The sequence below is a fragment of the Acinonyx jubatus genome, chromosome B2 (genome assembly GCF_027475565.1).
Source record: "Acinonyx jubatus isolate Ajub_Pintada_27869175 chromosome B2, VMU_Ajub_asm_v1.0, whole genome shotgun sequence".
In the NCBI taxonomy this organism is placed as follows: domain Eukaryota; kingdom Metazoa; phylum Chordata; class Mammalia; order Carnivora; family Felidae; genus Acinonyx; species Acinonyx jubatus.
The window spans coordinates 46567430-46689325 of record NC_069385.1 but is presented as its reverse complement, the minus strand read 5'-3'; the positions used below and the strand labels follow the sequence as shown (position 1 = coordinate 46689325).

Below are 121896 nucleotides of genomic sequence, written 5' to 3'. Positions count from 1 at the left end.
TAGCTTGGGAAATTCACTTCCACTTTCTGAGCCTGTTTCCACTTAAATGGGCATAGTAATGCTGACATCAATGCCTGTGAGGATAAAATGAGATACATATGGAAGTGGCTGGCATACTTGATCTATTAGAAGATTGTGAAGCCAGGAGATATGTACCTGTAGAAGAATTATATATAAAAGCCTTCAATTGTGACTGAGGATGGAGAAGGTGCCACTCAGTTATGATTAATAACATAGGTAAATGTTTTGTTTTACTGATGGAAACTAAGTTCAGGAAGCTTGAGTCATCTAGAGGTGAAGCAGTAGCAAGAGAACAGTCTAGGTAATGGAGAGGGGGCAGGTCGGCACTGGACAAGTCAGGGAGACTGCGGGCCTGAGTATGGGGGGTTGGAGAAAACATCTGGTGGGTGTCTTGGCCAGGACTGAATGCTCAGAAATGGGAAACTGAAGACTATTACTAAGTACACCTCAAGTGCAGTCAGGCTGGAGCAAACCAAAATGATCATACCTTTTCAGTGACTCAAGGATGAATCTTTTAGGTGTAGGATAAGGCGGTTTTACAAATAGATTAATTTGGCCTCAGGGAGGAAAAAAAGAAGCATTTCAAGGACTGAGGCAATTGTACAGTCACGGACCAGCTGGCTGGTTAGTAAAACCTAAAGGGCAAATTTCAGTTTAATGAATTAAACAAGAGAACATAAACCATGTACTTTTAACAGCCCCATAAAATTGGGGTCCATTAGGCTAGAGCCAAAAATAAACTAAGGAGAAAAATATATATAGTTTATTTTGTTTATATATATTTTTTGTTTTGTTCAGACAAAAAGAACATAGAAGGAATGCACCTACTCGAGATAGATGACAAACAGAACTCATTCCTTTTTTCTTCTTTATCATGAAAAAAATAATCCTCTAACCGAAAGAGTGAAATGAACATTGTAAAAGTTTGAAAACTTAGGTGAAGAATCTGTGAGGAAATAACCTAGTTCTATAAAGCTTAACTTCTCGTCTCCAAAAATTACATCTCAGCCAAGAGTTTGTAAATAATCACTTTCATCTCAAATCAGCACAGAGAGAGATGAACAGTAAAGGACCAGAGATGGAGAAGTAGAGTTCCAATTTTCAAAAAAGAAGCCGCGAGATTCCTGAAGCCAAGACAAGGGGCTTTTTACAGATCTTGAACAAAATTAACAAACCAATTCTTAAATGGTATCTGGGCACTTAGAAAAGGAAGAAATCCAGAAGTTAACAAGAATTCACTAAGTAGTTGTTTCCTTTTTTTGACAATATTGCTACACCAGTAGAGCAAGGACATCTAATAGACAAAACACATCTGTTGTTTCAGCTGTATCTGGGTGGTAGAAATTGCTTTTTCCTAATCTGTTGGCCTGGGTAAGGGTGGGTAACTTTTACTAATTTCCACAAAGACACCACGCACACATGCACATTAGCTGCTGCTCTGGGACGACAAAAGAAAATATAATTAAGTAACACATGGATTCTCCATTGATGAGAATATTCATCAACAGCGTGCTGATTCAGTGTCAGTTGGCAGTGGAAAGTGCCTGGGAATGAGGACTTGAATGATGACACGGCACACAGACCGAATGTGCAGAAGACAAAATTGGAAGGTAGAATTACTCAATTACATCAGTGATATTCAACATGTCAACAAGCTAGAAGAAGAGGCCTAACTTAGCACAATCGAACTTAATGGAATCAATCACATGTTAAGTGATGAACACCAGCAATAATGAGTATAGGTCAGGAAGGTGTGTTTCTGGGCAGTTGTGAAAAAGACGACTGCTTCAGAATTTTAGTGGATTGTAATATAGGAGTCATGAGGGTAATACTGCTGCCATAAGAGCCCACAGGATTTACTTGAGGAAATACCGTAATTAGAACAAAGCCATTAACCATTTTTTTACTCTGTGTTATTTGGGATGAAACCTTGAATTTATTGTTGGGGTCACATTTTGAGAGGGACGATGACAAAAGAAACTGCCTTCCAAGAGCTTTTCAGAAAGGATGAGGAAGAGCTGATGGAGTTGGTAGGTACCCAGGCACACTGAAGCACTCTTCTGTGGAACTGATGTGCCAGATGCTTCCTGGAAAACACCAGAATGGCAGATCTTCGAGGCCTGTTGTATGGGGTGGGGGGTGGGGGGCAGGCTTTGCAAGAGTAGATGTAATCCAGAAACAGATTCCAATCAATTGAAGGCAAAACTGGGGGTGAAGAGGGGAGCAAATGACAACGGGTACTGACACTTTTGAAGAGTTCTAAATCCTGGTTGCACATTATGATTACCTGGGAAGAGATTTTAAATGCTTATGCTTAGATACTACCCCTAGAGATTCTGATTTATTGGTTTGGTATGGAGCCCTCATTAAAAAAGTATTTTTATCAAAGCCCCTCTGCTAATTTAATGATCTAGGTTGGAAACACACTGAACTAGATGACTACTTTGTTGAGAAATTAAATAAATCAAACCAGATGCTTTTTCTAAAGTGTCTCCCAAGTTTGAGAAGATCAGTGGAAATTAACTTCTGGATTACCTTTTACAGCTAGGCACTTTCACAATTAATCCTAATAATTGAATTAATACATTTAAATCCCTTAGCACAGCGTCTGGCATGTCGTAACTCTCAAATATTAGCTATTTTTATTGTATCCTCGGTATAACGGTTCAATGGAGGGATTGTATCTCTACATTACAGATGAGGAAACTGAAGCTCTGCAGTCAGTTTTCTAAGGCCTCTGGTAGGAAACTGCAAGATAAGCATTTAAACCAGATTACAGCCAGATCTAAATTAGAAAGTCCTTTCTCCTCAGCCCCACAGGTCACTTTTAAACCTTTTGGAAGTTTATGCAAAACAGTGGTTTACCTGTGTGAACATTTAAAAATTTAATGAAACCACTTCCTCTTGACCTGTTGGTAAGTAATCTCTCTTCATATGCATTTTCTGAAAAAGAGAAGCATAAGAGGAGACATCCACTTTTTTTCCCTAATGTGGCCTGGTGGAAACTTCTCTGAAGGTCTTGAGAACCTGCGAGGACCGGGGAAATGGAGGTGGCCCTTTAGAGCTCAAACAAAGCACTTGGAAGTGAACGAAGAAAAGACACTGCTCTCAGGTAAAACATCTCCAATTCTAATGAATGAATGGGTAAACATCTGTCACTTTTGTACAGCCTGGCTCTGGTAGGTTTGATTACACGCTAATAGGGAGGGAAGCAAGTTAGGCCTTAGGTCATTTAGAACACCTCCCTGGAGCCAGGTTAGACCAGGCTGCGCTCAGTGGCTGCTTTAAGAAAAGGGTGGAAACTTCTCCAAGGGGGATTGTGACGACGACGACGACGACTACTACTAAGGTTATAAATCCTCCACCTGAAAAAGTGTTGGATAAGAGATCTCTGTCCTCTCCTTCCTACTCCCTCCCTCTCCCCGCCACGCGGGCCTGGGCGATGAGGTAAAAACTGCATACAACTGCTCTGTCCCCGACCCCTTTACCTTTGATGATTAAAATCCGTTCAGTTTGCGGGGTTCAGTGCTTTCGGCTTTAGTGATCTTAAGATCGTTAGTGCAGTTAAAGGGGAGAACTGCGTCTAAGTAGGTGATTTCCTCCCTTACTCTCTGAGAGTAAAACCAAATGCTGGAGGAAAGGAGGAGTAACTGTTGTGGAGAAGGGGAGGGGAGTGGGCAACAGCCCGGGTAGCAAGGTTCTCCGCGTTTTCCTCGATTTCCTTCCCCGGGCTGGACGGAAGCATCAGCTCCTCCCCTCTGGGCCTCCAAAAGTATCTTTCTGTTCGGGGCGATTCCAGAGTCGAACCCGAAACGTGTGGGTCACTTAGAAACGAGAGCAAGTTGGAGCCAAAGAGGCCCGGCAAGGCAGGGGTGCCTGGAGTTGGGGCCCCAGTGGAGGGGAAGGCCGAACTCAGCGCCGAGCCGCGAGTCCCAGGAGAGGAGGAGCGGAGAAGAAGGAGGGCGGGCCGGAGGTCGGGGTCCGGCGGGGAAGGGGGTCCCCGTTTCCCCCTCCCCATCTCGCCTCCCCGGGTTCTGGTGACGTTGCGGTTTCCTCCCTCTAGCCGAGCCTCAGCGCCCGCCGCGTCCCGCCCTCCTCCTCCTCCTTCGCCCACACCCCTCACCCACCCGCCCGCTCGGCTCGCAGTAGCGCCGCCCGAGGCTGAAGCTGCGCATCCCGTGGCGCGGCGCCCACCGGCACCCGAGGCGCGGCGGGCGCGCTGAGGGCTCGGCTCAGAGGGCGCCGGGGGGGGGGGGGCCCGGGCGCCGTGGAGTGAGGGGGCCGCGGAGCCGGGGCCGAGGCTGGGGAGGCAACGCCCGGGAGGACGAAGCCGCGGCGGGGAGCGGTAAGCGGAGGGGCGGCGGCGGTCGCAGTTCTGGGCCCCGCGCGGCTCATCTTTCTTCCGGGGTCTCGGGCGGGTCGTAGGGTGCCGGCGGGAGGCGGAAAGCCACGTCCCCTGCCCCGCGCGGAGTGGCGCGGGCTGCGCGCCCGGGCCCTGCTAGGCTGGGCTGCTGGAGGGCGCGCGAGGCGTGGAGCCGGCGCCGTGGGCTTCCCGCGTCCGGGCAGCTCCTAGCCCCTTCCCAGCCCTTGAGCGCCCAGCGCAGAGTCGGCGCACGGTGAGGACCCCGAGATCGCTTTCGGTGCCTCGGCGCCGTGATTTCCCGGCCAGCCCACGGGGCTCCCGCTTCTTCGGCCGGCTGGGTGGCACAGCCTCGCGCCCTGCTTTCCCTGCGTGCCCTGCTAGTTGGGGAGGGGTTGGTGATTGTCGTGTGTGCGGACCCCGGCGCGGGTAGCCTCTCTGTGCGGCTGCGGAAGCCGGGGGAGCCTGTCCCGAGCGCCCCCCCCCCCCAGATGCTGGATTCCAGCGCCGCTTGGCTCCCCCGAACCGGGAGAAATTGTGGGTAAACCTCACTCGCAGGCAGCTCCTGGTGGTGGTGGTGGTGGTGGTGGGACGCCTGACTCACAGGCTGGGAAGCTCTGTAAGCAATGCCACATGGGCTCGAGATCTGTCGCGGCTGGAATCCGAGCTAAGTTTGTGACCCGAGAACTTTCTCGTTTTCATCGCTCATTTGAGGCAGCAGCCTCCGCTTAGGCTGGCTGGCTGGCATTAAAGGTTGAAACCAAATCCACTGCTTAAAAGCAGGAGGTGAGCCTAGTTTACCTGGAATTCCTTAGGTCAGGAAGTGACACTTTTAATTTCTAGGGATCTCCGTGTAATGAAGTTCTTAAATTTGTTGTTGTTGTTAGTCATGGCTTAGTTAATGATACATTAAATTTGAGAATGGACGTTCTCACTTAGAATTTTGACAGAATTTAATTTTTCGGGAGTCCCTTCAGTTTTTTTTTGTTTTTGTTTTTTGTTTTTTGTTTTTTGTTTTATGTCTTAGTAAGTGATAACCTCTGAAATGCTATATGTGCAGTATTTGGTAGAATGTTCAGACAGTACTCCCAAAATGGGATCACAAAAATGTAATGCTCATGAAAGAATAAAATACAGGATTATCTGACCATTTGTCTGTCATGTGTTAACTTTTTTCTTTCAAGTTCACCATACAGGCACAAGTCCTTTTATGAAGTGTGTAGGTTAGATGTGTTTTAGTATAAATGGAGAAAAGATGAAATTTAATGCCTCCAGCATCTAGTGACCCCTTTGTGTGAGTACAGCAAAAAGTGCAAGACACTGCTGGTAATTGAGGGGATATACAGAGATGTATAAGAAACTGTCCTAATTCTCTTGAAGCTTCCAACGTGGAAAGGGAGAAAACATAAATAAAAAGCACCTGAGAGTTTGAGCTTGGGAAGTGTCATTGTCCATTGATGGGCATATCATGTCAGTATCAGTTTCATCAATTTTTGGTTAATTAAATAAAAACAGTGGCCTGCAAAGTACATTTTTACATTCAGATTAATAAGTGTTGATAGTACGGTCACCAAATAAAAGGGAGTTCTCCAAAAAAAAAAAAAAAAGAATTTGGACAAAAAGGGAAATTTGCAACAAACAGTATAGGCCTTTGCCACCCTGAGGATTATTAGGATTTTGCTGGTTCTGCTGGGTGAAAGCTGTTCAATGTTCCTCTCTCTGAGGTTAGGGGCCTAGTGTGGGAAGACACCTGGTGAGAAGTCAGCTGGGTTGGCCACATGAGGTCAGGACCATTATAGTGACTTATAAAATTAGTCCACAGATTAGCAAATACAGGTTTTCAATGAGATTTGTGGTCTGGCTACTCAGTATTTTGCAGTGCTGCCTGGAGGGGACATGGTGGTCATCCATGAAGTTCTTAACTTTACAGATGTCCTTCCTCCTCCAGTACTTGTTTTTGTTTGTCTGTTATTTATTTTAATTAGAGAATGAGAGAGAGAGAGAGAGTGTGTGTGTATGCTTGCCCTTGAGTGAAGGAGAGGAAGAATCCCAAGCAGGCACCACATTCAGCACTGAGCCTGATGTGGGTCTTGATCCCATGACCCTGGGATCATGACCTGAGCCAAAATCAAGAGTGGGACACTTAGCTAACTGAGCCACCGAGGCACCCTCCCCTGCTGTGCTTTTTTTTTTTAAAGATTATTTAATTTCTGAAAAAGTGTTTTGTATCATAGGTGAAAATGCATTCTGCAATTACATAATAAAATATTTATATATATCTTAATGTACTCTTTAGTGGATTATTTTGGTATTTATTTGTATTGCTTTGGATCACACTGTGTTGTGTGAATGATATTACATTATTCCCATTCAGTATTACAATTACAGCAATGATTGGAAAGGAATAAAGGATAAAATATTTAAATTTGCATTTCAGTATATCAGTAATCAATGTTTTCAAAGGGGGTAAAGAACTAGTAAAAGACTAGCATTTCATCATTGCAGCATATATGAAGTATTACTTAACCATTAGCATGTTTGAGTCTAAAATATAATTGGTATTCTTACTCTTTTTCAACCCTTCCTCCCCAGTGAAACGAGAAATACTGTTATTGTCCTGGGATGTGTTTGTGGCAGGTCTTTGAGGAGGTGAAGAACATCATCATGGTGGATATTGATATTTCATTTACTGAAAGGGGCTGGACCTTTACTATTCTGAAGGATTGGGTAGGGCACGTGATGAGGTTCGATGGTCATCAGCCTTCTGAAGGAGTGTGTGCAAACAGAGGACAGAACAGTTCTTGTTACTGAGCCTTAGGGTTTTCTCATCTTGGAATGACATTATCTTCCCCTAACTGGGGGTCACCAAATTACCAGCAGATGTTTGGATGACACAATAAAATTCTCTAAACCTAGAATCAGTGCCCAACATAGCAATTAGGCAAGTGTATAAGCCCAGAGTACCATAAAGAGAAATTATTTCCCCATGCAATTCATTTGGTGAGTTAGTAGTGGCAGAATAGGAAATAGAGATTAAAAATCCCAGATTCCTGAGGCACTGATCCATGCGTCCATTTGGTGACAGCAATAATTGGAAATGGATGAATTTCAAAAAGTCTTGCCAATTCTAATGCCCAATTCTAAGAGGAAATTCCCTTTTAAAAATTAAACTCTGCATTAAGTGGATAATATCTTTAATTGAAGTAATTGTTCTTTGAAGAAAATCTGTTACCGAATAAACTCAGTCCCATATTCTGGCCCATCTAAATTTACTGTTTAAGAACTTCTAGTCTCGTATAGAAGATTGGTTTGGTTAACTCACAGTGGAGAAGTGTTACAGAAAAGATTCAAACTAGTGGAATGTGTTAGGTCAAGAGGGGCCATTAGGATTAATAAGTTCTTGCTTACAAATTCATATGTGTGTAGACAATTGAAGGAACGGAAAAGTCCCTGATAGATCATATGGCTATACTAATACTTGCATTTAAAAATCGCTTAGGGGGCGCCTGGGTGGTTCAGTCGGTTAAGGGTCCAACTTCGGCTCAGGTCATGATCTCGCGGTCCGTGAGTTCGAGCCCCGCGTCCGGCTGTATGCTGACGGCTCAGAGCCTGGAGCCTGTTTCAGATTCTGTGTCTCCCTCTCTCTCTGCCCCTCCCCTGCTCACGTTCTGTCTCTCTCTGTCTCAAAAATAAATAAAACATTAAAAAAAATTTTTTTTAAATTGCTTAGTACTTTAAAATTTTTTTCAAATCTTATATTTTCATATTTTAGCATAGTGGAAATGGAGAGTGATATAGAGCAGGTGTCTTATCCTCATTTTAGGGGTGTGGAAATGAAAGTACTGTGAGGGTAAGAGACTTGTCAATCATTTTACAAGTAATTAGTGGTCTACCTTAAACATGAGAGGAAACTATGTTACACATTTAATTCTACTTTGCTCCTTTATGACTCCAAGTGCATGTTATTAAAGACTCTTACATTTCGTTTTCCTACAGATCTAGTTTATTATCTCCTTTACTACTCACTACTGTCCAGGGACTGTCAGCTCCTGTCAAATGCTTATGTGCTTTCCAGACTTCTGTACGCTGGCTTTTTACAGACCCCCTTCCTACAGCTCCCTCCACTTCCACTCTGGGCTTTGTAAGGATTCCATTGTGGGAATGGAATTCTCTTCTAATTCTCGAATTCCTGCAGAGCCCTAGGCTCACCGCTCAGTCCTCATTAGCTGACTTCAAGTCTTTGGGTGCTTTACCTATGGCGTGGCTTGCTCCTGCCTCTCAAGGCAAGCTCCAGCCTGTTGAGGGTGTGGAATCCAGATCCTCTTTCAGACGCCCAGAAGAGTATAAACCTGCAGGAGGCAGAGTGTTCGCAGAGCCTGGTGGAGATCACAAAGGAGAAAAGGGAATGATTTTAATTTGGCAAGAGAAGAAAAGAGAATTGAAGCCATCTGTTTATTTCTTGAATAAAATAGTTTGTTCAGTTCTTAATTCAGAATAACACTGTGAGTTTTAATGTGTGTTAAGATTACCACTGGATTTCCTTCTAGTTGTTTCAACTCCTTTGAGAGATTCTGTAAGCATGAACTTGGTGTCATCAAATGTTAGTAAACAATTCCTGAAAGAACAGATTTGCCTCTTCAGTAATAGGTAGAACTATAAACATACTGATAATAAGTGTAGTTTGTTTGACATTTTATATTTGGGAATGGTTATAACCATCAGGTAAGTATGGTCCTGTTTTTAAAAAATAGAAGGCATATATACAGTTAATTAACATATATACGACGTATCCACTGTAGGTTATTTGTGTCCATCTGCTTCCTACTAGACAGGGTCAGAGAGAGTTTGCAACTGAATGTATATGTCTGCATGCCAAAAAAAATTTTTTTTTAAGTTTATTATTTCTTTTGAAACAAAGAAAGAGAGAGAGAACCAGTAGGGGAGGGGCAGAGAGCGTCGGAGGGGACAGAGGATCTGAAGCAGGCTCCGTGCTGACAGCAGAGAGCCTGATGTGGAGCTCAAACCCATGAACTGTGGGATCATGACCTGAGCAGACATCAGACTGAGCCACCCAGGTGCCCCCCAACCCCAACAAATTTTTTTCATATTATTTAAGGAATTAATAGTGCCTCTCTTTCCCCCAGTTAATGTGAAAAAAGTAGCAAGATAAACCTAGTAGGATTCCCTGTGTGTGTTTAAAATGGTACACATTGCTCTTTTAATAGAAATTGAATAGGTCCGCAATCAGTTAAATTGCTGTCATTGAAATCTTTCTATTTGAAATATTCATTGCATACGCAGATGGCTTAGCGTTGTAAATTTGTATTTGTTGATTAAATCAATGCTTCTGCATTTTTCTCATGTGTAACAAACTTAGCTACTAAGCAAAAGGCACTTAATGCATGCAGATGTTATACCACAACAAAGTTGAATCAGCATTTCATAACTCTTAAAAGGAATTTGTAAAGGAAATGGGCTTACCAAGCTTGTGGGTCTATAATATTTTTATTGATGAAGTACACAGGCCATATACTGGCTTTACTGTTGGGAGTCTAATGGCTATTGCAAGAAAAATGGGGGTATTTGTTAGCAATTCATGAAGTGGGAGGTAAAAACATTAAGTTGGTTATATAAATTTTAGTGTAAAACATAGTAATCTCCAGATTATGTTGTGAATCTAGCAGGAATTACTCATTTACAAAAGTAACAGACTACAGATTGACACTTTGATTTAGGATACTCCCTGAGGCGCCTGGCTGGCTCAGTCGGTAGAGAGTGTGACTTTTGATCCGAGGGCTGTGAGTTCAAGCCCCACGTTGGATGTGGAGCTTCCTTAAATTAAATTTTAAAAAATTAGGATACTCCCTTAGATTGAAGTATGGAAAGGGTTATTGCATTGCTAAAGTTAGCTTGCATCCAGAAAGTTGCGTCAGTGACAAGAAACTCAAGAATTGCATGATAAAAATCACCAAGTACTTTAAAAGTGTCCCATGCCAAGGTACACTCAACACCCTGACACACCGGGTAGAGCAGCAGTGAAGACAGCCTGGCTGCGGGACAATACTGCTTACCTTCTTCACAGTTCTGACTGTAATTCTTTCTTCTTGAACAGCACTTTTGTTGTTAGAGTCTACTGAGAATAGACTGTAAGTAATGGATTTCTAGAATTCCACAAATTCTGGTGAAGAACTTTTCTTGGGGCCTTTGCTGTTTAATGATATCATTCCAGGAGGTACAAAAGGGGCCAGGCTCACCAACCATGCAGCCTGGGGGCCAGCTGCATTTTGGAATCACCTGCAGTGTTTACACTTCTCCCTGGGGGGGATGGGCCTGGCCGGAAGGAAAAAGTAGCCTGAAAGGGAATGTTGAACAGCTGTTTTCCATCTTCCCTGAAGAAAAAATAGAGGAAATCGACTTACAGCAAGCATCAAGAGGGATTTATGCTAAATACAGGGAAGTTTTTCTGAATGTTTTAACCTTTAGAATGGCTTTCTGAAGGAGGCCTTTGAGTTTTTCTGTGTTTAGAAAGATTTAAGTGAGGCTGTCCTGGAGGGATATTAGCTTTTGTCTTCTCAGGTTCTAAATTTATGAGTTTGGCTCATCTGGATATGAAAATCATAGGAATTAAAAAGGATTTAAGTATAGGAATATAGAAGAAATGGTCAGTTTTTGTGTTTGAAACACAAGTTGCCTTCATAGTTTCTACTTAGCATTTTTGTTTATTAGAACAAAGTATTTGCTCACTGGCTAAATGTTGATCATGTGTAAGAGTCCCGCAGCCTTTATTCAGGTACACATTATAATATCTGAAAATTCCTCTTCTCTCTGCTTAATCTGTTCTCCCCCAAACACGTCGGTTTTCCCCACACTTCTTTTTTAATCTAGAAAACCTTAAAAGATTTTGGCATTAGACTCTAGTATTCCATTTGGGCTTTTCAGTAATGTCTTTTCTGTTTTTCTGCTCCATTTTTTATAGTCTAACTAGACTGTCAGTAGTGGCCACAGGAACATATGGGGCATTCATCAGTTATTTGGTCAAAATACAGAGGTTGCCTATGTCAGAAAGAGTCTGGAAACTTTTCTCATTTACCAGACTTCTTATTACAGTATTTATGGTTAAAAATAATAATGGTATTTATAAAAACAAAATGTGAACTTCGTTTTTCTTTAGGAAGGTAGAATCTCCAAGAGAATTGATTCTGTGGTGTCAGGCCGGTGGTTCTGTTTTTTCTCAATATTAAAATTAGTCCTTAAGATGTAATTATCTTAAAAGCAGGTTCATTTGGATGTGACATTAGGTGTTGGAAAAAGCACTCTCAGCCATTATTGGGTCACTGGGCAAGAAGTGAAGCCCAGCAAAGTCAGTGTCTTAGGCAATTGGAATTAAGTGTTTCAACTTACTTTTACAGCCCATGGTTTTAAAGCAGTTTTGAAATGTTTTCACCATGACCCTTTTCAAAGACAACTCTGATTCTTGGAAGCACTGAAAAACCTGCAGAGTTATCTTAGGTACAAGTGTCTTTTTGCTGGCCCCTTTGGTGGTAAGGTTAATTTCTTCTCTCCCTCCTTTATCTTTACTTTTAAGTCTTCCACAAGTTAGAGCCTATTGATTCTACTGAGAAACCCAGTAGAAGCAGAGAGCAAAATAAGAACCAATCTGTTGCTCTTATGCAATACTCCCAATTTGTCCTTTCTTAAACATTAGTGTGAAATTTAGGGGTGCCTGGGTGGCTTAGTCAGTTAAGTGTCCTACTTCGCCTCAGGTCATGATCTCACGTTGGTTGAGTTTGAGCCCCGTGTTCGGTTCTGTGCTGACAGCTCAGAGCCTGGAGCCTGCTTCAGAATCTCTGTCTCCCCTCTCTCTCTGCCCCTCCCCCGCTGGCACTCTGTCTGTCTGTCTCTCTCTCTGCCCCTCCCCCGCTGGCACTCTGTCTGTCTGTCTCTCTCTCTCAAAAATAAATAAACATTAAAAAATGTTTTTAAATACTGGTGTGAAATTTTAAGCACCTCTGTTTCCTCTGAGAAAATCAGCATTGTTCAGATTGGATTCATCACATGTGAATAACCATGTGCTATGTTTGAGTTCTAGGATTTTCACCGTTAACATTTTTAGACTTACTGTGACTTGTATAGAATTATTCCATATAAGATTCAAATTAACTAATAGTATTTTGAGTATCTGCTGTAGGAACGTGGGAACTTTACAAATTCAATTTCACTTCTACTTGTTGGATTTCATCTTCCAAGTTTCAGGTTAAGTTGGTCCACTCAGTATCTCTTTCTTGGGGAAGCAATGTGTATAGTATTTATACTACTAAATTGCCATAAAATGATAAATCCTGTGCCTAAAGAAGCTGAATTGAGCTGGCAGCATCAGGGTCGTTATATAACAGATCCTTCTTTGTGTGCCTACACTTTTTTTTTTCTTGTTGGTGAAGCCACCGAAGTTTGGTTCAGTGATTGCAAGTTTTAGAAGAGATAAGTCTGTGTTACTTGGGAATGAATGCTTTGATATATAACTTCTTCCAGTGTACTTTTGAACCTGGAGAGTTAGATGAAAGAACATTATACTTTAGCGATAGAAATACTGAAAGGGTTTAGTCATTCAGCAAGTATTTGCCAGGTACTTCTGTGTTTGAAGGGACGTCTGTGTGGAGGCAAAGAGGGGAAACATACAAAATAAATATGACATGGGTTTCCAGCCTTGGGGAACTATAAAATCTGGTTGGAGAAGGATAATCAAGTATGAAACTTTATGAGAACAACTAAGTGCTGAAAGGGCCGAATGCATGCAGTAGAATTGCAGGAAGGAGAGAGCTGTAGGATTACACGGGCAGAGAATACCCATCTAGGAGCGGAGAATGAATTGGGCCTCAGGGGACTTTATGCCAAAAAGGGGAAGGGAGAAAGCATCACAAACAGGGCAGCTGAACCAAAGCACTGGAAGAGGAGTCAGCAGAGAAAGGGAGAGGCTGAGAAAGGAGAAGGTTGGGGAGAACATGGGAGAAGCGTGGGAATTCACTTCTCCCATAACATTCTCTTTCCTTTCTTCATTCTGCATCTACTCTTTCATTGTTTTCCACAAGTACTTCTTGAAGGTCGTGTTGCATGTAGTCAGTGGTACATGACACTATAGGAAAAGACCAATTAGTACTAAATGCATACATTAGTAAACACATATAAAGCTACAGACATTTTTATTGACACTAAAGGGTCCAATTCAGGTACCCCCTTCTCAGTACATCCTTCTTTCTCCACCCTAGCCAGATGCGTTAACTTCTCTAAATCTCAGTTGTAGTTTGTCATTCTCTTGCATACATCCTCCTTTTTATTTTAGTGGTGTGTGTAAAAATTTTATTTCTTTTGCCATCTTCTAAGATGGTGTAAGCATCTTCTTGGCTGGCATTATTTCTGATTTCTCAAAGAATATTGAACAATGCAGGTATGAGGCCACAGGGGAGACCACTTATGGATGGAGTTGCCAGGGAAGGCTTCATCAAGAACCTTGTGTTCTTTGAAAAAGAAAAGAGGGGGCGCCTGGGTGGCGCAGTCGGTTAAGCGTCCGACTTCAGCCAGGTCACGATCTCGCGGTCTGTGAGTTCGAGCCCCGCGTCGGGCTCTGGGCTGATGGCTCAGAGCCTGGAGCCTGTTTCCAATTCTGTGTCTCCCTCTCTCTCTGCCCCTCCCCCGTTCATGCTCTTTCTCTCTCTGTCCCAAAAATAAATAAACGTTGAAAAAAAAAATTTAATAAAAAAAAAAAAGAAAAAGAAAAGAGGTCGGGTGTGGAGCAGCACAGAGGGGGAGCCCCACGAAAGAGAGTGATAGTGGGAATAAAGAACAAAATGTGAGTTGTACTCAAGGAAGAGCAGGTAAGTGTGAAGAGAGAATTTGTATAGGGAAGAAATGAGTGATAAAATGAAGGTAGGTAAGTGTTAGGTTATGGAAGCTCTTGCATGAGAAATTTGTTTGTTTTGTTGTTGGAATAGAGGCTCTTGAGTAGGAAAGTGGTATAATGGTGATTCTTTAATTTATAAGGAATTTTGTAGTTTACAAAGATACTTGTTTTGTAGGTAGTATGGTCAGACTGTGGGTTTCTCTCTCAGCTCCTTCGCTTTCTATGTGACCTTGGGTAACGTACTCAACCACCTATGCCTCAGTTTCCTCATCTGTAAAAAGAGGATGATATTAGTATCTACATTATGGGCTGTGGTGAGATTAAATGAGTTAATCCATGTGAAATACTTAACATGGTTCCTGGCATTTGGTAAGCACTATATATATTTATTGTTTATAGCAGCCTCTGGTTCAGATATAAGAAATACGACCTCTACTTTAGAAACGAGAGAATTGTGGAGCTAGGACTGTATGTTAGTTTGGTAGAGCTGCTGTAACAAAGTGCTTCTGAGTGGCTTTCACAACAGAAATTTATCGTCTCACAATTCTAGAGGCTAGAAGTCCAGAATCCAGGTGTTGATCAGTTTGGTTCCTGCGAAGGCCATGGAAGAGACTCTCTATTCCACGGCTTTCTGCTAGCTTCTGGTGGTTCCTGTCAATCTTTGGTGTTCCTAGACTTGGCAATACTTCACTCCTATCTCTACCTTCATCGTCATGTGGCATTCTCCCTGTGTGTCTCTGTCTCCAAATTTCCTATTTTTTAAAAATACCAGTCATATTGCATTAGGAGCCCATTCTACTCCAGTATGACCTTATCTTAATTGTATCTGCAACAACGCTGTTTCCAAATAAGGTCACATTCTGAGGTACTGGGGATTAGGACTTTTACTTAGTGAACTTTTAGAAGACATGGTTCAACTCATAACAGATTCCAAGTCAGATCTTTTGAGTCTACCATACGGTGACCATGGTATGCCAAAAGGATTGTGGGAAAGGGGAGGAATCTGTAGGTCTATATGAGAAACAACAGGCTTTCATTGGCTCTTCTGTCTCCTCTTTGCCTTAGACCTGCACCATTCCCTGGATAGTCACAGTGATGGACATGCCACAAAGAGCCTTGGGATATCAATATGTCCCTGTCTTCTGAAAGGATCTTTTGCATTTCTTTCTTCTTCTCAGCATGGCAGTCTCTGTGACTTCTTTCCATTTGGGGATTAGAGATAAGTTTAGGGACATTATACTTGCACTGGATAATTTCAGTCTTCCCTATAAATTTGAAAGATATATCACTGTCCCAAAGTATAGGTGATAAAGGAAAAAGTGAATACTTTTGGAAAGAGGCAAAAATCCACAGTATCAACAGCAAGGATTTTACTAAAGAGTCGATTGGAGATGAGTGAGTGGGTAGGTATGCAGAGGTAAGATAGAAGTTGATGCCTCAGGTTTATAGTTGGGATTGAGGTAGAATGAACACCTGGTCCCCCTCCCCTGCCTCATTTAACTCAGGAATTGCCTGACAAGTGGTCATCTAGCCTCCACATTCATTTAGGACTAGACCTGAGAAGAAAGTTTACAAAATGAGATTAGTACAAAAGGAGTTTTCTCCAGCATCCAGCTCAACGAAGAGAGTGCCATCAGATTTGACCAAAAGAAACAGCTAGGTGGGACCTGGCTGTGAGCAGAGATTGGGTGAAATGGGTAGGGCAGATATGAGAGGCATATGCGTAGATTAGGAGATGTAGAGAATGGGGCCAGATTCCCAGATGCTAAAGATAGTATGAAATGTAGACAGTCAAGTCAACTGGATATTCACCAAGATATCCAGTTAAGCATGCATGACCTTGGACATACAGACACAAACGTTAAATATCTGGCCATATTATAGGCTCTGACTTGGGGTGTTTCTGGCAGGACACTTTTTTTTTTTGGCCTGTGGATCTGTGGCCAGTGCTTATTCTTTTCTGCCCAGTTATCAGAGTCTCCAGCAGTTTAGTAAAGCTTTTCTTTTCCTTAAAGATTGTTTCCTAGCAGTAACACTTTATATATCTATAGAAACTCACCATAATAAGATATTTAGCACAAAATAACAGGAGTGGTATAGGTGTACAAGAAATAATAATTCATTAGAAAGCATCTTTATTCTTTTAAATTCTCCATTTTAAAAGAAATGTCAGCAGTACAGGAAATTTTTTTTTATTTGTAGATAGCAGCACTAATAAAGCCCTTAGACCAAACCATTAAATAATAATAATAATAATCTTTGGGAATATAGTTAAAAGGAGGGACATGAAAGGAATCACTCTAAATTTCAAAACAGAACAACCTCAGTGAAAGTCTTAGCACCAAGACAACTAGCCAGTGGAAGGAGAGGCCTGCCCGGTCTGGGCAGGAGTGGATGGGAAAAGTGGTGGAATGTCTAACCTCATGTAAAATGGGCTGAAAGTTTTGAGGTGGCGTTTAGAAAAAGGCTCTGAGAAAAACCCATGCAAACCATCCATGGACTGTTGGGAAACCAAATGAGATACTCTGGGTGAGGAGTGAGATCTGAGGTGGGCCAGGCACCTTAACAAGGACGTGGCAAGACTTAGGGGCACAGCAGTACCTCTCACTTATAGTGCGAGCTTTGTGCTCAAGGGAGGGTTGAGAAGGCAGCGGCTATGGTGCCAGCTGTCAGTAAACCGTAATCATTGCCCTGCATAACCTTGAAAGGGTCAAGGTTGTAGTACATTTTACCTCCAAAGGGTTTGTCTTGGTACACAAAGAATTTTATCACTTCTCTATATGTAGTTATGTTTGTATAGTTCTATGATTATATACATAATTATCCCTCAGTTATTAAAGGTTTACATCTTGACACATTAGTTAATCTATTCAGTAAATGATCTTAGCATGTTTCTTAAGAGCTGGACACTCTTCTAGGTGTTAGGGATATAGCAGGAAGCAAAGTGATCCCCTGGAGCTTAATTCTAGAGGATGGAGCTAGGCACACAAAAGAAATAAGTAAATTATATAGTAGATTAGAAGATTATTAGTGCTATAAAGAAAAAATAAAACCCGGAAGGGAGTTAGGGGATGGTGATGATTGACTTAAGTAAAATGAACACAGCCAACCTCACTGAGAAGGTGACATTGAACAAAAACTTAAAGGAGGTGAGAGAGCAAGCCATGTAGATGTCTGGGGTAACGTTCTAAGCAGAAAGAACAAGCACACAGATGCTGAGGAGGGAGCGTGTCCCATGTGTACCAGAAGAGCAAGGATGCCACATGGCTAGAATGGGGAAAGAGAGAAAGAGCTATAGGTTGTGAAGGCAGAGAAGCAACGGGGCCAGGCCATGTTGTATCTTGAGAGCGATTGTAAGCACTTTGGTTCTTACTCTGAATGATGGGGAAGCCGTTGGAGGGTTTTAAATGGAGCAGTGACATAATCTGAATTGTGATCGAACAAGGATGGCTCCGGCTCCTGTGTTGAGAATGGCCATTGGGAGGTAAGGGTGAAGTCAGGCAGACTAGTTTGGAAGCTTTTGCAGTGATTCAGGCAAGACATGGTGTGGCTTAGGCATTATGGCAGTGGCGAAAGTGTCTGGATTCTAGGTATATTTTGAGGATGGAGTCAACAAAATTGGCTGATGGTTTAAACATAGAGACAGAGTAGGTAAGGGGAGGAGCAGGAGTTTGGGCCTGAATTGCTGGCAGGATTGGTTGCCAATAACTGAGATGGGCAAGTCCTGAGAAGACAGTGCCTGCATCTTTGGGTTAATTACATGTATGTATCATTGTTTCACAGACGAAGTCTGTGGTATTCTGAGTTTTGATTATGATTCATGAGAAGATATTTGGAAAGTACTCAGGGATTTTGGTGCCAAAGAACTATGATCTGTGAGACAAAAATGAGAATCAAAAAAAGTACATATAAAAATGGTTAAGAATGTGAAAGGCAGTAAAAAGAAAAAATTAAATTTTGTCATTGGTGAGTATTTGAAGATTGGAAACATGGAAGAGTGCTTGAATATAAGTAAGGAATGAAAAAGAACTTTAAATATAGCGAGAAAAACATCACTCTGCAGTATATACTCAGTAGACATACTCATGAATGTATATACGTATCCAGTAAATGAAATTTTAATTTTGATTATGCTGGAATTATGGGTTTGATGCCAGCAAATTACTTTCCCATGAAATTCTTTTAAGCTTTTTGCCTAACTTCTGTGTATTTCGTTTTTTATTTTTTAAATATTTTTAAATATTTATTTTGGAGAGAGAGAGACAGACAGTGTGAACAGGGTAGGGGCTGAGAGAGTGGGAGACATAGAATCCAAAGCGGGCTCCAGGCTCTGAGCTATCAGCACAGAGCCTGATGCGGGGTTCGAACTCACGAACCACAAGATCATGACCTGAACCGAAGTCCAATGTTCAGCTGACTGAGCCACCCAGGCGCCCCTGTGTATTTCTTTTTTTAGATACTACCTAAAGCTTTCAGGCGGTCTGTAAGTACAACACTGTATATTCTGCTGTGTCCTGTGCTTCAACGGCAACATCCTTGGACAGAGACAGAATCATTTTCCTGGGGAGAAAAAATCAGCAAAAGTTGAGTGAAAAAGAAGATTTGGTGAAGAGTATCACCACATTTTCTAATGGGGCAAAGTGTGTGGCAAGACTTTCATGATTCTAATGGGAATTTAGATGATTGGACTAAAAAGAAGGTTGGGTGGGGGCATCCCATTGACCACCACTGGGCCCAGTGATCCACTAGAAAGTACTCACAAGAAGCTGTTTTAATCATGAATATAGTTTAACAAAGCCAAAGATACAGATTAAAATCAGCAAAGGGACATGGTACATGGGGCACAGTCCAGGAGACACCAGGCACAGGCTTCCAGGTGTCCTCTCTCAGTGGAGTTGTACTCTGGCAACAGTATGGGACAGCAGGTGCGAAGTGTTGCCAGCCAGGGAAGCTCACCCCAGCTTGGGGTCCAGTCATGTAGACGTGCAGCACCTGCTTGGCTGACTTCGGCTCTTCAGACTCTAGCCCCTCAGAGCAAAGATAGGAGTTTGTCATAAGTCACATTGTTAGTACAAACCATCTGGTCATGCTGGGTACTAGATGGCCTGAGGCCTCAGGTATACAAAGGCTTTTTATCAGGCAAAATATTACAAAGGCTCAGAGCCCATCTCCTATGAGCCAGACAAGGGCCAATCCTGAAGACAGGCCTTTCTTAGAAATGTTGTAGGGTTTGAGCAGTAGGCCTATTGAGTTAACCCATTCCTGCATAGTGTGGTAGGGCTTTGAACATGGTATTAGTATTTCTTAGAGTCATTATCATTAGAGGGTAAACCTCTAGGACCTGATCTTGGAGGAGAATGATATAAGGACATACCCAAAATATACAGTCTTAGCTAAATTCATAAATGAGTGAAACTAAGTAGATTGCACGTGAGAGGTTAAATGTGTTTTGTGGTACTTAGCCTGAGAATCTATAATTGACATCATGACTCATTCCATGAAGTTTGCAGATACAGAAGTTTACTAGAAGAATGAACCTGCAAGTACATGTGGTATTGACTAAAATCAGGGAAGAGGTGGAAAGGAAGAACGTAGCCCTGAAGTTAATGTCGAGGCAGAGGAATTGGTTCATTCAACTCTGGAGAAGTTCCATGAACTGCTGTCTGCAAGCTGGAGCCGAGGAAGGCTGGTTGTGTAACCCCAGTCCAGGGACAGGAGAAGGCTGATGGCCCAGCTCAGGCAGGCGGGCAGACAAGAGAGCAGGAGAGCGAGTGTGCACACGAATGAGAATGAATTCTCCCTTCCTCTACCTTTTTGTTCGGTTCAGACCCTCAGTGGATTGACTGAGGCTCACCCACATCAAAGAGAACAGTCTCGTTTACTTGGTCTACTCAAATGCTAAGTTTTGTGGAAACCCCATCACGGACGATCCAGAAATGGCCAGTCAAGTTGACATATAAAATTAACCATCACAAATGGTAAGAAAGGAAGTCACATACCTAAAAATCAAAGGGGAGCGTTGGTCACAGAATTACAGGTAGTTTTATCCACAAATTCAAGGAATTACATTTCAACTGAAAGTTAATGCATATTGCCATTTAGGGGAAGTAGAAAATGTATTTCAATCAAACATCAGATTTTTGAAGTTGTATTTAGGTTTAGAAGTGATTCTTTTCATCTTTTAAATTTCATCAAGACTGGGGTTTCTAGGTTTAGGATGTTTTTCTGACTGTAAACACATGCGTCATTATGGTATATCTGTAAGCTTTATCTCTATATAAATATTGGTTGATGAAGAAATTGTGTTAGATTTGAAGATTTCTTTTCTTCTGAGATGTGTTCAGTTACTTGGAATATGTCGCCTAAAAATTATAAATGTGCAGTTGAGCAGGAAAGAGAAACCTCTTGGCTTCACATACTTTATATTTGTCAAAATATTTTGATATTTTTAGGCTCCTGATGACTCTGCAAGATTCTGAACACACAATGCATTGTACCTATTTTAAAAATAACATTCTTCGTGTGTTAGTTCTGTGAGTGTTTCCTCCTGCTGTCATGGCCCCCTTGCTCTCAGTTGGACTGACCTTGGCAGTCTCATCGATAAGAAGATGATGGCTGCTAGCACTTACAGAACACCTCCTAAATCCTAGACACCCTTTTAATGTTTTAAGTAAATCAGCTACTTAAAGATCACAGAAACCCTATGAGGAAGGTATTATCCAGTTTACAGAAGAGAAAACAGGGGCATAGCTAGGGCTGTGGTGGTGCTGGGATTGATTCAGACCTTGGAAGTCTGGTTCCAACTTGTGCCCACAGCCACCAATCATGTTCTTTCCTTTTTTTTTTTTTTTTTTTTGAGAGAGAGAGAGAAGGTGCAAGTGAGTGAAAGCCAGATTGAGAGAGAGAGAGAGAAAGAGAATATACCAGGAGGGCAGAAAGAGAGAGGGAGGAGGAAAGAGAGAGTAGTGGGGCTCACCTGAAACGGGGCTCAAGCTCACCCTAAGCAGGGCTCGAGCACACCCGATGTGGGACTTGAACTCACGAACTGTGAAATCATGATCTGAGCCAGTCAAATGCTTAATGACTGAGCCACCCAGGTGCTCAGCCACTAACCATGTTCTGAGGTGAATGGTGATGGACAAGTATTTTGGGGGAACTCTTACCAGAAAGTGGTAAATGCTTTATAGGTGTTATTTAATCCCCCAACTGTTATATGACACAAATACTATTTTCATCTTCATTTGAAATAAGGGACTAGGTTTTTAGATAGTTATAGTTGACTTGTCCAGAGTCACAGAGCAGTAAACCAAGGCCACTCTGATACCCCTCTTAGCCACCTCACCAGTCTGTCTTCATCAATCTATGGCAAAAAGAAAAATTGTATTTTAGTTTTCATGAGTATTTATGGTTTAGTTCAATTGTTATTTGAAGCTATATGCAGTTGCATTCAGCCATGGGCTTCGGTATCTTTATCTTCCTTTCTATGCTTTATATTTTTAGCTAGTGATGCCAGAAAAGAGTGTTTTCATGGTTAAAGCTATTGCTGGGAAGGCCATAGGTGGTTTTGCATACCCTTCCAGGAAAGCTTTGGTTACTTACTGTTGAGAAAAATTTTGGAAAAAAAAATATTTTTAATTTTCTTTTTGGACCAGGTATAGTCAATAATCAGTTAAATAAATTATCTTGGACTAAGGGAGAATTCTATTCATCTTTATTGTCAGAGTAATATAAGCTCTGCAGTTAAAAAAACACAACTCAGAAACATCATTTTCTTAGATTTTTATCCTATAGTTATTAATTGAAGAGCATAGTTTTTCTTGTTTACATTTTTTTGGTTTGTTTTTTGTTTTTTTAGAAAGAGAGAGTATGTGAGCAGCGGGGAGAGGGGCAGAGGAGGGAGAGAGAATCTTTGTTTAATGTTTATTTATTTTTGAGAGAGAGAGAGAGCACAAGCAGGGGAGGGACAGTGAGAGAGGGGGACAGAGGATCTGAAGTGGGGTCTGCACTGACAACAGTGAGCCTGATGCTGGGCTTGAACTCACAGCTTAACCGACTGAGCCACGTAGGTGCCCTGAAAGAGAGAGAATGTTAAGCAGACTCCACACTTAGTGCAGAGCCTGGTGTGGGGATTGATCCCACAATGCGGGAATCGTGACCCCAACCCAAATCAAGAGTCAGTGACTCAACCAACTGAGCCACCTGGGCACCCGTCTTGTTTAGTTTTTACCCCATGCCTAGCATGGTTCTTTGATTTAATAGCTGCTCAGTACATAACTGAGTTAATTAATTAATGTTTATAAGTAATTCTTAGCCCCTACATGGATATTCCAGTTGTGGAAAAAAGTGCATTGGAAAACTTCATGTTCATAAGTTACTACTTCTTAAAAGTTTTGGAATACCAAAAAGAAATACAGTTAATTATACTCAGCATTATATTATTCTGAAAATAGTATCAGAGTAAAAAGTTCTGAAAATACTATAGGATATGGTATTCCAATACCATCATTAAAATCAATCAAGGGGTGCCTGGGTAGCTCAGTTGGTTAAGTGTCCAACTTCGGCTCAGGTCATGATCTCATGGTTCATGAGTTCAAGCCCTGCGTCAGGCTCTGTGCTGACAGCTCAGAGCCTGGAGCCTGCTTCGGATTCTGTGTCTCCCTCTCTCTCTGCCCCTCTCCTGCTCGCACACTGTCTCTCTCTCTCTCTCTCTCAAAATTAAATGAACATGAAAAAAAATTTTTTTAAAGAAAATCAAAATTGTAATGAAGAGGTACCAATTAGAAGATGTCCAGTTGTTAGACTGCTAGATAAACTACAACTGATTTATAGCTTAGAAAGTAGAACCGTTTCGGGACTCCTGGCTGGCTCAGTCAGAGGAGCATGCAACTCTTGGTCTCAGGGTCATGAGTTTGAGCCCCACAATGGATGCAGAGGTTACTTAAATAAGTACAACTTTTAAAAAAGTATAACCATTTCATTTCCTCTTTGTAAGCAAAATTAGCTACTTCAGTGTTCTCCCAAGTGATTTGTAGATCCTCCACCACACCTCTACCCTGCTTTCACTTTGCCTCCGTGAAAGTACAGATTTTACTTTCTTTCTATTTTCTGTAAGACAGCCATGCTCTCAAAAGCTGGATCTGACTTATTCGCTTATTTATTTAGGTAATACCTTCATTTATTTGTTTTTTAAAGTAAGCTCTATGCCCATCATGGGGCTTGAACTCACAACTCTGAGATCGAGAGTCACGTACTCTACCAGCTGAGCCAGCCAGGTGCCCCGAAAGCTGGATCTTAATGGTTCTTAGTTTCGTAGTAAGGTGCACCAGGCAGACAGAACTCTACTGCTAAATGATGCCTTCAGTTTGAGAACCACTAAATTACTTACTCAAGTAGCCCTCTGGTGAATGGGATCTGGAGCCTTCATTTTAAACATAATTTCGGTTAACCATTCTCACAGAAGAAAGTTATAGTCATTGTTGGCCTAAGAAAGAAGTGAGGTCCAGATTATACTGTGAGGAAATGTGTTATCTTCACACACACTTTCCTGGGGACAGTGTTGGACTGCACAGAGCTGCACTTAACTTACAAACCTAACTTCAAGTTCCTCCAGTGTTGAGCATGAAGGTGATGTGTGCCATGATTATACATGGTGTGGTTTTGCTGTGTGGGTTCAGGGTTGTAATTACTCCCTCAGTAGTGCGTGTAAATTCTTAGGGGTTCCATATGCTGTAATTTCATATCGTGGATTTTTGTTTAGAAATGACTTTTTGGGGAGATATATTTCATTTCATCCTAAATAAGGAAAACAATAAGCCCTCAGTAAAAGGAACTTTCAATTTGATTAAGAGCCCTTGGTTTTTAAATTTTTCTTTTTTGGCTGAGTCTATAGGCTTTACACATCAGGGAGTATAATTTTAGGGAATGATTGTATAGTACCAAAACCATATGTTTTCTTAGGATTTGATGTATGTAAGAATAATGTTAGATTTATTTCACTACAGAAATTTATGAAGGACATATAAGGTTTTATTTTGATATTGAGGTAAAATTATTTTTCAAAAAATTATCCAAATTATACATTTAATAAAAATTGAAATAGACAAGTAAGGAGAACCTTAAAAATATGTACATTCCATTAGTTAAAAAATCCGTGGAAACAGTGGAGTAGTGTGTGTGAGACCACAGCAAGTTGTTTCTCAAATACTTGGAAATAGGTTTCTCTGAGAGTTAAATCCCAAAATAGATCAGAGAAGGAAATGTGCGGCTCTGTTACAATACGTTAGTGCTCTCAGGGCATCAGAGTTGCCTAAAACCCAATTAGAGGCCTAAAAATGAGGGAACTTGGTTTTCAGTGGAAGAACACACGAGAAAGAATTGCTGACTTCTACAGTGTCTATACATTTTCCAAGGAAGAGTGTTCTGTTTGGTCAGCAGGACTGCTTTAGCCCTTCATGGATATGGGCACATCCAGTTCTACTGTGGGAGGTATTTGTCCTAATCACATAACTGACTGCTGGGCCCATCCATTGGCTTGGGCAAACTGTAGCCAGTGCTCTTGAGCTGAGCTTGATGGGCTTGGTGGCAGGAGCTGTGGGACAGGTATATTTTGCTCTTCTTTCCTAAATGATTCAATTAAAAAATGTTTGTTCTTAATGATATCCCAAGGGCATCTGTGATATATGCTGACAACACAGCCTCCTTTCAAGCAAATTATGCTCTTGACTGGTTGAGTTACCCCAATCCCAGGGCCTCTCCCCCAGCAATTATCTAATAATTTTATTCCTTGTGTACATTTCTGATGAAGTCAGAAAATATCTCCCAATCTGACTGATGGTTGTATTTCTTATGAATTAATGCACTGATATCCTGGGAGAGAAGGGTTTTAGTTTTATTATCATCAGATAGCACATCCCAGGATGATCAGCTGGAATACTGATGACATTGCCTGAGCCAACAGCAGACCCTTGAGGTTAGGGTCTTATCAACTCAAGCAGTGGCAACAGATGTCTCCCAAGTACTCACGCATCCCTTCAGTCATATAAATTTGTTACTAGGAAACACTCCCCAGCCAGAGATTTTCTTTTCTAGTCCCTGTTATATACTGGCCCTTTTGAAAGAATACAGTAAGAAGCAGTCACCTTTTATACACCCAAGAATTACAGACCTTGGGAGGCAGTCAAACTCAGATAATCATTTATTTAATCATTATTCTTTTCTTTGAGGGCCAAACCCCTGCCCAGTACTTAAAAATCTCAAGGGTTATATTCATTCTTTTCCAGTGAGTATTGAGCGAGCTAATGAAATATGTGTTAGAGTCAGGAGCATTGTGTTTGAGTTTCAGCTAAGTTTCTAACAAGCGCTCGACCTTGCTCAGTCAGTTAATATCTGTGATTCTCCTTCTTTTGCTCCTTTTTCTTTCAAAAAAACTTTTATGGATGGGTTAATATAACCTTGCATGCCCCAAACTTCTTCCCTTTTATTAAAAATATTTATAGAGCTCTGGGGTGCCTGGTGGCTCAGTCGGTTAAGCATCTGACTTCGGCTCAGGTCATGATCTCAGTTCCCGGGTTCGAGACCTGTGTCAGGCTCTGTGCTGACAGCTCAGAGCCTGGAGCCTGTTTCAGATTATGTCTCCTTGTCTCTCTCCCCACCCTCAAAAATAAATAAACATTAGAAAAATTATTTATAGAGCCCTTCCTTCATGTCAGGTTCTATGTGAAGTGCATCACATAATATTTAATCACTCTGTGAAGTTGGGATCATTGATGGATGAGAGAATGGAGACTTTGAGAGCAGGAGTCAGTTGATCAAAACTAGCAGACAGCAGAGCAGGGGTTTATACTCATGTCTGCCCAGCTCCATGCCCGGTGTTAATCATAATGTAAGAGTGTTTTTAATCCATCTTAATTTGGGACATGTTTTACTTTCTGCAGGGTAATCTCAGTCTTCAATCCTTATACTTTCTACATTTTCTGAAGCCAAGGAAATTGAAAGACCTTTTGTATCATCATGTGTTTCATTTATAAACTGTCCCAGACCATTTGGAAACCTTCATTTTTGAAACTCGATGTTACTAGTCTAGTTTCTAGTTCTTTTTCTTCTCAGCATATTCTTTCTGTGCTTTCTTTGTGTAAGGATGGCAAAAATGGAACTTTTAATGTCACTGAATATTGTTAAAAATTTCATTAAAGAAAAGAATGTTGGCTTAGCATTTAAGAGATTGGGTTCTAGTTTTGCTTGTAAGATACTGTAGAGTATCAGTAGACACTAACTCTAAATACTGTTTGTAATATTAAGTTATTACAAATTAAAGATCAAATGTGTGAAAAGCATTTTACACAAAATGTCTCTGTGTGTCAGTAACCATAACAGCTGCAGTGGATTGTTGGAACCAGGATTAAAGCAAAATAATTTTAGGCTTATTGTTGCTTTGTGAGGACCTACTTAAAACAATTAGAATTCAGGCATCTTCTTAGACACCTGTTGTGTTATTTGGCTTGGCCTAAGCATAATGTCAAACTTTGGACTGCTACTGATGTAAGCAGGGTGGAGATGATTAAATTGCTCTCTCAATTATCTGGTAGTGACAGGTTAATTCTTTTTTTTTTTTTTTTAATTTTTTTTTTTTAACATTTATTTATTTTTGAGACAGGGAGAGATAGCATGAACAGGGGAGGGTCAGAGAGAGACGGAGACACAGAATCTGAAGCAGGCTCCAGGCTCTGAGCTGTCAGCACAGAGCCCGACGCGGGGCTCGAACTCACGGACCGTGAGATCATGACCTGAGCCGAAGTCAGCCGCTCAACCGACTGAGCCACCCAGGCGCCTGACAGGTTAATTCTTAAATGACTACAGTATATTACAGTCATTGATTAGGTCAAAATTTAGGAATGTTTTGCTTTCCGAGCTGTGTTGAGTGAGACAAAAGAATGGGAAGAAAAGCTGGATAAGGAAAGTTAGTGTGTTATAGGAGAAGAGAAAGACTTTTAGGGGAAATGAGGCTCAGTAGAGTCATTCAGAACTATCCTGAGACTTGAACTATGGGTAAACCGAAATATTAGCGGCACCTGCTGAGGGTTGCTCGTGATTTTGCCATATTGAAAATGCTATGCTCTGAGCTGGGCCAAATGCAGCCTGAAGATCGAAGGGAGTTGACAGTGCTCTGCTGTGTCTGCAACACACTGAACTGGGGGGAGAATGGCTTGAGAGATCATCCACAGACCTCTGAAAGTATAGACTTGTTCAGCGTGTGTCTGTGTGTGAATGAGTGTGTGTGTGTGTGTGTGTGTGTGTGTGTGTGCGTGTGCACGTGCATGTGCGTGTGTGTGTGTGTGCTCTGAGCTGTCAGCCCACAGCCCAACACGGGGCTCGAATTCAGGAACTGTGAGATCATGACCTGAGCCAAAGTCGGACGCATAACATACTGAGCCCCCTAGATGCCTCCGAGTTGGCCATTCTGGTAAACTCAGTGGCCATTGTTTTACTCAGCATTTCAACATCTTCCAGTAGTCATTCAGCTATCACCTTCAACAATGTTTGCCTTATCTATTTACTTTTTTTTAATATAAACTTTTAAACTTAAATTTGTTGTAAATAGGAATTTTATATCTGCTGTTAAAACTTCAGGTTAGATGTACTAGTTATAGTTTTTCCTAACATACATTGAAATAAGTTGGCATAAAACCTGTCCATCCGTGGTCTACCTAAAATTATCTTGAGAAATGCTCCTTTCATGTTATTCCAACTCTTCACAGAGTGGTACACAGAATGCTGAAGGTAGAAGTTTAAATATGTATATATTAAAATAATTTTTTTAATACGTATTTATTTTTTAGAGAGAGAGAGAGACAGAGAACACAAGTCGGGGAGGGGCAGAGAGAGTGAGGAGACACAGAATCTGAAGCAGGCTCCAGGCTCCAAGCTGTCAATGCAGAGCCTGATGAGGGGCTCGAACCCACGAATTGTGAGATCATGACGTGAGCTAAGGTCAGAGCTTAACCACCTGAGCCACCCAAGTGCCCCCCAGAAGGTAGAAGTTTAAAGAGGAAACCCAAAGACTAGAAATAGGGGTTTTTCAATGGAATTTTCTAGACAGACTTAAGATGGTAGACGTCTCCTTTTAGGTTATCAGCCTCAGTAGTTTGGGTTAGGCTTTAATTAGGTTTAATTTCTTTCTTTTTTATCTTTCTTTCAAAATTATTTTTAGGCTGCAGGAGTTTCTAGGCCTTGTAAATAGTTTGTTTCCTCTATAAGTTTCCTAGCAGAATTTTTTTCTGAAAAATTCTAAACTTGCTTTGGCTTCAAATAAGGGGGAATAAGGTTTCTCCTTTCTCATTTTTAGTGATGATATCTACTCTGCCAGTCCTAAGCCCAAGGGTTAATTCAGTTCAGCCAGCATCAGGAGCTGCCTTTTCCTCGTCAAGCACAGTGTTAAGCCCTGTGATACAAAGAGGAAGCTATGGTCCCACCTTCTGTGAGGCACAGCATATAAACTGCCAGAATAGTTCCATGTGATACAAGGATGTGCCAAATACAGAAGAAATGAACTCTTTGGATAGGTCAACAAAGGCCTTAATCACCGGGAGAGCTGCGAAGGCTGGGTGGTTGAGTGCAATGTAATAAGAAGGCAACATAGTCTGTGACACGATGAACGCTGTGGTCCTTTCTTTTCAGGCAGTCTTTGTGATTGTTCTGTGGAATTTCTGTGGGTTCTGCATTGGTCCACATGGTATTCCAACAAGAATTAATGTCTTAAATGTGTGGTAGGTAGCTCACAGCCTTTCTGCCCTCATACCTGCATGTGAATTTGAAGCAATAACTAGGGAACTTTCAATAACAGTTGGCATGTTGAGATGGCATCATTCCCAAAACAACATCTTAATGAGGTTCTGTGCTTCAGGAGCAACTCTTCTTGTTTAAATACACTTAGCCATGACCTACGTAACTGGACGCAATGTGGCAGAAGTGCCTGGGATCACAGCGTGAGTCCTACATTGTAAGGGATCCTCTGGAGCGCCCCACTACCTCAGTAACTCTGGACCTGAGTAGGAGGATAGTATGGATAACAGGAGGAGGAAGAGAATAAAACCAATCTGCCTGTAGCTACATTTAGGGAATGTTGGTATAGGATCTAAGACAAATTCTAGTCTCCCAGTGGGTTCTTAGCCATCCCTCCAAAATCCAGCACCTCACAAACACCTAGAATGTGAGCTACACATTCAAAAATGAGTAGTTGAGAGAAGATCTTCAATTAAGCATCAAAGGAAAAACTCCTAATCCATCCTCACACTGGGTGCCTAAAACCTCCAGAGCGTTATTTGCATTGGTAACTGCATCCAGCCTTAGACTTTGGGGGATTTAACATATGCAAGCTCTTTTTTTAATTGTTTGCATGGATATTCAATGAAAAAGAGCAAAAAATAAGCCTCGGAGTGGAGGTGGGGGCAGTGGGGACTAAGCATGACTTCAGACCCAGCCATGTCTCTGTGTTGCCAGAGACCACACCCCTCCTCAGACATAACCACGGAGGACTATTTCTTTTGGCCAGGCCTCTGACCTTGAAGGGTCTAGCCAGCTGCCGTGAAGCTTTGGGTGCTAGACATAATATGAGTAGATTCCAAGAGTTATTTCTATTTCATATATTTTATTTAGCATGGCTATACCAATTTTTTTTTTAATTCATCACAAGTTCTACTCTTGAAATACATCTAAAATGCTTTGCAAAATTGCTGCCATTGAATTTCATACATATAGTCTAAAACACATTCAGAAATATAAAGAATATTAGAATTAATGGCAGTGTCCATAAGTGATGCCATATTGCCTTTTTCTTGGAGATACAGCAAGCTGAGAATGTGGATTGATCTCCAATGTGTGTTAAATCTTTAGTTTTCTTTCTTGTGAATTTGATGAGGCAGTTTTTCCTTGGAAAAGTAGTTTGTGTTCAGCTGGGGAGGTTGATTTTTCTCCATCAGTTTCTCTCTTTAATAATTGAAAACTACTGTTCATTATTTACATAAAACTGTCTTTTTCTGGTCTGCTTTCTATAACCTTTCCCCTCTGAAGAATTTTAAGAATTCCCTGACTTTCCTCTGGGGGATTTTATGCCTGCTTTATCCCAGATGTAGGACATAGACTAGGCTGAGGTTTTCTTTTTTCTTTTCTCTCTTTTTTTTAAATGTTCTTGTATTTGAAAGACGTTCTTTTAACCTGTGCCACTGAAAAAAAGGGTTTTTAAGAAAGTTAAGTGGTTAAGAAAATAGCTTGGTTTCAATGTCTGACTTACTGGATGACATACCAAAATCCCATGTGCAAAATGAAAAAATGGGCAGCAGTGTCAAATAATAAGGGGAAAATGCACACATGTTCTTTCAGCCTTTGATTCTGGGGTTTTATTTTCTGAGTGAAGGCCTGTCAGTTTCTAGTCTCAGCAGCTCCTTGTCTGGTCTTTCACTGCATACTTGGCTGATGTCAGCCCAGGGATTGCAAGGGCTTGGCTGACGGTTTACCCTGCTTTGTCTTCTCCGTCCCCACCTTCTGCTGACACAAAGAGAATATAGCCTTACTCGTAATATTTTGTCTGCTCACATTCTTACAGATGTATTGATCCTAATCCCTGCTTTAGAATGCAGATTGTTAGGAAGCTGGGAGAGGCCAGAGTAAAGGAGCCTATATGAAGAAAGACAGGATTAGGATGCCTGGGTGGTTCAGTGGGTTAAGCATCCGGCTCTTGATCCGAGCTCAAGTCTTGATCTCAGGGTCGTGAATTCAAGCCCTGCATTGGGCTCCACACTGGGGGTGAGGCCTACTTAAAAAAAGAAAGAAGGAAAGACAGGATTTTTCTTCTTTCCTAATGTCCATTCAGATTCCCAGACAACATTTCACCACCAGCTTTTGGTTACTGTGGTTTTCATATTAATGTCTAAAAAATACCATAAAATCTAAACTTTTTTTGTATGACAAAGTGTGAGAAAAATACCAAGGAGAGTTTTTCTTCCCTGCTTGAGCAAATATATTACATGGTTTCCCCAAGTCCAAAGTTCTGTTTCCCTCAGTGAATATATATCTGATGTATCATGTTTAATTGATTAATTAATAAAATTAGATTATTTTTATTTAAGTATGGTTGAGACACAGTGTTACATTAGTTTCAGGTGAACAACTTAGTGACTTGGCAGTTTTGGACATTATGCTGTGCTCACCACAAACGTAGCTACCCTCTGTCACCATACAACGCTATCATAATATCATTGACCGTATTACCTATTATGTTGTACCTTTTATTCCCGTGACTAAATTATTAGGTTTTAGTAAGTCTCTTCCTAGCTCAGATTTTTGTTGCATTTTTTAAAAAAATCTAAATCCATAAGCTTTATTTTTTAGATATTTAGACCTCATAATACAAGCAAGGTTGTGTTTCCTATTGGTCATGTTCCCCTGGTTGACATACCCTTTTCTTCCTTTTTCCTCATGTAGGATCTTTCGAAGATGGTTTGGCTGCCTTGGAGACTTGGAGATCTAATGCCACGATGAGGACTCACACACGGGGGGCTCCCAGTGTGTTTTTCATATATTTGTTTTGCTTTGTGTCAGCCTACGTCACCGACGAGAACCCAGAAGTCATGATTCCCTTCACCAATGCCCACTACGACAGCCACCCGATGCTGTTCTTCTCCAGGGACGAGGTGGCGGAGCTCCAGCTCAGGGCTGCGGGCTCCCATGAGCACATTGCCGCCCGGCTTACCGAGGCCGTGCACACCATGCTGTCCAGCCCCTTGGAGTACCTCCCTCCCTGGGACCCCAAGGACTACAGCGCCCGCTGGAATGAAATTTACGGCAACAACTTGGGCGCCTTGGCAATGTTCTGTGTGCTGTATCCTGAAAACATTGAAGCTCGAGACATGGCCAAAGACTACATGGAGAGGATGGCAGCTCAGCCTAGTTGGTAGATTTTTGTCTTTTTCTTCTTACTGTATTAACTCTGTAATTTAAAGAAATGAATTCATACTCAGATGAGATTTCAGAGGCCAGATTTTCACCTAGGTGTGTGTGAGTGGAGGGGAGGAGTTGCTTATTATTTGTGGTGTCAGCGGCTTATGAATGGTCCACAGTTTCAAAAGACCCAGTAACGTCCATGTTTAAAGTTAGCAGGAAAATATTTAGCTACAGCCTAGCCAAAGAAAACATAATTTGTTGAATTGAGTAAATACTATCATCTCGATTGTTGAGAATTCTTTCCCCCCTGTTTAACAAGCATGTATCATGGTCATCTGGCTTTAGATTTTGCTTGAGCCCCAAGTGGTTAAGACTTTTGCCAACAAGAGATTTTAGCCAGTTAAGATCTCTTTACATTTTATGACAATTAGGAGCTAAAAATGAATGTGATAGGATTAACTGGCAATTTATAAACAAGATCTTATCCAATAACTACCAAACTATACTTATCCAAGAACTACCAACATTAGGAAAACCAGTGTTGTGTAATTATGTGAGGAATTCTAATTACATAATAATTTACTTCAGATTTCCAAGATTTGAAAACAAACTTACTACTTCCTTGTTGATTAGCTTAAATTTATTTTATTTGTTTATAGTTAATGTGTCTACCTGCTGTCAGAAAGATAGGCAATGAGTTGATTAGGGATCCTGTGGGTATTCTTACTTGAACTGTGTTTTTGTTTTTTTGTGTTTTTTTTGTTTTGTTTTCTTTTTTGCTGTTACCACATTTTTATTTTATTTATTTATTTTTAATATAATTTATTGTGAGGTTGGCTCATATACAGTGTATACAGTGTGCTCTTGGTTTTGGGGGTAGATTCCTATGATTCATCACTTGCATACTTAAACTGTGTTTTAATGCATATTCATGGTATAATTGCACCAAAAAAATACAAATTATATGAAATATCCTTTTAAAATTACAGAGGCTGCTACTTTTTTATAGGGCTATAGACAGCTCATTTTTAAATGGTTAGAAAAAAATCAGTGAATACATATAATGCTGTGATGAGTTATATCCCACACATCACAGGGGTGAAAAATGGTCATTTGCAAGCTTCCTGAATTCAGTCAATATGGTAATGAAATTTAATTCTTCCTAAATTTCTGCCAGTATCATCAAGAATGCTGTTTGCTTATAGAGTTTGAAGGGTTTTCTGGAATTTCTTAATTAAAAACATTACGGAAGACCTGGTGTTAAATCCATATCAGAGCTGACTTTTTAAGACTCGTTGTTAGGTGTGTATAATCATTTTGAAGCTTATAATATTTTAGGTTGAAAACAACCTTTTTATATGGTTTGTTTCAAAATTGAGCCATGTATGCAGTAGTTTCTGATTTTGATTTTAATTAACTGATTTTACTCTATTCCTGACACCAAGAAAGAAAACAAAACAAAATATGTGTGAAATTATTTGATATTTGAACTACGAGATTATATTATCAAATGTTATAATTACTCATTTGACATTGTGCCATTGGTTAAAAATGGCACCCATTAAATACTTTATTTAGGAAAAAAAAACTGTTGCCTATAAAGCTGTTTTTCTTTTCTTTTTAAAAAAAGTTTATTTATTTATTTTGAGAGAGAGAGTGAGAGAGAGAGAGAGCACACAAGATGGGGAAGGGTAGAAAAAGAGGGAGAGAGAGAAAATCCCAAGCTGGCTCTGCACTGTTAGCACAGAGCCTGATGTGGGGCTTGAACCCACAAACCGTGAGATCGTGACCTGAGCTGAAGTCAAGAGCTGACACTTAACTGACTGAACCACCCAGGTGCCCTTTCTTGTTTGTTTGTTTAATGTTTATTTAAATTTGAGAGGGAGAGAGTATGCACAAGCAGTTGGAGGAGCAGAGAGAGAGAGGAAGAGAGAGAATCTCAAGCAGGCTCCGCACTGTCAGCTCACACACTGACAAGGGCTTGATCCCGCAAACCGCGAGATCATGACCTGATTGAACGCTTAACTGACTGAGCCACCCAGGCGCCCCCGTGTTTGAAATTTATTTGGAGATTTTACTCATTGTTCAAATGACTTTCTAAACTAGAACATCTGTTTAATTCACAAAGTTTTCCTTTTGGCCTTGTTCCATTAAAATGCTCAGTGATGCTCCCCTGGGCCTTTTCTTATGCCTATAAGAATCTGAAGGTAACGCCAACGAAGAAGGCTTAGGGGAACATAATGGTGGTGTGTCTTTTATCTGGTATTAAGAAGAAGTACATCTGAGGTGTACATGCACATAAGTTTCTTAATGTGGTTTATTTTTCAGTTGAGTATTTTGTAGGTAAAGAGCTAAAAGGTAACATCTCTATATTCACTTATTTAAGGCTTTGGGGCTATCGTAAAGGAAAAGTTAAAGGAAAATACTATCTAATTTTACTGATATAATATATAATATTATATATAATACATAATTATATATTTGATATAATATATAATACTAATATAATTATACTGATATAACTGTTACATATCCATTTTATATAATGCATACCATAAAGTACAAAGGGAGTCTGAAAGATTGATCCCAAGGGTGGTAGTGATTGAAAAACAAGAGCGTGCAAACTTCTTTCTTCTTTTAGCATCATACTTGCGTGTGTCTCCCAGTACCCCAATGCGTGGGCTCCACAGAAAGATGAGTCCTGTCTGTGTGCTGTATGTGCCTTTGCAGAGATGCCACATTCTCTCTCACACTCTCCTTGGTTCTTCTGACTTCTTCATAGTAGTAAAAGTAGCAGAGTAATTTAAGCTTGTTCTTAACTTAGTTCTAAAAATCAAATTTAGGGGCCCCTGGGTGGCTCATTCGGTTAAGTGTCTGATTTAGCTCAGGTCATGATCTCATAGTTTGTGGGTTTGAGCCCCGCATCAGACTCTGTGCTACAGCTCAGAGCCTGGAGCCTGCTTTGGATTCTGTGTCTCCCTCTCTCCCTGCCCCTGTCCTGTTCGTGCTCTGTCTCTGTCTCTCAAAAATAAATAAATGTTTAAAAAAATTTTTAAATAAAAGCAAATTTGAAAAGATGTCATTTTTAACCTCTATATAAAGTGGCAAATCATTTTCAGCTGTAGATCTCATCTTCCAAATGAGAGCTAGAATTTGGGGTGCAGTTGGCTCTGTATTAGATGAAAGCTTGATGAGACCTTGGGACGCCTGGTGGCTCAGTTGGTTAAGCATCCAACTCTTGATTTTGCTCAGGTCATGATCTCATGATTGTGGGATGGAGCCTTGCATCCGACTCTGCACTGAGCGTGGATCCTATTTGAGATTCTCTCCTTCTTTCACTGCCCCTCCCTACCTAAAAAAAAAAAAAAAAAAAAAAGAACTTAATATGAAATCATTTGGAGAAAGCTTAATGACCTGATACCCTAAATCTAGAACTGGTAACAATAGAAATGCATTTTGATTCACTTAAAGTAAATTCATTTTTTATATAATTCAATTTTTATATAGTGTCACCTAGTCACTAGAGCAAGTTCTGTGTATGTCAGTTGGCCTGTGGGGGTATTCTCATTTATAAATGGTTGCTTTCTGCCTTCAGACCTTACATAGTTAAAAAGAACACAGCCAGGGGGTGCCTGGGTGGCTCAGCTGGTTACTCATCTGACTCTGGATCTCAGCTGAGGTCATGACCTCACGGTTTGTGAGTCTGAGCCGCACATTTGAGCCCCATACTGGACCCTGCACTGACAGCATGGAGTCTGCTTGGGATTCTCTCTCTCTGCCCACTTGTGTTCTCTGTCTCTCCCAAAAACAAATGAATAAATAAACATTAAAAAAAAAAAAAACACAGCTAGACTTCAAATAAATATTCTCCTTCAGTTCCCCCCCACCCCCACCTCCCAGAAGCTTAAAATTTAAGGTAGGAAAAAAATAAAAGCAGTTCTTAGTAGGGATTTAAAGAAATATACAGAAAGTCAATTTTTGGAGTTTTGGGAGTCAGCATATATTACTCTACTTTCCTAAAATTTTCATGTGTATATTTTCATTTACTTATTTCTACTATACCTTTCCTCCCACAAGACTGAGGAAACAAAATACAAAATATAAGATTGAAATTAGAAGTAGCTGAGAAAGAAAGGGAAAGAAAAGGTTGGGGATATTAAGCTGAATTAAGAATGAGACCGTTGTAAAATGTTGTCCCTCACAGACCATGGGTGGGCCAAAGTGGGCCCGGCGTTTTTCGACAGCAAAGACAGTAGACTTCGTTAGTTCTGAAGTGTAGGGTGTCCATGATATCAAAAACGGATCAGTTATTTTACAGAACTACTAGCTTTGAGCCAAGCGCCAGACAGAAATGTCTCCTGGGGTTTTGGGGAAGAATCTTCCCAATGATCTCATGAACACCCTTACAGTGCACGTGTGATGAGTTGCTTGCATGGTGCTGTTTTTTACGCCAGACCAGACTAATGTTAAAGGCAGGGTTGTGTCTTTGGCTCACGCATGTATCCTCCAGCTCGTAGCATGGCATGAAGTAGATTTCTGTCCAGTGAATGAATATACCATAGCATCCCTGGATAAAGCATCTCCAAAGTGAAGTTCATTGAAATACAGGGATGTATGGTTCAGCCTCAGACCACTTTTTTTTTCCCTAGTCTAGCTTAATCCTTCAGTAGAATTTTGTATATGTATCGGGCAGGCTCCCTGTACATTGTGTATCTCACTCAAGCTAGCGATCAGTAGATACCATTACACTCCTTAGGAAGTTCTTGCAGGGATCTATAGCTAAAAACAAACAAAGGAAGTAGAAAAAAACTCACTCGTGATTATTGGAAAACACTACAGATCCTTAACCGCTTAAGAAACGCGCAGTTAAGTTGATCCTATTTTACTTAATAACATGAAGAGATGAATGCCTTTAAAAGAGATTTAAGATAAGATTGTAACAAAAAGGATTTGTGTTCAGCTCTAGTTGATAGCATATAGCGATCCTGTGTGCATTTCCAGGCAACAGGCTTTTTTGTCTAAGCATTGTACACCCTGGGGAACGGGCCTTGCATAGTGGTCTTTGGAGGCAAAACAGTGCTGGCAAGAAACTGAGGTTTCCACAGGTTTAAAAACCTGCCATTTTATTCTCCATGCATCCTTTGGCAGGTGTTTTACCCTGTAGAAACCTCAGTTTCTTCATCTATAAAATGTGGATGAGCCTTCCTGTGCAAGATAGTTCTCGGGATTAAATGAGATAATGCATGTAAAGCTTTTAGTGTTATGTACCTGGCCTGTAGCTTTACTAAAAAGTCTATTATCTTTAGATATGAACATGCAGTTTGATTCTCAAGTTTCTTGATACACACTACTCCGTTTTACCTGCTCTGTCACTCCGGAGTTGTGTTTTTGAGAAGGATTCATTGTGAATCATGCTTTCTTCCTTTCTTTATAGTATTTTTGCTTACTTATCGTCAGAAAATAAATCACAGAGGAAAGAAATTACTTCATTCTTGCATTGGAGCCAGTCAGCTACAGGAAATCAGAACTGGTGAGGGAAACAAAGAAAGTTGAACTTTGGGACAGAGAAGTAATTGTACTTTGATTTGCAACAGACTGAGTACTAAATCCTTGCCTATGAATCGCAACTTCTGGACAGTGATATCCGAGAGTGTATTTGCAAAATAAAATAAAATAAAATAATAAAATGAAGGAGAGGAAAAAAGAAAAAAAGAAAGGAAAGCCTCTGGCATATGGAAATGAACCAATCAGTCTTATTCCTGTACATTCCAAAATGAAGTGTGTGCCTGTCTTTCTCAGTGTGGCCTGCTGGCTCCGAGTGCAGTTCCCTACAGCTGTTTTGCAGACTTTTTACTTTTCTAAGTTGTTCAGTAAGGCTGGGAATCAAAGGAAGGGGGAGGGTGTAGCTGGGTCCCAACACTGCAGCCACAGCACTGTGAGTAAAAAGATCAGGTTTTCCTCTCCTGACTTTACAGTGGTGAAGACTGGGAGGCTTAGCCCAGAATGCACCTGGAAACCATTGGATTCCTGGGAAACAAATGTTGGGCTCTCAGAAAACCCAGCCCCCAGTTCTCCTGCCTTTTTGTCATTCCTGTTTCTCCTTCCTTTTACCCTTTCCCTTATCGATTTGCCACTCTTTTTCTCTGCTCTTCTCATTCTGTGATCTAAAAGAAGTGATCCCCTTTTACCCTACTTCAGATCCTTGAAAATAGAAGGCTAAAACTGATGACTATGAGGCTTTTGATGATAGTCAGATGTTTTATAAAAGAGAGCCTACATTTATTTTATTTATTTTTTTAAGTAAACTCTACCCCCAATGTGGGGCTTGAACTCATGACCCTGAGACCAAGCGTTGCATGCTTTCCTGACTGAGCCAGCCAGGCTCCCCGATGATCAAGTTCTTAAAAATGTATAGAAACACATGTTAGGAACCTGGCCACTGGGAATTCTCTTCTTGAAGGCTATTTAATAAGCGGGTTGTTGCCAGTATAATAATAAACGAAGACATTGGGTAAGGATTGAGGTCAGGTGACCCATGGTGGGAGGAAGCATGTGAAGAGTGGCTAATTGAGAGGTGACGTCGGGTGTGCGGGTTAGCCGAGCATCTCCTTTGGGGTATGATTGTTCGATACACAACAAGCAAAGCGTTCTCCACCTATTATTTCAACTGCTGGTGAGGATAAAGTAGTTTTAACAACACTTCTTTCTAACAACAAATTTAGACGTTCTACAGCAGCTATGATCATACACAAGTGAGCAGAAATCCCAAGTTAATTTTTCTGGTTTTCTTGTTGTTTGACTCTCAGAGTCCGTATTGGTGATGAGTGACTCTCTCTCCTACCCCTCCTGCCCTTTTAGTGTCATTTTGCCTTTTTAAGTGTAACATGGGCTTTTAGAGTTCCCAGAGGGAGCCATGCTTAAGGCCAGAGGAATTCTTGTTCATCTTTTGATAGAGCTCTAAGTCAGTGCTCCTCACCCCATATATACAAACAGGGGCAACACAAGTGGTCCATGTGGTCTTTACAATCTGGACGCTTAAATTTTTCTAATATGAAAAACTTGCCAAGCATGATGTTTGAATTTTGTGCATTTCTTGCCCCTTATCTGGAGGGAAAACGTTAATTGACAAGTGCTGCTCGTGTGTCTGTATTCTGTTCCAATGATGCTTCATAGTCATTTTTTTTAAAAGTTGGCTTTCTCTGTCAGGTAAAATAGCAATCAATTTAATACTACTTAAGATGTAGGGTCTTCAGGCACCTGGGTGGCTCAGTCGGTTGAGCATCCAGCTTGCGCTCAGGTCACGATCTCGCAGTTCATGAGTTCGAGCCCCACGTCAGGCTCTCTACTGTCAGCTTGTCAGCACAGAGCCCGCTTTGGATCCTCTGTCTCCCTCTTTCTGCCCCTCCCCACCCCATGCTCTCTCAACAATAAATAAATCTTAAAAAAAAAAGGGGTGGTCTTGCCGACATTAGGTTCTTACTAACGCCGTACAGATATTTCTAACTCCTAGAGAATAATAATGACGTGAGTATGCCCGTGGAGTCTCTTATAAGTGAATAGTTCATTTTCCCTTACTGATCTTCAGAGTGGCTTTTTATTTCTTCCTCTCCTTCTGCCATATCCATTGAGGGAACATGTTTTAGCCATGCTTAATACAGTCTGCCTCATCCATCTTTCCTTTTCCTTTCCAGTGTCAATATGCTGCATTGGGACAGCAGGAGGAGACATTGTCAGGGGTCTCCAGATCACTGCTTATCCCACATAAGCCTGTGGTTTAGAAGCTTTGTGTGTGGAATGGCTTGGAGGGGAGGAATCAGGAGGAGGGAAAATAGGTAGAAGCTTATAATATTAGTCCAGGAAGGAAATGAAGACCACAGTTAAGACAGTGAGGGTGGAGAGGGGCACCTGGGTGGCTCAGTTAGTTAAGCATCTGGCTCTTGATTTCAGCTCAGGTCATGACGTCACAGCTCGCAAGATCGAGCCCTGCATTGGGCTCTGTGCTGACAGCACAGAGCCTGCTTGGGATTCTCTCTCCTCTCTCTTTCTCTCTCCCCACCCTCTCTCGCAAAATAAATAAACAAAATAAAGAAAAAAAAAAAGGACCATGAGGGTGGAGAGAAGAAGGAATGATTTTAAAAGACACTTAGGACAGAGAAGCTGCACAGGGATTGATTGGATACGAGATACTTTCTCACCATGTAGTTCTTTCATCAGAATTCTATAGATGTCCTTTTTTTGGACAGGGGGAGTTAAAAATTATCTTTATTTCCTCTTAATCTTAGGGTCGTGAGTTTGGGCATCACATTGGACACAGAGCCTACTTAAAAAATGAAAAATTAAACAATGGTCTATTTCATATCTGCAAAAAATCATACTACAGGTCCAATTCATTTATAACAAATATGCAAGTAGATTAGGGTTTTTTTTTTTAACATTTATTTATTTTTGAGAGACAGAGCAAGCAGGGGAGGGGCAGAGAGAGAGGGAGACACAGAATCTGAAGCAGGCTCCAGGCTGTCAGCACAGAGCCTGATGTGGGGCCTGAACCCACAAACTGTGAGATCATGACCTGAGCTGAAGTCATCTGCTTAATCAACTGAGCCACTCGGGTGCCCCAAGTTTTTTTTTAATTGAAGTACAGTTGACATACAATATTATATTAGTTTTAGCTGTATAACAAAATAACTCAACAATTACATGTTATAAAATGTTCACCACAAGGAGTATAGTTACAATCTGTCACCATATGAAGTTATTGTAATATTATTGACTATATTCCCTGTGCTGTACTTTTCATCCCTGTGACTATTTTATTTCTAGAAGTTTGTACCTCTTAATCCCCTTTACCTATTTTGCCCATCCCCCCCCCACATTCTTCCCCTCTGGTACCTACCGGTTCTCTGTATTTATGAGTCTGTTTTTGTTTTGTGTATGTGTGTTTGTTTATTCATGTGTCTTTTTTTGTCTGATTTATTTCACTTAGCATAATAGCCTCTACACCCATCCATGTTGTCAAGAATGGCAAGATTTCATTCTTTTTATGGCTGAGTAATATTCCGTCTCTGTACACACCACATCATCTTTATCCATTTATGTGTCAGTGGACACTTAGGTTGCTTCCCCATCTTGGTTATTGTAAATAATGCTGGAATAAACATGGGGTACATATATCTTTTTGAATAAGTATTTTTATTTTCTTTGGGTAAATATCCAGAAGTGGAATTACTCGATCATATGGCATTTTGATTTTTAATTTTTTGAGGAACCTCCATACCATAGTGGCTGTAGCAAACTACATTCTCACCAAAAGTGCATAAGGGTTCTCTTTCCTCCATATCTTCACCAACACTTAATATTTCTTGTCTTTTTGTCACTAGCCATTCTGACTGATATGAGGTAACATATAGGTATTCTTAAAAAGACAGATCCCTGGGCCCTACACAGTCTCCGTGAATCACCGTCTCTTGGAGCCAGCCAAACCACCCCCAACCCCATGTGATTCTGAGACACACTAAAATTTAAAAAGGGAAGGAAAGGGACGTTTTAAAAAATGGTACTTGGCTTTTGTCTTGGGTGAAATGGTTGCACACCGATGCCCAGATGAGTTAGGGAATATGGGAGAGAGAAGATAGTTCACTTTTTCACGTCTTTTGGTGTCACTGTTTCTTCTGTCTACTTTATCTGTCTCACTTTGTCTCTGTTGATATCAGCCAATGATGTGGACAGATGCATTTCAAAGCCCTCTGCCTCAGTTAACCAGCACAGAGGCTCAGAGATACCCTTGGTGGATATCTTGTGTGTATTTATTACTGTACATACTTGGGCCTCCTGTAAGTTCAGTGTCTTACACTTTCACCTGTCCTGTGGCTTCTGCACTGCCGCTGCTAGTCTCTACCTCCACCATTTTTCTCCTCCCTCGTTTATTCTGTTGTTCACTCTTGCCACTCTGTGATTGCATTTTGCTATCGTTGTTTGTGCCATTGTTGAATGTGGGTAAGCTTCTCAGGAAAAAATATCTTTAGGTGTCAAAAAAAAAAAAAGGTCAGCCTATTGTCATCATAAAACATGTCCCTGTCCAGAGCTTACAGATTTTTGGTCTTATTTTTCCTAGAATTTTGTGATTTTAGTGTTTTAAGCTTTTCACTGACAGGCATGGATGTGCATCTCCCCCGTGGTCCACTTGGATCGTACGGGACCGGCATTTTCAACTCTGCCCTTAGTCTACTGGCAGTAAGTTTACAAACCAGCTCTGAGTTGGTCTTTCTGCCTACAGAAAGATGGATCTGTTCCTTTCCTTCCTCCTTTCCGTCCAACCCTACCCAGACTTCAAAATCCAGTTTAATTTCTCCTTTCTCCGTAACATTTTCTCTAGCCCTTTATCCTTCTCGAATCCCACAGTTATTACTTTTCATGTGACTTGTGGGTTTGCAATGGTAAATGGGTTGTTTACTACTTGGTTCTCTGATCAGGAATATATATCTTCAAGATGCAGCCCACTCACAGTGTTTTTCCAGAAACATCCTGGGCTGTAGCTTCTACCCATACCTTCTCCACTGATTCAGATATGCCAAGGGAGCCATGCAGACTTCTTATAGGATGTTTTGTCTGTCCAGTAATTCTTGCTTTATTTGTTTGCCTATCCCACTGGCACATAGGCTTAATGAGGGTAGCACCATCATCATGTTTTACTTTTGAGTCCTGAGAGCTATAGTATGGTCACCAAGATGCTAATAAATTATACTGAAGGAATGAATGAATGAATGAATGAATGAATTTTTATTGAGAGTCTGAGCTTACCAAGAGCTGCAGTCCTGGATCTGTATACATCTTTGCATCAGATTTGGTACCTTGTACACGTGGATGCTCATATTTGTCTGCCTCACTTTAGCTCCTCAGGCCTGCGTGTCATCAGCCTGTAATCACAGAGGTATTGTTCCTTGGCCCAGTTGAAGGCCAGTAGAAGGTATGTCAGGATTTGACATCTCAGTGGATAGTTTACCAGGAGAGTCAGATTACCTGCCCTTTGAAGTGCTCCCGAACCTGGTATTCTCTTCTCCCCAGGTCCTCAAATTTTGGCATCTGGCATCTTAATATGTATGTAATATTCATGGGTGTTCCCTATCAGGTAACCTCAGTAGGCATTTTGTTTTTGTTTCTGTTTTCCCATTAAAGCCACCCGCTTCAGTCTTCTAAATGTTTGGTAGTGATATTAGGCAGTGGGAGGTGATAATTTATTGGAATTAGAGCAAGGGCTGGGGAGCCCGACTGCCTGTGTTCTAACCCCATTTATGGATTCTGTGACCTGTAGCATGTTAGTTGGCTTCTCATGGTTCACTTTCCTCACCTATGAATTGATGATAAATATAATACATCATAGTAGAGCATTAAATGAGTTAATGAAAGATTACCTAGCATAAGGTTGTTACCTTTATTACTTTGCTTATATTTTGTTTTCTTATAAGTTGATGCCAACAAAGGTAATTTTCATTTATAATAAATATATGTACATATTCATTTCATGTCTGTGTACTGTGTACTTATTCTGTTCTAGGCATCGTGCTAGGGATTGGCGATATGAAAATTTGAGGGCGTGTTCTACATCTTGCCTTGTTGTTGACCTATGGAAGATAGCCACTAGTGAACAAATATGAATGCAGATGAGAAATGCTGTGACTGGGAAAGTACAGTGTGTAATGGGTAGGTAGAGAGGTACTTTCACTCAGCATTAGAGCATCAGGGAAGACTTTCGCACTAGGGCCTGGCAGACAAATAGGAATCAGCCAAATGAAGGGGAAAGAGAGTGTGTTTGATTGTTTCAAGCAGAAGTCACTGATGTTTGGAGGCCATGACATAAGAAAGCACAATGCTTTTGAAGAACTGAAAATGTCATGTAGGGAGGAGACTAGCATGTGTGGAGGCTCTGAGTAGGAAGCCAGGGGCTACAAGGCCTCCTCTGCCATGTGAAGGAAGGAGCTTGGACTTTTCCTCACAAGCACTGTGAAGCCATTGAAGGGTTTTAACAGGGTAGTGACATGGTCCAATTTGTGTGTGTGCATGTTTTTACCTGTTCAGTGCAAAATAAAAGAGAATACCATATGAACAAGTGTGTAGTTTCATAAGGTAACTGAAGGAAATTCCCTGGTAACCACAGCACAGACCCAGAAATAGCACTTTGCCTGCCATCCTGAGAAGGCAGCACTGTGCCTGCCTCCACAGCTGAGAAGTCATAGCTGTCCCCACAAAGCTTACCCTGACTTCAGTCATCATGCCCTCGTGTTCTGTTATACCTCCCTAGGTACAAGTTCAGTCTTCAGTCTTTTTCTGTATGCCTTTCTCCACCATCTCTGTACTTTTGTTACAATTTATCTGTGGAAGAACCTGGGCCCTTTGATCTGCGCAGCCTCCCGCAGTGTGGATGTTGCTGATTGTATGTTCAAGGAGTTCCTCCACCCTGGGTATTTCTTGAAACTGACGGCAGGATGCTGAGCTGGAGCCAACTGTTGTGATCACTGTGACACAAGCGTAGGTGGTGGTTGTTTTCTCATCAGGGGACATAAAAGGGCTGCTGTTTTCTCCATGTGACAGATATGTGTTTTAGGAAGAGTCTGGCCACATGTGGAGACTAGCTTGCAGAGGTCAGACCAGAAAGACCAGTTAGGCCTTTTGTGTTTATCCAGATGAGAGCCTGGAATAGGGGCTCTCAGAATGGAAAGCAATGCTGGGCTCCAGAAAATCTCAAGAATTCAAGTGTATAAGACTTGACAACTGTATGGGAAGACAGGACAGAGGAATTTCTTTCTGGGATGCTGAGAGAATGGCCAGACCTTTCAGTGAGATTGCAACATTTGGAACTGTTAGAGAATGCCAATAAAAGGTTGGTTCTAGATATACTGAGTATGAAGCACCTGTGAGCCCAAGAGGAGAAGTCGAGTTTGCCACTCTCAAGCATGTTTTTAACCACTTCCTGTTTATCATCAGTGTATTGTGACTTAAAAAAAGTGTCATCACAAAAAAAGATTTTTTCCAAGAGAAAAATGCGCTTCAAGTACAATATACAGTTTCTGTTGATGATAGAAAAAATGTAGAAGGAAAGTTCAAAGAAGGTCAGATGTAATTAAAGTAGGCCTACCATAATAAATAAATGAATAACAATTGGAAGAATGAAAAGGCAAGGCCCTAATGGAGCATTATAGCCACTTGAGTGTCTTCACGTTGCTCTTTTGGAGCTGAAACCAAAATGAAACATCATACAGGCGGCACTGCAGGAGGAAAGCATCAATTGGAGCGGATTGGCCTCTTTCTTCTAAAGTTAAAGGAAGAGGGTCGCCTGGGTGGCTCAGTCGGTTAAGTGTTTGATTTTGGCTCAGGTCATGATCTCGTGGTTCATGGGTTCGAGTCCCGTGTGAGGCTCTGTGCAGACAGCTCAGAGCCCAGAGCCTGCTTCAGATTCTGTGTCTCCCTCTCTCTGCTCCTTCCCCAGCTCACACTCTGTCTCTCTCTCTCTCAAAAATAAATAAACATTAAAAAATTTTTTTCTTTTAAGTTAAAGAAAGAAAAAGAAAAGATTCTTGAGGAAGTGTGGACAACCATTGGGCTTATAACAATTGAGTGAACAATTTTGAGTTCATTTCTGTTGATTCATTTACAGGAAATTCACTCTTAGAAGAAAAAATCTGGGGAAAGGAAAAAGATAATAAATACACACAAAGAAATGAAAATAACTAAAAACAAAACAAAAGAATAAATCCAGAGATATTCTGAAAACTTTATATTAACTTGAATATCTTCCTGCCCTAAACTTGTGGCCATAATTTTGAAAAACCAGATGGAGTTTAGTATTTTACCTTCCTTAGAGAGTTTGTTGACCTGGGAGAGATTTTGAAGTATTACTGAATCCAGTTTGAATCTTTTCCTCTTGCTTTTACTGGTCACAGAAGATGGAGAGGATGTGGTTGCTTTCAACATTTGGGGTGGGGTCAACTTTTATTTTCAAAATGATGTAAGTCAGATCTAAAACTTGGGAGTGTTTAATGCTCATGGCATGTTGTCTATAGTTTACAAGTTTGGCTCACAATTGAAATTTAGTTTATTCATTAATTTTGTTTTCTGGCAACATGTGAGCTAGCACATCTTCCAAATTTGTTATGATTCACAAAGAAAAATCTTAAAGTGAGTTTTTCCACTTTACTGCCAGATTACTTTTTAAGAAGTACTTAAGCTGTGTCTTGAGGACATGAAATAAAATAAACATTATTGGTACCGACCGGTGTTCATAGGCATTATTTCATTGTCTCTCTTGAATGTAATTGGCTTCAAAGCAAAACACAATTGCTTTGGGGAGGATGAGAGATGTTTTTCTGCATAGTGATAAATTATTTTTCATTCCTGAATTGACTGCCTGTGCCTGTGTGGTGTATTCTGTCCGCCTTTATCCTACGGTACCTTCTGCCCTCTACTTTGAACCCGACTGAACTTGTCTAGTGTTCTGGGTTCCTTCCTGGTGATCTCACGATGGGATTTCCCAGTGTTGGCTTGGCCCTGTGCTGGAAAGTGTTCTGGGCAGGCTGGGTCTCAACCAAGCTCCACCCATTGAAGCAGGCCCTGGGCCCAGGTCCTCTCTGCCTGCAGGATGCATCTGGCCAGCTGCTTGTTTGGTGTGGAGTTTATCCTCTGAGACCTTTGCAAACCTTTCTGATTGTGACGCATAGGAAGAAAAAAATGTTGGCATCACAACTCAATACACAGGTACCTTTAACTCCACATTTGTAAATATGTAAGTGAAAGTTGCACGAATTGGCCCTTGCATTTAAGTCATGCTTCGCACTCTACAGTTTTCTATTCTGTTCCATTTCATTAAATTCCACTAAAATGTGTTGGTCATAGCCCATTATATTTACTTCATAATCTGTTAATAGCTTCTGATTTAAGATTTGAAAACTCTCCCTAACATTCTGATAAACATGATTCCTTTTCAGAGAACCCTTTCTTAATATCCTTCTTCATAAATATCACCAGTGAGGGGACTGTTTCACTCTGTGAGGTGGCCTCTTTATTCCTTATTTTGAGTGTTTAGAGTACTTGTTCCTAAAATATATTAGGAAGGATATTTTATTCATTAGGAAAGAGTGCAAATCTGTGATTAATGATTACATTTCAGGTTTCCAGCGCTAAGTGGAATAAATTCTGCAGCACATTGTTTCCAGTTGGTGCCCAGAATAAAATCAGCCACAGCTCATTTACTGTTATAAAACCTTTTAAAAAGGCATACTGTAAAATAGAAAAATTTTGACAAAGCATTAAAAAATGGGAATTTGGAGTAAATATTAACCTTACTGAGGAAATCATAAGAGAAAGTTAAATATCTTTTCATGTATCCTAACACCTTAAAGTCTGCCTCATTTTGGTTTTGATATTTTCCTACCATTAGGGCAACAAGATTTAGCAATTTGAATACAGTTTTTGCCATTGTTAAGATGTCCTTTACTTTTTAAACTTTCTATTGCAAATAATTCTTTACTTTTTTGCATGTTGTGTTGTTAGAATATTAGGGGATGGCTCTTTAAAATAAATGGGACTAGGAGCGCCTGGGTGGCTCAGTCGGTTAAGTATCTGACTTTGGCTCAGGACATAATCTCACAGATTGTGGGTTTGAGCCCCACGTCAGGCTCTGTGCTGACAGCTCAGAGCCTGGAGCCTGCTTCGGACTCTGTGTCTCCCTCTCTCTCTCTGCCCCTCCCCCCCTCAAAATAAATAAACATAATTTTAAAAAAGTTTATAAATAAGTGGGAGTAACCTCATGTTCAGGTAGAAAAGGATCTGAAATTCTTTATGAAATTCTGAATTCTTTATGCTGGAATGGCATAAAGCAAAGAACCAGTTCCATTAATTTATATGGAAATATTTTTTAGTGTTCCCAGACCCAAAAAATAACCTGTCTTAGGCTGTTCTGATAACTTAGGGCACATCTTGCTAATGATGTGCAAAAGACATCCAAATAAAGCAAAGATGCTCACAGACACAATTCAAGTTTTGGCATGTGGATGCTGAGATACCGAGTGTGGTTCCCAGGGAAGGATCCTGGTGGTGCCACTCTTGCTGCTTGGGGCGTGTGCTGCCTCTAATGGCTTGCTACAAGACAAGTGCTGAACGCTATTTTGACTTTTCCCCTTTTTTTTGTCAAAGGGAAAATCTTGAAATTTCCTTCAGCTAGCAAAAAATGCGTACTAATGTAGGTCTTTCGTAAAAGTAAAGTTGCATAATTCAGACTTTGGAAAGGTGGAAGGAGCCTGTATTCTTAACCATTGATCTTGAAGAAGTAGCCTCCAGAGCCTTTTGACTTGTGATGATGTGGCTCTGCTGTAAAGCTGTTGATTTGTTCTCCTTTTCTATCTTGTGTTGGATTCCTTGTGCTGACTTCTTTTGGGGTACATATCCTCATTTGGTGGAGCAATTCTCCATTGGTTTCCAGAGAAAGTGTTCACGAGAGGTAGATTTTGAAGCCTCACATATCTGCATGTGTTTATTCTGTCCTCCAGCTTGAATGTAACTTGGCTGGGTATGGAATTATACTCTGGAAATTGTCTCCCTGAGTTTCGAAGGTGTTGTTCTATTGTCTTCAAACTTTTAGTGTGCTGTTGAGATATCTGATGTCACTCTGATTCTTGATGGTTTGAACGAAACTTTTTTTTCTCTCTGAGGCTTTTTTGGGTCTTTTCTGTCACCACTGTTATGAAATTCTGGGTGTTGGTTTGGAATGGTTCTCTTTGCATCCCTGTCCTGTTGCACCTGACGGACGCTTTCAGTCTAGAAACTCCTGCATTGTAGTTCTAGGAAATTTTCTTGATACATTTGATTTCTTCCTCTTTGTTTTTCTTTCTTTCTTGCTTGCTTGCTTGCTTGCTTGCTTGCTTGCTTCTCTTCTTGGTGAGATATTCAACCTCTAGGACCAATCCTCTGATGTTCTTTTCTGTTTTCTATGTCATTGTCTCATATCTCTGTTTCTTGATATTTCTTCAACTTTCATTTAACCTTTCTAATTAAGCTTGTCTTTCTGTTACTTTTCATTTTCAAGAGTTCCTTTTTGTTTTAAAATTTTTTCTAGCTGCATTTATCATTTTGTTAATCTGGGCCTCTTCTTTCCTATTATGGGATTTCCTTAAGTCTCTGATAGTAATTGACTGCCTATTCATATGTGTGGAGTTTTATATTAGTTTCCTGTTGTGGAAACAAATCACCACAAACATAGTGACTAAAACAATACAGACTTACCTTGCACAAGACAAGATATAAGGTTAGATTCTGACTTGGGTCTCACAGGGATAAAATTAAGGTGTTAGTAGGACTCCCATTTCTTTTTGGAGGCTGTGGGATGAGCTTTATCTAGCTTCTAGAGGCCACATAAATTCCTTTGCTCTTGGCTCCCTTCCTACATCTTCTAAGCCAGCAACATCGCATCTCTCTGATTTTTTTCTCTGGTCACATGTCTCTATGACCACAGCCAGGAAAGGTTCTTTGTTTTTGAAGACTCGTGTGATTGGATTTGGTTCATCTTGATAAACTAGGATAATCTGTCACCACAGCCCTTAATTTAATCACACCATCTGTGAGTTAGGATGTGGACATCTTTGAGGGGACCATTGTTCTGCCTACCACAGGTTCTAAACAGCTGATTATCCATTCTATGTTTGTGTTGGGGAGGAGGTTTCATGTACTATAAGGTTGATAACAATTTGGTTCCATCTCTTTCCTTTGGAAACTTTGATGTCAGAATCTTTAGATCTTTAATCTAGGTCATAGAGTACTTAAGCTTTTATGTATCATGTTATGTTTGCAATAGATGACATTTTTAATTTTGTATGTCATGAAATTCATATTGAATTTTAGAAGAAAAATAAATATATAAAGATAAACACAATTATTATAACTGATGAGCCACTGTCAGAGCCAACATTTATAAATTTTTGTTTTTTTCTGAACTTAATTTGAAAACTTTCATAAATGCATAGAAGTTAAGGAATTATGTAGTTATATCTACTTACATATTCATTCCCTGTATTCAACAATTATTTGTATTTCTAGAGTCAATTTTCCCTTGGTTGATTTTCTCTTACTACTTGTCTCTTGTGTTTCATAGATTTTTGTCTTTATTATTTGTTTACTACTATCAATGTTGGATTTAATTCCTTTTTAGCTTCTTAATGTGGAAGCTTAGATCATTGATTTTATACCTTTTTGTTTCCTAATATAAACTTTATAGTGTCATAAAATTTATTCTAAGGACTGCATTAGCTGCATCCCCCAAATTCAGATACATTCTATTCTCATTATCATTTGTTTTTGCACTAATTTTTAATTGTCTGTGATTTGTTCTTTGACCCATGAGTTATTTAGAAGTGAGTTGATTTTGGGGCACCTGGGTTGTTCAGTTGGTTGAGTGTTCGACTTCGGCTCAGGTCATGATCTCACGGTTTGTGGGTTCGGGCCCCGTGTCGGGCTCTGTGCTGACAGCTTGGAGCCTAGAGTCTGCTTTGGATTCTGTGTCTCCCTCTCTCTCTGTCCCTTCCCCGCTCATTGCTCTCTCTCAAAAATAAATAAAAATGTTTTAAAAAATTAAAAAAAAAAGAAGTGGGTTGATTTTTATATACATTCAACTTTTAGCTATCTTCTTATTGCCTTTGTTGCCGAAGCATACTTAAAATGATTTCAGTCCTTTGACATTGATTGAGACTTGTTTTTATAGCCCGGCATTAAGTAGGTTTTGGTGAATACTCCATGTACCCTTAAAAGAATGTGTGTGCTCAAAATACTACAAGAACTGATAAATAAATTCAGTAAAGTCACAGGATACAAAATCAGTGTTCAGAAATCTGTTGCATTTCTATACACTAATAATGAAGCAGCAGAAAGAGAAATTAAGAAAACAATCCCATTTACAATTGCACCAAAAGTAATAAAATGCCTAGGAATAAACTTAACCAAAGAGGTCAAAGGTCTGCACCCAGAAAAATATAAAATATTAATGAAAGAAATTGACAACACAAAGAAATGGAGAGACATTCCATGCTCATGGGTTGGAAGAACAAATATTGTTAAAATGTCTATACTACCCAAAGCAGTCTAACACATTTAACGCAATCCCTATCAAAATACCAATAGCATTTTTCACAGAACTAGAACACACAGTCCTAAAATTTATATGGAGCCACAGAAGACCCCGAATAGCCACAGCAGTCTTGAGAAAGAAAAGTAAAGCTGGAGGCATTCAAGCAAAGCTTGAAATCCACAATTCTGGGCTTCAAGTTATGTTACAAAGCTGTGGTCATCAAAACAGTGTGATACTGGCACACAGATCTTAGACACACAGATCAATAGAACAAAACAGAAAACCCAGAAATAAACCTACAGTTATATGGTCCGTTAATCTTTGACAAAGGAGGAATGAATATCCAATGGGAAAAAGACAGTCTCTTCAACAAATGGTGTCGGGAAAACTGGACAGCAACATGTGAAAGAATGAAACTGGACCACTTTCTTTCACCATACACAAAAATAAATTCACAATGGGTCATGGACCTAAAATGTGAGACCTGAAACCATAAAAATCCTGAAAGAGAGCACAGGCAGTAATTTCTCTGACATTGGCTGTAGCAACAGTTTTCTAGATATGTCTTCTGAGGTCAGGGAAATAAAAGTCAAAGTAAACAATTGGGACCACATCAAAATAAAAAAGCTTCTTCACAGCTGAAGGAAACAATCAACAAAACTGAAAGGCAATTTACTGAATGGGAGAAGATACTGCAAATGACATATCCAATAAAGGGTTAGTATCCATAATATATAACAGACTTACACAACTCAACACCAAAACACCCCAAATAATCCAATTAAAAAATGGGCAGAAGATATGAACATTTCTCCAAACAAGACATCCAGATAGCCAACAGACACATGAAAGGATGCTAGGCATCACTCATCATCAGGGAAATGCAAATCAAAACAGCAATAAGATACCATCTCAATCTGTCAGAATGACTAAAATTAAAAATACAAGAAAAAACAAGTGTTGGTGAAGATGTGGAGAAAAAAGGAACCGTCCTGCACTGTTGGTGGGAATGCAAACTGGTGCAGCCACTCTGGAAAACAGCATGGAAGTTCCTCAAAAAGTTAAAAGTAAAACTATCCTATGACCTAGTAATCGCACCCCAAAGTTCAAAAGCACTAATTCATGCACCCTTATGTTTATTGCAGCATATTTACAATAATCAAATTATGGAAGCAGCCCAAGTGTCCATTGATAGATGAGCAGTTGGGGAGGATGTGGGGTGTGTGTGTGTGTGTGTGTGTGTGTGTGAAATAGAATATTATTCAGCCATAAGAAAAGTGGTGTCTTGTCATTTGCAACAACATGGATGGAGCTCAAGAGTATAATGTTAGTGAAATAAGTCAGTGAGAGAAGGACAAATACCATATGATTTCACTCATATGTGGCATTTAAGAAACTAATGTGCAAAGAAGAAAAGAGAGAGAGAAAAACCAAGAAACAGATTTTAACTATAGAGAGTAAACTGAAGGTTACCAGAGGGGAGGTAGGTCAGGGGGATGGGTGAAATAGGTGATAGGGATTAAGAGTACACTTAGGATGACCATTGAATAATGTATAGAATTGTTGAATCACTATATTATACACCTGAAACTAATATAACACTGCAGTTAACTATACTGGAATTAAAATGAAAAAACTTCATCAAATTAAAAAAAAAGAATGTGTGTGCTTTCTACAGTTGTTGGATGTAGTGTTTTTTATAAAAGTCAATTAAGGAGCACCTAGCTGGCTTGGTTGGTAGAGTATGTGACTCTTTTTCATTTTTAAAAAATTTCTTAATTTTTTAATTTAAATCCAAGTTAGTTAACATATAGTGTAATAATGACTTCAGGAGGAGAATTTAGTGAGTCATCACTTACATATAACACCCAGTGCTCATGTCAACAAGTGCCCTCCTTAATGTCCATCACCCATTTAGCCCATCCCCTCCTCACCTCACCTCCAGCAACCCTCAGTTTATTCTCTGTATTAAAGAGTCTCTTATGATTTGTCTCCCTCTGTGATTTTGTCTTATTTTTGCTTCCCTTCTCCTATGTTCACCTGTTTTATTTCTTAAATTCCACATATGAGTGAAATCATATGATATTTGTCCTTCTCTGACTGACTTATTTTGCTTAGCATAATATACTCTAGTTCATCCACATTGTTGCAAATGGCAAGATTTCATTCTTTTTGATTGCCGAGTAATAGTCCATTGTATGTATGTATGTATACATACATACGTGTGTGTGTGTGTGTGTGTGTGTGTGTGTGTGTGTGTGTGTGTATCAGTTCATCAGTAAATGGACATCTGGGCTGTTTCCATACTTAGACTATTGTTGATAGTGTAAGCATGTGACTCTTAATCTCAGGGTATTGACTTCAGGCCCCATGTTGGGCATGGATCCTATTTAAAATAAAAAAAATAAAAGTGTCAATGAAGTTAAGTTGGTTGGTAATGCTGTTCAGATCTTTTATATCCTTACTAGTTTTTTCCTTCTTGTTCTATCAATCTGTAGGAGAAGAGTATTAATATCTCCAACCACAATTGCAGATCTATTTTTTCTTTCTTTAGTTTTGCCAGTTTTTGCTTTATATATTTCTGAAGGCCAATTCATAGGGTGCATAAACATGTGGGATTGTTATATTTTCATGGTGAATCAACACATTTTCATTATAAAACATTTTTTTTTTAATTTCTGGTCCTATTCCTTATCTCAAAGCCTACACTGACATTAATATAACCATTCCCACATTTTTTCTCAGTGTTTATCTTTTCTCATCCTTTGCTTAAAATCTGTTTGTTGTATCTGTAAGTTTCCATTTTGCTTTTTTTAAATACAGCCTGGCAATCTTTTTACATGGTGGATTTGTCTGTTTACATATACTGTAATCATTGATGATTGGGTTCAAGTGTACTGACTTGGTATTTGTTTTCTATTTATCCCTTCTGTTTTTGTTCCTCTGTTTTTCCTCTCCTGTCCTCTTTTATGTAAGGCATTTTTTAGTATTTCATTCTATTGTTTCTTTTGGCTTTTAGCTATACTACTTTGAGTTACCCCAGTGCTTGCTATGAATTACATTATTTACAAGATACAAATTATACATCAGACAAAATGTAGAAACCTTACAGCAGTATAATTCTATTTACTTCCCCTCCCCTTTTTGCTCCTATAATATATTATGCTTCTACATTTGTTGCAGACTTCACATTACATTGTTACTTATATTCTCTTCAAAGAGACACTCATCTTTCTTAAAAGTTTAGAATGAATGAATATCCATACACATATATAAATATAAATATTAGAGAAAAATGTCTTTTTATATTTGCCCCCATGGGTATCCTTTTTGGTATTCTTGATTCCTCTGAATAGAGTCTGGTTTTCATTTATCATTTCCATCAGCCTGAAGGAAATCTTTTACCATTTCATTTAGCACAAGTTTGCTGGTAACAAATTCTGTCACCTTTTAATTTATCTTAAAATTCTTTATTTCACATTCAATTTTTTTCACCTTTATTGAGGTATAATTGAAAAGTAAAATTGTAATGTATTTAAGGTGTGCAACATGATGATTTGACATGCGTATATATTGTGGAAAAATACCCATCATCCAATTAATTAACACATCCATCACCTCACATATTTACCTTTTTTAAAATGAGAACACTTGAGTTCTACGCTCTTAGCAAATTTCAATTATGCAATACAGTTGTGTCAACCATAGTCACTATGTTACACTTTAGCTCCTCAGACCTTATTCATATTATAGCTGAAAATTTGTATCTGTTTATTAGCCTTTCCTTGTTTCGCCTGCTCCCTAGACCCTGGCAACCATCATTCTACCCTGTTCCTGTGAGTTTGACTTTTTTTTTTTTTTTAAGATTTTACATAGAAGTTATACTATGTAGTATTTGTCTTTCTCTGTGTGAATTATTTCACTTAATGTTCTCCAGGTTCATCCATCTTGTCACAGATGATAAATTTCTTTTTATGGCTGAATAATATTCTTGTGTGTGAGTGTGTGTGTGTGTGTGTGTGTGTGTGTGTGTCAAATTTTTTTTACCCATTCCTCTGCTGATGGACATGGGTTGGTTCCATACCTTGGGTATTGTGAATAATGCTGCAATAAACATGGGAGTACAGATATCTCTTCAAGATATTGATTTAGTTTCCTTCGCATATTTACCCAGAAGTGGGATTAGTAGATCATAGGTATTTCTGTTTTTAATTTTTTGAGGAAACTCTATTCCATTTTCCATGTGTCTGTACCAGTTTACATTCCCACCAGCAGTGTAGGAAAACTCCCTTTTCTCCACATCCTCACCAGCGTTTTTCTCTTGTCTTTTTGATAACAGCCATTGTAATAGGTGTAAGGTGATGTCTCGTGGTGGTTTTGATTTGCATTTTCCTGGTGATTAATGATTTGAGTACCTTTTCATTTACATGTTGCCTGTTTTTATACATTGGGAAAATGTTCAGTTCCTCTGCCCATTTTTTAATTGGGTTATTATTATTTTTTTCTTAAGTTGTGTGAGTTCCTTATATATCTTGGATATTAACCCATTATCAGATAAGTATTTTGCAAATATTTTCTTGAATCCCATGGGTTCCTTTTCATTTTGCTGATGGTTTCCTTTGCTATATATTTTTTTCTGAAGCGTTTAGTTTTGATGTCCTATGTGCTTGTACTTTTGCTGTCAAATCCAAAATAGCCTTACTAAGACCAGTATCAGAGAACATTTTTGCTGTTTTTTTCCTAGTAGTTTTATGGTGTTAGTTCTTATGTTCAAGTTTGATCCATTTTGAGTTGATTTTTGTGTACAGTATAAGATAGAAATTCAGTATAGTTCCTTTGCGTGAAGCTATCCAGTTTTCTCAACACCATCCATTGAAGACACTATTCTTTCCCTATTGTATATTCTTGTCTCTTCTGTCAGAAACTAATTTGCTGTATATGCATGGGTTTATTTCTGGGCTCTCTATTCTCCATTGGTCTATATGTCTGTTTTTATGCCAGGACAATACTGTCTGATTACTGTGGCTTTGTAATACTATTTGAAATCAGGAAGTGTGATGATGCCTCCAGCTTTGTTGTTCTTTCTCAAGACTGCTTAGTCTATTCAGTCTTTTGTGGTTTCCTATGAATTTTAGGATTTTTTTTTTCTATTTCTGTGAAAAAGGCCTTTGGAATTTTGATGGGGATTGCATTGAACCTATGAGTGGTTTTGGATAGTATGGACATTTTAAACAATATTAGTTATTTCAATTCATGAGCATGGGATAGTTCTCCATGTATTTGTATGTTCTTTCATTTCTTTCATCAATGTTTTATAATTTTCAGTGTTGAGATCACTTACCTGATTAAATTTATTCCTAAGCATTTTTTGATGCTATTATAAATGAGATGTTTTTCTTAATTTCTCTTTCTGATAGTTGTTAGTGTACAGAAACACAGCTGATTTTTATAAATTGATTTTGTATCTTGCAACTTTATTGAATTCACTTATTCTAACAGATTTGTTTGGTTGTTTTGTTTTTTTGTTTTTTTTGTTTTTTGTTTTTTTTGGGTTTTTTTGGTGGAATCTTTAAGTATCCCTAAAAGATACCTATAAAGTGTCCTTTATATAATATCATGTCATCTTTAAATAGAGGCAGCTTTACTTCCTTCTGATTTGGATACTCTTTCTTTTTTTCTTTTTCTTCTTCTTCTTTTTCTTTTTCTTTTTTTTTTTCTGTTTGCCTAATTGCTCTGGCTAGTACTTCTTTTTTTTTTATTTTTTTTTAATGTTTATTTATTTTTGAGAGAGAAAGACACACACTCAAAGTGTGAGTGGGTAAGGGGCTGAGAGAGGGAAACACAGAACCAAAGCTGGCTCCAGGCTCTGTGCAGTCAGCACAGAGCCCAGTGTGGGGCTCCAACTCACCAACTCAGATCATGACCTGAGCCGAAGTTGGACGCTTAACTGACTGAGCCACCCAGGCACCCCTGCTCTGGCGAGTACTTCTGACATTATGTTGAATAAAAATGGTGAGAATCGGCATCATTGTTTTGTACCTGATCTTAGAGGAAAAGCTTTTAACTTTTCCCTGTCGAGTATAACGTTAGCTGTGGGCTTGTCATATATGGCTCTTATTATGTTTAGGTATGTTCTTTTTATACCCAGTTTGTTGAACTTTTATGGTAAAAAGATACTGAATTTAGTCAAATGCTTTTTCTTCATCTGTTGAAGTGATCATATGATTTTTACCTTCATTTTAGTAAATGTGGTGTATCACATTTATTGATTTTTACATATTGAGCCATCCTTACATCCCTAAAATAAATCCTACTTGGTCATGGTGATGATCTTTTTAATGTGCCATTGAATTCAATTTGCCAATATCTTGTTGAGGATTTTTGAATCTATGTTCATCAGGGATATTGGCCTATAATTTTCTTTTTTTTACAATGTTCTTGTCTTCCCTTGGTATCAGGCTAATGCTGACCTCATAAAATGAGTTTGGAAGTATTCCATTCTCTTTTATTTTTTTTGAAAGAATTGGAACAGAATTGGTTTCAATTCTTTAAATGTTTGGAAGCATTCATCAGTGAAACTATCTAGTCCTGGACTTTTCTTTGCTGAGAGCTTCTTGATTACTGATTAAATCTCCTTGCTAGTAGTTGGTCTGTTCAGATTTTCTGTTTCTTCATGGTTCAGTCTTGGTAGGTTGTGTATTTCTAGGAATTTGTCTATTCCTTTAGGTTATCTAATTTGTTGGTGTATAATAGTTCATAGTGATTTCTTTAAAAAAAATTTCTTTAATGTTTATTTTTGAGAGACAAAGGTGGGGGAGGGGCAGAGAGAGACAGAGACACATACAGAATCTGGAATAGGCTCCAGGCTTAGAGCTGTCAGTATAGCACAGAGCCCAATGCAGGACTCAAACTCATGAACCCCTGAGATCGTGACCAGTGCCAAAGTCTGACATTTAACCGACTGAGCCACCCAGGCACCCTGTTCATAGTAATTTCTTATGAGCCTTGGTACTTTTGTGTCATCATTTGTAACAGCTATCATTTCTGATTTTGAGTCTTCCTTGCTTTTTATTAGTCTAAAGGTTGGACAATATTGTTTATCTTTTCAAAAAAAAAAAAACGGCTCTTAGTTTCATTGATCTTTTCTATGGTCTTTTTATTCTGTTTTATTTATTCCTGCCTCATCTTCATTATTTCCATCCGTCCATTAATTTTGGACTTAATTTGTTCTTTTTCTAATTCCTTGAGATGTAAAGTTAGCTTGTTTATTGGGGAGCTTTCTTTTTTCTTAGTGTAGGCTTTTATCGCTGTGAACTTCCCTCTTATATTTTTATTTAAAAAATGTTTTAAGTTTATTTATTTTAAGAGAGAGCATACGTGGGGGAGGAACAGAGAGAGAGGGAGAGAGGGAATCCCAAACAGGCCCACAACTGTCAGCGTAGAGCCTGATGTGGGGCTCAAACTCATGAACCATGAGATCATGACCTGAGCCAAAATAAAGAGTTGGCCACTTAACCAACTGAGCCACCTAGGCACCTCTGTGAACTTCCCTCTTAGAACAGTTTTTGCTGTATCCAATATGTTTTGGTATGTTGTGTTTCCATTTTCATTTGTCTCAAGGTGTTTTTGTATTTTCCTTTTGTTTTCATCTTTAACTCGCTGGTTACTTAGGAGCATGTTGTTTAATTTCCATCTATAATTGATTTCCAGTTTTATACCATTGTGGTTGGAAAAGATCCTTACTGGTCCAGCTCCTGGGTGGCTCAGTCATTTAAGCATCTGACTTGGGCTCAGGTTATGATCTCGTGGTCCATGAGTTCGAGCCCCGAGTCGGGCTCTCTGCTGACAGCTCAGAGCCTAGAGCCCGCTTCGGATTCTGTGTCTCCCTCTCTCTCCACCCCTCCCCCATGCACACTCTGTCTCTCTCTCTTTCAAAAATAAACATTTAAAACAAGAAAAGATGCTTACTATGATTTCAATTTTCTTAAATTTATTAAGAGTTGTTTTGTGACCTAACATATGATCTATGCTGGAGAATGTTCCACATGGGCTTGAGAAGACTGTGTATTCTGTTACTGTTGGATGGAATGTTTTCTAGATGCCTATGTGGAGTCATGTGTAGTTTAAGTACAATTTTCCTTCCTGATTTTTTTTTGTCTGGATGATCTATTCATTGTTGAAAGTGGGGTATTGAAATTTCCTACTATTACTGTATTGCTGTTCATTGCTGATTACTGTATTGCTAATGATCTGTTAATATTTGCTTTATACATTTAGGTGTTTCTACGTTAGGTGCATACTTTTAAATGTTATATCGTCTTGGTGAATTGACTCCTTTATCATTATGTATCGACCTTCTTTGTCTCTTGTTACCATTTGAGGCATCAGCACAGAGCCTGACGTGGGCTCAAACTTGAAACAGTGAGATTATGACCTGAGCTGAAGTCAGGACACTTAACTGACTGAGCCACCCAGGCACCCCTGATAACTTTACTTTTAACACATACAAAAGCTCTACATTTTTATACTCTTCCCCACCACATTTTATGTTTTTGATGTCAAAATTTACATTTCTTTACCCCCATTTACATTTTTAAATATTGTGCATCTATTAAAAAATTATTATATAATTATTTTTTATGTTCTTTTAAAATTTATACAAAAGTTCTAAGTGATTTACTCACAACCATTACAACATTAGAGTATTCTGAATTTGGGTATATATTTATTTTTACCTGTGAGTTTTATACTTTCCTATGTCTTCGTGTTAGTAATTAGCATCCTTTCGTTTCAACTTGAAGAATTCCCTTTAATACTTCCTGTAAGGCTGGTTAGTGGTGATGAGCTCCTTCAGCTTTTGTTTTGGTCAGCTTTATCTCTTCTTCATTTCTGAAGGACGACTTTGCTGGGTAGAGTATTTTTTGATTGTCAGGGTCTTTGTTGTTGTTAGTATTATTATTAAAACATTTTGAATATGTCATCCCACTCCCTTCTGACCTGAAAGGTTTCTGCAGATAAATCTGCTCATAGTCTTAGGGGGGTTCCTAAGTATGTTAACGACTTACTTTTCTATTGCTACTTTATGATTCTTTCTTTATCTTTTATTTTTGACAATTTAAATGTATCTTGTGGGTCTCTTTAGATTCATCTTTTTTTAACCCTTTGAGCTATCTGTATCTGGATGTCTGTTCATTTCTCCCCCAAGTCAGCCATTATTTCTTTGAATAAACTTCTGTCCCTTTCTCCCTTTTTTCTTTCTGATACCCCTATAATGTTTCTATTGGTCCTCTTCATAGTGTCCTTTAAGTCCCTTAAGCTATCTTTCCTTTTTTTCTGTTTTTTCTTCTCTGGCTGGATGAATTCCACTACCCTGTCTCTAAGTTTACTGTTCCTTTTTTCCACTTGAGCTAGTCTGCTGATGAATCCTTGTATCAAATTTTTCGGTTTCATTGTTATATTTTTCAGCCCTGTGATTTCCGTTTGGTACTTTTAATATTTTCTTTTTGTTGAAATGCTTACTTATTTCATACATTGCCCTCCTGACTTAGGTAAACATCTTTATGACTATTATTTTAAACTCTCTATCAGGCAACCATTCATCTGTATTTCATTAAGATTGCTTCCTAGAGATTTATCTCATTCTTTTGGGGAACATATTGCCCTGTTTGTTCATTTCGTTTTGAATCAAATCAATCCCAAACATTCATTTCACTTTAGTATTTATTTGACATATATTTAATTTGAAATATTTGAAACATTTACATAGTTCACAATGTGCCATATCAGAATCCTATTACATACGATCCTTGAGAAAACAACCTTATACATATGTGCTTTTGTCTTTGTGGAGCTGTATTTCTGTAAGTAATAGAAGTAGGTCGAAAGATAAAATGTTTGTATAATTTTGTTAAATTATTGCTAAACTCTACTCTACCCTATAGGATTTAGGCAAAATAGGTACTATTTTGCACCTCTAACAGCATTTTGACAGTGACCTCATTTCTCTACAGCTTTTACTAGAGTGTTTGTCATAGTTTGATATTTTACTAATCTGGATGTTACCTTATTGTTGATTTAATTTACATTTCTTTTATTATGAGATGAGAATTTGGGAGGGGAGATATATTTACCTTTCTTTTTTGTTAACTGTCTTGTCTTCTGTTCATTTTTCTAATGACATTATGATTTTTTTTTAATTTTAAGAGTTTTTTGTATGTTTGGATAAGTGTAGTTGTATTCAAGGTATATGATGCAGGTATTTTTTCCCAATTTGTTATTTGTGTTTGACTTTGCTTGTGGTATTTTTTTCCCCTATGCAAAAGTTCTTTTTAAAGTTTTATATGGCCAAACGATCACTTTATTTTTCTGTGCTTTCTGTTTTTGAGTCATGGTTGGAAAGGTTTTCCTTCCTTAGGTCACAAAAGAATTCGTCCACTTTTTCTTCTAAGAGTACTGTGATTTCATGTTTTACATTTAGAGGCCTAATTTATTTAGAGTTTATTTTGTTGTATTCCATGAGGTTTGGATTCAGTTTTATCTTTTTTCCAATGACTGTCCAGTTGTTCCAGAAAACTTGTTTAAAGATACTTCTTTTTCCTGTTGATTTTTGATGCCACCTTTGTCATGTGCCAAATTTCCACATTTCTGTTTTGCTTCATTTGTGTGTCTTTCTGTTCATATGTCAGTACCACTCTGTTTTGATTAGTGAAGCTTTAGAGCATGTTTTCTTCTCTGCCGAGCTAGTTACCCTCCATCATTGTTCTTTTAATTGACCTCCTTGGCTATTCTTGCATGCTTAATTTTTGTAATCAAATTGACGATTTTAAGGCATTGTTTCTTACATGATCATTGTATGCTTGCATAGTCATCGACTGAAGCAATGACGCAATAAGCTGTCCTGCTGAACCCTTTGAAACATATTTTACATTGTTAACGTATAAATGTGTATGTGTGTAACATGTAAGTGTGTTTCTACTTATAAAATACCAAGATACTTTTTTAAATGTGCAAAAATCATTCGAATAAACTTTGTGAACAATATAGGCAAGTCTGTGTTATTCTTTCCTATTCTTTGTAGGTTTCACAATTTTTCCATTATAATGGGTTCTTTGATAATTTTTCATTAGAATTTGATAGGTAAGAACTAGGGTCCTTTGAGCTCTGCCATTCCAATGAAATAGAGGTCTTGTTATCAAATTTGAATCATCTTGCCTATCATGTTTCTCCGCCTTATCTTTTCAGGCTGGACACTAGCCCAGGCTGGACACTAGCCCACTGGTCAGCTAAAAGGGATTACAATCATAAAAGCTATTTGATTCTATTTAAATAGATTATGCTTGGATGGCACACTTGGATGTTTGGTTAAGACTTGTGTCAGTGAAGTAAACATTGGAATAATGGCATAGCAGTGCCTTTTCCCATTTAACAACACTACTCATTTAGCTTGGTATATTTTGACATTCAAATTAATTAATTTTCTCTACACATTATTTAGAATATTTTTTTAAGTAAAAAAGAATATTCTCTTTAATTTCTGCTTTCACATAAGTGATTCCTCAGTATTCTGATTGAGTGAAGCCAACCTAAACTAAATTTTTGTATTTTAGATTTTAAAATTTGGGATACTGAATTCTCATCTTTAAAATGAAATTAAGTGGTAATGCTTTGCTGTACTGAATCTAGTAATTTAATGAATATAGAAATACAGATAGTGGGAGAAAATGTCTTTTATTTTTTAGGGGTGATAAGATATTTTTCCTGAAGATCTCTTAATGTATATATATTCCTTCCAGCAATACTTTTTACCAAGTAGGGAATAAAGTAGATGTTAAAAAGGAAGCTCACTGACCATTTCTGTTTATTGTAGCCCTGTCCTGCTTAAGGGGCTAAAGGTTCTGAGCATGCAAGTTCAGGCCCACTATCCCCTTCACCAACCGTACCTGGAGTAGAATATTGGGAGCCCCAGGCTCAGTGGATGTCTGTGGAGAGAGAAAGAGTTGTTTCAGGCATTCTTCATGATTGGTATCTCATGTTCCTTGGGTGGGTGTTGAGCAACCATATGGACACAGAATCATGGTATCTCTTCTAATGTCTGCCTTTTCCCCCCACATTTCTTGCCTTGTATCTGCCTTGGTGTCATGAAAATGGCAGGACTTGGAACCCTGTAATGTATTTCAGCCTAAGTGCCCTTCTGCCTGGCTCTTGGTAGGTCTGTTAACTCTAGCACTTTCTTCTGGCCGGGTTCTTATTGCAAACTTGGTGACTTTTCTTTGAAAGCACTGTGCTTTTCCTCACAAAGAAGTAAAATGATTCTAGATTCAGATGATCTTGGATGCCATTCTTGGCTCCACCATTTAACTTAACTGTGTGACCTTAAGCATGTAATTTTCCTGTCTCTAAATACTACTTTTACAGCTTATAAAATGGACATGTAATACCTAATGTGAGTTTTGAAGATTAGATGAAATAAAGTACATAAAGGGCTTGGCACATGCCATGCGCTTAATATGAAGTACAACATCTCTGTTTCCTCCCAGTTATAAATAGTGAATTTTGCTTGATGATGCAAATGCCACTCTTAGCCACCTGACCAAACACTTGGAATATGGACACCAAGGCAGGCCAGAATTTAGTTGAATGTGCCCCTTGGATACCTGGCCACCCACTCAGAGGCCCCCACATCAAGTCTCTCTAAATTCCAGGTTTATTCTGCTCTCCTTGGAAAGTCACTGTCGAGGCCCCAATGTGCTTCACAGGCAAGGCCACACGGCTTAGAAATCCACTTCCTTTGGCTAAATTTTCTAGGAATAACTTACAATATTTAATGTATTACTGACATTTAACATTCATAGTTAGTTTTCATGTTTAACTTACGGAAGGAAAAAAGATGAATCACAGCTGCCATTAGTCATGTTTTAAAAACAGTGGTACTACATGACTCTCCTAACTTATTGGAAGGTGTTTCTAAGCACACAAAGGCAATTGATTGAAAATTGAATGACTTTCTATCAGATTACTGTCTTCAGGGTGCTTTTAGAGTGAATAGACTAATTTACATCTTAAGGTAGAATTGACCTTATTTTGGCATATTTGGGTGGTGTGACCCAGGGCACACAGTAAGCAGAGGTGTGGCTAATATACAGTAGACACAACAGACGTGAAGCTGGTAAAAGTGAAGTTGGTACTGCTCCAGCCTGTAAAGTTTACCCTTGGGAATAATTTCTGAAGTGTTCATTGCTATGTTCTACATTTAAATTCCTAATTATTTTAAAGCTTCTTTCATTTTTCTTAAATTTATATTGCTATAAATATCAAGTGTCTAAAACCAGATTTTGTTAACATAAAAAGAAAATTTTTTTAGTGTTTATTTTTGAGAGAGAGAGAGAGAGAGAGACAGAGCAGGAGCGGGGGAGGGGCAAAGAATCTAAAGCAGGCTCCAGGCTCTGAGGGGTCAGCACAGAGCCTGACAGGGGGCTCGAACTCGTGAACTGTGAGATCGTGACCTGAGCCGAAGTTGGATGCTTAACTGACTGAGCCACCCGAAAGCCCCTAAGCCAGATTTTTTAACATGAATCTTCTGTATGAATTTACTAAATATTTTATAGGTTAATAAAACTAAATGTTACCTCAAAATGAGAAAAAGGATTGTTGTTGAGTTCTGCTTTTTGTAAAAGCTAAACAAGCAGTAGAGCTTCATTTAAACATGCTTATAAAAATGTATGAATTTGCCTATACCATGGATCAAATCATGACCTTCAAGATATAGTTACATATGGAAAAGTATGACATAAAATTGTTAGGCTGTAAAATGTGCTAGAAAACAGGACTAATAACCATGATAACATTGTAAAGGGAGTTACGAGTTGTCCCATTGTTTCTAGTATTTATTTTTTCTATACTATTGATTCATTTAAATAAATATCAGTGATTTTTTGACCCCTCTTAGATTTTAAACACCAAACTTCTGTTATTCCAAGCATCTACCTTAACAGTGTTTGTGTAAATGAAATAACATAAAAGTAGAGTATTCTGTGAACCTTGTAATACTAAATGTTAATCTTTTCACAGATGGTTATTTTGAAAGACTATGTATCTATTAGAGCTATAAGAAAAAAATTTAAATAGTCATTTGATCATAAATCTATAGAAATAAAAATAGATGCCAATATTATTATTAAGCTTCTTTTTACTCATTTTATCAAGTAAACTGTCCAATTTTAAGTATGACTGCTTAGAATGCCCACTGTACTCTGTACATAATAGATGGTTCAAAAGGCGTTTATGATAATGGAGGCAGTCTGTTCATATAAAACTATTATAAAAATTTGGATCAATGAAGCTATTGCATTTTGGAAAGATTTTTATGCCACTTTTCTTCCTTTTGTAGCCATCTTGATTCATGGAAGCAGCACATCTTGATAACCTCTATTCCTCTCCTCACCAACACCATACCCCCAACCTAGGCCATTAATAGTTCATTTTTGTGTTCATATCCTTCTGTTTCACATACATTCACTTAAACTTATCTCTGAAAGTGGTCTAGGCAGCTTCTTAAAAACTTTTTAGAGTCAGAACTCTTTTACACTCTTAAAAATTAATGAAAACATCAAAGAGCTTTGTGAAGACTATACCTATTGATATTTACTATATTAAAAATTAAAGCTGAAAGATATTTAAAATATGTATGCGTTCATTTTAAAGGTTCATTTTTTTTCCTTTTAGGGTGAGAGGTCCATTTTGTATTAACATTAGATAATTTTAGGAAGAAATAACTATACTTTTTTAAAACAAAGCATTTAGCACAAAAGAGATCTTGGTTGCTCATTCTTGCAGATTTTGCATGTCTACTGCATTCAGTCTGTCGCAGTGTGGTGTCTTGGTTTCTATATATGAAGAAAACACAACCGCTTCATATCAATATGTGCTTGAAAAGGACAGAGTTTTTAAGAATCTTTTCAGAAAATTATGGATATTCTTTGATTCTATACTAGAACTTGACAAGTAGTAGTTGCATAAAAGTTGGTTTTAAATGGACTGTGATTCATAAAAGTATGGGATCTGAAGCCATGTTAATGAACTCCCATCTTTTAATTAGAATAATCCATTGGTAGATTTTGCACATCCAGGGGATCTTTTATCTGTGCATGGTTTTATAATATCTTGCCTTTTTTATTTTGAATGTTTGCTTGCTGAGTTATTCCAGTCTTCCAAGTGTTGATGTATTTAGTTATACAGTATAAAAATAAATCACATTTGTTATTACTGACCTCATCAGAAAAACTTTTATGTATTGGTAAACTCTTAAGTACATGGTAGATACACGTTTTCTAAAATTCTTATTTTCTCTTGGCAGCTCAAATTTAGTCATTGGCAGCAAAGGCTTTCAATTTTCTTTGAGCCAGCAGGCTTCTTCATCGTCAAGAAAACTTCCACTTAAATACCTAAGTCTAAATAATTGCAATTTGTCAGTTTGTCATTTTCTCACATAAAAATGATGTTTCATGGAAAAAAAAAAAAGGAGCTACTTCAGCTCTTAATGCATAGTTTCTTTTCATTGTGATAGTTACTGCACTTTGGTGTCCACTGTGCTTTTTACATAGTTTTCATTTCATCACACAGAATATGGAAAAGAGATATACTCAAAGATTTGAGATTTGATAAAATTAATAATCTTCACACTTTATCAAGGATATTCTTTTTTTAATTTTTTTTTTAATGTTTATTTTTGAGGGAGAGAGAGAGCACAAGCAGGGGAGAGGCAGAGAGCGGGGGAGACAGAGAATCCCAAGCAGGCTCCAAGCTGTCAGCACAGAGCCCAAAGCGGGGCTCAAACTTGCAAACTGTGGGATCGTGACCTGAGCCTAAGTCAAACACTTAACTGACTGAGCCACCCAGGTGCCCCCTTTATCAAGAATATTCTTAAGTGAAACTGGCTTGTGTGTGTGTCTGTGTGTGTAGCTCAGAGTTCATGACAGTATGCAGAATCAGGCAAGGATTGCTAGAGCAGTTTGGTACCTCTGCTGGACTCTTGCTTAAGGTGCCAGTGTTTTTAACCTGTAAGTGCTGTGGCACCATCAGTGCAAATGTCAGCATATAACGTATTTGTATTATCGGGAAACTAATTTTTACTTGAGGATTTCCTCAAAGAGTCTCTAAGGCCCTGGAGATCCATGGACCTTACTTTAAGAATGGCCCGTAAGGGAAGAAGGTATAGTTTATAAAAAAAGGGCTACAGTAAACATTTCTCTAACCCCCCTCTTAACTGACTCGCCAGTGAAATTAGCCTCCATTCCTTGTGTCATCTGGCAGCAACTCTCACAAAATGCTGAATGTCAAGGTTGGTCAGCTGTCCTCTGCTATGTCCATTCATCTCTGTTCCCACCAGCAGAGTGAAGTGTTTTTGCAAATACCAGTTGTATTCTCAAATGACTTTATGCCAATGCCATCAATACTTTAGTTACACAATTTTAATATTATGTGAGTAAGTAGGAGTTCAAAAAGAAAAAACTTAGTGTTTCTAAAACTAACTTAAATGCTTTGGAATGACTTACTGTAAAAGATTGCTATCATATAATTTACTGTGGATGAGATTTGTAAAAGGTTAGGGAAAAACATGCAAATCTGGAAGGATTCTGCATTCCTTCACAAATATCTTTGATTTCTATATTATAAAGAAACTAAAGCTTGCAATTATGATGAATGTGTTGTGTGTGTTCTTTGCAGGAAAGAACAATGAAACCAATCTTTAGACTCACATTTTTTTTTATTTTTTATTTATTTACTTATTTTTTTAAATTTTTTTTTATTTGACGTTTATTTATTTTTGAGACATAGAGAGACAGAGCATGAACGGGGGAGGGTCAGAGAGAGAGGGAGACACAGAATCTGAAACAGGCTCCAGGCTCCGAGCTGTCAGCCCAGAGCCCGATGCGGGGCTCGAACTCACAGACTGTGAGATCATGACCTGAGCCGAAGTCGGTCGCCCAACCGACTGAGCCACCCAGGCGCCCCTCACATTTTTTTTTTTAAAAAGGCTTTTATCTCACCTTCAAAAGATTAATGAATGTATGTACATACAGATATGTTAAGCTGAAGTAAAATTCATAAATTAATACCTGTATCTTTTTTTTTAATGATTCACCACTTAACCAACTTTTCCAGTAGATTTGCTGACCAGTAGTGAGAGTCACATTGAATCAGATAGTTACTTTGCAGCTATCCATGTGCTAGAAGGAAATTTCCTTTGGTTTCCATGATAGTAAAATATGCTCTCTCCCATCATTGCACTTTGAATCTGTGGCTGGGTCAAATTGTATTGGTAAAGTATTTAGATAACCTTTTAGAAATATAACTCTTACAGGTCAGATTTCATAATGATACAGTGATGAGCCGGATGGTATCAGCTTTTTTTCAAAGTCAGTATACTAGCATTTTGTTGAGTTGGGAACTGCCTGGAATAAGCAAGTATATGGGGGCATCTTGGGGATTTCATAGTTTGCCTAATTTCATAAATTGCATAATAATACTTCCTGAAGGATGAGAATTATAATAATAAGTGTTCTTTGATCTACGAAAATAAGTTCCCTGGTCAATCAGATGTGTCAGGATTGGGGCGATGGTAGTGGTTCACTGATGTCAGCTCTACCATGGCCAGGTACGTATGCTGTCGTTAATAGATGCATCGTGACATGGTGCAGAGACAGGGGCTGGGAAACAAATGGCCTGGACTCTGCCTGGCTTGCTTAGCAACCACCAGGAGTCAGTGAAGACTGTGTTCCTAACTCCCTAACAGTGAGCTTGCAGGATACGTTGTTTTCCCAGGAAGTGGAGGGTTCATTCATACTCTTCACAGTGTGTTTACAACCAGTACGTGCTAGTTGCAAGGTGGCTTTGTCTGTGACCAAACAATTAAAAAACTCATCAACCTTAGTTAGTTTAGCACCAGGCTATGTCACCACAGCTAACTAAACACTGATATTATCAAATGCCAAGAGATTTCTCCGGATGCCTGATTTCATGATGATCGCATATTCACTGTTAACAGTGTGGCCTGGTCTTGTAGGCCTGTTCCTTCTTTTTTCCTTTTTTTCCAAAAATGTTTACTGAGTATCTGCGGTGTGTCAGACACTGTTGTAGGGTTAGGGATCCTATAGTGAATACAATAGAGGCAAAAATAAAACCCTGCACTTGTAGAACTTAACACCTGGTAGAGGATACATATACACATACATATACATGTACATGTACATACACAATCACACATATATACATGTATACATACACAAATGCTAAGAGGACAAAAAAAGTGACAAAGGGAAATGAGATACTGTTAGTTGGAATTCTGCAGGGTGACCATAGAAGGCAACATTAAGATCATGTCTTTCATACAAACTCCTGAAAGAAGGCTATAGTCTAGAGGAAGTGGTCTCTCAGGACATTTTTGTGTGTGTGAAGAGAGAGAGAATCTTAAGCAGGCTCCATGGTCAGCCCAGAGCCTGATGTGGGGCTTGAACCCATCATCTTGGGATCATGACCTGAGCCGAAATCAAGAGTTGGCCGCTCAGCTGACAGAGCTGCTCAGGTGCCCCTTTCAGAACATTTTTAAGTATCCTTGTCCTGGGATCTCTGGGGTTTGCATGGGAGAAATACTGCATCTTAGTTTTCACGGACTCTAACTGAAATTTAGCATTTCTTCCAAATGATGTACATAGGTAACCGCTATAGTAATATTGGGAGAACTTGTAACTTTGTTGCAGAGAGATATTTTCGTGTCCCATTATAGGTATTGTAGACACTCTTGCTTATGCTCATCACGACTTATAAATTATGGTAGTTCCTATCTCTACTGTTAAATCTTGGTTTTTAGTGCCGTAATAAAGAAGCATAGAGATCACAATTTTTAAAAACTCTGTATTAATAGTTAGATGTCAAAGTAATAGTTTTCCTTATATCCCTACGTATTCTATCTTATGAATTTTAGAGCGTTGAGAAAGAGGCTGAGGCTTCACCAGACTGCCAAGAGGTCAGGAGGTTCCTGGCGTAGAAATATTAAGCTTTCATTTAATCCCCAATCGAGAATTTTCTTCAACCTCCCAACCGTACAGCACTTCCTTCACTTGTGTCCTCCTAGAGATTAGTCACATACATCTTGAGATGGTTTGGGCTTTCTGGATAGTTCCGTAGAATTGTGATTGTGAAAGATCCCTTTTAAAAAGCTTCCTCTGTAATGCGGGCCACACAGTATTAAAACACTTGCAGAATAATGTAGCAAGTTAAGCAGAAAGTTGGCTTCCTAGAAAGTGACGGTTTCATATTTCACAGGTCAGCTTTTACATTTCTCTGGAAGTTATTACTCAAAGGACCTAAAGGCAGTGCAGTTCATCTTAAGAGAAAGAACAAGATGTAGAAATCTGAGTTAGAATCAGTTCATTTCACTCACTTTAACTAGATTTCATAGGCTGTGATACCTTCACCTTGACCTGCCTATGGGAAATAAGATGGGATGTACATGTTCCACTGGTTTGGCAAGGAAGCCCTAAGAATAAAACTGAGAACCTCTTGCACAGGTAAAAAGGGGAGGGTGAGTATTGGTGAAATGGGTACTCCTGAGAATTTTGCCCTGCCACTACATGTTATATGCTTTAGATCTCTTTGACCATATCCTTCTACCTCTCGTCGAAAGTAAAAAGTCAAAAGTAAAAATTCTCAACATCTTGATAAGCTTGTGTCTACTGTGGAAGGAAGCTAATTGTGAGGCATTAAACCTCTTGGACTGTGTCTTCAGTGGTGCCCTTTCCTTCTAAGAAACAGATACTCGAAAAGTGGGATGAACGCTATAAGACCCTTGCACTCAGTCACGTGGTTGATTTTCCTCTGCAGGCTGGTGAAAGACGCTCCTTGGGATGAAGTCCCGCTTGCTCACTCCCTGGTTGGTTTTGCCACTGCCTATGACTTCTTGTACAACTACTTGAGTAAGACACAGCAGGAGAAGTTTCTTGAAGTGATTGCCAATGTCTCGGGATATATGTATGAAACTTCATACCGAAGAGGATGGGGATTTCAGTACCTCCACAATCACCAACCCACCAACTGCATGGCCTTGCTCACGGGAAGCCTAGTTCTGATGAATCAAGGTGAGTGTGGACACAATCGAGGGGATGCCCAAGCCAATATCAGTCACAGTTGCCTTGAGAGCAGAGTATTTTTGTACCTAGCCTTAGTATATATGTTCATAGTCAGATCCCAACTAAGTTCATGAGATGAAGTAATACCTAGGACATCCCTTAGAGAATTGAGACACATCTCTTTCCTCATTTCTGCTAGTTATATCAGCCTGCAGGTTATTTAAGTAAGGCTTCTGATTGTGCCAAGCCATATCCTTACAGCACACCGTCAGTGGTGAAAATTCATTTTCCCAGAGAATTTTGACAGTGAAGACAGCCATCCTGGATAAATGGAGTTTTTAGTTTTATTCATTCATTCATTCATTCATTCAAATTTGTATTTAAATTGTAGTTAGTTAACATGCAGTATAATATTGGTTTCAGGAGTAGAACCTAGTGATTCAGCACTTAAACATAACACCCAGTGCTGTCTTCCATAATACCCGTCACCCATCTTACCCGTCTCCCACGTACGTCTCTCCTTCAACCCTCAGTTTGTTCCCTGTCTTTAAGAGTCTCTTGTGATTTCCTTCTCTCTCCCTTTTTATTTTTCTCCTTCCCATATGTTCATCTTTTTAAAACCTAAGTGGGTGGTTTATTATTTGAAATGACTGTTCTTTGCAAATAGATGTCTATCATTACAACACTATTTTTTTTCTCTAAAGACTTGAAACAACCAATCTAGATCTTTTAGCTCAAATTTGGAAGTGACTTTTGTGGATCACATAGCTACTTTGCATTAACGTATTATGTAATTGCTGATATTACATTTTCTCTGCTTCTATAATTCTGACTTAATTACAACACCTGTGAAAGTCTACAAATGATTAAATAAGACTGTATTTAAGAAAAGCAGCCCTAAGATCACAGTGAATTATTAGGATACTAAATATATACTTGGAATAGGCAAATCTAACAGAACTCTTGACTACTTCCCCATGAGATTTAGTATGCATTTTGTAGATTATCCAACATCAGATTTCCTCAAGTCTAGCTTTCTCCCTTGTCTTACCAACCAGCCATCACTTTTAATTAGTCTTAGAGGAAAAGAAACTAACATTACCTAAGCATATGACACGTGCTAATCCTTGTCCCTGTTTTATTTAATTATCGCACTAGCCATATAAGGTAGCTGGGATTTGGACCTAGTTCTGGCCAAACTCAAAGTTCACTCTCTTTCCATTACATTTTGTTGCCTCTCTTGGAATAGAGATTCAATTTATAGTAATTTAAGGAAAGCTTTAAGAGGGTAGAGTTTCATCCTAGCTCCCTTTGTCCCCTACTCTTACAAAAACAAACAACATTTAAAAGATGAAAATGCAAATAAATAAATAAATAAATAAATAAATAAATAAATAAAATGAAAGATTAAAATGCAAACCTTCAAAGTATTTATAAATCCCAATGCCTGTGGAATGACATCATCATGAAATGGTGGAAGGAACCCAAGATGAGCTAGGTCTCAGCCCGGGTCCTTGGTTTTAGCTCAATATAGTGTTATTTCTTTATAGAAATGTTTAGTTCTTTAGTAGCAGGAAGAGAGCTTACTTCTTCATTCTTTGTGGTAGATAAAATTGTTCCAGAAAGTATGCAGGCATCGAAAATACTGGTTCAGATTGGATCAAAATGTGTAGTTCTCCCCTGGCAGGAGTTTTCATTGTGCATTTATTTTGTGATTACAGTTCTGGTTGCTCAGAACTATGGGATACAGTCTTACAGAACCCCCACATAGGCAGTGTACGCTTTTTTTTTTTTTTTAAGTTTATTTTTGAGAGAGAGACAGCTGGGGAGGGGCAGAGGAGAAGGGGACAGAGGATCTGAAGTGGGCTCTGTGCTGATAGTAGAGAGCCGATGTGGGGCTTGAACTCACAAACTGTGAGATCATGACTTGAGCCAAAGTCGGAGGCTTAACCGACTGAGCCTTTCAGGTGCCCCAGCAGTGTACACATTTATGAGACGATTGGACAGACGAAGAGGTGAAATCTCTGGCCCTGCACATCTCAGTTAATAATCAGGCTTACAGTCCTGGCTTTGTTGGCATACCCACTACCTTTAGGGGCTACCTCACAGGCTGTTTCAACAATCCCACGTCCTCCAGACCAGCCTCGTAGATACTGACTAGGTAGCTTAGTGTATCGGTAGTTCTCAGCAGACTCACATAAAATCTCAAAAGTGGGAGAATTAGAACTCGGTGCACAGGGACCGCAAGATCACACATAAGCAGTTTACACATCAGTTGCAAAGAAGATAGATGTGAAATGTTTAAGTGATTATGCAATAGTTATAATAGCAACAGAGAATAAAGTAAGAGGTACCATGAAGCTATGGTTAAATATCAATTGAGTGTATTAAGTTTGAATTTAGGAAAACAGTCTTCTTTAGGTGGGTTAGAGAAGGTTCATAGAACTTTGAAAGATTGACAGGGTGTATGGATAATGAAAATAATGAAGCACATTCCAGGCAAGGTCTATATGGATGGTAGATAAACACAGAGCATAGCATCAATAACAATCCCAGCACCTCATATTGACAGATTTGAAGTTCACAAAGGTGGACATTGCCTCATATCTCCTGAACAAGGTTGTTGTAAGGAAAAAATAAGGAAAAGCTAGGTAATGCGATATCAGGGAGCAGTAAGTTAGCAGGCCTGATTTTAAGCATCACATTAGTGTCTGGTTGGAGATGGTAGATATGGAGAAGAAAAAGATGATGACTGGAATTTTTATTTTTTTAATGTTTATTTATTTTTGAGAGAGGGCACGCAAGCAGGGGAGGGGCAGAGAGAGAGGGAGACAGAGAATCCGAAGCAGGCTCCGTGCTGGCGTATTTTGCCCCTGACGTGGGACTCCAGCAGTCCTCGAACTGTGAGATCATGACCTGAGCCGAAGTTGGATGCTCAACTGACTGAGCCACCCGGACACCCCTGGAATTTTAAACCCTAATGATTAGAGAATGGAAACTGAAAACTCTCCAGAAGACTGGCATGTCAGGTGTAGAGCTGGATAGGAGGAGTCAATGTACAATTAACAGTCACCTCTGCAAAAGCTGAGCCTGAGAACAGTGCTGCCCTCATGAGATGGGAGCCCGGTCCTGCATAGCCTGGGACCTTGGATTTAGGCTGGGGTCTGTGGTCCCTGGGCCCCTGGAAGCCCTCACCCCTAGCACATGCAGTAAGCTGTGGCAGTGTTTGGCACTGGTGATCACACACATGTCTGTGGGGGTGAAGCCACAAAACTCCATCCACATCAGGAGGCAATGAGCTTAATTTTATCCTCACTGGTCCTATGTTTTAAATATAAGCAAACAAAACAAACCTGAAATCTAAAGACCTAGGTTCAGATCAAAGTCCTGTTCACTTTTAGTCATGTGTCAGAGGTCTTGAACAAGGCAAGCTTCCTGTAATTTTGGAGTAACAATGCCTAATTGAATTGTTAAAAGGATTAAGTAAGATTGTGTTCAGTGCTGTGGAGATTATAAATGTTTTAGAAATGTGAGTTGTTACTGTTACCAAAATGCTAGCCTTGCAAGAATTATAGAAAACTAGCATTTTTGAGTCAAAAGAATTTTATAAAGTTTGTAGGCCTTTAATTTTCAGTTGCAGAAATTGAAAAATGTGACAGCTTGAGCGCTTGAACCAAATTTTGGACCTCATTTTAGGTAGGTTCAGGACTCCAAGTTGATTATTTTTACCATGAGATTGTCACTCCAATGGTCTCTCTACCCCGCTGTGCTGCCTTTTGAGATCCTCTGGAATCTAAAAGCACAGGAAGAATGAGAAACTGTCTTTAATGACAGGACAAACTGAAGACTATCTGCTTAGGCTTTATCGTATTTGCAGCTTATTAAAAATCCTATAAAATAATGGTGCAAGTTGTATGAAGTATTAAGCTTCAAAAATATTTTCAAGTAGTAGTTTTTAAAAAACTTGAAGGAGTGCCCGAGGGGCTCAGTCCGTTGAATGTCCGACTTCGACTCAGGTCATGATCTCTCACTTAGTGAGTTCGAGCCCCACGTCAGGCTCTGTGCTGACAGCTCAGGGCCTGGAGCCTGCTTCGGACTCTGTGTCTCCCTCTCTCTCTGCCCCTCCCCCGCTCATGCTCTGTCTCTCTCAAAAACAAATAAAAATTTTTTTTTAATTTAGAAAAATTGAATTAAATCTCAATATACAAGATCTTTACATATAGACATAAAGTTATCTTAGATGTGATGAGGTTTCAGTTTATTTAACAGCGGTACTCATTTCAAGGTTTATCTTCATTTAATGAGGGACTTGTATTCAAGAACTTTTTAACCCACATCATGGACCCAACCCAAACCTAGATTAGCAGAATGCTGTTTGTAATGTTGACAAATGAGTTTTACAAAATGCCATTTGTAATATAAACTAGCCAGATGACTCAGAGGGTTTTATTCAGCTATCATTTTGCCAAATTTTGTTTATGCTTTATTAGAGCCATAGTGATTGTATCCGTGTGTTTTCATTCTTCAGGGTATCTCCAAGAAGCATACTTATGGACCAAACAAGTTCTGACCATCATGGAGAAGTCTCTGGTCCTGCTCCGAGAGGTGACGGATGGCTCCCTCTATGAAGGAGTTGCCTATGGCAGCTACACCACTCGATCCCTCTTCCAGTATATGTTTCTCGTTCAGAGGCACTTTGATATCAACCACTTTGGCCACCCATGGCTGAAACAACACTTTGCGTTTATGTATAGAACCATCCTACCAGGTACAGTGAGGAATCAGAAGTGGGAAAGTGGGAAAGCATTAGCTATTATGTTTGTTTCTGATTATGAAAATGGGCTAGATGAGGAGAAGAAATGTGAGGTTTGAGTCATACTGAGGTTAGACTTGTTGTCAAAAAAATAAAGAATTCAAGAGTTATGTATCACCAGAACATTTGGGGAATTAATGCGAGGATTTGTGATTTACACACTCTAAAACTTGGAGCATAATGGATCAGATGCAATTCATAGCCCCCATAGTACTTTTATTTTTGTAGATGTAAAACTTGGGTACGTATACAAATTACTTTTCATGAATCTTCACAAAATATAAACATTTATGATTACATGGTAATTTTCCTTGACGTATGATCATAACTTGAGTCTCTTTCATTTTTTAGCTTTTAGTTTTTATTTCCGAACTTTATATATATTCAAAATGAAAGATTACACCTATGTATTTTCTGGAGCTTTGGTGTTTTCTTTAAACAGTTTATTGAAAAAAATTACATAAAAAATAAAAAAATGAATTGCTGTAAGGGCACCTGGGTGACTCAGTCAGGTCTGACTTCGGCTCAGGTCACGATCTCTCAGTCTGTGAGTTCGAGCCTCACGTTGGACTCTGTCTGTGCTGACAGCTCAGAGCCTAGAGCCTGCTTTGCATTCCGTCTCTCTCTCGCTCGCTCTCTCTCTTTCTGCCCTTCCCCTGCTCATGCTGTGTCTCTGTCTCTGTGTGTGACTCAAAAATAAATAAACATTTGAAAAGTCAAAAAAAAAAATGAATTGCTATAAAGCTTCTAAATTCTGTGTTGCTATGTAGCTTAGGCTTCTAAGAGAACTGGCTCTAAAAACAGATGTATTTGATTCAAGAACGCATTCATTTCTAGGACAGCCTTATAACTCTCATTTCTAAACAAGACTAAGATGTTTGAAAAAGTTTAGGATGTAGATTTTCGTCAGGATGGGGATTTTTTTTACCCCAGTGAAATGCAATTTTTAGGTGGTGATTCTAGACCTCTAGTAAATAATCCAGTCTTTAAATCTTTTGCTCTGGTTGTTGACACATGAACTGAATAGTACTTCCATTATTGGATTAGTTATCTAGAAAACATTACAGAGCAAAAGAACCCTAAGATTCTTAAAGTTTAGTTGAGACTTCACATTCAGAACCCTATTGTTTCACTGCATATTCTTAGATAGAGGAGAGGTCTGTTTTGTAGTTTATCTTGATAAACAAAGGCCATCTAAAGCAAGGGATCTTGAAGAGGTCTCACTGCTTTGTAATTTGAGCTGAGATCTAACAGCCAGCCACATCACTGCTGTGAGCTGTGTCCTTGACTGCATCCTAAACTGGAAGACAGTATAAATACCTCTAAGAGAAAGATGCATGTATTTGTGCCAGTTAATCCAGCAAATCTTTATTAAACATCTACATGCCAGGCATTGTACAAGGCAGGGGATTCAAAGAGAAATAAAGCATATCATCTGCTTTCAGGGAATTCACAGATTAATAGAAGATTCAGAAGTCACATTTTATCATAAGACTTATTTGCAGTAGCATCTACGAAGCTGGTAGAAGTGAAAACACTAGCTGTAAATTATGTAAATACAGTCATGGCATCTTTTTAGAAGGGATTGTGTGTTAAAAGTCAGCCTGTTCTCAACAGCATTTCTCTTTTTGTTCCTTCTACAATGTCTGTTCTAGTACCAATTATTCCTGTCTAGCTCAGAGTTGCCTCCCATTCTTCAAGAACACCTGGATCATATCCAGTCTTACCTGCTTTTGTTTTGCTGACCTATTCCTGTATGATCTTTGCATTTTCTAACTTCCAGCAGTATGTATTAGCAGGCTTTTCCATGGGAATTGTTTTCTTCCTATAGAAATGGAGTTTCTCCCTTAAACCTTATCACTTCCACTTTATTGGATGCAAGATTGAAGCACCTTCTGTCATTATCTTGGCGTAGAACGTGGGTTGAGTTGGCAGGAGAGCTGATGTTCATTCCAGGTTCTGCAGCTCACCGTGCACCAGAGGATAGATAGCCTGTGTGTCTACGCAAATATAATTACACGTAGCATGGACATTGGAAAATGAGGAAGGGGGCCGTATACATATGCATTAGGAACTATGGCACTTCTGTTACCAATAATCAGCTGCCACATAACAGACACAAACTTGTACACAAGATTTGTGGAAGGGCTTCAGAGGGATTCTGATTAACTCGGCTGGAGTAAAGCCTGGACATTGTGTTTTTGGTTTTTTAATCCAGGATACAGAACTGATTCTAATTTGCAACCAGGATTGAAAATCATTGTTTAGATCTTCATGGGAATATGCAGTTTTACATTTATCTTAATTCTGTCAAACCTCTTTCCCCAGGGTTTCAAAGAACTGTGGCTATTGCAGACTCCAATTACAACTGGTTTTATGGTCCAGAAAGCCAATTAGTGTTCCTGGATAAATTTGTCATGCGTAATGGCAGTGGTAACTGGCTGGCTGACCAAATCAGGAGGAACCGTGTGGTGGAAGGTCCAGGAACACCATCCAAAGGCCAGCGTTGGTGCACTCTTCACACGGAATTTCTCTGGTATGACACGTGGGGCTGTCTAGGGGGGCGGGGAGGGAGGAATTGGGCCCTGGGGATACAGGGTGCTAGCTTATTGCTATTAAAAAGAACAACTATCTAAAGTACTTTGTAGCCCTTTCTCCATGCCCCCTCCCGCCTTGCAGCTTCAATTCATATCACAGCCTTTGACACTGCTAGAAACATTTAGAAACAGTTCCTTACATGTAAGATCTCATCACTGCAGTTTTTGATTTTCTCATACTGGGAGATGTCTTAGGCTCACATATTTAATAGATGTGCATGTTTTGATTTCCATCATTTTTGAAATCATATAAAGAGAAAAGCACAAAATTTAGACTGGGATTTACTCTGACAATCACACCAAAGAAATAAATAAATAAAGGTAGTAAAATGTTTTGTTTTAGTAAATGGAGCATTATAATCTTCTAATAGCAAAGCTGTTACTAAATTTTCAAAACTATTTAAAAGTGTTTGACAGTATTTGACAGTTTCACTTTGATAATAAAAGAACCATGTAATTTTTTTTGCCTTAATCTTTTAAGCCCAGAAAGAGAAGCCAGGGCCTCCTGTTTAAAGTTCTGCCAAGTATATTGTTGGCATCCAATAAGTTAAAATAAAAATTACAGGGAACTGGTTAATCATTAATCCTTGATGTCTTTTCAAGCTATTGAAATGTGTATTCAACTCCAAGATAAGCTTCTGTGGTTTGCTCTACTTCTCATTATTTTTTTTTAATTTAAAAAATTAAGAGAGGACAAAGACATTAATAAAGTTAAAACTGGTTATCCTTTAACCAGCATTTTAAAAGACTGTTGTCACAGATAAAATAGTAATTTGATGTGATTTCACTTACCCTAAATATATGACCAGGAGAGCCCTATAAAGCTGACTCTAGGAGTCAGATTGATGCTAAATCTCACTTGGTTCAAATTCTGCCATTTATAGGAATATGCAAAGTGACCAAAGTCAGAGAAGTATTACCAATTTGTCTTATATCTGGGTTTGTTAAATCACAATAATTAAGTCAACATTATTAACTAGACCTGAAAAGAAACACAATTTCTGATGGCCTGAGATTCTAGAACAAGAGACAAAACGGCCAAAACCAAACACCAGTAAGATTAACTCTACCATTGGTGATTGATTCATTTCAGAGAAAAGTATCTAAGAGCTAATAATCTAGGCCTGCCTTTCTTCCCTTGAGCAGTAAATCATCCAGACCTGTCAGAAACGTTATCTCAAATCATCAAAAGCAAACAGTCTTGTTTATGATTACTTTGGGGGCCTCTCTGAGCCACAAACCTGTGTTCTTAATCACTGTGAAAGTTTAATGTTAATTATTGTATAAATTTGACAATAAGCATTTGTCATAAATAAAAAAATGAGAGGCCATTTATTGTCCAAAATGCATGACATCATCTGCAGATTAAAACAAAACCTGTGGGTCCAGGTAGGCACTAGTAGGCCACAATTATAAATCTCCTGGTATTAATAGTTTCTTGAATTTCATCCACTTGCATTCTTTTTTTTTTTTAATTTTTTTTAAGTTTCTTTATTTATTTTGAGAGAGAGTGCACACAAGCGGGGGAGGCGCAGAGAGAAGGAAAGACAGAATCCTAAGCAGGCTCCACCCCATCAGCACAGGACCTGATGTGGGGCTCGAACTCATGAACCATGAGATCATGACCTGAGCTGAGATCCAGAGTCAGATACTTAACCGGCTGCGCCACCCAGGCGCCTGTCATCCACTTACATTCTTACGTGTGGTATTGGTAGTAAATTTTATCTAGTGTGTGAAATTCAATTCTATTTAAATCTATTTTTTTAGAGGGTGAAAGTACTCTACCAAACTTTCAGTAGTATCAGCCATGACAGAACAGTACTTCCTAACAACTTGAGGCTTGTTAGAGTCTAGATCCTAACACGGGGTTCTCTAGAATAGGCACCCCTGGACTAGTTTAGATGGGAACTTAATTCTGTGAGCCCTGGTCATTTGGATGGCAGTTCTGAAATCGTTACGTGAAGAACGTCCCTGTAGTATGAACAGCAGCAGCCATTTCAGGCTCAAACCCAAGGATCCCACGGTATGAAGTACTCCTCTCCCATTCAGCAAGGGTGCTCCCCTGTGCATGCTTATCCACGGGTGTTTCCGGAAATGTCCCGAACACAGACTACACAGCCGGCCCTCTGGGGAGCATTGTGTTGTTTCCTCCAGCCACGTCACAAAGTGGCATCACAGTCCTGATGTGTTATTTTAACTTCCACCAGAAACCCATTTCATTGTTTAAAAATGAATCCTTTCAGGTATGATGCCAGCTTGAAATCTGTTCCTCCTCCGGATTTTGGCACCCCTACGTTGCATTATTTTGAAGACTGGGGTGTTGTGACTTACGGAAGTGCCCTGCCTGCAGAAATCAATAGATCGTTTCTTTCCTTCAAGTCAGGAAAACTGGGGGGCCGTGCAATATATGACATTGTCCACAGAAACAAATACAAAGATTGGATCAAAGGATGGAGAAATTTTAATGCCGGGCACGAGCATCCTGATCAAAACTCATTTACTTTTGCTCCCAATGGTGTGCCTTTCATCACTGAGGCTCTCTATGGGCCAAAGTACACCTTCTTCAACAATGTTTTGATGTTTTCCCCAGCTGTGTCAAAGAGCTGCTTTTCTCCCTGGGAGGGTCAGGTCACGGAAGACTGCTCATCGAAATGGTCTAAATACAAGCATGACCTGGCCGCCAGCTGCCAGGGGAGAGTGGTTGCAGCAGTGGAGAAAAATGGAGTGGTTTTCATCCGAGGGGAAGGTATGGGAGCTTATAACCCCCAGCTTAATCTGAGGAGCGTGCAGAGGAATCTGATCCTCCTTCATCCACAGCTCCTTCTCCTCGTGGACCAAATACACCTGGGAGAGGACAGCCCCTTGGAGACCGCCGCAAGCTTCTTCCACAATGTGGATGTTCCCTTTGAGGAAACAGTGGTAGATGGGGTCCACGGGGCTTTTATCAGGCAACGGGATGGTCTGTACAAAATGTACTGGATGGATGATACCGGCTACAGTGAGAAAGCAACCTTTGCTTCAGTGACATACCCTCGGGGCTATCCCTACAACGGGACAAACTACGTGAATGTCACCATGCACCTCCGGAGTCCCATCACCAGGACCGCTTACCTCTTTATAGGGCCGTCTGTAGATGTTCAGAGTTTCAGCATCCACGGGGACTCCCAGCAACTGGATGTGTTCGTAGCCACCAGCCAGCATGCCTACGCCACTTACCTTTGGACAGGAGAGACCACGGGACAGTCTGCCTTTGCACAGGTCATTGCAGATCGTCACAAAATTCTGTTCGACCGGAGTTCAGCCATCAAGAGCACCCCTGTGCCCGAGGTGAAGGACTACGCTGCTATTGTGGAACAGAACCTGCAGCATTTTAAGCCAGTGTTCCAGCTGCTGGAGAAGCAGATCCTGTCTCGAGTCCGGAACACAGCTAGCTTTAGGAAGACCGCTGAGCGCCTGCTGAGATTTTCAGACAAGAGGCAGACGGAGGAGGCCATTGATAGGATTTTTGCCATATCGCAGCAGCAGCAGCAGCAGAGCAAGTCAAAGAAAAACCGAAGGGCAGGCAAACGCTATAAATTTGTGGACGCGGTCCCTGATATTTTTGCACAGATTGAGGTCAATGAAAAAAAGATTCGACAGAAAGCTCAGATTCTAGCACAGAAAGAACTGCCCATAGATGAAGATGAAGAGATGAAAGACCTTTTAGATTTTGCAGATGTAACGTATGAGAAACACAAAAACGGGGGCTTGATGAAAGGCCGGTTTGGACAGACGCGGATGATGACAACCCGCAGCAGAGCCCCTTCCGCTTCGTACACCAAACTATTCCTGATCCTGAACATCGCTATTTTCTTTGTCATGTTGGCAATGCAGCTGACTTATTTCCAGAGGGCCCAGAGCCTGCATGGCCAAAGATGCCTTTACGCAGTCCTTCTCATAGACAGCTGTATTTTACTGTGGTTGTACTCGTCCTGTTCCCAGTCACAGTGTTAGCGCTAAAGCCATGCGTTGCCGGATCGTTGTGTGGTCACAAGAGTCTATGCAAAAAAAAAAAAAAAAAAATTGCCCTAGTTTGTTACTGGAATTTTTATCTCAGATTCATTTTAACAAATTAAGGGGAAGATTTTTTCATACAAGAAAGCAGGGATATGGAGAAATCGGAATTGGAAAGGCAAAGGTTTATCAGAGGAAGGAGAGTTGCTTGGTTGTCCCATGGTGTTTCTGGAAGTAACTGGCTTGGCTAAGTTAGCAATGCATATAATACTACCCTTAGAAGAAACAACAAGTCTGATTTTAAGTGATATTTTTTCTTGAGAGAAAAAGATTTAGATAGATTTGGGTTTTATTAATATTAATTTAATGATGTTTAGCAGTTTCCAGATACTATTTTATGGCAAAGACTGAAGCCCACAATAATGAGAAATTCAGAAAAATTTTAATGGTGGAATCATGTTGAAAAATAAGTATTGCTAAGTCCTGGGATGGCAGTGTTCACTTCCTTGGAGGGTAGTTCATCAGGGAAGTGACAGCAGGATCTGCATACTGGATTACTATTCGGACAACATAATAAAATGATGACAGATGATCATTAAAAAATTGAAATATATTTTTCTGTAGAAAACACATCAGTGAATGAATATTTCCTTGATGTTGGTCTCTGCGCACACGTAATGCATCCATTTGTTGTTCAATAAATAAGACAGTTACAGGCAATTTAATTTTCTATTTTCCTTATATGGAAAACTGTTATAGACCCAGTGACTCAACTTCAGAATAAAATATTTTATACCCCGAACATTGATTTCAATACCAAAGAAGATGGGGGAAGCTAAAGTTTGGATATGATTCTTATGTTTTTTTAATAGAAAACTTTAAGTTTATTTTGCTAAATAAACATCATAATTATGATTTATCTGTAGTGTCTTTCTTCATTGTTGGATTACATTAAATGTGTGTGCAACAGTTTTGAAATCTTTGAAGAGAGCTCTTTATTTGGACCATGCATCACTTATAAAGTAGTGTTTGAATTGAAAGAAGTACTTTCTCTGCTACGTACCTTTTTGTTGTCTAATCCTATTTTAAACATTTGGAACAAAAGCCAACTTCTGATACTTAAATACCAAACTTAAAAACATAAACTTGCTATAGTTATTTTAGTTAAGTTCTCAGGTGGTAACAGGAGCACAGAGTACTTGAAACATATTCCACAGTTTATATTTCAGCGTAAGAAAATTATCTACTTTCAGGGAAGTTAAGAGTAAATTATCTGACGTTCCACATAGTTGAGTCTTGCAGATTTCCTCCTTGAAAACAGAAAATATGCTTAGCTCAAAGTTTACAGTAAGAACGCATGCACTGATTTGTAGGTTTAAAATAGTAATGGCAGTCTTTTTACTTGTCCCTTTCGTTCATGGACATATCAGTAAGTAACAAAACAAGGAAATGGAGAAACTCTTAGAAACACCTTTTTTGCGGTTCAATTTTGAACCTTCTTACATAAAGTAAAAACCCAGGTTTTAACTTTTAACTGTGCTTCACTCATTACACTTGGAATCTAGAAAATGACTTCTGAGGAAGTATTTTTCCTTCTTTCATGGAAGAAGTCTCTAGGGAGGATGTCATTACACACTGTTTAAAAGAATAATGTTTTCAAAAGAATAATGCTTCCGTTTGTCCTGCATGGATGCTGTTACTGGGATTTAAACTTGCTTTATGTGACAGTTTCTCCGTTTACTTAACCTCATTCAAGATTCCTCTCTTCTGTTTTTCATTCAAAAGGATGAATTGTCTGAAATGATCAAAAGCAAATTTAGGAAGAAAAAAAAAAGGGAAAATTGCTCTTTGAGGCTACCAAGCAAACCTGATCTCAGATCCAAAAACTCAAGGCATACTTTCTAATACCGATTAAAAGCGCAAGCGAGTGCCAGATTCAGCTCTCCTTTTGTTTTCGTTAGGTTAGGGCAGACAGTGAATTAGTCATCATAGCATGGCCCAGTCTAACACATTAGCTCATTTTTTAAGCAATTTTTAAAAATATGGTAATCATGCATCCTTGAAGCAAAATTCATTAACTGGGTTTTTTTCCCCTTCTAATTGGACCTCATATTTCACTTAAAAGAAACTTCCAGAGGCAGTGTCTTAAGTGGTTAAGTAAAAAAGAAAATGCTGAAACAAATCACAGCTCTTTATAGTGAGACATGTTTTATATCAGGGATAGTGCGTATTTGAATAAAACTAAGCAACTCTTTGTCCCAGAAAACCAAGCAATGTTAAATCTCCCTTGTAACGGAGTAATCAATTATGGAATCTGTTTCAGGGCTGCTCACTGAAAGGAGTGTTTCAAGTTCACTGAATAATATGTAAGCTGTTTTTCAGGGGATTGGCAGGACTCTAGCCTTAACCTTAAAAAAAGTTTGGGAATTAATAGCATACACATTTTGTGCAGTGGAAGGGGCATGCGTATTCCCTGGTTGGTAACTGATTAGCTTACAAACAGCCATGAAGATGGATGAGACGTATCTACTAAGAACATTCTTTTGAGATCATTGTTATAATTGTTAATAAAGTCGGTGGCAGGCCTTGTTCTGGAACTGTTTTAATGATTAAAACTTATTGTATTGCCTAGAATATTGAATTAATTCTTCCACGAATATTTAGTCATGATTTTAAAGAAGTAGCAAATGTCCTAAGTTTGATAGTTTTAACAGAATATCATGCACACTGAATGTTTTTTTGAAAGAAAAATTTACATTATGATTTAATCTGTTAAAAAAAAAAATCTTGATAGTTTACAGAACTGCCCACAAAGGAATTTGAGATTTCTCCAAATTTTTCAGAGAAACCAAGTTGTGAAATGTGGTATTTGTAAGTTAAAAACTACATTCATGTTTTTCCTTAGAAATATAAACAAGATTAAAATGGATATGATGATGGGGAATAGGCCCATGTAATTTATCATCTGAACTAGGCACTTTGGAGAGTTAAAGGAAGAGCAAACTACAGGTATAAACCAAGAATGTTCTGGGAACACTAGGACATATGGTCATCTATGCCATAGACCATTAGTTAATTCAGGAAATGAAAGAGGTTAAGGAGGTGTGTGCAAAGGTCTCACTTGTACTTTAGTGCTAAAAAAGGAACTTGAGATGATCTGATTGTGCCTCCAAATTCTACAGGTGGGGAAACAGTCTTCAGCAAAGGGGCTTTCCTCTCTCTCACTTCCTGTCATGCTTATTCCTGCGCTCATTCCATTTCCGTTGGCAAAGTCCATTGGCTTGATTCTCCCGTCTTTAGGATCACGTTGAGAAGAGGTCAGTTTCTGCAGCTTGTTTAGCTTACTGGCAAAGATAAATACTTTCCCAGCAGTGTTTCAGCTATTTGCTTTATGCTGTAACACAGATGAACTGCTGACATTTCTCAGGAAATGACTGCAAGGAATCATGCAATCCACTTCATAGTCTAAATAGTTAATTTTCGGTCCTCTATTTTAACAGGTTCAGACACATCACCACTTGAAGAACAAAGGTCGAAGTTGCACTGTGACTTTCTTGTTCTTCTGGGCTGTATAGTTTCCCTCTCTTTTGGGGAAAGAGGTTTTTGGGGGTTTCTCTTTGAGTTTTAGATTTTTTCCTCAAGTTATACACATACATGATTAAAAAGCTAAAATAGTACTAAGAGGCTTGCATTTTTATTTATTTTTAAATGTTTATTTTGAGAGAGTGTGCAGAAAAGCGCAAGAGGGGGAGAGGCAGGGAGAGATGGAGAGGAAGAATCCCAAGCAGGCTCCAAACTGTTAGTGTAGAGCCCAACACAGAGCTTGATCTCATGAATCATGAGACCATGATCTGAGCTGAAATCAAGACTTGGACACTTAGGGGAGCCTGGGTGGCTCAATCAGTTAAGCGTCTGACTCTTGATTTCAGCTCAAGTCATGATCTTACAGTTCGTGAGATCCAGCCCCGTGTCAGGCTCTTCTGCACTGACAGTAAGGAGCCTGCTTGGGAATCTCTCCTTTCTGTCTCTGCCCCTCCCCCACACGTGTTCTCTCTCTCTCTCCCTAAATAAATAAACATTTTTTAAAAATTAAAAAAAAAAGGCAGACTCTTAATCAGCTGAGCCATCCAGGTGCCTCAAAAGGCATGTAATTTTAAACACATCCTGCCCACTCGTTTTTCACTCTAGGTTCATGCTTTCCAGAAGTAACTAATTTCTGATTGTCTTAGCTGTTGTGTCCATTATGTCCTTGTTTATGATAAGGTCTAAAACTTCTTACCAGTGAAGAAGAGGATTTAGCTCCCTTGTCCATCTCCTCTCTCTTCACACCTGTTTCATTCACCCCCAACCCTCTAACAGAGCTATCATAATTTTTGGTTAAGTCACCATTCAGCATTTCCATACTTACCACCATGATAAGTAGGACCTGCGGGTTAGCCATGTAGAGCACTATCTTGCTTCTTTCCATGTAGAACTTTGGTTTCCCCAAGGTTAATGACTATTTCTTTTTTCCATTTGCTTAGTTGTCAAGCAATTTCATTTCATCTCCCAGTTTTTCCAATAGGAGTGGGACTCTCCTCCATGTTCAGTCACCTCTATGTAATCAGATAGCCCTTTGTGTTCTTGGGACCAGCCCTCCTTACATGTTAGTTGTGCTCAGATCTCTTTTCTCCATCATTCTGAGGATTCTGTGTGCCTTTTTCTGTGTAGATCTTCTGCTGCTTGAACTTCATGCTTCCTTTTTCTTCATTAATATCTCTTTTTTTAACATTCATTTTTGAGAATTGAGAGATAGAGCAAAAGCCAGAGCATAAGTGGGGATGGGACAGAGAGAGAGGGAGACACAGAATCAGAAGCAGGGTCCAGGCTCTGAGCTGTCAGCACAGAGCCCGGTGTGGGGCTCGAACCCAAGGACCACAAGATCATGACCTGAGCTGAAGTTGGATGCTTAACCGACTGAGCCACCCAGTTGCCCCTCCTCCCTGAGATTTCTGAGGAAGAACACGTGAGTGGTAAATATCTTGCCCCTTTGCATATTTGGAAAAAATTTTTATTCTCTCCTTTTGATCAATCACTTAGCCAACAACTACTGTAGGTTGGAAATAACTTTTCCTCAAAATTGTGATGGCGTAGCTCCATGACTTCCCAAATGTTACTGAGTTTTCTCCTGGACAGAACAATTTTCAGCAAAGTCTCCACTCTCCTCCCTGGTTACTTCAGCAGAGGGATGCTGGGGGAAGGAGGCGCTTAATAAACCTAACTGCCTGTGTTCTCAAGGTCATGGAGGAAGGGAGCTAGAAGTCTCACTTATTCTCTGATTAAGCTCAGCATCTCCACTCTCAGCTGTGTCATGTCTTTAATTCAGAATCCCTCTTCTCAGTCTCTCTGGAGAGGCAAAGCCTCATCTTCTGCTGGAGTCCAAGTGTGCCTCTGCCTGCTCTGTGGTTGGATTTTCCACTTCCAACTGCATTCCCCCCACCCCCACCCCCGATCAGGGGTGCCTCCTGCCAATGCCTGAGCCTCCTTGCAGTGCTGCAGAGCAAACTGGCTTATTTCTGTTGACAACCCCATTCTCTTCTTGCTTGGATTCCAGCCTCCTCTTTAGTTACCATCCATCATCCATCCATCTTCTCTCAGCTTCCACAGTCTTATTCCATTCTCCATTCATTCATTCTACAAATATATATATATATATAATTATTTTTTTTATTTTTTATTTATTTTTTTGAGAACCCACTTAGTGCCAGGCACTGTTGTATTACTTAGAATATTACATTAGTGAAACGAAGATTCTGCCTTCTTGTTGCTTATGTTCTAGGGATGGGTCTGACAAATTAGCATAATTTATAAGTGAATTACATAGCCTATTAAAAGATGATAGGTGCTGGAGGATGTAACTGAGACTGAGAAGGGAAGGGTGTAATTTTAAATAGGGTGGCCAGGGTAGGCTCCATTGATGTCCCCACTCCCGTTCTCCTTTTCATTTTTAAGATCCTTTTACTGTCAATTTAGTGGAGTCTCAGGAAGAAACAGATATAAATTGATATTGAACCCAGTGTGTTTAACTGGAAGCACCATATCACTTTTTAAGTGAGTTGGTAAATAAGAATGACAACAGCACACTTTTACTGAGCACCTACTATGTTCTAGGTACTGTTTTAGGAGCTAGAAATTTGGTAGAGAACAACAAAATAGAACCTGGTCCTTGGGTAGTTTATGTTCTGATATGAGTGGGTGAGAGGGAGAGGCAAGTAACAACCACATTAAAAATATAATATGTCCAGTAGGGTAAGCATTATGGAGAATAATGGGAAGGGATGTAAAGTGATGGTGAGCTGGTACTGTTCTATAAAAAGTGGTTTCATGTGTGATACATATGAGCAGACACTTGAAAGAAAGGAAGATTTCTAGGAGAAGTGTGTTCCAGATGGAACAGAAGTTACAAAGGCCCTGAGGTCACTATGTGTTTGATGTGTTTCAAGAACAGGAGGCCAGTGTGGCTGGAGCAGAATGGGAAAGGGGAGAACATTGGGAAGCAAGATCTGATTATACATTCCTTCATGGATTGTAGCAAAGCCTTGGATTTTGAGGGGGAGAAGTCAGTGGGAGATGTGGCCAGCTGCAGGAGAAATAACCAGGGAGAGGTGAGTCCAGGAGCTTGTATATTTTCTAGACACCCAAATGGTCCTAGAATCCAGGAAGAGGCTGTGGCTGTAGATAGAGTTGTTGGTGCCTTTTTTTTTTTTTAAGTTTATTTATTTTGAGAGAGAGAGAGAGTGGGGGAGGGTCAGAGAGAGAGGGAGAGAGAGAGAGAGAATCCCAAGCCAGCTCCATGCTGTCAGCACAGAGCCAGACGTGGGGCTTGATCCCACGAACCATGAGATCACGACCTGAGCCAAAATCAAGAGTCAGACGCTTAACTGACTAAGCCACCCAGGCGCCTCAGTTGTTGATATCTTTTTAAAGGTTAAATGGAAAATCCCTAGCTGTGTAAGGGGAGAAATGCATTCTTGGTAAGTGGAATAGCATAAACAGATGTATGAAAAACCAAGACTTATTCAAGGATTGACCCAGATTGATGTGGTTGGCTCATAGGGCATGAAGTGGGGAGTGGTTGAAGATGAGACTGGAATGGAAAGCCGGGAGAATATTAAAGTGGACTTTGAAAAAATAAATAAGTAAAGAAGACTTTGTATGGCATGTTAAGGAGTTTGGACTTCATTCTGCAGTGAGGGCTCCTCAACCTTTCTTATGCTTCAGCATAACTGAGGGATACAAACAATGCCTATGACTGAACCAACATAGCAGTAATTTTCACCAGGTGGGACGTGTGGATAGGGTGGCTAAGGGGACTTGAAGGAAGGGAGGTAATGATAGCACACATCCATGTGTGTATGTGTGTGTGTGTGTGAGGTTTTGAAAAATCCTTGAAGTGGTGCTCATATGCCCCATTTCCCACCCATTCACTCTAGTGGAAGTTTTCCCTCTAGTTGGAAATCACTGCAAGCAATGGAGAACCATTGAAAGATTTTCTTTTTAAATAGACAGATTTGCATTTTATTTTCATTAAATTTTTTGAGCATTTATTTATTATTTTTTGAGAGACAGAAAGAGACAGAGCATGGGCAGGAGAGGGGCAGAAAAAGAAGGAGACAGAATCAGAAGCAGGCTGTAGGCTCTGAGCTGTCAGCACAGAGCCCAATGCAGGGCTTGAACCCACGGACTGTGAGATCATGACCTGAGCTGAAGTTGGACACTCAACCGACTGAGCCACCCAGACACCTCACAGATTTGCATTTTAGAAAGATAGCTTTAGCTTCAACACGGGATGGACCCAATAGGGAAGAGATAGGAAGTTTTTTGCACAGTCCTTCCATAGGTAGGAGATAATTCGCTCTTTAAGTCTAGAGAGGGAATATTTAAGATCCAGCTCACAGGCAAAACATGTGACCAAAGGGATATATATTTTGTGGAAGGATAGGTCAAAAGATGATAAATCCAGGGGCCCTCAGGATGTATGTGTCTCTGTGGCCCATTTACTGTAGAAGAGCACAGGTGCCTGGCACACCTCTGCTCCGATCCTCTTGACTGTCCCTTAATAAGCTTCGGAAATTGTCCAAGTCTTCCTGCCACTTCTATTTTCAGCCTGCCTGTTTCAGTGACTCCACATAGATTGGTGTGGTTGGGGTAGAGGGTGTACGATGGAGGGTAGTGGAAAACAAGACTAAAAAATTAGACAGTGATGGGTGCCTGGGTGGCTCAGTCGGTTAAGCTTCCAATTTTGGCTCAGGTCATGATCTCACAGCTTGTGAGTTCGAGCCCCAAGTCGGGCTGTGTGCTGACAGCTCAGAGCCTGGAGCCTGCTTTGGATTCGGTGTCTCCCTCTCTCTGCCCCTCCCCTGCTTGCTCTCTCTCTCTCTCTCTCTCTCAAAAATAAATAAACATTAAAAAATTTAAAAACATTAGACAGTGGGGTAGAGGAGATGCCCCTTCTCTCCCCTTAATTTTTTAATTTCTCCCCTTAATTTTTTAAATAGTACCAATTGTATGGGCATTTTGATTAATGCAGGCAGTCGAAATACCTTCTAAATGGGAAAATTAGAGGTGCTCCTTCCTCCTCCTGCTGTCTCTGGAAGTTATAGGGCAACTTTGTCATGGAAGGATCATGTGACTTTAATGGTGAGCCCCAAAGGAAACACGAATGATTGGGGATGGGCTATTGAAGCTTTGGTTTAAGGTGGATTTTCTTTTTTAACGTTTATTTTTGAGACAGAGAGAGACAGAGCATGAACGGGGGAGGGTCAGAGAGAGGGAGACACAGAATCTGAAACAGGCTCCAGGCTCTGAGCTGTCAGCACAAAGCCCGATGCGGGGCTCGAACTCATGGACTGCGAGATCATGACCTGAGCCAAAGTCGGCCGCTTAACCGACTGAGCCACCCAGGTGCCCCAAGGTGGATTTTCTTAAGGCAAGAGCTTCTAAAAACATTTCAGTCAGCTCACACTTTCCAAATTAAACAAGGAGAAGTGATTTTAGTATATATTTAGGAATTATTTTCTGAATAAAAAAAGTTTCCAATGGTTTAGGCACCTTCTTTTCCTTTCAAATAAAGTGTAAGAACAGGTTATTGGAATTACCCTTCTCTGTGAAGGGGACATACTAGCAGTCTTTTCTGCTTTTCACTTTTTTTTTTTTTAAATGCTTTATTTATTCTTGAGAGAGCGAGACAGTATGAGCGGGGGAGGAGCAGAGCAAGAGAGGGACACAGAATCTGAAGCAGGCTCCAGGCTCTGAGCTGTCAGCACAGAGCCCGATGCGGGGCTCAAACTCACAGAGGGTGAGATCATGACCTGAGCCGAAGTCGGACGCTTAACCAACTGAGCCACCCAGGTGCCCCTGCTTTTCACTTTTTAGCATTTGTTGTTTACCACTTTTTAATTTTGTCCAGGGTAAGAGACCACAGGTAAAATACAGGAAATTATCATTTATTGCCTTCCTATGCAGATAATCTTGATTCCTTAGTTCCCTCACCCCACTCTCTAAGGAATCTGTTTTAGTGACAAAGCATATCCATGCCATTTATTCGAGTTCTGAGGAGAATTCTTGGAGCACTATATATATTTAAAGCTCTGTTCCTTATACAAAAAGGACTGAAGGAAGGAAAATGTGATTATTTTGAAAGATGAATTCACAGAACTTTTTATCAAAGTTGAACTATAAATTGAAATAACAACTGAAAACATCACTATTACTGAAAATTGCCCTTGGGTACCTCACACTTAGAAGACATAAAGAGAACATGAAAATCACTACTCTGACTTCGCCACTACACTACAAACCTTGAGGGTAGCGATTAGGTCTCCTGCTCATTGTGTTTTTTATTTTTTAATTTTTATTTATTTTTTATTTTGAAAGAGAGAGAGAGAGGAGGGGCAGGGGAGAGGGGCAGAGGGAGAGAGAGAAGGAGAGAGAGAAAGAATCTCAAGCGGGCCCCATGCTGAGCAGGGAGCCCAACACAGGGCTCAATCCCACGACCCTGGGATCATGACCTGAGCTGAAATCAAGAAGCAGATGTTCAACCAGCTGAGCCACCCAGGTGCCTGTCCTGCTCATTGTATATACATGATTCTTACACAGTGCCTGGCACATCCATGGTATTCAAACAATATTTGACAAACTGACTGACGGAATACATGAATGGAACGTAGTCTCAGAAGACCTTAACATATAGAACTCCAGCTGGTGCAATGAGCTGACATCACTAACCTCCCACATCGCTGTGAACTTTGGCCCTGAGAGATGCTCCAACTAGACCCTAGAGCTGTTTCAGCGTTGAAATCTCCGGGCTATGTGGTGGTTCTAAAATTCAATCTCCAGGACAAGCCACATGAGAAAGACAGATGTGAACTGCTGCGCTATGGCTGTAATACGTGTGGTGGTCCCAAGTGGGATAGAAAGCCCAGATGCCAAAGCACAACTTAAAATAACACACCATTTGTGTGGGATGTTGTAAACCACCAGTAATCAACAGAGTGTTGCTAAGCTTCAGGAATTGCCCAGGAGAATGCCTTTTGAGTTCATGACATTGTGCAATGCAGCAAGCAAGGCAACGCCAGCACAGCTGACTTCCTAGAGAACACAGGACAATGTGGTGTGGGTGCAGGGGATGTGGGCAGGCAGTGTGGCCAGGAGGGTTGATTATTCAGCTGGCTTTGCAGCCACACCTACACGCGTGGAGAGTCACGCCAGGGCACCTAGGAGAACATCGGACTTCCTGGAGAAAACTGGCAAGCGGAGGAGCTCATATAAGTTACTGCATGTTTTCTCTACTTCTAAATAGAGTTTCTGTGTTGCTTAGTGGATGTTTTAAAAGTCTTATAGATGATGAGAGGACCTTTGTGAATTTACTGCTTAGGAGAGGTCATTTTTTTATTTAAAAAAATAATTTGGATGCCAGAGGAAGAAATAGGGAATGAAAGGGCATTTGATAATTCTGTAAAATAAGTCTTGTTTTTAAAATAAGATATAAAGAGGGGCGCCTGGGCTCAGTTGGTTCAGTGGGGCTCAGACAGAGGGGCTCAGTCGGTTCAGTGTCTGCCTTCGGCTCAGGCCATGATCTCACGGTTCGTGGTTTTGAGCCCCGTGTCAGGCTCTGTGCTGACAGCTCAGAGCCCACAATTCATGAAAACACTGTCCTCTCCATGTTTACACCATTACTATGTTAAAGCATATGGGCGAGCAGTGATAATAATAGCCATCTTACTGAGACCTGTAGAGCAAGAATTTTGCAGACATCTGCACACCACTTCGGTAAGGATGTAAGGAAGATATAAGCTATAGCCCCATCTTATAAATTAGGAAGCTAGGCTCAGCAAAGTTAAGAAATGGGACTAGAGATGCACAGAAATCATTATGGACTATTTTATGAACCTCAAAATACAACAATGTTTTGGGGCACCTGGGTGGCTCATCATTTAAATGGCAACTCTTGATTTTGGCTCAGGTCATGATCTTGTGTGGTTCGTGAGTTCAGGCCCCACATGGGGCTCTGTGCTGACAGTGAGGAGCCTGCTTGGGATTCTCTCTCTCTCTCTCTCTCTCTCTCTCTCTCTCTCTCTCTCTCCCTCTCTCTCTGTCTCTCTCTCTCAAAATAAATCAAAAAGGTAAAACAATATTTTAATATTTGCTTCTAATACTTGAAATGTTCAAAATGCCTCATTGTAACAATTTAAACTATTAATTGAGTTATGAACATAATCATGTGAAAACTACTAAAGTGTCACTGCAGTTTCTACCTTTAATCTTGTGAAACTGGAAAACAGCAACAAAAGGGTTTTTTTTTGTTTTTTTGTTTTTGTTTTTTTTTTGGTCAAAGTAGACTTTAAAAAATAAGATAGACTTGGGGCACCTGGATGGCTCAGTAGGTTAAATGACTTCATCTCAGGTCATGATCTCACAGGTTCTAGAGTTTGAGCCCCCACACCGGGCTCTCTGCTGTCAGCGCAGAGCCCATTTTGGATCCTCTGTCTCCCCCTCTCTCTGTCCCTCCACTGCTTGCTCTCTCTCAAAAATAAATAAACATTAAAAAAAGACTAAAAGACACCCCCGTATTTTATTTACTTATTTTTTTAAACTATGGCTCTTTATTTTCAAGTGGACAGTTCAGAGGAAGTCATCAGTAGCTTTTGTTTAATGCAAAAAGAAGAAGAAAGAGAAGTAGAAGAAGGAGGAGGAGGAGGAGAAGGAGGAGAAGGAGAAGGGAGAGGAAGGGAAGGAGAAGGAGGAGGAGGGTGAGGAGAAAAGGAGAAGGAGAAAAAACCCACCAAAATAGAGAGAAATTTTGGGTTTAAAGGAAACCTGAGTATCACTAAGAGCCTGGTTGAAGGATTCACATTTTTAGAAGGGAAATACAGTGCAGATTTCTCCAGAGAGCGGGTTTTGGTTTTTTTTTTTAAGTTTATTTAGAGAAAGAGAGAGAGAGAGAGAGCATGTGCACGAGAGAGAATCCCAAGCAGGCTTCCCACTGTCAGCACAGAGCCCCACACGGGGCTAAAACTCACAAACTAGATCATGACCTGAGTGGAAATCAAGAGCCCAGTGCTTAACCAACTGAGCTACGCAGGCACCCCTCTTCAGAGAGCAGTTTTTAAAGAAGTTGGGGATGGGTGTTAAGTTTTAAGGCTAGCTTGGGGAACTTACTTCCCAGGCTTAATTTAGGGAAGGTGTCAAAATGCTAGGTATAGGGTGATGGGACACTGGTCACCCAGGATTGTGGAACAGAACTTGCTGTCACACAGTGCAAGGTAACAGAGAGTGACACAACAAAAAATGTAATCAAGATTGCCAACCAACACTTTGGTAGGCATTCATCATGTAGGTCCAGAGGTGCCCCAAACTGTCAGTCAGTGGTACGGCCTGTAGCAATTCCCCCAAAGTCTTGATGCTCTTGGGGAGATAAGCCAGCATTCTTTTTGTTTCTCTTGGGGTTTTAAAGGCCCATTTCTTCCTGAGCCACAGTGAGGCCACACATATCCCAAGGGGCTCACGGGCAGCCAAGCCCTTCAGGAAGTTGTGAAAGGCTTCCCCCCTGCGTGGCTGGTACTCCAGATGCATTAGACCTTGCCTGGGTTAGGTCCCTAGGCTGTTACCAGCACAGAGGTGTCCAATTCAGCCAGTCACTCAGCCTTCCTGATCATGCTCCTCCTCACCGATGCCCTTGGAGACTTTGAGTGGGCACTGGTGGGAGGGCAGGACCACGCCACCGTACCTTCCTTGTCTCACGCCGCTGACCAGTACTGATGGGATAGCTCAGGCAGCTCTTGAAGTTCAGCTGGTAGTTTGTTCTCTGAACATTTGGTCTGGTAGAGGCACAGGATATCTGGGGCTTCTTCCTTTACCCAGTCTCAACCTTTCTTCTTAATCCAGACTTGAAGCCCACCCACATTCCAGGTGCAGATCTTGAATGTGTCCGATTTGCCACTGGGCAAGGTTTTCCCATCTGTGGGGATGGGGGTCCTCGTACAGGACTCCCCCTCTCCTGCTGCCTTTTTTCCATTTTCCTTTGCTCCTGCCTTACTCTTCTTGACCTCTGGCTCAGTCTTGGGCCCTTTCCCATCTTCTGCCACAGTTCGATTTTCCCCATGCTTCAGCAACACTGTAATGAATGCCCTTCTGAACCTGCACCTCGCTGCCCACCAGAGCAGTATTTTTACCCCGTTACCTTCTCGGGTCCCAGCCTGGCTTGTCCTCTAAACGACAACCCCATATTCTAGAAATTACAACTATTTGTCGTAGTTTAAGATTCTGCAGCACGGCTTACACAGGGCATCAGATATATCATCAGCGCAAAATCAGACTTCTGCTTTTTGTTTCTGGTCTCATCTTACACCCAAACTGCGAGTCACTTTGATTCTTATGAAGTAGCAATGCTTCATAAACATAAAAACAAATTATTTACTGATTTTTTCATATTCATCCCTTAATATTGTTATCTGGATTTTGCTCTTACTCATAAATGTTTGTGGGTTTTTCAGGTTGTTTGAAATGAATGAAGTCATTGTAAAACTATAATGCTGGCTTATATTGGCTGGCTAATACTTTATATAAAAGAAGTCTACCTCATCTCCCTCTCTTAAAGACAAATATTTGTCTGAAATAATTATTAACAGGTGTGGAGATATAAAAGAAGCTAGAAAATACTTCACAATCAATACATCTTTGAGACAGCCAATCACTTGTTACTCACACTGCTTTTTATTTTTTTTAATTTTTTAATTTTTATTTTTATTTATTTTTATTTTTTTTTCAATATACGAAATTTATTGTCAAATTGGTTTCCATACAACACCCAGTGCTCATCCCAAAAGGTGCCCTCCTCAATACCCATCACCCACCCTCCCCTCCCTCCTACCCCCCATCAACCCTCAGTTTGTTCTCAGTTGTTAAGAGTCTTTTATGCTTTGGCTCTCTCCTGCTCTAACCTCTTTTTTTTTTTTTCCTTCCCCTCCCCCATGGGTTTCTGTTACGTTTCTCAGGATCCACATACGAGTGAAAACATATGGTATCTGTCTTTCTCTGTATGGCTTATTTCACTTAGCATCACACTCTCCAGTTCCATCCACGTTGCTACAAAGGGCCATATTTCGTTCTTTCTCATTGCCGTGTAGTACTCCATTGTGTATATAAACCACAATTTCTTTATCCATTCATCAGTTGATGGACATTTAGGCTCTTTCCACAATTTGGCTATTGTTGAGAGTGCTGCTATAAACATTGGGGTACAAGTGCCCCTATGCATCAGTACTCCTGTATCCCTTGGGTCAATTCCTAGCAGTGCTATTGCTGGGTCATAGGGTAGGTCTATTTTTAATTTTCTGAGGAACCTCCACACTGTTTTCCAGAGTGGCTGCACCAGTTTTCATTCCCACCAACAGTGCAAGAGGGTTCCCATTTCTCCACATCCTCTCCAGCGTCTATAGTCTCCTGATTTGTTCATTTTGGCCACTCTGACTGGCGTGAGGTGGTATCTGAGTGTGGTTTTGATTTGTATTTCCCTGATGAGGAGTGACGTTGAGCATCTTTTCATGTGCCTGTTGGCCATCCGGATGTCTTCTTTAGAGAAGTGTCTATTCATGTTTTCTGCCCAATTCTTCACTGGGTTATTTGTTTTTCGGGTGTGGAGTTTGGTGAGCTCTTTATAGATTTTGGATACTAGCCCTTTGTCCGATATGTCATTTGCAAATATCTTTTCCCATTCCGTTGGTTGCCTTTTAGTTTTGTTGTTTGTTTCCTTTGCTGTGCAGAAGCTTTTTATCTTCATAAGGTCCCAGTAATTCATTTTTGCTTTTAATTCCCTTGCCTTTGGGGATGCTCACACTGCTTTTTAAACCCCAGCGTTCAATGGAAGGAAATAATGAAACTGTTTTTTGTTTTGTTTTATCTTCCTGTTTTGGAAGATTTAAAGAATTATTTGTTTTTTCACTTTTGATTGAATTTTGGCACTTTTTGGTTGAATGTTTGTAATTTCTGGAGATCATGCCTGTTTCCTTCCAGAACCAGGATTGTGGATTACAAAATGTTAGAGTTGAAAGGGACTCTGCAGATGATTTAGTCCAATCCTTTCATTTCACAGTTAAGGAGTCACCTTGCTTCGCATTTCTTCACTTTGGTGCAGGTGAAGGCGTCACCAAAACCAACATTGCCTGCTTTGACATTTCCAACTGTAAGTTAGACCAACCCTTGGTTGGGGAGAATAAACAAAACAGTTTATGATGCCATCAATCCAGCTGTTGGATTGTTCTTCCCCCAAATAATTTCAAGCAAGTTGCAGACTTAAATTTTTGAACTGTATTCATTTATTTCCCTGAATAAAGATGGCTGATAATTTGTTTACTAAACTGTCTTTGATTCTCTGTTAGATGATCAAGTCAAACGTTAACACCCCATAGAGCCTAAGAGCCTATTATGGCAGTGAACTAGCGCCCTCTAGCACATTTCTGAGTCACCACTGCTAAAAAAAATCTTTTATAAAATCTAACTGTAAAACCAAAATGACCTAAGTACTGTGCTGGGTTTTTTCCACTATCTCACTTCAATTCTCACAAAAATTGTATGATCAGTGGAGACAGCCAAGTAAAGAGAGGCAGCTAATATGTGGTGTGGTGAGAGCTCCCTCAGGAGTGAGAAGAGCGCTGGACAGGCAACGACTGACTTTGCTCAGTGACACAGTGATGAATACGAAGAGGCCCTGGCCCTCTGGGAGCTCCCAGATTAGTAGGGGAGACAGAATTCTGGAAAGGATTGCTGCAGTAAGCACCGTAAGGACTGTTGCAGATTTATTTATTTATTTATTTATTTAATAGTGTGGAGCAAGGAAACAGAACTACTAACTCCACTTGGGGGTTTTAAGGATAGCCTCAATGAAAACATGACATTGGACGAAGTATTAAAGGAGGAGAGTAGTTTACCAGGTGAAGAACAGAGAAACGGCATTCCAAGCAGCAAGCAGAGCTAATGAAAAGACACACAACTGAGGAACACTGTGATAAGTCAGCACAGGTAATGTAGGGGGCAGCGCTGTGGGAAACTGGGGTGCACGGGATGGAGGGGACAGAGGTGTCTGGAGCACGGCTGGGAAGAGATTCCATATAGCTGGGAATACAGAACTTGTCCTCTTGACAATGGGAATATTGAGGATATTCAAGCAGAAAATAATGTGACTGTATTTGTTTCTTTTTCTGCCTGATAAGTTAAGAAACATAAGCCACAGTCAGAAAACTACTAAAACAAATATACTGTATAAAGCATAGTTATAAAGCAAATACTTCTGTGCCCCTCACCCTGGTATAGAAATATAACTTTGTGAACACTCCCCCTTCTTTCTATCCCAGTCATAATCCCATTCAAGCCCCAAAGACAGTAATCACTGTGTCTGTGATTCTTCCTCAAAACTTTCTTTTTCTTTACTGTTTCATGACTTTTATAAACATCCTCAGAAAATAAAATTTCATTTTAACTGTGAACTTTTTATAAATGGAGTCATACTTAAATTTTTCTTTGTGTTTGATTTTTCTTGCTCAACATAATGTTTTTTTAAAAATATTTTTTTGTTAATATTTACTTCTTGAGAGGGGGGAGGAGGGGCAGAGAGAGAGGGAGACACAGAACCTGAAGCAGTCTCCAGGCTCTGAGCTGTCAGCACAGAGGCGGACATGGGGTTTGAACTCACGATCTGCGAGATCATGACCTGAACCGAACTCAGATGTTTAACTGACTGACTGAGCCACGCAGACAGCCCAACAACATAACGTTTTTAACATGCATCCTTGTTGGTTGTCGCTGTGTCAGCGTTTATTTACGCTGCTGTATAGCATTCTCCTGTTCGAATATTTTGCAATTTCTCCTGTGTGACGCTGTTGGATACTTATTGACATTTTTTAAACCAGTTTTTTCCTAATACAAACAATACTGCTATGAGCTTTTGTACTTTTCACATGTGCACAACAGTTTCTCCAGCCTAAATCAGATTTCTTTCAGGAAGTTAACTCTGTCTGATAGGACCGTGTGGCATCAGCTAGAGTGGAGTGAGGGAATAAGGGCCCGGTCCACTTTCAGTGAGGGTGGAGAAGAGGTCCAATATGAGGGACGGTCCTGGGGCAGCACCGAGCTGCACAGGAAATGGGGTGGCACTTACAGGTGACCCTCGGTTTTCCAGCTTGAAAGACTGATATCCTTAAGTGACATCAGAATTCTGGAGGAAAAGTAAGTTTTGGGGGAAAATGAGTTTTATTTTGGGTTTGAGATGATTGCTGGACATAAGCAAAAATGTCTGCTATAGGAAATCAGAAATACCCATAGAGAACTTAGGAAAGGGAAGGACTGGAGATGGGGATTTGGCAATGGTAACATACAGTTGGTTGTCAAAGCCATGGGAAAAGAGAATAACAAGTAATTGACAGCACGTTCTGAGCATTTACCATGTGGCTGGCACTAGTCTGAGAACGTTACATGTATCTCAAGAAACAACAAGTGTTGGGGAGGATGTGGAGAAAAAGAAACCCTTGTGCACGTTGGTGGGAATACAAACTGGTACAGCCACTGTGGAAAACAGTATGGAGTTTCCTCAAAAATTTAAAAATAGGACTACACTATGATCCAGTAATCACGCTACTAAGTATTTACCCAAAGAATATGAAAACCTAATTTGAAAGGATACATACACCCCTATGTTTATTGTAGCATTATTTACCATAACCAAATTATGGAATGGCCTGAGTGTCCACTGATAGATGAATGGATAAAGAAGAGGTGATATATTTATATACAATAGAATATATATTATTCAGCCATAAAAAAAAAGAATGAAAACTTGCCATTTGCAATGACATGGATGGAGTTAAAGAGTATTATACTAAGAGAAATAAGTCAGTCAGAGGAAGACAAATACTCTATGATTTCACTCATGAAATTTAAGAAACAAAACAAATGAACAAAGGAAAAAGGGAGAGAGACAAACCGAGAAACAGACTCAGTTTTTAAAAAAATGTTTATTTTTGAGACAGAGAGAGAGTGTGAGAGGGGGTAGGAGGGGCAGAGAGAGAGGGAGACAGAGAATCCCAAGCAGGCTCTGTGCTGTCAGCGCAGAGCCCGATGTGGGACTTGAATTCGCGAGTCATGAGATTATGACCTGAGCTAAAACCAAGAGTGAGACACTTAATCAACTGAGCCACCCAGGTACCCCAAGAAACAGATCCTTAACTATAGGGAACAAACAGATGGTTACCAGATGGGAGGTGGGTGGGGAGATGAGTGAAATAGGTGATGAGGATTAAGAGTACCCTTATCATGATAAGTATTGAGTAGTGTATAGAATTACTGAATTACTGTGTCATACAACTGAAACTAATAGAACACTGTATGTTAACTACACTGGAATTAAAATTAAAAACTTAGTAAAATTCAAAAAAAGAATGTTACTTATATCAACCCATGTAATCTTCACAACAACCCAAGGAGGCACATAATATTATTATTTTCATTTCACAGATGAAAGAACTGAGGCACACAGAGGCCAATAACTTGCCCAAGGTCACACATCTAGCTAGTGGTGCACCAAAAGGAGATTATTCGGGAAGTGTATGTGGAAAGGATTGAATTCTAGTGACTACCAATATTAATGATTGGAGGAGGACCCTGGGAAGGACACTTAGATGGACAGCCACCAAGTTAGGAGGAGAACCAGAAGAGTGTCATTAGTAGCCAAACTTTAATTAACTTAATAAGGTAAGGCAGGTGCCCGGCACTACCGGAGAAGGTCAGGTAGAGTGCCAAAGTGGAGTCACAGTCAAACTTGAGACTTAGTGTCCACAAAACCTATTCATGCTTGGCTCATTGCTCCCAACAAAGGAAGTGAAACCTCTTTAAGGAATCGAATAATAAAATATAGACAAATTGTTATTTACCTTTGGTTGCTGTCTACAGCTAACGTAAAAAGAAAAATCCCTCCCTTAAGAAATACAGCTATGTGTGGTATGGGAAGGTGGTGGAGAAATGGGGCCTGTTGTGGGGAAGATGAGAGCTTTACACCAGACAAGTCTGCTGAGTAAACAGGCTGAGCTGGGCAGGAAGGAGGAAGTTGTGGGGGAGTCACTACTCTGTCAGCGCCTGTGGCTCCACCCCGACCCCCCACTGTGCTTGGTGACTCTGACGAAAGTGGGTGGGAGTGGGTGTCCAGATGGCCCTTCAGCTGTACCTGGAACCTGTCCTATGGCCCTGTTGTCTCCTTGGTGTTGCCCTGTTTCTCCCTGGATACATTTACCTATTGTTTATCACAAGGTTGGCGATTCAAGAGGCTCAGACAGACGTGATCTCTGTAGAAGGGTTCAAGTTCCGAGCTGAGCAAAGTACACATGGTGGTGACTCTGCAGTAAGAGAAGAGAAAAATCCAAGTCTGCTTCCCATTCATTCGTTCATTCATCCATTGATTCACTCCTTATACCCACAGATATTTTTGAACACCTACAATGTCCTGGGTACTGTGCTAAGACTTGTGTAACCAAAGAGGAGTTAGATCTCGCCGTCACGAAACCTATAATCTAGTTGGGGAGATGGAAAAAATCGTAAGCAGCAAATAAAAGATGATAAAACTGTCATATGTAATAAGAAAACAAATAGGAGGCTTAAAAAGATTCAGGGGTGGATGGGGGAATTTAGAAAAACTGATCGTGTAACGCACGGTAGACCTCACACATTCATGTTTGTGCAGTTCTGTTCACCTTTAAGGCACAGGAGAGGACCATACTCCCCCTTTCCCTTGCAGTTTGGTGGAGCCTTATGACCAGTTTGGACCAAATATTGGTATTTGACGTGGGGCACTTCCATGATAAAAATCATTTGTCATCGTCCTCACTATCTGCCCCATTGTTCCCCTGTCATTCCCAAACCCAAACAGAAGAGGATGAAATAAGGGAGGCATTTTTCTTTTTTACTTCAGCTGTAGACAACAACCAAAAGGAAATAACTTTTTCTATGTCTTATTGTTAGATTGCTTGAAAAAGTTTCACTTCCCTTCCTAAAATTTGTGGTGTTAGTTTAGCAAGCCAGTGGTGAACAGCATAGAAGCTGATAATGGAGGCCAGTGAGGCCACAGTTCTTATTTGGTTGCTGATAAAATGAACTTCTGCATTAATCTGGAAAGATTATATATATATATATATATATATATATATAGCTAAAGAAAATGTGGCTCTAGGAGAAAAAATTAGAAAACAATGTTTCTAGTGTGTGTTGATTGCTGCTGGCTACATTTTGGCAAGACTTTATGACCTTAAGAAAGAACTGGTTGATTTGTAAGAAGAAATAACAAGGAATAGAAATATTTCAGAAAAATGAGGACTTGCAAAACCGGAAAACCTGACAGGTTTTAGACGCCAAACTCAAAGAGAGAATTTGGGGAAGCCTTGGAAGACCAAGTCCATTAAAATAAACTCATGGAAAGGCCAAATTAAGTGTGGCTTCTACACCTATTGGCAATACCTCTCAGTAAGTTCAGAACTTTGGCGCAAAGATAAAATTAAGGTATTCAATTGGCAAAGAGCCACAGAAAGATCAAAATAAAGGTGTAGCTTTCCCACAGAAAACTATAGTCTCATGTTTACTCAGAGTACCTGTACTGGCAAGAGAAAAAGACAGGTATGTACAAATTAGTGGGGGCAGAGGGAAGAAGAGAGAGAATGGGGCAAGAAAGCAAAAGCATATAGTATATCTGAGAACTATGTTTTGAAAAGAACTGTGAGTAACAGTATTGGCAAATATATTTTACTGAAATCAGAGACAAGAAGCTTACTAAAAAATTTGGGGAGACATTTACAGTCAAAGGAATCAAAAACCCAACTGGACTTGTGGTCTTCCAACATTGTACAAGTAGCACATGAACTAAGAACACTAGTCTGCTCCCAGAAGAGCATATACTCATTGAGTATGTGGCCAAGGACAGTAACATAAGAAGACTCTCCAGAGGGTAGAGTCGAGAGTCAAGGAACATTTTTCAACAGCCTTGTTTTGGGTAGAGGCCTTTCTGGTATTTGCCCAGAAACATAAGAGGTCAATCAGTGCCTGCTTCTGGCTTCCATTTTTCCTTTTCAGAATGGAGTATTTCTTGTGGTTGTTCTGGCCCTATTCCTCCACTCTACGTTGTCTGTGGAGGGACAGATTAATCTATTACTGTGAGTTCATGGGTCTGTAGCCCAAGAGGGGCCACATGAAGACCTAATGTAGAGACTACCATGCACTACCCAAACTCTGGACTGTGAGCTCCATGTTTGGACTTCTGCTTTTTTGTTCTTTGTGTTTTTATTGTGGCGGGGGGGGGGGGGGGGCGGGGGCGGTTAGAAGGGGTGGAAAGAAGGTTTGTGAGTTCTGGAGTGGGAAGAGGAGTGAAACAAAAGAGTAGCCTATAGTAGAACTGATGATCATTCCTTTCCTTCTGGCAAATGGAAAGGTTACATGTACTTGTCCCCGTACAGTAAAGTGGACCACAAGAATTCACTGAAGTATTTAATAGCTATTGGGAGATCCCCACCCCCCAGGAGCTAGGGATCTTTCTGGAGCCTCTTTTATAAGAGCACTAATCCCACTCTTAAAAACTCTCATGACTTAAACACCTCAGAATGGCCCTACTTACTAATACCATCATTTTTGGGGGTTAGGGTTTCAATGTATGAATTTTGGGGGACATATTCTGATCACATCACTGTCTATAATGAACAGGACGAAGGAACAGAACATGTCTTGGAGACAGGATATTATGGTATTACCCAAACTTTCCCAAGATGCAAATGCTGCCTAGTAGAAGAATGTAGACACAGAGAAGATGATCTATATGTTCATCATTGAAAAGCAATCCCTAAAGAGGAGAGAGTTGCTTCCTAAAGGAGCAGAGTATGCAGCTCCCAGAGCTGGAGCAAGGAGAGTGTGGGGTTCCTGGGAAGAAGCCAAGACTCCATCTAGAAGACAGTGGTGTCCCTCCAACCTGGTTTTCTAGTATCCCTGAAGATTATCTGTCAGTGTGTACAGATGAGAAGCCATTTCAATTCAGTAATGAATTCCCAGAGTGCTTTCTAATATCTGCCCCAACTTCCTCCTCCTTCCATGGAAAGAGAGTAGTGCTTTAATGGTATTTCTTTTCTTACTGTTCTTGCAACTTGGTAATAGCCCCCCAGGAAAGAGATCCTGGGCTAAATTGGAATTCTTTTTACTAGGAATCACTTCTCTTTCCTTAAATCTGTTGCTCAGTTAGCAGCAGTTCCCAGCCTCCATTAAACAATATCTTAACTCACCAAAACTATTGGTTTTCTGGATTCTCCCCCGTACATACATGGTTTTTAAGGAAGCTAGAGCAAAACAGGTAGCTCTTGGAAACCCAGGAAAAACTTGTCTGGATCAACATTTACAAGAAGCAATAGTGGTTTCTAAACTGCTGGAAGCTGAACTCCCTATTGCCCTTCAAAAGCTCCACAATCTAAACTCTCACCCACCTCCTTTCTCTACCACCTGGCTTTCCTCTCTGCCTTGTTTCTGTGACAGTAATGGATACATAGGAGACTCTACAGAGTAGAGCTGAAGCCCTCTCTGAAGGAGACAGATGGGTCTTTCCACCTTGTTTCCCTCAGAATTTGGACAAATGTCACCCAATCCCAACCTTTCCACTTGATCTTTTCCTCTTCGCCTCCTGCTGCTTTTTGCCACCTTCCAGTTCTCAAACACTCAGTTTCTTTATCTTCTATATTCTTCAAAAGCAGTCAGTTTCTCGCTATGATTTATTACTTTTGCCAGGGAGAGGTGAATGATTGGCATCCAGGCTCAGGGAGCAACCCTTGATAAAAGCCCTGTGTACAGAGAAGGAAGGACAAAGAAGAGCCTGTGAAAAAGCCTCTTTCCAGACTTGTTCCTCAGAGATTCTCCATTAGATTAAGACATTTCATGTTAGTGTTTTTTAATTGTAGAAGAAACATATGCATGTTTTTAGAAGGCAAACAGTGAAGAAAGATATACAACCAATCTCTCTCCCTGCATTCATTCCCAACCCTCTCCGTTACTTCTCAGAGATAAACATTTGACAGTATTTTTTTAATGTTTATTTATTTTTGAGAGAGAGAGAGAGATGTGGGGAGGGACAGTGAGAGAGGGGGACAGAGGGTCTCAGGCGAGCTCTGTGCTGATCGCCCAGAGCCCCATGTGCGGCTCAAACCCACGAGCCGTGAGATCATGACCTGAGCCCCAGTCAGATGTTTAACCAACTGAGGCATCAAGGCATCCCTTGACAGTATTTTTTAATCTTGCAGAATAGCATACACATCTGCAAGGGACATATATACATTTTCTTTTTCTTTCCTTTTTTTGCACAAATGTATGACAGGCAGAATTTTGGTCTACCTTTTCCAATTAACATGTCAGCTCTGCCTTTTCACCGTACTAGCACATACAGATCTACCTCAATCATGTGTACTTACTTTGTATTCCATTTGCATAGATGTGAGTGTTTTCAATATGTGGCGTATTTCATGTGACTTATTTTTTATCTTATCTATCTTATTATTTTTAAGTAATCTCTATACCCAATGTGGGGCTTAAACTCATGACCCTCAGATCAAGAGTAGCATGCTCTACCAATTGAGCCAGCCAGGTGCCCCTCATGTGATATATTCTTTTAGGAAAGACCTTCCACAACACTTTTTAAGTTCTCCATTAACGTAAATTTTTTTGAGACTTTGCGATAATGTTATTTATAATTTGAAGAAACCCAAATTTCCTCCTATTAAATTACTTTTCTTCTTTATTCTTGTCCTTTAATCTTATTTGCAATTCACCATTATTATCTTTGGAAATCCAAACCTTTCATCATAGTTCGCAAACTGGTAAACCAAATCGGCACGGCAGGGGAACTGAGGCTCGGGATGAAGCAAAGTGTAAGTAAGTGGCCATTGACCATGAAACTCTAGCACACAGTAAAATCACCTGTGAAATAATTTGAGTCGAGGGAAAAACATAATTTAATTTACCAAAATCCTTAATAGACATAGGTTCTAAGAACCACGGTGGGAAAACTAGAACCTTTAATAGACTTACAGTGTCAGATGGTGACGATGACGATGACGACAGTGGTCCCAGCAAAGACTGGCCACATCTAGGTCCTCAGGGTTAAAATAATCATCTTTTGTAAAAAAAAAAAAAAAAAAAAAAAAAAAAAAAGTATTCTTAGTGTGTGAATCAGTGAATACTTAAAATTTTGTGACAGGTTTAGAAAATTCATGCTAAGAAAAAGAGAAAATAATCCGTAAAAAGGTTACTTGAACCGTCATGGGATTGCCATTTAACAAGCGACATCCTGTGCCTGGGGAAGGGTATGATCTTTCCCTCCTTCGGCTTTAAACTTCCACTGGAAGAACTTTTATAAACATTCAAAAATCTTCAGATAATATCAGGTTAAGATTTTCAAACACACAACATAAATAATAAATCCATAAATTACAGCGCACAGAAAGGTACTCTCTAAGATTGTCAGATTTTTCTAAATTTACGTGTTATTTTTGGCATCTAAAGTTTTGTCTTGTACATGGTGGATACTTAAAATATAGACAAATTTTGATTTGACTTTACTTTCGTGGGCGGGTCTTGGGGCCGGGATCAACACATTGCTAGAATCCAGCAGTCATATTCCAAGCAGGGTCATACCAGTAGTCTGAGTTCTCAGGAAGACTACAGAGAATAATGTTTGAGAACTAGCTCACTCGAAGACGACTAGAAGGAACTTTTCCATTCAGTGTGAAATTCTTTCAAGAGTTTCTTTTCCTGTCTCTTCCATGAAATTTTTTGTGGTTTCTGAAACCCATTCCTGACAGTGGTAATGAAAGTGCTGAGAAAGAAAGTATTACAGTTAAAACAAGACAAAACAAACCCCATAACGATTGGTTTTCCAACATGCTTACCATGAGAATCTCTCATGCATTTTTTAAAAGCTAAAGTCAATTGGTGTTAAATTACAGATTTCCCAAAGTGTAAAGGTCTTTCAAATATTATTTAGTCTACTCTCAAGAGAAAATTCTTGAATCCTCTCCACACCATTAGGATGTTACTCTATTTCCACTAAACACTGAACTTCTCAGCAATATTTTCTCCAAACGGAGCTGGGTATAAAGGGCTGAACCATCTTCAATAGACTCAGAACTAGAACCACCCGCTGCTCCAGAGATGGCAGGATAGATATCAGGGTACTAGACTCATCTGCTGGTTCTGGGAGAAAATTCAGACTGGCAGGCAGAACCCAGACTCACAATTACGGTAACCTGTAATAAGTGCAGAGTTGGGGAGTACGGTGGTGGCAACCCCAGGAGGTAGTGTTTGGAGACACAAGCTGATAGGATAATCGGTCAGGAAGCAGCTCAGTCTGTAATGAGGTTCAGGGGCAGGGTTCTCAACCACATACTCTGGTCTATAAAGCCCCTAAACCCAACCATTCACCTGCACCTCTGCCCTCAAAATGTGCCAACTTCCTTTTCACCTTTAATGTCCCATCACTCTGGCATTCTTTCCAACCACAGAATGCCAAGATACCTTGAACCCCAGAGCCTTGGTCATTCAGATGGACCCTTAAATGTCCTCCCCTTACAAAGGCTTTTTCAGGAGACTCTCTACTACATGATTCCATTTTAATTATTTGCATACCCTTGAGACTTGCCTCCTCTATCTATCTCCTCACTAATATAAGCTCAATGAAAGGAGGGTATCTATTTGTGTTATTCCTTGTGGTACCCAATAATACCAGGCACTTTTATTAAGTTCCTATCATATCATGGGGGCTTCTTACATATTTTAGATGAGCGACTGAATGAACAAATGAACAAATAAACTGTTAATAAACAAATTAGACGGATAGGGGACTGGCAAAATGAAAGTTTCCATAACTAAAAAGATATGAAACCAAATCCTTGACTAAATAACAGGAGCTAGGGAGACGAGGAAGGCTGTCACCAGATGCGAAAGTCTTGATAAATGCAGGGAATGAGCACGGGTGACAGGAGTGAAGTGGGGGAGGAAGTTGTGCTGAATAGCTTGACTCTCAGTGGAGAATAAAGTATTAGAAGATGACAGGAAAGCCTGGGTTTGGACATTGTAATGGGAGAATGCCAGCCAACCCTCCTCCTTGTTTTGAGAAATGTGGGAGAATAAAATAAACCTCACTCAAGAGGACAGAGCGGGCACATTTTAGTTTGGTTACAGTTAAGGGAGATTTGGGTAAAGCCATCTGCATAAAGGTGTATATAAAAGAATTTGTTCATGATGATATATGGAAAGCAAGGAGGGGGAGGGCAACATCTTTAGGAGACGTGTGGTGGGAGTGAAGAAAAGTCTAGCAGTAAAAGGGCAGAATCACCTGAAGGACAATGGGAGAGAAAAAAAAATTTTTTTTGAGATGTAGGAATAAAGAGATGATAGTCATAGAAGAAGCGATGTGCCTCAAATACGGACTTTTGCTGCAAGTTTACAGGGAGCCCAGCAGTACCTGGTTTAATCTCAGAGAAATGGTCCCCAACTGTCCTGCATGACAATTTAGACTCTGATCTGGGGGTAGCTTCTTAAGACTCACACAGAGAGAACAGCTTTTCATCAAAATGCTAGGGAATGGTGATTTGGGGCCAGGCACCGGTACTGGGAGGTTGCTAAGAAGGCAAGCTGGACTAAGAAAAGAATAATACATTTCTTTTCCGTGCTCTAACAGTCCACATGGTTCTTTAGCCTACTTACTCTTCCCAGGTGAATAAGGCAAACCTGGTGGACGGGTGCTGACAGTAACCAGTTCACGATGACCTGTCCACCCAGACTCCATAACCAAATGCCCTCCTTGTAGTGAGGTGGACCTCAAAGGGCACAGCAATTGTCCTAAGGCAAGAGAGGATCATCGACTCACTGAACACAATCCTTGGTCTAAAACTGAGCATTAATATGCATTCTTAAATCATGTACAACACAGTTATTTGTTGTCTCTTCCCAGCGTTGCGATATAAGAGGCAATCCCTCACATTAAACATTCATTCGGGGCGCCTGGGTGGCTCAGTAGGTTAAGCGTCCAACTTCAGCTCAGGTCATGATCTCACAGTTCATGTGTTCGAGCCCCGCGATGGGCTCTGTGCTGACAGCTCAGAGACTGGAGCCTGCTTCAGATTCTGTGTCTCCCTCTCTCCCTGACCCTCCCCCCACTCATGCTCTGTCTCTCTCCCTCTCTCTCAAAAATAAATAAACATTAAAAAAAAATAAAAACATTCATTTAATGGGCACACCTTATATATAAAGGTGTTTTGCATATGCTACTCAATTTACTTGTCTCAACAATCTTGAAAAGTGAGGACTATTCTGCTTTTACAAATGGGGATGCAGAGTCTCAGAGGGGCGCACTTATTAAATACACGCACAGACACGATGCACCCGACTCCAAAGCCTATGTTCTTTCAAGCACCTCTCACCTCACTCTGCAGCCACACACCAAAATGGCTCAATTTCACCGAAATGGTGACAGTTTGAGTCAGAGCAATGCTGCTTTTTGAGAAAGGTGGAGGAAACAACATGTTAGTTGGATGTGGCAGCAGTTGGAATTTTGGGGGTTCAATCAGTGTTTTCCGAATAACCATGTCTCCGCTGCCTCACCACCCACCTCTGATCACCTTGGTGGTCACTGAGTAAAAATTGGACATTTGTCAAAGTACTGACAATGCTAGCACATACCTGGGGGGATAAAGGAGGCAGAAGTCAATACAATATATCCAGTCTAACGACCTGTGGGAGATGAGAGGAGAAGTCCGTGTGAATTATGCTGGTGATTCTGTCCAGAAGGAGAACAGGAGGGGAACAGAAGATCACGGAGGTACCCTAACTTGAGCTGGGCTTTGTGGTGATTTCGCTTATGAAAGAGAAACTAGAAAATTTGTCCTTGAGTAATGTTTCCCGTAAATGACCAGGTTTTTTCGTAATCATTTGATCTGACTTAGAGTTGGCTTAGGAACTAAGTAGGGTGGCTGCAATAAGGGAAGATGGAGTGTTTTCCTGTCTGCCCAAATACAATGTATTCTTTTCATTTGGGTAGCTGCATTGAATCAGGATGCCAAGGAAAGCCCCCTAGTTTCTTATAAGTTGGGGGGAAACAAAGGTAACAATGGAAATTGGTCTATCCTCAGTCAGGTTCCTGAACTGCGAGAGAGAAGTCACCAGGGTCCTGCGGACGTCAAAGGTGTGTGTTGGCCACAGCTGCTCTGCCTGAAATAAGAAAGCGAAAGCTCTCGGAGCCCGGAGAGGCCCTTTCCCCCTGTCCGGAAGCTGCTGCTTCGCAGAGTGGGAAGCCCTAGACCTCAGTCCACCCAAACCACTGCAAGCGCTGGGCAGTGAAAAGTGCAGGGCGGTGAAGAGGCAGAAGCATCCGGCCCCGTCCAGGGCACCCCGTCCACGGCACGAGGCCCATGGATAAGTTTCAGGCGGTGCTAAACCTGCACCTGCAGCATCCCCGCGTGCTGGGCTACGGCCTGGTGACGCTCCTGACGGCAGGCGGGGAGCGCCTGTTCTCCGTCGCGGTGTTCCAGTGCCCCTGCAGCGCCGCCTGGAACCTGCCGTACGGCCTGGTCTTCCTGCTGGTGCCCGCGCTGGCGCTCTTCCTGCTGGGCTACGTGCTGAGCGCGCGCACCTGGCGCCTGCTGACCGGCTGCTGCGCGCGCGGCGCCCGCCCCGGGGGCTGCGGACCGCGGCTGCGGGCCGCCCTGGTGTGCGTGCAGCTCAGCGCCACCGCCGCCGTCGCGCCGCTCACCTGGGTGGCCGTGGCGCTGCTCGGGGGCGCCTTCTACGAGTGCGCGGCCAGCGGGAGCGCCCCACTGGCGCGGCTGCTGTGCCGGGGCCGCGACGCCGCCTGCGAGGCCCAGCTGCCGCTGGCGCCCTGCCACCAGGCCCGGGCGCCCGACGCGCAGGACCTCCTGAAGGAGCTCAAGGCCCAGTCTCAGGTCAGGTGCGGGCGCTGGACGCGGTTGGGAGGATGGGAGCGGGGCCGGCTGGGCCGGTGCCCTCGCCCCAGACACGGGACCCCGGGCGACAAGCTGGAACGGCGACAATTTCAGTAAAACGAACGAAAAGGAGGGAAGGCACCTGCTCTGTGCCGGATACCGCGCCTGGCCGTTCAGCTCCCGTCCTGCCTTACTCTCTTTTTAGCCAGTACACCAAGTCCAGATCGAGTTGTTTGTCCGGCCGGAAGAAGGCAGAATTGTTACAATAAAATGGGCCTCCCTGGCTCTAAAGCCCCCGCCCCACACTGCTTCTGGGCATATAAAGCCCGGAGACTCTTGAAAATGAATGCTTGTTTCATTGGATTTGCCGAAATTCCACGTGTTGAATTCTAGCCGAGTGACGAGTAAGTAGGCTTTTCCCTGGGCCCTCGACGGGACTTGGAAAATGACCTGTCAAGTGGTTGAGGCGTTTGGGAGGTTGTCTCTTCTTTCTCTTAAGAGACTAAGACCTAAAATGGTTGCTTGTTCCTCAGCATAACTGTGAGTAGTTCAACCTTTATGTAAGGATTTAAAAATTTTTTAACGAAAAAATGTCACTAAGTTGCTGTTTTGTTGTGTTTTCCTCAGGTGCTGGGCTGGATCCTAATCGCAGTTGTTATCATCTTCCTTTTGATTTTTACATCTATCATCCGATGCCTATCTCCAGTTAGTTTTCTGCAGCTGAAATTTTGGAAAATCTATTTGGAACAGGAGCAGCAGATCCTTAAGAGTCAAGCCACAGAGCATGCGACACAATTGGCCAAAGAGAATGTTAAATGTTTCTTTGAGTGCTCACATCCGAAGGAATACAATACCCCAAGCATTAGAGACTGGCAGCAAATTTCATCACTATATACTTTCAATCCAAAGGAGCAGTACTATAGCATGTTGCACAAGTATGTTCATAGAACAGAGAAGAGTGAGAGCATCAAATCTAAAGAAGGAGATACAGTGATTCCCATTCTTGGCTTTGTGGATACACCTGGTATGCACACTACTGCTGACTTGTGACCTTATTAATGGATATGAGGCAAGTTCTTTTGAGTTATCGCTTCATTTTTAAAAAATAAACTTTGGTATTTTTATGACTATTTTTTTTCGAGTTTTCAAATTGTGGAAACAATTTTAAATCAAATAAAAAATTGAGAACTTTACCTATTCATTATATTAGTTATGAAAAAGGAAGCAAAGTCAAATGATTCTGTCCAAGGGGCAAACTGGAACTAGATCAAAAGTTTTACACCCCTGGTTTAGGGTCCTTTTCACTGAATAAGAATGTTGTCAAATAAAAGACTTTAAGTAGCAGAGACAGTAGCAGAAACGGGGGAAGAATGATTGAACTTTTGACCTTTCTGTTAGGTTATCTGATGTTAGTTTCAAATTCACTTTCTTGAAGATAATACATTGTTTCAAACTTTAAAATACCCCCTCTGACGGCTCTAATGTGGGTACTAAACAAACAAAAAATTATCACAAACAGGAAAGTCAATGTTTTAAAAATACAAAATATGGAAAACGACAATTGCAAGCCTAACTGTTGGTTTGAGTTTGTAGGGTCAGAGGGCAGATTTTAAAACTTTATTTTGGTAAATTTCAAATATGCACAAAAGTAGAAAGGATCATGTTCTGAGCCCCTGTATAGTCATTATACAGTTTTGACAGTGTAGGGAAGTCAGATGAAACCCATAGCATGCAAGTAAATATAGAAATACCAATTGTGGCCTGATTTAGAGTACAGGAGGGGGCTGGGAACTCTGTGAGAAACTGAAACCTGAGGAACGGAAGAGCATTTCAGTTTGCGGAACAGCATGGCAAAGACTAAGGTGAGAAAGATCTGAGCGCAGCTGGAAGCCTTAGTTAGAGGTGACTGGAAAAAAGGAGCAAGGGACAGGTGGTGCGGGTCCTCTAAGTCATGCGAAGGGTTTTGGTTTTCATCCCATGAGCATTTTAGGAAGACTGTTCTAATTTTCTTGTGGAAAAAGGAATGGCATGGGGGAAGAGACAGAGCCAACATGGAAACAGAAAGACTCATCAGGAGTCCACTGCAGTGAAAATAGGTAGGAGCGAATTTGAAGTGGGTCAGTGGTGATGAAGATAGAAAAAGTGAATAGAGTCAAGGTAAATTTTGAACATAGACATGACAGGATTTGTTAATGGAGAGAAGGGAAACATTTATTGAGAGCCACAGTATCTGTAGACAAAATTATTTTTTAATGTTTATTTATTTTTGAGAGGCAGAGAGCGTGTGAGTGGGGAAGGGGCCGAGAGAAAGGGGGAGACACAGAATCCGAAGCAGGCTCCAGGCTATGAGCCATCAGCACAGAGCCCGACGCGGGGCTCAAACCCACAAGCGGTGACATCATGACCTGAGCCGAAGTCGGACGCTTAATCGACTGAGCCACCCAGGCACCCCACAAAATTATTTTTTTTAAGTTTATTTCTTTTTGAGAGAGAGAGAGAGAGAAAGAAAGAGAGGTGGGGAGAAGGGGCAGAGAGAGAGGGAGAAAGAGGGGATCCCAAGCAGGCTCTGCACGACACGGGGCTCGAACTCATGAACTGTGAGATCATGACCTGAGCTGAAATCAAGAGTTGGGTGCTTGACAATATCAGGGGACATTAGCTTGTCATTCCCGCACATCTCCCAAATTTATGGCTGTTTTGTGCATTTAAAAAAAATAAAATATGAAAACTTTAAACTGTAAAGGAATTGAGCGCTGGGCCTATTTAGCCCTTCTTCCTCTCTGAACAGATCTCTGTCTTGGGCTCTATTTGCCCTTTGTTGCACAGGATCGTTTAAAAGAACTTGTCAGCCGAACTGAATATCCTGTTAGTGAGTCTATATTATAAGAAGGTTAGTGGCAGAAACTACATGATCAGTTTTATTTTCTATTCCCTAATGAATAATTTTGAAATTCGTATCATCCTTACTTTTATTTTTGCTTCCTTTATTTCATCTTCCCATTTCTTTTGTATATTCTTCTCTTTCAATGCTTTTCCCCCCCTCTGGTCTAACATGGGCACTTACATCTTACAGTATATTGTCTCCATTTTGTTTACTTCTTCTTGCACAGTCTTTATTAATTATTGTTCAAGTATATATGCTTAAGAAAAAAAATGATAACACTAGAGAACTATGTGAAGTAAAACGTACACTTACCTCATTCCTTTGCAATATAGTTTTACCAGAGGAAGCCATAGGCTCTGTGTCTACACAAATATTATCGTATTATAAATGTGGTTCTGCAACTTTTTCACATTAAATATCATTGTTCCATGTCCCTATATAACAGTTTCTCTCATAAAAAATTCCGCTGATTAGAATTTTTAGAATTAGAAAAGAGTTATGCTTCCTTTTTTGTTAAAAAAAATATACCTACACATATATAAACACCTGCATTCATAAAGTATATAAAGATAAGCAACAAATTGTCAAATTTGGTCAATTCTAAAGACTAGTAATAAGACAGAGGAGTTTTTCTTTAAGTCTTATGTCTTTTGGGGGCACCTGGGTGGCTCAGTCGGTTGAGCGTCTGATTCTTGATTTTGGCTTAAGTCATGATTCCAGGGTCATGGATCCAGCCCCCACTGGGATCCATGCTGAGTGTGGAGCCTAGTTGGGATTCTCTCTCTCTCTCGCTCTCTCTCTCTCTCTCTCTTTCTATGCCCCTCTCCCCCGCTCTCTCTCTCTCTCTCAAAACAAAAACAAAAAAAACAAAAAAAAACCACGTAAAACCAAAAAACAAAAACAAAAACAAAAAAACAACCAACTCCAGAACAAACAAAAACCTCATGTGTTTTTGATCTTTGGATGTTTTTTGTAATGAATAATAAATGTTAACTGTGTAGTTAGAAAAGATTAAAAAGAACCCTTAAAATGGTGTAGGGCTTTGCAGTCAACAGGAAGCTTTATATCTTTCTCTTCAGTTCATTTTTACAACGTTGTAGGGTACCCACAAAACACATCACTCGCACGTACAAGTGAGGAATTGAAGGTTGGAGTGGTTACATTACTAGACCAAGGTCATACAGTCAATGGCAGGCAGAACTAAAGTTAGTGGACTGAGCCTGTCTGGATAGTGTGGTTCAGAGTGGCCACCTGTTGTCCTTATTACTGGGCCAGTTTTGTCCCTTTTTAGCCCATGTGCCCTTGTGAGCAGAAAAGATGCAGATGTCCTTAGTGACCCCTACTATTTTTCATCTCATCCAGGAACTTGGCAACTCTTGATACCTGAGACCACTTTGAATAAACATAGGGAATCAGGACACAGAAGTTATTTCATGGTGGGAACATGGTCACCACTATCACTACTCCTTGGAGTCCAGCCACAAACAGGCCACATCATGGGCTTACGAAGCATTTCTCCACTGGGTGTATACAGTTGATCCTTGAACAATTGGGGCTTCAAAGCGCTGACCCTCGTACAGTCGAAAATCCATGTATAACCCTTGACTCCCCTAAAACTTAAGTACGAATAGCCTATTGTTGACTGGAAGCATTCATGATAACATAAACAGTTGATTAACACACATTTTATATGTTACATGTATTATTTACTGTATCTAGAGTAAAGAAAATCATAAGGTGAGAAAATCATAAGAGAAAATACATTTACTGTATTATACTGTACTGAAAAAATCTGTGTACAAGTGGGGCTGTGCAGTTCATATTTCTGTTGTCCACGGGTCAACTGTATTTATTTGCTGGCTCACCAACTGATTCTTTATGATCACCCTGGCTTTATGCTGCCCTAAAGGCTTCAGCTTAGAAGAGATTCAGACACAGCATCTGCTAATAATATTTGCTGCAAAACAACCATATTGTTCTAAGAGATGACTCCACACTGCGTTGAGTTAGGCAAGATACACAGTTTACAGAGCCTCATAAGATTAGGCATGATCTCTTTGCTCCATCCAAAGCCATAGATCAAAATATCAATGCTCTACAAACTAAAGAAGCAAGTCCTGAGGGAGCATCTGCAAACAGAATTATATACAACTGTCTACATTTGTAGACAGATGTCTACACAATGTCCCCACAAATGTCTCTGGCTGGAAAACATCTGGGAACCCTAAGTTTCACAACATCTTACCTACCAGGTGGCCTTATTGTAAAGAATTCTTCCTAAAACAAAGATTGAGAAATACTCCCTGTCTGAGTCAGCCCCAGCCGCCACTGCCTATTTAGTCAGCAGCAAGCTTCCATTGGGTGCTTACCATGTGTCCAAAACTGGGTCTGCCCTGAAAGCTAAGCCTGTAGTTGATCTTATTTTGTCCCTTCCTCCTCATTGCCGCCTTACGAAATATCTCCTGTGAATTGCAATATAAGGGCTGTGGAACTGATGATATTATATTCTTATCTAAAGAAAGAGACCTGTATCAAAAAAGGGGTATTGTCTATCAAGATCCTTTGCCACAAGGAATAAAACATGAAAAACTTCTGAATTAAAGAAATCTCTATAAAATTGGGCAATTTATTGTCATTTTAAAAATTGTGGGTTATCAAACATAGAGAAGAGTATATGAAACATTTGTGTCCATTTAAAAAAATAATCACACAGTAAACATCTACGTAACCGCCACAGAGGGGAAAGAGAGAGGACATCTCCAGCAACCCAGAAAACACCTGCCCGAGTGTCACTTCACAGGGTCAACTCTCTCTGCCTAAATGTGGGCGGCAGGCGGTTGGGGGCGCGGGGAGAGATCATTCTCTTACTTTTTTTTTTTTTTAAGTTTATTTAGTTTTGAGAGAGAAAAGAGAACAAGCAGAGGAGGGGCAGAGAGAGGGGGGGACAGAGGATCTGAAGCAAGCTCTGTGCTGATGGCAGAGAGCCCGATGTGGGACTTGAATTCATGAACTGTGAGATCATTACCTGAACTGAAGTCAGATGCTTAACTAAGCCACCCTGGCGCCCTCATTACCTTACTTTTATTTATAGTTTTACCACCTATGTGCGCATTCCTAAATTATTAATGTTTATTTTTGTCTGTTTTGGAACTTTGTATGAGTGAAATCACTTTCTAATTGGTTCTCTATGAATTGTTTTATCATCTTTTTTGCTTTTATTTGATAGATTCATCCATAGTATGCCTAGAACAACTTATTTGTCTTGATTGCTGGATAGTATTCTACTACCTGAATATACCACAATCTGGTTATCCATTTAACTGCTGATGGACATTTGGTTTGCTCCCAATTTCCGGCGTTTGTGAGCAATGCTGGAGTGACCGTTCCTGTATTTGAATTCTGGTAGGTATGTGCAAGTGTTGCTTCAAGGTGTGTTCCTGGAATAGATGAAAGCATGAGGTCATGTATATATTCCAGTTTGCTAGATAATATCAAATGTTTGCCATAAGTGTTATACCAATGTACGCTACTATGAGGGTTCCCACTGCTTCTCACCTCTGCCACACTTGGTATTTCCAATTATTTATTGTTTGTCACTCTAGTGAGTATGTAATGGTATTTCTCATTGTGTGTTTAATTGGCATCTCCCTAACCATGAAAGGTTTTCGGCATCTTTTCCTAGGTTTACTAGTCATTTGGATATCCTCTTTTATGAAATGCCTATTTAAGCCTTTTGTCCATTTTTTAATATTTGGGCAAATATTGATTGATTTGGGCAAATATTTCCTATTGATTTCTGTGATTTCATTATTATTCACTCATTTAGACTAACAAATATTTATTTAGTGCCTGCTTTGCTTCCAGCATGTACTAGGTACTTGGGATACATCAATGAACCAACAGCAAAGACCCTGACTTTGTGAGGCTTACATTCTAAGGGGAGAGAGAGATAACAAACAGTAACGATAATAAATAAGCAAATAATTGAAGGTAAGGAAGAGAAGAATACCGTGAGGAAGAAAAGAAAAAGGAGAACACTCTAAGAGGCATTAGAAATGCTGGAATTTAGAGAGTTGTTGTCCTCACCGAGAAGTCACCTTTGGGCAGAGACTGGAAGGGGTGAGAAGTTAGCCAGTAGATCATAAAAAGCATTTGGGCCAGAATAAGGGCTTTGGGTTTTACCCTAAATGAACTGAATAACCACCTCACACATTCCCTACAAAGCCTAAATCAATTGATTACTGAGCAAGACCATTGGATACACCGGGTAATTAATGGAAGGCAAGAACATGCTGATTCCAAAAAGAGGAAGTGATACTCCCTTTTAGACTATAGATGGCCTGGGGGCGCCTGGGTGGCTCAGTTGGTTAAGCGTCTGACTTTGGCTCAGGTCAGGATCTCACAGTCCATGAGTTCGAGCCCCGCGTCGAGCCCCGCGTCCGGCTCTGTGCTGACAACTCAAAGCCTGGAGCCTGCTTCAGATTCTGTGTCTCCCTCTCTCTCTGCCCCTCCCCTGCTCATGCTCTGTCTTTGTCTCAAAAATAAATAAAAACGTTAAAAAACATTTAAAACAAAGACTATAGATGCCCTGGAATTAGAAAAATGATGCCCAAGACTTAATAGCATATGTTACTGTGGAATTAAAGTCAGGTGAAAAGTATATGTGTATGTGTGCGTGTGTGCATGTGTGTGTGTGTGTGTGAGTATGTACATGAGTTCTTTTATGGTGCCTTTAGTACGTTTTTGATAGTTTTTTTTCGTTTCTTTTTGCTAGGAGAATATTGATTTAAGAAAACTTGGTTTGATAAGATTATTAATAATGGCGATAAATGAGCTTATATACTCAAAAGAAATTGTATAATTACAAATTGCTTTTAAAACTCTGCAAATCACTTTAAAGTAATTCTCCTTGTCAAGTTTTGGGCCTCATTAACCAATCCCCTCATGGTCACCATCATCTTCTTAATATATTCATTTTCAGTCATTCAAGAAACATCCAAACATATATTGAGGATACCTACTGTGTGTGGGAGTCTTTGTAATACCATGATTAACAGCTTAGTCACTGGAGACAAAGTACTGTAGACTGGGTGGCTTATGAGCAATAGAAACTTATTTCTCACAGTTCTGGAGGCTGGGAAGTCCAAGATTAAGATATCATCAAATTCCGTGTCGGGTGGGTGCCCATTTCCTGTTTCATAGATAGGGGTCTTCTCACATGGTAGAGGGCACAAGGGAGCTCTCTGGAGTCTCTCATATAAGGGCACTAATCCCATTAATGAGTTCTCTGCCCTTATGACCTAATCACCTCCAAATTCCATCACACTGAGTGGATTATGTTACTTGAGAGAACACAGAGCTTGGGGTACCACCATCGTATAACAAATAGTAATCAAGCCTGCTCTTTGTCCAAGAGGGAAACTATTTCACCTCTCCATGTTGCTTGCTGCAAACACACTCTGAGAAATGGCCTGGGTAAAAAGCAATCATAGCCTTGCATTCTTGGCATACTAGTGAGACATGTAGGAACGTGCACATAATTTTCTGTCTTTCAAGCCCCCTTTCTTTTTTTTTTTTTAGGTTTATTTATTTTGAGAGGGGGGTGGGGAGAGAGTTCAGAGTAGGGGCAGAGAAAGGGAGAGAGAGAGAATCCCAAGCAGGCTCCACACTGGCAGTCCAGAGCCTGACATGGAGCTCAGACTCACAAACCATGAGATCATGACCTGAGCTGAAACCAAGAGTCAGACGCTTAACCAACTGAGCCACCAGGCGCCCTCAAGCCCTCTTTCAAATCACGCTTTCTATTCAAAGCATTCCCTGATGACATCCGTCCACATAACTTCTTTCCCTGAGCTCTTAATGACTTCATCTCTGAAACTGACTGTAGCACTTGGTCACATACCTCTTTGTGTCATATGAACTGTGTTTTCTCTCCTCAGCATGATTTTATGCCTTATAAAGACTTAAAAAGAAAACTGATTGTCTTACAAATGTCACAATACAACAAAACAACTGATAAAAACAACTGAGAAAGACCAAATATTTTTAAAACTTATTGAGATAAAACATTTTATTTTTTTAATGTTTATATATATATATATATATATATAATGTTTATATATATATATATATAATGTTTATATATATATATATATATATATAAAGAGAGACAGAGAGAGAGAGAGAGAATGAGCAGGGGAGGGGCAAAGAGACATTGAGAGAGAGAGAGAGAGAGAGAGAGAATCCCAAGCAAGCCCCACGCTGTCAGGGCAGAGCCTGACGTGGGGTTGATCTCAGGAACCATGAGATCATAACCTGAGCTGAAATCAAGAGTTGGAACCTTAACTGACTGAGCCACCCAAGCACTCTGGCACTGCATTTCTTAAAGGCTGATTATCGAGTAAGAAAAATAATTGTATAAATATATTTAATATTTTACTTACATATAGTAAAGAAACAAAACTTAATAGACAAAAGTTTGTTTGTTTGTTTGTTTTTTTCCAAGGAGTATGCATCAACAATTTGGGTTTCTGATGTTCTACAGGACACAGTTTGGGAAACATTACCTTAGATAATGAGAGGCAGATGGAAAATCAACTGTTGTTTGGCTTACTTCATAGTATTCTTAAATCACATGGTC

General features: G+C 40.1%; 3 protein-coding genes, 2 long non-coding RNA genes and 1 pseudogene across 14 annotated transcripts; 2 read left to right on the top strand and 4 right to left on the bottom strand.

Annotated features, from left to right (window-relative positions):
- Positions 1 to 749: 749 nt before the first annotated feature.
- LOC113598708 (uncharacterized) lies at positions 750 to 5041 on the bottom strand. Of its 4 annotated transcripts, none has more exons than XM_053222351.1 (3): positions 4149 to 5041; positions 2887 to 2964; positions 750 to 2308 (listed from the first exon to the last, which is right to left on the bottom strand). In XM_053222351.1, the coding sequence occupies exons 1-3, from the start codon at positions 4414 to 4416 to the stop codon at positions 2211 to 2213; spliced, it is 444 nt and encodes a 147-aa protein (XP_053078326.1). In that variant the 5' UTR covers positions 4417 to 5041; the 3' UTR covers positions 750 to 2210. The 4 variants fall into 4 exon arrangements, 2 of the variants coding, with proteins under 2 accessions (XP_053078326.1, XP_053078327.1); XM_053222352.1 differs by having other exon boundaries at positions 750 to 2108; XR_008298383.1 differs by lacking the exon at positions 4149 to 5041 and adding an exon at positions 3510 to 4132 and having other exon boundaries at positions 755 to 2308.
- DSE (dermatan sulfate epimerase) lies at positions 2984 to 106194 on the top strand. 6 transcript variants are annotated; one of them, XM_053222349.1, is made up of 6 exons: positions 2984 to 3133; positions 31752 to 32220; positions 71191 to 71444; positions 75964 to 76203; positions 78577 to 78784; positions 106170 to 106194. In XM_053222349.1, the coding sequence occupies exons 1-6, from the start codon at positions 3010 to 3012 to the stop codon at positions 106177 to 106179; spliced, it is 1305 nt and encodes a 434-aa protein (XP_053078324.1). In that variant the 5' UTR covers positions 2984 to 3009; the 3' UTR covers positions 106180 to 106194. The 6 variants fall into 6 exon arrangements, with proteins under 6 accessions (XP_053078324.1, XP_014938313.2, XP_026912855.1 ...); XM_015082827.3 differs by lacking the exon at positions 106170 to 106194 and adding an exon at positions 81089 to 83757 and having other exon boundaries at positions 2986 to 3133; XM_027057054.2 differs by lacking the exons at positions 2984 to 3133; positions 106170 to 106194 and adding exons at positions 3356 to 3468; positions 81089 to 83757.
- On the bottom strand, positions 95305 to 96678 carry LOC106984618 (DNA-(apurinic or apyrimidinic site) endonuclease-like; annotated as a pseudogene).
- Positions 101375 to 111257, bottom strand: LOC106984621 (uncharacterized). 2 transcript variants are annotated; one of them, XR_001431733.3, is made up of 4 exons: positions 111114 to 111257; positions 107463 to 107547; positions 106036 to 106222; positions 101375 to 102757 (listed from the first exon to the last, which is right to left on the bottom strand). It is a non-coding gene; the product is annotated as an uncharacterized LOC106984621 (long non-coding RNA). The 2 variants fall into 2 exon arrangements; XR_003419397.2 differs by lacking the exon at positions 111114 to 111257 and adding an exon at positions 107994 to 108892.
- A 424-nt stretch (positions 111258 to 111681) lies between these two features.
- CALHM6 (calcium homeostasis modulator family member 6) lies at positions 111682 to 113565 on the top strand. The gene is made up of 2 exons (XM_027057056.2): positions 111682 to 112372; positions 113000 to 113565. The coding sequence occupies exons 1-2, from the start codon at positions 111842 to 111844 to the stop codon at positions 113420 to 113422; spliced, it is 954 nt and encodes a 317-aa protein (XP_026912857.1). The 5' UTR covers positions 111682 to 111841; the 3' UTR covers positions 113423 to 113565.
- Positions 113566 to 118448: 4883 nt separating this feature from the next.
- On the bottom strand, positions 118449 to 121289 carry LOC113598709 (uncharacterized). The gene is made up of 2 exons (XR_003419400.2): positions 120278 to 121289; positions 118449 to 118693 (listed from the first exon to the last, which is right to left on the bottom strand). It is a non-coding gene; the product is annotated as an uncharacterized LOC113598709 (long non-coding RNA).
- Positions 121290 to 121896: the final 607 nt, after the last annotated feature.

Coding starts and splice junctions, on each gene's coding strand:
- DSE (XM_015082827.3), top strand. CDS start 3,010: ATGTGGCCTGGTGGAAACTTCTCTGAAGGTCTTGAGAACCTGCGAGGA. Junction 3,134..31,751: donor AGAAAAGACACTGCTCTCAG/GTAAAACATCTC, acceptor TTCCTCATGTAG/GATCTTTCGAAGATGGTTTG. Junction 71,445..75,963: donor CCTAGTTCTGATGAATCAAG/GTGAGTGTGGAC, acceptor TTCATTCTTCAG/GGTATCTCCAAGAAGCATAC.
- LOC113598708 (XM_053222351.1), bottom strand. CDS start 4,416: ATGAGCCGCGCGGGGCCCAGAACTGCGACCGCCGCCGCCCCTCCGCTT. Junction 2,965..4,148: donor ACTGCGAGCCGAGCGGGCGG/GTGGGTGAGGGG, acceptor TCTCTTTTTCAG/AAAATGCATATGAAGAGAGA. Junction 2,309..2,886: donor ATTTTTAAATGTTCACACAG/GTAAACCACTGT, acceptor ATCTCTTCCCAG/GTAATCATAATGTGCAACCA.
- CALHM6 (XM_027057056.2), top strand. CDS start 111,842: ATGGATAAGTTTCAGGCGGTGCTAAACCTGCACCTGCAGCATCCCCGC. Junction 112,373..112,999: donor AGCTCAAGGCCCAGTCTCAG/GTCAGGTGCGGG, acceptor TGTTTTCCTCAG/GTGCTGGGCTGGATCCTAAT.